This window comes from Ursus americanus, chromosome 11 (genome assembly GCF_024610735.1).
Source record: "Ursus americanus isolate L20-20 chromosome 11, mUrsAme1.1.p, whole genome shotgun sequence".
Classification (NCBI taxonomy): Eukaryota; Metazoa; Chordata; class Mammalia; order Carnivora; family Ursidae; genus Ursus; species Ursus americanus.
In genome coordinates, this window is record NC_142137.1 from 15,330,908 (window position 1) to 15,475,086 (window position 144,179).

The 144,179-nt window shown below is 38.3% G+C and overlaps 2 protein-coding genes across 5 annotated transcripts; both read left to right on the forward strand.

The window, feature by feature from the left end:
- Positions 1-14,926: 14,926 nt before the first annotated feature.
- Positions 14,927-47,548, forward strand: UFL1 (UFM1 specific ligase 1). Of its 2 annotated transcripts, XM_087865328.1 has the most exons (20): positions 14,950-15,094; positions 16,016-16,078; positions 16,313-16,458; positions 17,829-17,857; positions 18,521-18,618; positions 19,147-19,261; positions 20,962-21,092; positions 27,445-27,503; positions 29,869-30,015; positions 31,369-31,544; positions 32,736-32,915; positions 34,667-34,787; positions 37,037-37,153; positions 40,437-40,554; positions 41,708-41,874; positions 41,955-42,085; positions 43,663-43,743; positions 44,025-44,110; positions 44,642-44,822; positions 45,406-47,548. In XM_087865328.1, exons 3-20 carry the CDS (start codon positions 16,431-16,433, stop codon positions 45,622-45,624), a joined length of 2,184 nt encoding a protein of 727 aa, XP_087721454.1. In that variant the 5' UTR covers positions 14,950-15,094; positions 16,016-16,078; positions 16,313-16,430; the 3' UTR covers positions 45,625-47,548. The 2 variants fall into 2 exon arrangements, with proteins under 2 accessions (XP_045662997.2, XP_087721454.1); XM_045807041.2 differs by lacking the exon at positions 16,016-16,078 and having other exon boundaries at positions 14,927-15,094.
- A 5,162-nt stretch (positions 47,549-52,710) lies between these two features.
- On the forward strand, positions 52,711-97,368 carry FHL5 (four and a half LIM domains 5). Of its 3 annotated transcripts, none has more exons than XM_045807039.2 (7): positions 52,711-52,951; positions 81,004-81,109; positions 81,429-81,599; positions 82,427-82,601; positions 83,570-83,739; positions 87,820-88,006; positions 93,653-97,368. In XM_045807039.2, exons 3-7 carry the CDS (start codon positions 81,441-81,443, stop codon positions 93,814-93,816), a joined length of 855 nt encoding a protein of 284 aa, XP_045662995.1. In that variant the 5' UTR covers positions 52,711-52,951; positions 81,004-81,109; positions 81,429-81,440; the 3' UTR covers positions 93,817-97,368. The 3 variants fall into 3 exon arrangements, with proteins under 3 accessions (XP_045662995.1, XP_087721455.1, XP_045662996.1); XM_045807040.2 differs by lacking the exon at positions 81,004-81,109 and having other exon boundaries at positions 52,712-52,801; positions 52,930-52,951; XM_087865329.1 differs by lacking the exon at positions 81,004-81,109 and having other exon boundaries at positions 93,653-97,367.
- The last annotated feature ends 46,811 nt before the right edge of the window (positions 97,369-144,179 follow it).

The following is a 144,179-nucleotide window of genomic DNA, read 5'->3' on the forward strand; positions in this document are numbered from 1 at the left end:
GAGTAGATGGAAGATGAAACTCAGAGGGGGGAAAAAGTTATGCCTTTGACTAATTTGGAGAATAAAATAATGGAATAAAGTTTAAAAATTATATAACTGGAAAAAATTAAAGTTTTCTAAGGTCCTTCTATTATTCAAGAGGAGAGCAAATAAAGGCTATTAGAGCACAGGAGGGAGAAAATTACATGGCCAGGGATAAAGAAGAGAGGAAAGGGCCTTTCAGAAAGACCAACTATTAGATGCAAATAATCAGAGCTCTGCAGGAATCCCGCAGATTTCGAAAAGGACAACAGTGTGGCATGTGGCTGTATCCCAGCTTTCGTTAAGGGAGCTAAGGAAGGTTAAGACAAAGCTGGGGCAGTAAATTGGGGACAGAATGTATAGGGTTATTTCGGGAGGTATTCGGGAGTCTGTGCTTCATTGCTTTGACCAATGCAGAGCCATTAGGTATTTTTAAAAGCATGTGTGGCATGAACCATGCTTTTAAAATAATTATGTTTTTAATATAAATACGTTGTAGAAATGTAAACTAGAATTGGCAAAACAAGTAAGTGACTACTGTAATAATCAACGTGTAATGTAACAATTTAATATTTCACCTCAAGGCACTGTGCTGTATGAATGTGTGAGTACAAAAATGAAAGACATGGTCCCTAAACACAGGTACCTTGTAAGACGCGTTGCTGGTGTTCGAAAAGAGAATTGAAACAGGTGAAGGATGTCGGAGATTAGAGGCAAAGAATCTTTGGGGTTCAAAAAGTGCTAGAAGATGTCCCTGGTGGTTGGTTTTTCCATAACATCTAACCACTCCCTAGCATGCACACACACACACAAACACACACATACACACATATGCAACATCCCTTTCCATTGTCTGGCTTGTGTGTGTTGAACAAATGCCATTAGGAAGAAAAAACACTTTGGGTTTAGAACATGATTTTACGCTGCATGCTTAGAGAATTTCGTATTTGTTTAAGATAGCAACATATCAAATTTCGGAAACCAGGCTAAACAAATAATTAGTAATACTTTAAGGACTTCTAAACATGTTTCCTTTTCTTTAAGATTTTATTTATTTATTTATTTATTTATTTATTTGAGAGAGAGAGAGAGCACAAGCAGGAGGAGGGGCACATGGAGAGGGAGAAGCAGATTGGATCCCATGAAACCGGGATCATGACCTGAGCCAAAGGTAGATGCTTAACTGACTGAGCCACCCAGGCACCCCAACATGTTTCTTTTCATGTTGTTTTCTCAATGAAATTACTCAAAAGAAAGCCATCATAGACAGAAGTGAAATGTGTAAAGCCTTCATATGGTTATGTGGCGTTTCATGGTGTAGCTATAGGGTTGAATCTCAATTCTGTCTCTAGTGTCGGAATTAAGGTCTCAATCTGAATATCTTTTCTCTCATATCCCAATCAATTCTAGTGTGTTTCATTTGCTTGAAAGATGAATGCCTCATATTGCAAGGAGCACAGATGTGCCTCTCTTTCTCGGCCATAATGATGAAAACCTCCAGTAAGCAACTATTTTGTGAATGGATTTTATGGGATGCCAACTCATACTGCAAAACTAATTCATCCTTCTGCTAACAACAAACATTCACCCAAATTTCCCCCACCCACCTTCCAGAATAAGTATGATAACACATACAAGATTTTAGATCAAAATGTATTTACCAAGTTCTGAGGCAGTGTTCAATCATAGCAATTTTATAGATTTTCATGAGGAAAATCCATTAGACTTTGCTATGTTGCAGTATATCACAATCTAGAACGTTGTACTGTCCCAGAATTTCAAGGAAGCAATCTTGTTATGAACGTTGTTTTGACCTCCGGAAAAGCAGTTGGAAATTTCTAACTTTACTTATAAGACATGCATATCTTGAGGATTGGGTACTTCATTACTGACCCTTTGTTTACTGTCCAATTTTTTTTTTTATTTATAGCTAAATATTTCATGAAGTAAAATAAGAGGCTTTACTGTCTGTTGGTAAAAGTTTGTTGGCAAAAGATTTTTTTTTAATCTCAATGCTTTCTATTTATTATATTTGGGGTTCAGTCTAAACTCTGGGGTCTCTACCAAATAAGAAGATCAGAAAGGTTTGTGAGGCATTAGTACTGACAAAGTGGATGGTCTTAATTACTTCAACTACTTCACCACCTTCAAGTTAATTAGTGTATAAACAACCTTACTTTTGTATTTCATGTCTAAAAGGAAGAAATTTCCCTTGTGATATCCAAGCTTAGTCCATCTTTATTACTTTTCTGTGACTACTGTAAGAAATTACCACAAACTTGGTGGCTTAAAACACCAGAAATATATTCTCTCCTTTCCTCATCCAGCTTCCGGTGGCTATAGGCGTTCTTCAGCTTGAGGCTACATCATGTCACCTTCTCCCTTTCTGTATGCCTCTCTCTTATAAGGACATACATGATTATGGTTAGGGCCCACTCAGGGAATCCAAGATAAACTTTTCCTCTCAAGAGACCTAACTTTATCACATCTTTTGTCATATAAAGTAATGTTCATAGGGGCGCCTTGGTGGCTCAGTTGGTTAAGACTCTGACTCTTGGTTTTGGCTCAGGTCTGATCTCTGAGCTCAGTGGGGAGTCTGCTTGCGATTGTCTCCCTCTGTGTCTCCCCACACAGGTGGGCTCTCTCTCTCTCTCTCAAATAAATAAATAAATCTTCTTTTAAAAAAAAGTAATGTTCATCAATTCTAGGAAATTGACATGCATATCTTTTGGTGCTATTCTTCAAATGACCACACACCATTTATCTGTGATTTTATCTCATACTTTTCTGCCATGTCTGGGATTTTCTCCCCCTGATTCCCACCCTTCTGCCTCCTCTTCCCTTTCTCTTGTCTTTGATTCCTTCCCCTTCAACAGTTCCTTTCCCTCATCATGTACTCATACTGTGTCAGCTTGCTAGGGCTGCTATAACAAAGATTGGGGGGGTGCGGGGGTTAAAAAACAGAAATGTATTTTCCCACAATTCCAGAGGCTGGAAATCTGAGCAAGGTGGGAGCAGGCTTGGTTTCTGAGGCCTCTCTCCTTGGCTTGTAGATGGCTGTCTTCTCTGTCTTCTCACATGACTTTCCCTCCGTATATTTCTGTGTTCTGATTTCCTTCCTTATGAGGACTCCAGTCATATTGGATTAAGGCCCACCCTAATGCCCTCATTGTACCCTAATTACCTCTTTAAGGACACTATCTCCAAAAACAGTCACATTCTGAGGTGCTGGGGTTAGGACTTCCACATATAAATTTGGGGGAAATACAATTCACTCTGTAACACAGACCGTTTTTTCCCATTCTGGAAAAAACAAAAACAAAAAAACCTTCCATCTAAAGAAATACTCCCTCAAAGTACCAGCTGTATCAAACATTTACCCCCATCAAATAGCCTGTGTTTCTCCACATTTCTTGGCCCTCTTGTTACAAGGTGGAACCTTGGGACTAATTTCTGGGAGGCAGAACTACAGCTCTAATGGACCAGGAGAGGTTTGTACTATGAAAATGCGGATATAAAAAAGAAAAGTAATTTCATTTTAGAGTCACCGTCTTCTAAGATGGATAACAAATGGATGATAAATGTTTGTTTCACAGAAGGCAGTTTCTGTGATACTTTCAGCTGCATTTTGTTCTCGTGTCCTCAGCCTTCATCAATGGAGGCTATAATAAATAGCTCCACACAGTCTGTTGTGACATTTACTGTAGGAAAACTATTTACTATAGTACATCTCCAAAAATCTTTGCTTCCCCTGAGGGTCCCTCTTCACTTTTTGGCCAATGATCATCCTGTAATTGACATATTTGTTTGTTTTGGTTTTGTTTTTGTTTGGCTTAAAAGCCATATTTGGGGTGAAAGTCATACACTCCAATGTAAGCTCAAATGAAGGTAAGAACAAATGAAGGTCATTCACACATCCCCTACGCCCAGTAGAGGTGTTCAATAAATATGTATTAAATAAACAAATGAGCCAGCTTCATAGAGCTATATGGCCTGAATGCCCACACTATTTTTCCCTAGATCTTGACTTTCTGTGTTTACTTGTATTGGGGGGTATACTTTCTCTAAATTATGGACATAAATATTGTAAAAGTTATGAAAATATCTTTAATCAACATTTAGTTAGTGGATTATCTCAGTTGATTATGTTGTTTCCACGGACCTGATACTTTTAAAGGATGAAATGCCAAGGGCAGCCTCAGCAAGAGACTCTATACATTCATTCTCCATCAGATCAGCAGTCATCACAGAAAGGGTTGAAGCACCAGTGCTGAGAGGGTCAGTCAGGAAACTCTAGTGTCCCTAAAATCTTTCAGGGGGTCTGTGAGGTCAAAACTATTTTCAAAATGGTATTAAGTCATTATTTGTCTTTTTCACACTTATTTTTTCATGCATATACACAGGGAAGTTTTCCAGAGACTACATGATATGGGATATCATAACAAATGGAATTAAGAAGCACCTATTAACTGAGGGCTACAGAGGGGAGGGGGGTGGGGGAATGGGATAGACCGGTGATGGGTAGTAAGGAGGGCACATATTGCATGGTGCACTGGGTGTTATACACAACTAATGAATCATCGAGCCTTACATCGAAAACCAGGGATGTACTGTATGGTGACTAACATAATATAATAAAAAATCATTATTAATAAAAAAAAAATAAAAAAAAAAAAGAAGCACCTATTAAGCCTCAAAATGAAGGACACAGTCTGAATATACCCAAACACCCAACATTTATAGTCATGTAAGCAAAGTTTAAAATTGTCCTGATTCCCAGAAATGCTGACTCTACCTTAAATAAAACTTACACTTTTGGGGCACCTGGGTGGCTCAGTCGATTAAGCATCTGCCTTTGGCTCAGGTCATGATCCCAGGGTCCTGGGATTCAGTGCCACTTCAGGCTCCCTGCTCAGCGGGGAGTCTGCTTGTCCCTCTCCCTCTGCAGCCCCCCCCCCCCGCTTGTGCTCTCTCTCTCTCTCTCTCTCAAATAAATAAATAAAATCTAAAAACAAAAAACAAAACACCTTATGCTTTCTTCATATCAGCATGACTTGATAGCTTGCTAGCCAATCACGTAAGCAGAGAGGCAAACAAATCAGCATATAGAGGCTACTACCCTAAAAGGAATGTGAGTTTCTAGTCACAAACCACAACAGAAAACAATGCACTTCCTCATTCATGCTTTATAAACTGAGCTGTAACCACTGAAAACCCCTCTTTCACCACTTTTCGTTTTGAAGTCTCTCTGCTTATGAATAGTTTGTTTCTTGCTCAATAAAATATTCATATCAGATAAAGTTCTCTGAATTTTCTTGTAACAAGCCAAACATTAAAAAGATTTGGAAAAACATAAAACAATGCCACTCCTCTCACTAAATTTTTTGTTCTACAGATCAATTTTACAAAATAAAAATACATTATTTATGTTAACAGGCATTTTACTGTAGTCATTCTCAATAACTATTTTAGTTTCTTTCCGTTTTAATTTTAACACAGTAAATATTAATAGGTATAACCCATACACAGAAGCTCTTTGAGAGATCCTCAGAATGTTAAAGACCACAAAAGTTTCCTGCGACCAAACAGTGAGAACCACTAGGAAAAGAATGAACTCCCGCTTTTAAGAAGCTCCTTTCTCTATGCTGTGGTAAAACAAAACTAAAAACAAATGTGCCCCTTGTGCTTGGGTGGCTCAGTCATTAAGCATCTGCCCTCGGCTCAGGGCGTGATCCCAGGGTCCTGGGATCGAGCCCTGCCTCGGGCTCCCTGCTCCGCTGGGGCCTGCTTCTTCCTCTCCCACTCCCCCTGCTTGTGTTCCCTCTCTCGCTGGCTGTCTTTCTCTCTCTGTCGAATAAATAAATAAAATCTTAAAAAAAAAGAAAAAAAAACCAGTGTGTCCCCTTTCACTACTTTGGATCATTAGTCCCAGGAAACACCTATGATATCACAATTAAGCACCCCTGTGAAATTAAAAAACAAAACAAAACAAAACTGTTCAGTAGAATAAGAGGAATCTGAACGATGGCCACACAGACAATTTATAGATTTATAGATACAGCCCCAAAGTATGTTTTCTCCTTTGTTTCCATCCTACATTTAGTCTAAGTCCAAACCAGACTTATCTTTCCTGCTGGCTCCTGAGAAATTGGGATCTGTATCCAATTCTCCTGGTGCAATTCCCCATTCAGATACATATCAACACACTCCATGGGTGATCCTTATATTTCTGATGTCACTGCCCAGAGGTCTTTTTACATTAGGATATTTCTCAAAGGTGTGGCCTTGTTCTAGAATGGGGAATATATTTCATAGCAAGTGCCAACTTTGATATATTGTTAGCAGTTGGCTGGAACATTGTTTGAGAAGGATTCTCAGGCATTTCCAGGCTTAGCAAGACAAATGTCATAATTGATTAGTGGTCTACCATGGGTACTAAAAGGAAGAGTACGAGCTTATGGGCTGTGTATTTGCTGACCAAATGAAATCAGTTGGAACTGCTATGGTCAAACAGGTGTAAGCAAGACAGTAAGTGTTTAATCCATGTAAAAATGTCACGGGAATGTAGTTATTATGATGAATAACAGGTATCAGCAATAATATCTCTCTCATAAACAAACTCAACCTGCTTAAAATATGAGCACAGGTTTTAAGATTCAAAGAAACAAATTAATTTAAGAGAACATAGGAATAGCCTTAAAGATCTGTAGTCATGTGGACTGTGCATGTATATATCTGAAGACATTTTTACCTTGCACACAAACTAGGATAGATGCCAACTACCCTTGATTTTGGCACTTTTAGGAGCTTGACCAGAACTTACTTCTGGAAACAATCTCCTCAAAGTGGAATTTTAAAAGGTGAATATTAGGGATGCCAGCTGTGGCTCTGCACAATTTCCAGATGTTGTCACTGCTCCTGCTATTACATGGCATCTGTTACAAGTCCTCAGTTTCTTTATAGCATATCGTCTTGTTGGTGTAATTAATGATTCATACATGGAGGAAGCAGAGGAGGAGGAGAAAATCAAGATAGGAGAAGCAGCAAGAGATAAAGAAGAAAGATACCTGATAGAGAAGGACAAAGCCTCTGTGATTTCACTTAAATGTGGAATCTAAACTAAAACAAACTCATAGATATAGAGAACAGATTGGTTGGTTGCCAGGGGTGAGGTGTTAGAGGTGGGCAAAGTGGGTGAACGTGGTCAAAAGTACCAAGAAAAAGAAGAAGAAAGACATAAGTCATTCCTGGAGATTGGAGCCAGTGTGACTTTTTCCTTGTTTGGCAGGAAACACAGATACTATATATTTCTTTAGAATGTGTCCCTGTGACTATTAACTCTACATACCATTCTGTACACCACTGCCTTAGCAGTGACACAAACTGCCAATATAGTCCGTTACATCACATTTTGTTGATAAAAGAGAAGAATTTCAGCTCCTTTGAGAACAACACCCAAGCACTGACAAGAACACTAACTTGTTCCTTCGAGAGTTTGCTTTTTTGTCATTTTGCTTGGCAGTTATGCTGTGGAAAAGCGTACACAGGAAAACAAGTGATGCCTGGAGCTAATAAGTCTGGCTCTAAATACAGCATTGCGAAGAATTTTCGGGGTGGGGGAACAAAACCAGAAAAGACTAATATAGAACTTGTTCCCTTGGAAACAAAAGAATACTTCATGTTTGAGGAATAAATATACATATTTGCAGAACAATTTTCACAAAAGTATGGCTCTAAAAATCCTGACAATATAGTCACAACAGTGGTGAGGAGTAACGGGGGGCATAAATATATAGATAATGTTATATTTTATTAAGTATTTACATGCATTTGACTCCAGAGGACAAGCTACAAAGATGATGTACCAATGATAAAGTGATGTGAACCAGAAGGGACACCTGTTATTGCTTTAGTGATAAAGATGAAAGGTCACAATGAGCAGAAATTTGTTCTCTCATCCCCCAACGAAACCTACAAATATCAAAAAAGAATTTTAAGCCTCATTTTGGAATGAGAAGAAAAGGAAAAATATAGGAAAGCAAAAAATATTCTAAAGTAAGCTAGCAAATAGATGGCTTTTGGTAGGATTTTGATAAAGAAACAGTGATTATTATGAAACAGCATGAGTTCTTTAAGAGTAAGTCTTGAAAAATTTGCTCCCTCTAAGACTGATAAAATCTGAATTTTGGAATTCCATAAAATTTTTATTTTTTATTCCATAAAAGCTGTCATTCCATGACTTTCCCCTTAAACAAAAAGAGAAATATGGTATTTAAGACAGTCACACTCAAAGGTACATGTTAACTCTATAAAATAAATGAATCAGACTTTTAGATGTCCCTAAGTCCCCTCTAGCTCTAAAACTTTTTGAATCTAGGATCGCAACATACCAGTGTCATCAGCTTATCACAGTATATATTCTTGTTTCTCTCTTAACCAATTGTTTTAAATAAAAATTATATTTTTAAAATTTATAGATGACAAGTGATGGCAGAAAGAACAATGTTGAATGACATTTAATTTTTGAAATAATCTCAATTGGTTAGAATAGTTTTTTCTTCTTGGTATCCTCAAGGCATACCACAACGCCTGGCAGATAGTAGACTTCAAATACTATTTGTTTGAATAATGAATGAATCAATCAATCAATCAAACAATCAATCAATCAAAGCTAACAAGGTGAAATTAATTTTTTCAGATACAGAGTTGACTAAACCTAGTTTGATAGCAATTTAGATAAATGCCAGTCAGATACAGTGCATTACCAGCTCTACTTAAGCCAAGAGTCCAATTAACAGAAATCTAACATCTAGGGAAATTAATCTCACTGTTATCTGCTCTAGTCAGACTATGTGCAAAATACTAACTTCCTCTGGGCATCACTTTCTAAAGCTGATATTGGCAAACTAGAGTTCAGTAAGAGAAGGTGGCCAGGATCTCTAGAGGTCTGGAAATTCTGTCAGGAGATATAACCAAAGGATCTGAGATGCTTCACTTGGAAAACGAAAACAGGAGGGACATGTTGACTCTCTGGAGGCTTTCATGGGGAAGATATACTAGAGTCATTCTGTGGAGCCAAGGAAAGAATATGGAAGCTACAAAGAAACAGATCTTGCTTTAGAATGAGGAGGGAATTTCTAACTGTTAGATCTGTCCCAAAATGGATAAGCCTACTTGGCAAAAAAGAGAATACTTCATCACTTTAAGTGGTCAAGCAAAAAGTACATAATCTGCCAGGACCTTGCAGAGAAGTTATTACTGTGGGTGGGCATTAGCATGAATGATCTAAAGAGCCTTTCCTGCCCTAAAACGCTGTGATTCTGTGATTCCTGAGTGATTGCTGCCTACTTCTTCAACATCATCATAATCTCTCTTTTCACTGACTTATCTTCTATTCATTCAACATCTGATCAGGTCTCTCTTTGTTCTTGCTCCAATTATTCACATTTGCTCATGAGGTAACCTACAATCTGACTTCCATTGCTATCATAGCAGGGAAAAAAATCCTCTCTTATAAGTCATAACCTCTTTGCTCTACTAGCTAATGGGCTTGCACTTATTTTCGTTATTTTTGACTCTGTAGAGGTATTAACTATTACAGCCCCCACACCTTCTTGCTTCCTTTATTCCTAGTTCTTCAATTTCATCTTTTTTCTGAACTTTTTGCTTTTCTTCCACCCATAAATCCTAGTGGCTTCCTGAGGCATTGGTGCTTTTTATGTATAAGATTTTACTGCCATTTTTATTGGTGGTATTAAAGGTAATTGCCAAGTCCCTAATTACAATAAGATACCAGAGATGTAATTAACACAATGTCTTTGTCATTTCTCTGCAATGACTTGTTCGACAACACACATCCTGTGGTGGTTTAGGTTTCTTTTCCTAGTTGAGTTGGAGAAAGTACTTCAGATTTTGTTATTTTCTAGTAAACAGAGGGAAATGCTTCACATTTTATTAAAAGAAAAGCTTATCTTGGAGGAACTTTATAGTATCACATCTTACATCATCAGAGACACCATCAATCCACACTACAAATGTTAGAATGCTTTATTAGCCTTTGAATTTAAGATGAATCTGAGGACGGTGTCACAATCATGTACCTAGTGTAGCTGAAAAGACCATGAGTCCTTCCCACATAACATACACGTCAAAATTTGACTTATGTTTGTAGACACAAGCAGTTAGAAAGTGTTTTTTTAGAGAACTGAAGCTGTTCTCCAAGTCTACATAAAGCTTGTTCTTAAAAGGAATCTTTCATCTCTTATTCAGTGACCACTTGTACTGTTCACCATTATCCTATCCATACGTTAGATTACTTAAAACTCCTCTACTCTGTATCCCAGTGTTAGCTAACTTTGAAATGGTCCCCATTCAAATTCTTATTCCTCCTTCAAATTAACTGATACTGCAGTTAAGGTATATTGTTGCTAGATGCAGACAGTTGTTTTGAGTCTTAGGATCTCAGAATGAACAAACATGTGCCTTTATTAAAGGTCTAAATCAGAGTTGTCCATAGAACTTTCGGTGAAGGTGAAAATGGCTTTCTATACTGTCCCATAAGATAGTCATGAGCCACATATGGCTATTGCACATTTGAAAGGCGGCTATTGTGACTGAATGACCAACTTTTAAATTTTATTTAATATTTTAAACACTATTTTTTAAGGGCAGTTTTAGGTTCATAGAAAAATTGAAAGTAAGGTATAGCGATTTCCCATATGATCTCTGCACCCACACATGTATAACATCTCCATTATCAAAATCTCCCACCAGAGAGGAGCATTTCTTACAATTTATGAACTTACATTAACACATCATAATCACTCAAAGTTCATTGTTTACATTATGGCTCCCTCTTAGTGTCCTACATCCTATTGGTGTTGACATATACATGGTAACACATGTCCATCATTACAATATCATACAGACTATTTTCCCTGCCTTAAAAATCTTCAGTGCTCTGCCTGTCCATCCCTCCACCTTCCCCAACCCCTGGCAAACCCTGGTCTTTTTACTGACTCCATAATTTTGCCTTTTCCATAATGTCATATAGTTGGAATCGTACAGTATGTAGCTTTTTCATATTAGCTTCTTTCACTTAGTAATATGCATTTAAGGTTCCTCCATGTCTTTTCAGGACTTGATAACTCATTTCATTTTAGTGCCAAATAATACTCCATTGTCTGGATGTATCACAGCTCATTTATTCATTCACCTGCTGAAGGAAACCTTAGCTGCTTCCAAGTTTTGGCAATTACGAAGAAAGATGCCTTAAATATCTGGTGTAGGTTTTGGTGTGGACATAAGTTTTCAACTGCTTTGGGTAAATACCAAGGAGTGCAATTGCTGGATTATAGAGTAAAAGTATTTTTAGCTTTGTAAGAAAGCACCAAACTGTCTTTCAAAGTGGCTGTCCCTCTTTGCATTCCCACCAGCAACAAATGAGAGTTCCTATTGCTTCACATACTCATCAGTATCTGGCATTGTCAGTATTCTGGAATTTGGTCATTCCGATAGTTGTGTAATGGATCTCATTTCAGTTTGCATTTCTTTGATGACATGATGCAGAGCATCTTTTTATATGTTGTTTTGCCATCTGTACACCTTTTTTGGTGAGGCGTCTGTTAAGGTCTTTGGCCCGTTTTTTAATTGGGTTCCTTGCTTTCTTACTGTTGAGTTTTAAAACTTTCATATATATATATATTTTAAAGATTTTAATTATTTATTTGACAGAGACAGAGACAGCCAGCAAGAGAGGGAACACAAGCAGGGGGAGTGGGAGAGGAAGAAGCAGGCTCATAGCAGAGGAGCCTGATGTGGGGCTCGATCCCATAACGCCGGGATCACGCCCTGAGCCGAGGGCAGACGCTTAACCGCTGTGCCACCCAGGCGCCCCAAAACTTTCATATATTTTGATTAACAGTCCTTTATCAGATGTATCTTTTGTAAATATTTTCTCCCAGTTTGTGTCTTGGCTTCTGTTGTCTTGACTTTGACTTTTGAAGAGCAGTTTTTAATTTTAATCAAGTCCAGTTTATCAATTCTTGCTTTCATGTGTTGTACCTTTGGTATTGTATCTCAAAAGTCATTGACAGACACAAAGTCATCTAAATTTTCTCTAGTTATCTTCTAGGGGCTTTACAGTTCCATTTTACATTTAGATCTGTGATCCAAATGTAATTTTTATAAAGGCTGTAAGTTGTGCATCTTGATTCATTTGTGTGTGTGTGTGTGAATGTACAATTATTCTAGCAACATTTGTTGAAAACATTATCTTTTCTCCATTGTGTCACCTTTGTTCCTTTGTCAAATATTAGTTGACTATATTTGTGTGGGTTTATTTTTCATCCCTCTATTCTGTTCCATTGGTTTATTTGTCTATTTTTTCATTAATACCACACTGTCTTGATTAGGATAGCTTCATAGTAAGTCTTAAAGTCAGGTAGTGTCAGTCCTCCAACTTTGCTCTCCTTCAATACTGTATTGGCTATTCTGGTTATTTTGCCTCTTTATATAAACTTTACAATAAGTCTATTGATATCTACCAAATAATTTTTTTGGATTTTGATTGGGATTGCATTGAATCATAGATGAAGTTGAGGAGAACTGACATCTTGACAGTATGAGATTTTTTTCCCTTGGTTTTCCTATCCATGAACATGGAATGCCTTCCCATTTATTTAGTTCTCCTTTGATTTCATTCATCTAAGTTTGTAGTTTTCCTCTTATAGATCTTGTAGATATTTTGCTAAATTTATGCCTAAGTATTTCATTTTGGGGGATGCTAACGTAAACTACATTGTGTTTTCAATTTCAAATTCCACTTGTTCATTGTTGGTATCATTTTATTTAATTTTAATTAAAATTTAAATAGCTTCATCTTGCTAGTGGCTACCATTTTAGTCTAGTCTCTAGAAAATACAAACATAAATTATTCTTTTTTAAGGAATTATTGTCTTTTAAGAATAAATGTAAATGGGGGCGCCTGGGTTAAGCATCTGCTTTCAGCTTAGGTCATGATCCTGGAGTCCTGGGATCAAGCCCCACATCGAGCTCCCTCCTCAACAGAGAGTCTGCTTCTCCCTCTTCCTCTGCCCCTCTCCTCACTCCTGCTCTCTCTTGCTCTCTCTCTCTCTCTCTCAGATAAATAAAATCTTTTAAAAAAAGGAATAAATGTAAATGTTATTATTATACCAAAGTAAAATGCCGCACCAAAACATTTACACTGTATATGAAATATATCAGGCACTATGTACCAGTTGTCCTACTAACGCTATGGAGCATTGAGGAGCTCAGACTATTTAGAGATGTAGTAAGTAAAAACTGCAGTATAGCTCTGCTTGCTATTATAGACCCCTGAATAAAGAATTGCAGGGACACTGCATACAGAATAACTGTAGGAATTTAAGAAGGTTTCGTTGGAGAGTTTTATTTAATCTGGGACATCATGGAAGAATAAGTTACAAAACAAATGGGAGCATGGAGCAGTAAGGAATAGGACAGGCATTCCAGAAAGATATGGAGTCCTGAAAGGGCTTGGTGTGTCTAGGCCACTACTTCACATGTGGTGTGAAGTAGCTGATGCTGAGAAAAAGTAGAATCCAGGCTCATAGAGGCTTGTATGGTAAGGAAGAAGTTTGAATGCCAAGTGGTCACATGGTACACTATACTTTCTCTATTGCATTTATAGTTTATACTAAGTACTTTTTTCAAAAATCTGCTTTATTACATTTATAAGTTCTTATGGCAATATCATGTCTGCCTTACCAACCAATGTACTCCATGGTATCTGATAGAGAATCAATAAGTCTCTGTTAATGAATATTTCCGGTTGTTCTGAAGTCTGATACCCTTTGGAACCACACCACCTACCCTCTTCCAAGTTCCCTTCTTGACTTCTGCTGTTTCACCTCTTGGTTGGCAATCACATTGACAAACAGTATGGTTGTTTGGTGGCAGTACTTAGTAACAGGTTTTGGGCTTGTGTTCTCTGCATTTTAAATAAAGCTGGGAATTTTACTGGACAAGTACCTTTGTGGCATTGGATTTGAGTCACCCCAAATAAGACCTGAGATTGGAAAAGAACTGGAACAATTCCCCTTCACCAACTCTGTAGAGCATGCAGGTAAAAGGAATGAAAATTCTTCTTTTAAAGTGGAAACTTAGGTATAAAAGTAAAAGGGGACAAGAAATTTACTCCAGAGTAAATACCTAACTTTTACTGATATCAATACAGAGAAAAGCAAAATAAACGTAACCTTTGCCTCCTGCATTTCATCCGTAACCATATATACGTATTATCGTATGTTCCTATTTCTTTATTGCTTGATGGAGCCAATCTTCCCCAGAGGAGAAATAGGAAAGAATAACATTCTTAATCTAGAATGACATGAAAGCCATTCCCAGCCTTTTTGGTACCCCAAATAGTCATCTTTGTGCAAAAAAAAAATTGAGTATCTACCTTCAGTACTGTCTCCCAACTTGTCTCCCAAAAGGTACAACTGCTCTGTGCCCAGGTAAAAATTAGCATGATACCCGGTGGACTGCTCCTTGTTAACAGCCAGAGAAGAAGAGATACTACTAATTGCAGGCACAGGCACATCTCCTCCCCGCTCTCTCCCCAAAAAACAAATGAAGGGCAGAAGAAAAAGAACATTGGTTAATTTGATTATCAGTGACCTGAAACATTAGTTACAATACAAACAAGAGTAGCACTTTACTAACTTGACCCCTCCCGCATCCCACCCTATAGCAGGAACCTCGTCACCTGGCTCCCAGCAAAACCCTGAGGCTCCACAACAGGGAAGACGCCCCGCCCATGCGAGGTGGGCGGGGCTGCGGCTCTTCCGGCACGCCCCTCCCGGGGCGCAAGCCTTCGGTATCTGCGTCGGGGGAGGAGTCTCTTGTCCCTCCGCGCGGCCCGTTCCGCCTCGGCTCCCGCTGCTTTTAGGCTGACGTGTCGGCAGTTCTTCGGCGGCTTGGCGAGTAGGGCCGTGATGGCGGACGCCTGGGAGGAGATCAGGCGGTTGGCGGCTGACTTCCAGCGGGCGCAGTTCGCCGAGGCCACACAGAGGTGCCGACCCTCCCTCTCGGTTGCGGAGTCCAAAATAGCCCCTGGGCAGCCACGCCGAGATCTGAGGCTGGGAATCCCTGGCTTTGGACCCCGCACTTTCCCACCCTGTGTTACTATTTCTGCCTCCTGCTTCCAATCCATAGCCTGGATTGCAGTTCCAAGTATAGTTCTCGGCGATGAAGCCCGAAAGCTACTACGCCCCGGACCCCCCCTGCCATGCCCCAGCCTAGAGCTGGCGCGCCCCGCCCTCTTGATGGCCGAGGCTGGTGAATTCTAGCTGTCTTAAGAGTGTCCCTCTGATCCTTATTTACCCGTTAAGTCCTTATGGCATCATTGCCTATTATACCTTTCCTGACCTAGAATAAGCTGAAAAGGAGAGGCTAACACCAAAATACAGTACTTAGCAAATGCTGTGTTGACTCTTTAAGCATTTTGCCTTTTTGTGCATCAAGAGTTGTGCTAGGCCAGACCCACAGTCCCATCTGTCATTTTTAAGGACTCCTGGACACTGGCATTTCTTGCAAACCCACAAACCTTTGGGGGATGTGTCCTGGACACCCTAGCTCTGCTTTTTAATGTTACAGAACACATATACAATGTTAATAGAATCCTTTTTTATACCATGACTATCTCTTTGATATTTTGTGCCTTCTGGGGCTTGAAGACCTTAATCCCTTAATGCTGTATTTTGTAGCACTGAAAGCAAACTAGGACAGATACTTAAGTGCTTGGATAACAGTTGCAGTCATGTTTTTCCTAGGCCATATCTCCTGTCTACAGACCAATAGTAGTGAAGCAATCACACAATTTAAAAGAAAATTCTGGTTTGTTTGGTTTTTTATTGAACTTAAACTGGAAGTTGAAATAAAAGGGCAGGTTTTTTTTCCTACCTAAATTATTTGTCCTCATTTTTCTATTCAGATTTGAAGAGTAGAAGCAGGCCCAGAGGAGAGAGCAAACTTGAAATTCTGTAATAAAAAAATGGTTTGTACCAATTAGGTATATGATTTAAGTTTATGCAAATCTGCTTGCTCCCAAGAGTTTTTTTTTTTAACTTATTGAATCAATATGGTTATACTAATAAGAGATACAGATTTTGTAATATAGAATCTAGTGACTTTTCACCCAAACTTTTTTTAAAAGCCCATTTTCATACATTGTTAATTTTGTTAAGCACAAATGTATCAAGTGCATTTTAAAACTTCTTGTGTCTCTCAGGTTGTCAGAGCGGAACTGCATTGAGATTGTGAATAAATTGATTGCTCAAAAACAGCTAGAAGTAGTTCACACACTTGACGGGAAGGAATATATTACACCAGCTCAAATTAGTAAAGAAATGAGAGATGAGCTACATGTCCGAGGTGGTAAGTAATTCCTTATTTTTCTCCTCTGGTTATTTGGAAGGGAAAAAACAACTTAAGACATAAATAATAAATTATTTGGAGGGTATAGGAAACCCTTCTCGATTGTTAATATAAAAACCAGCCTTAAAAAAAATAAAATAAAATAAAAACCAGCCTTAATATTTTTAATAGCTTGATTGATCATATACTTATGATCAGGTAAAGGTGATCAGATAATTTAAAAGAAGTCAAATATTGTCACCTTACAAAATAGCATCTTTTATTTTTTTATTTTTTTATTTTTTTTTAAAGATTTTATTTATTTATTTATTTGACAAAGAGAGACAGCCAGCGAGAGAGGGAACACAAGCAGGGGGAGTGGGAGAGGAAGCAGCAGGCTCCCTGCTTGTGCAGGGGAGCCTGATCTGGGGCACGATCCCAGAACGCTGGGATCACGCCCTGAGCCAAAGGCAGACACTTAACGTCTGAGCCACTCAGGCGCCCCAAAATAGCATCTTTTATTATTATGAGTTGTGTGTTCTGTATGTGAATTAATCAACTGTTTCTATTCACAGTTTATGAATTTATTGCATGACTCGTGAGGGTATTTAGAGATCTATTATCAGGTGGTAATTATGAAAGGAGAACAGAGATTTTAAAGGATTATAGATTGTTGAAACATAGGGCTATACTACCACACTCTTTTCAAAAACTTACCTTTAAGTATTTGCAAATTAGGAAACAATATGGTACTACACCTATTATATTGTAGGAAACGCTATTACAAGCACATGAAGTTTTTGTTTTTCTTTGTCACTTTAAAATTTAAAATTTGAACAAACTACTGAGCAAATTTGAACACTATTTGATTAAAATAGAAGCAACTATGAAAACAACTCTTCATTTGATGTTATCAGATGTACCCTTGGTATTGGTTCATCTTCCTGCATAATGCTAATAAACTATTAGGTATAATTTGGAATACTTGACAAATTTTCTTTTGCCAATAGGTGGAAATCTACTCATTCCAAAAATTTAAAAGTTCATCTGAATTTAGTTGTATCTCTTTGGTCACAGTAGATAAATTGTGAAGGGGAGATAAATGTTAAATCCATAGGTCTGGCCAACTTGTGAATCAGTTGATGTTCGGTATTGGCCTGATGTGACAAATGAAACTTCAAAACTAAATTATTGCCTGTGCCTTCAGCCATAAAGAATTATTCAGCTAATGGTTTATATATGAAAACATTAATTATTGTGGCTTTATGTCCTTTGTAGAAGGAGGACTTCGACTGCCCCAAATGTAAATCCGTTGATATTTACGGTTTTTGGCTTGTGTGTACTTACATGTAAATATAAATATAAAATCAATAAATGTCTTTTCTTTAAAGGTCGAGTAAACATTGTTGATCTGCAACAGGTAAATTTTAAATTTATAAAATTTTTTCCTTTCTCAATTTTTTGGTACTATGCCTTAAGTATTCACTAATACTCTGGTATCTTGTTTTGTATAATGTTTGTGAAGAAATAGTTTTATAGTCCTCACTAATACATTTAATCAATTTAATAAGTTCTGATATATTGAATTGATTTAATAAGTTAATAAGTTCTTCTTTCTCAGTTATTTGCTTATTCTTTATGAAATAAACTCATAGTTGTCATTTTATGTAATTTGGAAAGAAAAATAACTTTCATTTTTATGTGCTTTTAGTATATGGAAGGAATAGAGAAATATTTTTAAAAGTAGAAGATATTTTTAGAAAATATAAGTGTGCATGTCATTATCAAGGTACATTATATGCAAGAAGCTGGAAAATCTTGTGTAAATGGTGCCTATTGTATGAAAATGTAGCTTCTTAATGCAAACTTTCCTAGCAAATGAAAATGTAGTTGTTCAGAAATGAAAGTTAATAAGCAATAAGCTTCTAATTTTTTATTGGACTGAGACTTTTCACAGTATTTCAGATTAACCTGAAATTCATCTAAGAGAAAGTAAGTTTTTAAAATGATAGTTCTAATATGTAACTTCAAACTCAAGAAACAATATGAACTTATCACTAATTGAATTTTATTCATTTTCCAGGTAATTAATGTGGATCTGACTCATATTGAAAGTAGAATTGGTGACATTATAAAATCAGAAAAACATGTTCAGCTAGTATTGGGACAACTGATAGATGAGTAAGTACAGTGTTTAAGAGCACTTTTTTGTGTTTCTTTTTTTTTTCGTAGTGTTTTAATTTAGAACAATTGTGACCAGTTTGGCATTTTGTTTAGAACTCTCATAGTGCTGATTTTCATTGTAGAGATCATTGTACATAAAAAGTAAGTACTTAATTGTATGGAATACTTGGAAATAATACAAACTTTGATTTTTTTCCCAATTATTTTAAAGCAACGCAAAACATAATTTTTAGAATCTTTCCTGTGTGATCTTAACTCTGAAAACAAATTTCTTCCAAAATATTAATGAAAAACGACTACAGGAATTTACATTGTTAAAAAAAAATCTGAGCATTTATCATTTGGTTGACCTTATATTTAGTTACATTGATAAGAAAAAAATAATTTTCAGAATATGAGTCATGCATCATGTTTACCTAAGCATACCCTATTCATTATTTTGTCGGCATATATTATTGCACAGAAATTAAACATAAAAGAGAAAAATCATTACTCCTAATTTTTTTTTTTTTTTTTAACTCTTAGGAACTATTTGGATCGGTTAGCAGAAGAGGTAAATGATAAATTGCAAGAAAGTGGTCAGGTCACCATATCGGAGCTGTGTAAAACCTATGATCTTCCTGGAAACTTTCTGACACAGGTATTTTTTCTTAATAGTATAATGTCTTTTCAGATAAATAAAGAATTTTAATTGGAAGAAAAAACTAGATTTTCTTACCATTAATTAATTTTTTGCAAATATTTGACTGTTGATGTAGCAATGTATTTTGGGAATACTTCCTATACCTCGATGGCTCTGATTAGATCATTTAGAAATGATTATTTCTTTGTTCCTTTTTTTTTTAATTAAGGATTTTTTAATTATTTATTTGACAGAGAGACAGCAGAGCAGGGAGCCCGATGTGGGGCTCAATCCCAGGACCCTGGGATCACGTCCTGGGCCGAAGGCAGACGCTTAACAACTGAGCCACCCAGGCGCCCCTATTTGTTCTTAAAATAGTTTGACATTTTAGAATTATAGACATTTATTTTGTACAATGGAAAGTACATTATGTCACTGTTTAGTTATTCAGTGTTAGGAAAATTGTTTCAACTCTTTTGTGATTCAGTTTACATATCTTTGAAATGGGAATAATTACCTTTTTCATAGATTTTAATAAAGTTATATACATGGTGTATCTAGTGAGATGTCTGGCACAATGGAGGTACTCAGTAAATGATGATTTTGTTTTGTATTTGCTGGAATAAATAAGAGAAAAGCCAAATCTCTTTTAAAGTATATATCATTTTAAGAAAATCCAACACTTACAAAAATTCACCAAACCATAACTGCGTGAGATTAGTTTATAATACAGACAGATTTAGTCACCCATTTTGAGAGAGTGATTTCCTATTATTGCATCTAAAATACTATTTGACCTTTTTTACCTAGCATTTCAGGAGCCTTAGTTCTATTTTAAGTGAGCAAATATATTTTAATCACAGAAGGTCAAAAACATATTTTTAAAACACTTTTTAAAAGTATCAGAACAGACCCAAATGATTTCTTATAAAACTGTGCTGTTGATACATTTTGGAAATGTGTATGTTTTCTTAACATTTTTCAGTTCTAGTTTTTCTGAATATCATAGGCAGTATTCTAAAAGCTCATTAAGACGTTGTTTGAAATGCATTTTTCTATATCAGAAAAGTATCAGTCAGGCTGCCTTGAGTAGTTTTAACTCATCGTGGGATGTCAAATATGTCCAAACTTATGTCAGATGTACCTGACCCCAGTCATAGTGTAGCTGTGGAGAAATACTCTCTTGGGATTACCAGGAAATCTTGTTGTTTGCCAGTGTAGATCTCTGGACACAGATAAACTTGTTAATATTTGCATCAGAGAAGATAACTTTTTAGGTCTTATGTTTCCCTAGGTTTCAGAATCTTGGAATAACATTTATTTTACTCAGTGTTCAAGGCTCCAGATAGGATCTTCTTCAAGACCCATGTATATGTCTGGGCTGCCCGTATGTTTTAAAGGCTGCCTATATCTAGAAAATTGGTTAATCAGTCACTTTTATTTCACATTAGAAATAGCCCTTCTTAGCAAGTAGCAAAGTCTTTTAACGTATCAGCTAAATGACTCATTCAATTCTTGGTTCTGCTCTGAGATTATGAAGTTTCCTAGATTCTAAATCTTCATTTTAGCTTATATATCCTATGAATTTGTGCTTGTCAAAATTTCTCAATCATGTAGATAATACAACATCAACGAGCAGCATGACTTGAAGACTATACAGTTAGATATGTAGAATTTTGTTCTTTCAAATTAATAAAAATTTGCATCTTTACCCCCAGGCACTAACTCAGCGACTAGGTAGAATTATTAATGGACACATTGATCTTGATAACAGAGGGGTAATATTTACTGAAGCTTTTGTAGCTCGACATAAAGCACGCATCCGTGGACTGTTCAGTGCTATTACCCGGTAAGCCTGTTTCTTTTTTTTTTTTTTAAGCCTGTTTTAAAATATGTATATTTTTACGTATCATTGATCATGGTTTCCTTTTTTTTTTAATATCAGGTTTTTTTCTTTTTTTTTTTTAATTGAAATCTCATTCAGGACCCTAATTTTTTAGACATATAGAAAGGTTGGTGGCTTCTATGAAATGGGAGTGAGGATTCCAGAGCCCTAGAATGTAGCCACACTCTCTCCAACCCACATCTCCTTCCACTCCCCATGTTAATCACCCTCATGACCCCCGATGCAGGTCTGCAGAACACCTAGATCAGTATATAAAGTCATCCTGGGATCATGGAAGGAGCATGCAGTTTAAAGTCAGAAGTCCTCAGGGCCTAGCTCTGTCTATCACACAGTAACTGTGTGAGCTGCAGCAGATGAATCAGTCACCTAACTCCTTTGAGCCTCAGATGGGACTAGATGATTTTAGAACCCTTTTTACTAAGTGACATTCTGTAATTCTAATGAATAACAATGTTCATTTCAAAATCACTTGAAGTTTTCTAAAGTAAGAATTTCTGAAATGTTTGGAGCCTGAGTGACACTACAATATGGAATTAAGAAAACCTACATTCTTGGGGTGCCTGGGTGGCTCAGTCCTTATTAAGCGTCTGCCTTCCGCTCAGGGCGTGATCCCAGAGTCCTGAGATCAAGCCCCACATCAGGCTCCTCTGCTGGGAGCCTGCTTCTTCCTCTTCCACTCCCCCTGCCTGTGTTCCCTCTCTCGTTGGCTATTTCTCTCTCAAATAAATAAATAAAATCTTGAAAGAAAGAAAGAAAGAAAGAAAGAAAGAAAGAAAGAAAGAAAGAAAGAAAGAAAGAAAGAAAGAAAGAAAAAGAAAGAAAGAAAGAAAGAAAGAAAGAAAGAAAGAAAGAAAGAAAGAAAATCTACATTCTAAATTATCTCCTCTCTCCTGTGTCATTAACTTTATCTCAGTGATTTTTGGGTTCAGATTTCTCCCATTTTAAAACAGTCAAACCTCTCTCAACTCCATTTTCCACTCTACCGCCTTGTCTGTCCCTTTCCTTAAAGTAAACCATCTCAAGAGTTGATGTCTGCATTTACTGTCTTAGTTTTCCTACCTTTTGTCACTTCTCAGCTCACCCATCTGGCTTCTACCAGCTTACAAAGAAATGATGTCAGTATCATGAAATCTAACAGATACTTTCTGACCTTTATTTGACTTGGCAGCAACATTTAACTCCAGTTAGGTCTTCCTTCTTGAAATGGTCTCGTTCCTTTTTTTTTCTTCTTTTTTTATTTTGACATCACATTTTACTGCTTTCTTCTTACCTCAATGGGTTGTACCTTATATGTCACCTTTTCTGGCTTTTCCTCCTTTCCCTAGTCTTTAAAGTTTTGTTTCAGGCCATATTTTCTTCTCAGTCTGGCACTGTCTTCCTGGGTGACTTTACCTTTCTTTTAAATTTCAGACTCATTACCCACACAGCATCTCTACTGAAATGTTTTATAAGTCCCTCTAATTCAACATATTTATCACTATCCCTGAGCTACCCCACCTGAATTTATTCTTACACTAGGGTTTCCGTTTTATGAGTAAATGTTATTAATCCAGTTGGTTTTGCCACAGTCCTGGGAGTCATCATTTACACCTATCCTTTCTTTCCCTGCCCCCTTTTTCATAATACAAAGACTTTTGAATTCTCTATTCTAAATATTTATGTAATCTTTACTTGTGTAGCATGACCATTCCCCCCACTTCAGTCCATTTTTTAACTGGACTATTTTAATAGCTTTCTAACCAGTCTCCCTTCTTTTATTCTTATTACCTTCTGGGATATTGTTTTACACAGTAATCACAGCGATTTCTTTTTGTCATTCAGCAAATCAAAAGCATTTATTGAGCACCTAATACATGCAAGGCACTGGTACAAAAGACTAGGTTAGAGGAGAAAGCTTACAAGTTAGTGCAAACATTTTCTTTTTTCCTTTTTTTTTTAATAAAATTATCTCACAATTACCGAAAATTGCAAGAGGACCTTTTTTTTTTCTGTCCATTTGAGAGGAAGTTCCTAAGATAGTATTCCATCACCACAAATGCATTAGTCTGTGTCCTACAAACAAAGGCATTCTCCTATATAATCACATAACTATAATACAAATGTCAGAATATTGACATTGATACATTCCTGCCATCTAGTCCTCAGACCTCATTCACGTTTTACCAGTTTTCCAATAATGCCCTTCACTGTAAAAGGACCCAGTTCAGAATCACTTATTGCACTTAATTGTCATGTCTCCTTAGTCACCTTCAATCTGGAACACTTACGTGGTCTTTTTTTTTTACTTTCATGACCTTGACACTTTTGAATACCATAGGCCAGTTATTTTGTAAAATGTTCAATTTTGCTTGTCTGCTGTTTTTTCATGCTGATGTTCAGGTTATGCATCTTTGACAGGAATGTAACCAAAGTGATTCTGTGTTCTTGTCCTTGAATCCTAGCAGGGGTATACAGCTTAGATTTTTCTGGTTACTGATGGTGTGCATTAAAACTTCTTAATAAGGAGGTATCTGTTTAGGCTTGTCATAAAGCTACTTGTTTTTCCTTTACAATTAAGTATTTGTGGGGAGGGCAGTTTGAGATCTTGTAAGTTACCCTGTTTTTTATCAAACTTTCAGTTTATTCATTTATTTAAATCAGTATGGACTCATGGCTCCCTGTTTTATCCATTTGGGTTAAAATCTATCATTACCATTATTTAGATATTTTTAAATTGGCTCTGATTTAGCTATTGGCCCACCCTTCATGCTGGCTTCTGTGTCCTTTTAATATGATGCCATCCTTCTTGGAGCACTTCTCTTCCTTCTGGTACAACAAGAAGTTGTAAGCATAGTTCATACTTTTCTTGTCCCAGACCTGGAATCAGCCATTTCCCCAAACAACCCTATCTGGTTCTTTTCGGGAGAGTATACTGCTTAGAAACCAAGATCTGGACACTAAATTGCTTATTGCTATTTGGTTGTCACTGCTCCCAAGCCCTCTCAGCAGACAAGTTAGGGGATAAACATAGACATGTGTATCCACCCCTCTATTTATCTATGTTTATCAAAAACCATGAATTCACACTGATACTTCTAGTTCCCTTCCAAGTGCCCAGTTAGTTTCGTCCTAGTTTTCTCCTTTTCCATATTTGCAGCTCCCTCCTCTCACCCTGACAAACCTAGTTCCCATTATCCTTAATATAGAGTTGACCCTTGAATAACACAGAGGTTACGGTCCCCAACCCCCACACCGCACTTGAAAATCTGTGAATAACTTTTGATTCCCCCAAAACTTAACTACTAACAGCCTACTGTTTACCAGAAGCCTTACCAGTGACAAATAGTTAAGTAACGCATATTTTGTATGTTATATGAATTATATACCATATTCTTACAATAAAGTAAGCTAAAGAAAAGAAAATATTAAGAATATCATAAGAAGGACGGGGTGCCTGGGTGGCTCAGTCAGTTAAGCGTCTGCTCGGGTCGTGATCCTTGGGGTCCTGAGATCCAGCCCTACGTTGGGTTCCCTGCTTACCAGGAGTCTGCTTCTCCCTCTCCCTCTGCCGATCCCCCCCACCTGTGCTCACTCTCTCTGTCTCTCAAATAAATAAATAAAATCTTTTAAAAAAAACCAAGAATATCATAAGAAAGAGAAAATACATTTACAGTGCTATACTATAAATATTTTTTAAAAATCTACGTATAGGGGCACCTGAATGATACAGTTGGTTCAGCGTCCAGCTCTTGGTTTTAGCTCAGGTCATGATCTCAGGGTCGTGAGATTGAGCCCCGTGTCAGGCTCTACGCTCGGCACGAGTCAGCTTGGACTTTCTCTCCCTCTCCCTCTGCCCCTCTACCCTGTGCTCATGTGCTCTCTCATTCTCTTTCTCTCGAATGAATGAATAAATCTTTTTTAAAAATCTACATATAAAGTGGACCCATGCAGTTCAAATCCACGTTGTTCAAGGGTCAGCTAAATTTACTTATTTGAGTAATTCTCCTTCACGTAACTGATTTCCCATTGCTGCTGCAGCTCTCGTCCCCATGTGGATGCCCTCCTTTCTCCACATAGGCTCTGACAGCCTGCGCCCTCGTAACACAAGAAATTGGTAGCAGTAGTTGTTTCTGGAAGAACTGGTTAGCTGAGTGATAAGAATGAAGGGGGATTCAGTTTTGTACCTTTTTTGTACTGTGTGTGTTTATTACTCGGACAAAATGTATATATATATATATATATATGTATTCGTCCTATTGACAATTTTTTTTTCTTTGACTAATTATTGTGGTGAGTGTAATTGTCAGGTTCAGCAAATAATTTTTTTTCTGGCTCACGGTAGCCCTGAATTTCTCTGTGTAGAGGTAGTATCAAAGCATGAGGGCAAAACAAATTCTGAGCCTCGAACGATATTGCTAGGCTGTGTGGCTATCAGATAGTTCCATTTAATGTGCCATATCATCATATTTGTCTCTTAAATATAAGGAATCTTCTGCCCCCTACTTTTCTGGTCTAACTTCAGAGAAAACACCTGCATCTCTGATTTTAAAGGGTTTATATTGTTGTTATAGGGAGCCAGAAAGAAGACCAGGGAATAGTTAGAACAATGAGATAATACAGGTATACCAAACTACATTGTATTCCAAATTGAAATAAAAATTCAACAGCTAAGTTTTACTATACAAAAAAAGCTAGAAATTTTGTGCAGTTCAATTAAACATTTACTGAAAACCCACAATAAGTTATGCACGCAGAAATTTTAAGATAAAGTCCTTGAAGGAGCCCTCTACATTTTTGTAGGGATGTGTTCAGGTAGACAGGAAAAGAAAAGAAAAAACAAAACATGAGAAGGTTGTAATAATTATAAGATAAACAGAGAGCAAACTTCACCAAGCACCTAAATGGACCTGATTGGTCTGGGGGCTCTAGATAATGTAGCTGAAATAGTAGGATAAATTAATTTAATAAAAAACAAATAATCTACATAAGAATTTGATAAAAATAATAATTTAGCCAAAATTCCCAAACATAGGGTTTTAAATATCAATTCATATTCAGACAAATGTTTCTGCTCTCCCAAGTTTGTCATAGAGAAAATTCATAACATCTTAAATAATCAACAACAGAGAATTGAGTACTTGGAATAACTAGTCTCTTAGTTATATGCCTAAAAATAAAAACATAGATTAAACCCAAACCAGAAAACAGGCATAATTGGCTTAAAATAAATAGGGAAAAATATATAGTCATAAAAAGAAAGTCCGTGTTGTTTTCTTTATAATTTCCCTTACTTAAAAAAAAAGATAAAAGAGAAGCACTCACAGGGATCTACCCAAAAGAAAGAGATATGTCCATACAAAGACATGAATACAAATGTTTGTAGCAGCATTATTCATAATAGCCCCAAACTGGAAACAGTCTGAGTGTTCATCAACTGACGGATGAATAAACAAAATGTGGTGTCTCCATACAGTGAGATGCTGTTCAGCAATAAAAATGAGTGAATACCGATTCATGCTTCATCATGCGTGAGCCTCAAAATGATGCTAAGTGAAAAAAGCCAGACATAAGAGACCATATATTGATTCCATTTATATGAAATTTCTAGAAGGGCAAATTTATAGAGGCAGAAAGCAGATCAGTGGTTCTCTAGGACTAGGGGTGGAAGCAGGAATTAACTACAAACATCTGGGAAGGAATTTTTTGGGTGATGGAAACATTCTAGACTTGAGAGCTATAGTGATGGTTCCTAAACTTTATAAATTTATTAAGATGCTTGAATCATATGTAAATTATACCTCATTAGCGCTTTTTTCTTTTTTTTAAGAAATACAGTCAGTACAGAAAATAGTGATAAACAAAAAGGAGCATTTTAAGTGGATCCCTCCCAGTCATCTTCCTAATCTGGGAGTATATCACTCCAGATTCCTTTCACTACATGTATGATTTCACTTTCTTCAAAAACAGAATCAGATAACATTCACTTGGCTATTCCTAGGTGGAGAAGGAGCCTCCCAGAGAGAAAGAATAGAATGAAGAAAAACAAACATAAATAAAAGCAGGTCAGGTATCATTAAATCTGAGGTAGAAATTGGTGAGAAAGTGAATTGTTCCTGGATTATGGATACAAATCAATTCCCCTGGAATTTCAGTAGTGTAATTCTGATTAAAGATGTAAAATCTGGTATTATTTTTGCCTTCATTTTTTTCTTTTAAATTAATTGGTGTTTTTCATAAACTAGTTATCCTAGTTAGTTTTATAATTCATAAATATGTGTAACTCTAGAATGAATAAGATCTTTTTCTTTCCATAAAGGCCTACAGCAGTGAATTCTCTCATTTCAAAATATGGATTTCAGGAACAGCTGCTTTACTGTGAGTTTGCTTTAAATTATATGTCACTTAATTAGCTGCTGAATAGACATTAATGTGAAACTTATAATTTTTCATGTTTTGACTTCTTTTAACCTTAAAACTTACATAACTAAAATATTTCTAGTTGAAAAGTTTATACCAATTTTCATGTATATACGTATTTGTCATATCCACCAAACGTTTAGTGTTGGCTACCCCCAAAGGAGTAGAATGAAAAACAAACTCGTGTGTGTGTGTGTGTGTGTGTGTGTGTGTGTAAAATACTACTATACATATATATTTATAGAGACAGATTTAGAATTGTAGGATTAAGAATAATTTTCACTTTGTTTCTTACAGATTCTTGCTACATTTTCTAACATGAAAGTAAATAATGTTTGTCTAAAAAATTTTTACAGAGGTTCCAGTCTGGCTCAGTCAGTAGAGCATGCAACTCTTGATCTCATGGTTGTGATTTCAAGCCCCACATTGGGCGTAGAGCTTGCTTACTTAATAAATAAATAAGTAAATAAATAAATAAAATACTTTAAGAAATAAAAAAATAAAAAAATTTTATAAGGAGGATAATACCAGTAAAAATATGTTTTTAGTATTCAAACAACATTGTAATATCTCCAAAATAGTCTTGGTTTATTACCTGTATTATGTGTGTGTTTGTGAAGCTCTTATCAGGTTTTGAGGGGCTTTTTAAAGTCTTGCTGGAATAATTTTTAAAAACAATGACTTAATCTTTTGGCTCAGATATCTGTGCACATAGAAGAATTAAAATGAAGGATGGAAAAGAAATTCATGTATAAAACCAAAAGTTAGTTTTAATTCACTATATTTTTCAGAATGTGCAGTTAAATTTAAATTTTTTGTTCAATACATTTAAAATTAAAAATATAACATAGATTGGAATCTACTGATTGGAGATTGGTGGGATTTCATTATCATGTAAAGTTCTTCAAGTAATAATTGATAGCTTGATAACTTTTGTCTTAATTTAGCATGGATTTGTATTGTACAGTTGCAAAATTTAAAATTATGTGTTGCAGTCTGTTGAAAAATCTAGACTTTTCTAATGTATCCTAATTTACTCAGCAGCGAAGTCTTGAAACTCATGTAAGCTAATTTTTATTTCTGGTAAAGGCTGATTATTTCTTAGCCAGTCATCTTTTGACTGTGCTTTCTGATTTGCTTAGAAATAACTCCTTCCTATCTGCTTTGTCTTTTTCAGGGGATTTTGATATTTAAGCAATAAAATGTTTAGTTAAATGTTACCGTTTAAATAAAAAGCATATATTTTATGTTAATGGCAGTACTGTCCAGTTCTCAGACTGGCATCTCTTTTGATGATGATGATGGTGATAATGATGATGGTGGGGGGGGTCATATTTAGTTAACATTTACTGAGTGCTTACTGTATGCCAGCTACTGTTCTGAGCACTTTACTTGAATACAACAATTCTCGGAGACAGTTGCTATTATCCTTATTTCATGGCTGAGAAAATGGAAGCATAAGTAAAATGACTTGCCCAGTTTTTGTTAGTGAGTAGGTGACAGAGTCGTGATTTGGACTTAAAGGGTGTCTAGATCCAGATCCATTGTTTTAACTACGTTATACTTCTCTTACATGTGTTGCAATTTAAACAATAGAAATGTAATAACTTATAACAAAACAGTAGAAATGTAATAACTTATAAAAATTTTCATGGCTTTATTTCACACAGTTGATTCTAATGTGATCCAGGTGTCTTAAGCTTTCTAAATATGAGAAAATTGAACTTGGAAACACTAGTGATTGCATATTATCTATTCTCAAAGTGTTTAGTCATCCACTTTCAAACATATCATAAGATAAATAATGGCATGGGTTTTTGTTTGGGTTTTTTTTAAGATTTTCTTTATTTATTTGACAGAGAGAGAGACAGCCAGTGAGAGAGGGCACACAAGCAGGGGGAGTGGGAGAGGAAGAAGCAGGCTCCCAGCAGAGGAGCCTGATGCGGGGCTTGAACCCAGAACACCGGGATCACGCCCTGAGCCGAAGGCAGACGCTTAATGACTGAGCCACCCAGGCGCCCCGTGGCATGGTTTTTCCCCCCCCAAATTACCCTAACTAAAAAATTCAATGTTAATATTAACCAGTTTGAGTTACAAGTTCAGCACCGTTAGCTAGTTGCCAAAATTTCCTGAATTTGTGACCTGAGTGTTCTCATAAATGGCAGGAAAGTTTTGTCTAAAATATAATGTCTTCATTTATACAATTTAAACTTTAAATTGCTTTTTTTAAAGGGTAAGAATAACTAAATTGTGAAATAGTATTTTAGTTTTTGACATTTATAACTGCTCTGATTTATCTGTATTTGTTTGGTTTTGTTTTAAGCTGTGCTTGAGGAACTCATTAATAGTGGACGTTTACGAGGCACTGTGGTTGGTGGGAGACAGGATAAGGCGGTGTTTGTCCCTGACATTTACTCCAGAACACAGAGTACTTGGGTGGATTCCTTTTTCAGGCAGAATGGCTATCTAGGTAACTATTTCTTTTTGTCTTTGCAACTGAAACTTCTTTCTAATACTGCACACGTTCTTAGAAAGTATTGTGTCAGTCCAGGGAGTACACACACGCTCCGCTGCTGCCAGCAGGTTATAGTGCTTCTCTTAGAGTGTGAAAGTAGTCAAATTGAAGATTTTTGTTGGTTTTGGAACTGAGTTTAATTTCATAGTTATTGAACAGTTGTAATGTAGAAAGGCCAAAAGCTGGTATTGATTGTTACCAATTTTCCAGTGATATGATACTATTACAACTTCAAATATATTTTAAGTCATGAAAGGTAATTATATTTATTATATCTTATATTTTATGAAGTTGCCCAGTTACTCAGTGACATAATCTTAGAAATACTTTATTGGCTATCAGCTTTACAGTGTGCATCTTTATTAGTCATCCACTTCTTCAGAAACCCTGAAGCTATTCTAACTTCTGTTTTTGAGGTTCTGTCATTAGGATAAAGTAGATTGACTGAATTTAATCATTAAGACAATTAGCAGTTACATATATACATATATATAACATTCATATATATTATGTATGTACATGTAGCTCCCTTAATTTGATCAGTTTCATAACCCAAGTCAAATCATGTAAGAGATCAGTTGCTTTCTCAGTAATAAACCTATAAGACATTAATGTTCAAACAATTTAAATCTGTGCAAGAATACTGGGCTTCACTTATGTTTTCTTGGCTTTCTGTAATATACTTTTCAGTTTCTTCAACCATGGACTTAGATTAGAACTTCGTTATAATTAATGTTCTTAAATATGCTTATTTGGGGGCAGAGAGGACAATAGATATCTTCAATAACTTTAATGGCTATAAATTTAAGTTTTTTTTTTTTACTTTTCTTTATATGCTAAGCCTAGTTTATATGCTAAGTCTAGTTTAAACTAGACTAGGGAATTACTTTGTCCTAAATTGTCTGATACCTTTAGTTAACTGTAGTAAGCAAAATAAATTCCAGTTTTTGTTTCTTTAATGATTACATTCTCCTTAACCCCCATTTCTACTTTTTTGATCTGTAGTTCTCATGTTTCCCTTTGACCCCTCAGTTGAAGAGGGTGTGACATAGCTGGGTTTGAGGAAGTATTTGAATGAATTTTTCTACAGCTATGTTCAGTAATAAAAATTTGTGAAGTAGCCAGCCACCTAACCAGGGAATAGGCTGTGGTACCTCTCTATGCTTTATTCTTAAAAAAAAAAAAGTGCAATCACAAAGAATAGGTGTTGGTAGAACTTAATTTTTCTAAGATTTCTAAAAGATGTGGATGATTGACAATTCTGTCCCAATGTATTCTGTTCCATTTCTATTTGTGATATATTTCTAGAATTTGATGCTTTGTCCAGACTTGGAATCCCAGATGCCGTGAGCTACATAAAGAAAAGATACAAGACTACACAACTCTTGTTTTTGAAAGCAGCTTGTGTTGGTCAAGGACTTGTGGATCAGGTGGAAGCATCAGTAGAGGAAGCCATCAGCTCTGGAACATGGGTTGATATTGCAGTATGTTTTAGCTTCTTCTTGTTAATTTTTCTTTTAAACCAGTGACAACTGATACTCACTAGTATATGGTCATTTTAAGTATTAGGATACATAAAGGTAGTTTGGCGCTGTAGCCAAATTCTAGTAGTCATTGTTATAGCAAAACAATCTTAATTATGCTTCAAGACTTTATAGCTTTTGAGGTAGAATGACGTTTTATATATGGATAGTCAACATCCAGAATCCTATAAACTTCAAAACAAATAAGCAAACAATGTAACACTCATATCAGTCTTGCCATACAGAAATTGATGAGGTTTCTCACAATCTTACCAAAGCATTTACAGATTTACTGGCATCAGGTACTATGTAGCATTTGTGTATCCATTCATTAACCTTTGTTCATGTAGTAACATGAGCTGCTTAAGCCCTGATAGTGTTTTACTTCAGTGTTCAGTATTGACCTGCCTTTATTATGCCAAAAAGTAAGTGTAGGTGAAGAGAGAGAAACAAGAGGCCATTCCATTATTTACTAGTCAGGGCCCAGACTCTTTTTATAAAGCAGACAATTACTTGTTTTGGATATACAAGTTTCCACAGATTCCAGATTTAGGTGTTCATTTATTCATTCAACAAATTTTAAGTACCATCTGTGTGCCAGGAACCATTTTACTTGCTGGGAATATGGTACCCACACCAGTTTCCTAAGGGGAGATTGTTAATGAAAGGATAATTTCAGATAGTCCAAAGAGCTAAGAAGAAATCTGTTTTGGAGGTAAAGGTGTCAGGACTTGATGGTGGATTGTTTGTGGTTTTATGAGAGGAACTGAGTGTGACATGTAGGTTTGGGGCCTCATCAACCGAGTGGAGAAGAGTACCATTAATTGAGATGGGGGAATAATGGAGAAGGGTGGGTGGGAGCTAGGTGTTGGGAGGTAGGCGGCTGCAATCAGTTTTGTTCTGGAATTTGTTGTGGAACTTGAGATGCCTATTAGGCATAAGAGCGGAGATGTTAGAGAGGCAGTAGGGCATATGACTCTAGAGCTCAGATTGATGATGAAAGCAGAAATATAATTGGGAGGTTATCAGCATAGAGATGGTTCTGACGGCCACTGGACTTAATGAGATCACTTAGGGGGGCATATATGTAACAAATGGTTTATCTGTATGATGTTGTATTTATAATTGTTTGCATTTTGTTTCTGATTCTAGCCTCTGTTACCCAGTTCTTTATCAGTTGAAGATGCTGCAATGTTGCTTCAACAGGTGATGAGAGCATTCAGCAAGCAAGCTTCAGCTATAGTCTTCAGTGACACTGTTGTAGTCAGCGAAAAATTCATAAAGAATTGCACAGAACTCTTCGGTGAACTAATGCACCAGAAAGCTGAAAAGGTATGCCAGATTTCCTTTCCCCTCCTAATCTTAACAGGATTTTCACATTAGAATCATCTGACATCTTTTGAAAAATAGAGTAAGCAGCATATACCCAGAAATGAACACCGTGTTTCATGTATCATTTCCCTTTAATGCATCGTTCCTTTTTATTTCTTCTCCTCAATTTTTCCTGCTCTTCACTCCCATCAGAACATGTGTGTTAGAACTTAGGGAGCTGATTTTAAAAATTGAAATCATATAAATGAAGGTATACACTTCACAATTAAGTCACCTAAAGGTATTTGTCCAACATCAAAATCCACAAAAAATGGTATCTGTGGATTATATGCATAATATACAGTATATCCAACACTACACTGTATGTTTACTAAATCAGGTAGAGCCTTTTTAATTTTATCTATTTGGGATGCACGAATGGGATAACTTACTGAGGAAAGAAATTGTTACTATCAAAAATTGATTAGCCCCTCAGAGCAAGTGCTGTCAAAGTGTTTAGAAGCAGAGGTCCTGCCAGGTCTGCTCTAGTGACTTTTCAATTCATGTTTCTAGTTAGCAGCCCCATCTACTTATAAAGCCTATTCGCGGATAGGCAGAACAAGCCCATTTATTTTAGACTGTTAATAAATCAACGAGAGCTTATTAAGTATATAAATAATTTGTATTCATCTTTATTCCTTTTAAGCTCTTTAATAGTTTAAAAAAAAAGAGATAATTTTCTGTGTCTTGACTGCTAAGCAGCAGAGAAGGGTTAAAGTACATAGAATTGATACCAGTACACCTGAGTTCCAATCTCAACGTTAAGTTTACTCTCTTTGACTTTGGACAAATAGACCTACAGTTTCCACATCTTCAAAGAAAGGATGATGATGCCTTCTTTCTAAAGATAAATTTAAATAAGGAAAGATGTATACAAAACATCCAGCACATATTAGCTCCAAGTCACTAAATGGCTACATTGTTTTTTATTTATTTACACTAAAATAAAAACGTGGTCATCATTTTTTTTTTCTTTGTGCTCCTCCCTCCAACTACAAAAATAACTTGAGGAAATAAAAGGTGATTCTGTTGTTCGAACTGTCAATATTCTAAACATTTTTCTTCAGGAAACCAGAAGGGAAATGCAATTTTTAACATGAAAATGTACTTTTGTCAGTACAGATTTAGAACCTTGCCCCATGATGAAAAAACAGTTTCTGAATTTGGATATAGTTCATTATTATTAACATAAATTTTTAAAAAGCAGAGATCAGGAATGAGTCCAGAGAAAAAAACAGTTTATATGATTAAGTATGCAACTCATCATACATGGTCGTTCTGTTAGGGTGGAGGATGGAGATTTTGTTAATCTTTCTTGTAATCTCAGGTATCCAAGTGCCACTGGACTTGGGAGCCTGAGAAGGAAGAAGAGCAAGGTCACCTAGTAAGCAGTGGTAAAGGAAGCCTTATCAGCTGAAGAGGATTGCATCTGATGTGTGATCAGTTTCTCAGGGACCAGATAGGGTTTTTCATTATTTGATCACAGATTCAAAAAGTCAAGAACAGCAAGGGAAGAGACTGATCTTTGGCAAGGATAAATAGTCTCAGAGTGGCAACTGTTGGACCAAGCTCTATAGTTCTTCTTAGCAATGAGATCAAACAAGAATAATTAGGATGAGTAATAAATAATTAAGTATGTAAATAACTTTTATTTTATGCTTTCTGTAATGCCATATATTTTTGCTTACCAAGAAAAGCATGTCTTATTTCAGGAAATGAAAAATAATCCCGTTCATTTAATCACTGAAGAAGATCTGAAACAAGTCTCCATTTTAGAAAGTATTAATACAAGTAAAAAGGATAAAAAAGATGAACGAAGGAGAAAAGCAACAGGTAATAAATCACTATTAACCAAGAAGATTCAAAGATGAGTTTTGTTTATTTGTTGCAGTGAACTCTACATTTATTAGGCTCTTTGAAGGGCCTTTTATGTGGTTGATTCATCTTTAACTGCTAATATTAGTCAAATCTTTTGCTAATGAATTAAATTTTGATTATGAAAATGGAAATATTAGGGATTACTTATTCTTTTTTTTTATTTCGTGAGAGCTAAGTTAATTTCATGACCTGGCCCATGTCGCATTGTTTGTCCCCTTATCGTCTGTGTTCCAGCCCAGTAGCCTTTTTTTTTTTTTTTTAATTCTCAAATTTGGCAAGTTTGTGTTTACCTGAAAGCATTTGCACTAGCTATTCCATCTACCTGAATGTCTCTTGAACTTCAGGTAACAGATTTATTCTCGTCATTCAGAACTCAGCTTGAAATGTCAGTTCCTCAGAGAGGCCTCCCTCACTACCTGGAATGGTAGACATGGTCACTGTCCATCATATCTTCCAGTCTTTTTGTATCACTTTTATCACTGTCTTGCATTTTATTGTTTGGAAACTTTGTCCATCTTGTTTATTGTTTCCTTAGTCCTTAGAGCACTTGTGGGTGTATTTTAGGTGTTGTATAAATATTTATTGAATGAATGAATTTCCCAAGAAGATCTCATTTTTCTTTCTTTCTTTCTTTCTTTCTTTCTTTTTCTTTTTCTTTTTGTAATTAAGAGTCACTGGAAATTATTCTAGGTAGCACTGGTATAGCATTTGGAAATTAACATGTGTTTTCCATACTTTTTATAGTAGGAACAATTTTATTAGTGCTATATCAGAGTTAAAGAAATTAGATATTTAGCATGTTTCATTAATACAGCTATATTGAAGATGTGTTATAAAAACTTCATTTTTATTTGTTGTGGGAATTTACTTCTACTTTGAGATTGTTTCTTTCCTCTTCAAAAACCTTTTTCTACATGATCTTCAATTTTGATACTTGAAATTTCTCTGTATTTTTCTGGGAAAACTATACTCCAATAAATCATAGAATTCACAACCATGCCTATTTTAGCATATTATTTGAAGATATGCTTATAAATTCACCTTAATCAGTTGGTTGCACTTATGTCAGAATAGCTAGTCTGTTTTATTTCCTTCTAAAAATTCAGAGTCATCTGGTCATCATCTCAATGATAGGTACTATCATAATAGTTGAGGTATAGTGCATGGAATGATGTCAAACCCTATAAGAAATTTATTGCCAAATGTGTGCTTTTGGAAATTGTATTTTTCTATCATAAAAGCAAGGGAAAATAAATTAATAGAACTTACAATTATAGGGCCTGATGAAATTTGAAGGAATTGTACTTAGAATTTAGAAAAAGATCTGTAGTTTGTATGTCATTTTACTTTATTGAAAAATGAATCTTTTATGAAGAAATATATTTTCAATATTTTTCAGTGTTTCAATCCCATTACTAGATAAGTATTTTATTTTGTTGAATAGATACTTTAAATGTAAATATGTCATAGCAGAGAAATACCTCAGTGATACTACTTGTATTTACAGTGTTTTGGTTTGTCTCATAATTTGTATTTTTTTAGTCTTTCTGTAGCCAATAGGTAATTGATAACTATATTTTTCTACTCTTCCAACTTAATATTCATGGTCAGCATTTATCGAGCTCCTGTTAATGGGTACAAACATTAGTGAGACATGCTCCCTGTTCTCAAGAAGTTCATTGTCTTATTGGGTGGTGGGAGACTCAGGATGTCTCCTGTAAACATGAATAATATAATCTTTCAACCAAAAAGACAAAAACAAGGGTAATTAAACTTGTGAAGTACCGTAACGGGATATTGACGAGGCTGTAGTAACAGAGATGAGCAAATGAGGGCACGTTTCTTTTGGCGAAGGTAGAAGAAGCAGTAAAGGAATGGGTTTGGCCAAGAAAAAGTCAGACAAAACTATAGAAAAGAGGTATCTAGAGAAGGAAGAAGAGACTGGGGAAGAGACTGCCTATAGATTAGGTAAGCTGTCTGAATGAGTTGCTCAAATTCAAGAGATTTCACATATTTTTTATTGACTGAATCACAAAACTTCTGCTGTAATAAAAAAAAAACACCTCCCACCTTAAATAGCAGCTGAAAGTTTATTTGGCTTTTATTGTTCTTCTGTAAAGTTAAATATGACAATATAGTGTCATCGTTTTCTAAAAATGGTTATTTAGGGTTAGGTAATACTAACTAATATCATTTTCCACCAGAGGGCAGTGGAAGTGTGAGAGGAGGCGGTGGCGGCAATGCCAGAGAGTACAAAATTAAAAAAATCAAGAAGAAAGGAAGAAAAGAAGAGGAGAGTGATGATGAGTCATCTCACACTGGTGTGTAGCTTTATTTTACTCTTCCTTTGTATGTGTGTGATTTTGTAAACACTTTCTAAGATGCATTCCGTTAGATCTATAGCTTATGCAAGGAGTCCTTGCCTCGCACAGTTTGAGTGGACGCGAATTTCAGTTACCACAGCTTAGCTGATGACACCAGGCCCCCAACAACACGGTTCCTCTTCTGGTTACCAGGGTGTATTAACAGTGAGTAATTGCATCAAGTACAGACCTTGCTGCTGGCTCCTCAGTGCATGGATCAGCACATAAATAATACACGTGCATTGCGAGCTGTGACAGTCACATCACTTATTTCAAAGTCTGTCAGGGATTGATCACTGTGCGTCTCTTCTTCACTTTATGCACAGACAACAACCCATGTAGTTATGTTGCCTCCTTGTCTCCCAGTGATGAATCCATATGACATTTTGCAAAATGGATAATCAAAAGGGAATTGGCCAACAAAGATGAAAATGCAGCAGAGAAATGAAAGGTGATAACACTGGAAATAAAATATGAATCAAGAGTAAAGGGTATTCGAGAAAAACTAGCTGACTGTGGGAATGTTGGCATTGCCACTGTTCAGGAGACTGGGTATGCAGCCACAGGAGCCTGGTAAAGCACATTTAAGTAAACGGGGAAAGTGCTTGTGACAGGAAGGATGAAAATGTCTTAGAGGGTGTGTAGTTGGCAGAAAACTTCATATTAAAGGAATTCTCAGAGATGTTTCACAACATTGAAAGGGCAAAGGCTAAAATGCTGTGAGCTGGTCCAGAGTTAAAAAAGGAGTATGACAGGGGCGCCTGGGTGGCACAGCGGTTAAGCGTCTGCCTTCGGCTCAGGGCGTGATCCCGGCGTTCTGGGATCGAGCCCCACATCAGGCTCCTCCGCTATGAGCCTGCTTCTTCCTCTCCAACTCCCCCTGCTTGTGTTCCCTCTCTCGCTGGCTGTCTCTATCTCTGTCAAATAAATAAATAAAATCTTTTAAAAAAAAAAAAAAAAAAAAAAGGAGTATGACAACTTGCCAAGGCATAGAAAAGATGCTTGCTCTGGATTGTAAGTTACAGCATGAGAAGAAAGCAAGCACTGTTCAGACTATTTTTGATATTTTTTTTTTACAAAGAAATAAAATACTTTGTTGCCCAGTGTGTCTGAGGAGCTAAATTACAGTATACTAAATTAGAAGTATTAGTTTTCTTTTTCATTTTCCTTTACATTATAACCAACAGTAAGAGCTCCTAATGTTTTCACAGACTTTTTTTTTTTTTAAACCACAGAACAATCATAAGTTTTCCCATTGTTTGTTAAGAACACCTTGCAGTTTCAGCTTGCGTGGTCATTTTTATGGTTTCCCACTGCCATACAAAACAAATGACGAAGTTTTATAAAAAGTGGATTTCTGCATATTCAAGTAGGAAACATTGATTTTATGCATGTTTAAGTTTTATGGTAACATCTAATTGGTTGGTTGCTTCTATCTAAGGGGGAGAATTAAGTATATGCATCTTTCTTTTTGGAGACTTGTTAGCATTTGGTACTGTTAAGTCAACAAGAGACATGTTAGTTTTTCTAAGTAAAATTATGATTCTTTTACATTTGTGTTTTAAATAAATTTACTTAATGAAACTGTGATACCTCCCCTCTTCCTTTTTCCCGGTAAAAAGAGAAGAAAACTTGAAATGATAATAATTTGAAATTTTCATTTTACCTCTTCCCCCGAGCTCGTTATGTATGGGCCAGAGCTGGGAGGTGTGGGTATCAGGTGACACGGCTTCAGCTGTTAATGTGCTACTACTAGTGATAGCATCATTGCTTAAGATCTAACTTTAAAGTATTCTACCATAGATAAAAATAGCTACTGTTCTCAACATGCATAAAACAGTATTAATTAAAACTATCTCCATAGAAACTACTAGCCCTGTTATTATTTTAAATAGTATTAAGACTATCCTATGTGGGTTTTAATTTTTCACTGACAAATGAATTTCTCTATTCTCCAGATATACCAGGGGTGGGAGGGAAGGGGCATTTCAAAAAATACTTCTCTAATATCTGTAGCCTTAATTGTTAAATGAGGCATGTGATACTCCTTTTGCGCACAGATTATGGAGAGGGGCTATAAAGGTAGTAAAACCATTCTACCTAAAAAGACATAATTTCAATGCCTTTGAAAGGGGGTTGTGTTATAATCTCTGAAATGGGGGATATAATTAGGTTCTCAGCAAAAATATAGCATCAACTCAGTGTGAAAGATGACTAGATGGAAATATAATTTAATAACTTGTAAAATGCATGCAGGAAGCAAACAGAGAAAGCAGAAACTATATAATGTGAAAGTTCAGGAACGGATAGCGGATCTCAAGAAGAGAGGATAGTGGGTCTGTTCTAACATGTCCGTCTGTTCTAAAGCCGTGATGTCAACTTACTTAGATCATGACACATAGTGAAGACTGATTTTTGAACTAGTTTTTATTTTATTTATTTTACTATTTTTTTATTTTTATGTCTAAGGTTTTACAATAACCAAATTTAGCTGGAAATAATCACTTCTATATTTTTATAATATGAATAATGGAAATATTGTTAGCTTTCCTTGTCTGCAACCGGTGCTTATCCAAGTCAGTGAGAGGGCATGACATTTCCACACTTAACAAGTATTTCCATTACAGTAGCTGCATACAGATTTTTCCTAGCATAGAATTATTTTTGTAAGAAGAAAAATAAATGATGAATGTAAAATTATGAGGCTTTTTTCATCTTTGCCTTTCCCAAAAGACAATTTTTAGCTTAATTTTCCTGAAGTTGTAGTTCACATGATTATAAAGACTCTTCCTGAAGATCTTCTGTAAATTACAAGGATGATTTGATTTTTAGTAACTATTCATTTTTGTAAAGAAGGAAATTCTGCTCAGTATACCTTGTTCAACAAAGAGAAGTTATCTTTTTCTTAAAAGATTTTTTTCCATCCAGTCAATGGTTTTGATTTGCCACTATTTGCATCATCCAAGTTAGATTGGGGGAAAATCATCTTTACTATTTTCTGATTGACATTAGAACAGTCATTAAATAAAGTCAGAAAATTATTACTCAAAAAGAAACGCTACTATATATCCTATTTTTAAAATTGTTTTCATTGGTTATTGCTATCTGACACTGGCAATGTCAGAGTCTTTATGGTAGGTGGTGAATGAATTACCGTCTTAGTAAATATGTTAATGAACCTTGTTTGCTTTTAGGTTGCTTTATGTTTTTGATATTTTTCTATTGTGCATTTCTACTCTAGGAAAGAAGAAGCCAGAGATCACTTTTATGTTCCAAGATGAGATTGAAGATGTTTTAAGAAAACACATACAAGATGCCCCTGAGGAATTTATTTCTGAACTGGCTGAGTACTTAATAAAGTAAGTATAAAAACATATTTTTTTCTGTTTTATGATAGAAATTCAATGAGTTATTAAATAAAAGGTTCCCCAACATCATGGAAAACATAGATTTTAGGTCTTTCTTTTCAAAGCTTAGCATTTAATCTAGCCGCCAAATTCCGGATTTTGTTTACCTCTAGAGGCTGTTCAGTTCAAGAAACGTGTAAGTGCTTTGGGCGAGGCGGTGTGGGAAATCAGGCGAGAGTGTGGAAGCATCGCTGGTCACTGATGTTTCAGTCCTAGTTGGGAGAAAAACACCAGCACCAGTAACTGGCTGCTCTCTGACATAGCGTGAAAAGTAACATCTAAAGGAAAGAAAAGACCATTTTCTATCTAGATTTGACAGAGCGTAAACAGTGCACTTTTAGGGAGAAATAAGTACAAACTGTGTTCAGAGAACAAATTTGGACAGCACTAGCTTGTAATTGAGCCAAGCTAAATTTATTTTTATACAGAAGTAAAAGAAATTGTGTATAACTTGACCATTACTAACTAACATGATTTTCCCTCAAGTTAGTTCCAGTGTGTAAGCTTCTATAAATGCAATCCAGGAGCCCAGCCATTTAACTTTGAATTTAGAAATATAGCTTTTGTAGTGAGATTTTTTTTTCATTTCACTGAATATGTTTTGTGCGTCAATACAGTACATAATCCTATTTTTCATATGTAAAAAGATAAGTTACTACTAACCATTTGCCATGACTTAAAATAACCTATTCTGAAGTTGTTGAGCATAAAACGTTTTTTAAAAAAGTTTTGTTATGTTCTATAGAACTTTAGAAATTTAGAATTTATTATTCCTAAGAATGGAGAACAGATTTATGTCCCATTCTCCATATTAACTTTTAAAAACGACTTCGGACTGTATTTGAATTAAAGCTTTTGTTACTGCTATTCTTACTGTCGTTAGTGCAATAATTTTGAGTACTTTAAAGTGGGGAAAAATAATGCATTTAAGTTATAAGTCCTAGGATTAGAGTGCAAATTCTTGTGAACGATTCTCCAGATTAATCTTATTTGTTTAAAAACTGTAGAGGTATTTTCTTAAGGCTTATTTCCATAGAAGCAAAAGTTCTTACATGTATAAACCCAGTGCGTTTTAATAAACTGAATATATTCATCTTGTGCACAGACCTCTTAATAAAACTTACCTCGAGGTGGTACGTTCAGTGTTCATGTCTTCAACTTCCTCCGCCTCTGGAACTGGTAGAAAGCGCACAATCAAGGACTTGCAAGAAGAGGTTTCAAACCTATACAATAATATTCGGCTATTTGAAAAGGGGGTGAAGTTCTTTACAGGTATGTTTAATAGTGTTTTTTCATTGATTTTCGTCATTGTTCCTGGACATTCATTTTAATAAAGCGCCTTTGTTTTCCAGATGATACACAGGCCGCTCTTACAAAGCACTTGCTGAAGACAGTATGCACTGATATCACTAACCTCATTTTCAACTTCTTAGCTTCGGATTTAATGATGGCAGTAGACGATCCTGCAGCCATCACAAGTGAAGTATGATAGTGATTTTCTTGCATTCTTGTTGTATTATGTTTTGAAATAAAAGCATATTTTATTTTCTCACATTAGAAGTAGTCAAAAGGAAAGTAAAATATAGGAAAGGGTTTTTAGGGCGAAAAAATCCATCAGATTTTTAGTTTAAATTGGTGATAAACCAGTCTGTTGAAAATAATAATGCTTAATTACTTTGGAATGCTTAATTACTTAATTAATTTGGAATAATGCTTAATTACTTTTCCTAATTATTGTTATGTCACATCCCCTTTTCCTGCCGAGTTGCCAATCCCTTGACAGTGTTCTGGCAAGATTCCATAACTTCACAGTCATTTTCATGTAGTGACACCATTCTCATTTCAACATTTAGATGAATTGCAGTTTATTTGTTAAAATGTTAATCTCAAACTAAAGTCAAAGTTCATTTCTTCCTCTCTCAAAATGTAAGATAGAGCTATGGCTCCCAGTTGCTTAGAGAAGGAAAGGTATGATCTGTCCCTAACACTCCTCCTCCTCCTCTTCTTCTCTATCCCTATAGATCCACTTCAAGTTGGAGATTTAGGAAAAATGAAGGAGGCAGAAGTGTTTCATAGGAGTGACTGCATATCACTGGTTATGATCTAGGCCCAGTGCTGTGGCCTCATGATGTGTCTCTTGCCCCATTTGGGGGCTGTCTTTTAGCATGTGACTCCCTCTCATAGCAAGGACCTCCCCCTAAACCTCCAAACAGAGATACATTTAATTCTCCCTCCTACCCTGGCAAAGTACTGTCCCCCTTCCCTTCCTCAGCTTGAGCAGTGAATCTCCAGCTACCTGGACAGTTCCATGTATCCTGCCTGTGTGCCAACCTCTGCTGCAGAAAACACATGGGGTACAGTCCTGTGCCCTTCAGGGGCTACAGAAGAACTGGTGTGGCACGTGACAGCGAGTCAGTATGTTTCCCTGTCTTCCAAGACTCACTGTAACTTTCAGGACCTACCAGCCAAACCATTCCACTAGGCCTCCACCAGAAATTTCACACTCAGTAGGGCCATCAGACTCTGGTCAGGAATGCCACCACATTTCACAGGACACATCTATGTGGAAAGGGGGGCTGCAAAGATTCTACACACTGTGTAGTATAACAAGCCACCATCCATGGAGCAAGTTCCCTAGTTTATAGGCATTCTGGAACTTATGAGTGGGAACCCCCTCATCTGGCATTAGGGAAAAACATTCTTCCTACCCCAGTGGAAAGGAGGGAGTAGCGTCTTACCCCAATTCTCTTTTCCCCACTAGATGAATGGTTTTCTCCGCACTGCCCCTCCCCCCCAGTCTTCCTCTTCCGCTGCTGGGCCGGAAGGGAGAAGCAGGGCTATATCTAGCCTGATTGGCTGACTGGCTATTGGCTAGCTCTCTGATTTTAGATTGTTTTTAGCATATTTTTGTCCCTAGTTTGAAAGCTAAAATTCAGAAACAAAGATAAATTCCATTCAGTATTCTCTTACAGTAATAAATATACTTTGTTTTCTTTTGTTTGATCTTATATCTACCACATGTCAAAGTCACAATCCCAAAAGAATTTTTTCCCCTTATAGGTAAGAAAAAAAATTTTAAGTAAATTATCAGAAGAAACCAAAGTAGCTCTCACAAAACTCCATAGCTCTCTGAATGAAAAGGTAAGTAACGTTTGATTCTGTTTAGGTAATGGGGCTAGAATTTGTGATCTTTGAGTAGATTTTTATCAGAATAGATGTAAACAATCTCTTTGGGAGGTAAAGGGGGAAAACAGGCTGGGAACATTTTATCCTCTTTATCCTAAATCACAATTTCAAATTTAACAACAAAATGACCTTTTTAAAAATTGTATTTGGGGTAAAATTATAAAACTATTAAGTGACTGCATTTCTTTAGGCAACCTGTTAATAAAAGTAAATCATGGCATTAAATACCATTTCAGAGCATAGAAGACTTTCTTTCTTGTCTGGATTCTGCAGCAGAAGCTTGTGATATTATGGTGAAAAGGGGAGACAAAAAAAGGGAAAGGTAACATTGAATTAATCTATATTATTATTAAATTCCTAGATGTGTGATATTTCATATCTGAAGTTGGAATTTGACCATCTGAATCTTGCACAGAGAATGTTTGTATCCAAATGGCTGCATACCTTCGAGCATATTCAATACATAAGTGGCCCTCTCTGACCAGTATTGATAAGGTAGCAAGGTTCCCTAATCCCAGAGTTGATCAAGCCTGGGAACTTTAGCTTTGAGACCTTCTTTACAGGAAATCTTACATCAGTGCACTTATGTTTGATCCCCAACAGTTCAAAATAAAAAGTAGTTTGAGGATCCCTGCTATGTAGTTTTCTCTGTCATTTTCTCACATATTAGTTTATCCACACCTTTTAGGGTTTAGTATGTCTATATTTCATTTTTAAAATGTCCCTTAAGATGTTTATGGAGCTAGATAATTAAACTAGAGAAGCTAAAAATGAATACAGAAGGGAAGAACTAAAATTGGTGAGAGCTTGTTAAAATATGAGAATGTGTTTTTGTGATTTTATTTTTGTTTAGGCAGATACTGTTCCAGCATCGACAAGCACTGGCTGAACAGCTAAAAGTCACAGAAGACCCTGCTCTTATTCTGCACCTCACAGCAGTCCTTCTGTTTCAGTTCTCAACCCACAGCATGCTCCATGCACCCGGAAGATGTGTCCCACAGATCATTGCTTTTCTTAATAGTAAAATTCCAGAGGTATTACATTTTCCATGCACTTGAAACTTTTAAAGCTTTTAGATTCTGCATATTTTGAATGGATAGGTTTGAATCATCATGAACAATAAGGCACAACACATATTAAATATGACTTCCTGTTCCAAGAATGTGAACAGTGAATCAGAAGATTGATTTTTAAAAACTCAGCATAGCTCAAGAATCTTTTGGGATTCTATGTAAGATCTATGGTAAAAAGAAGTCTTCCATTTCAGCTTATGCAAATTTAACCTGTCCTTCAACGACCAGTTCCAAAAGTCTTACCCTGCACAAATCCTTCTGAGAAATTGTCAGCTAAAAGGAATCTGGCTTCTTTGAACTTCCATATCACTTTGACTTAATCTCTGGTAGCTTAGTCAGTTTACATTAAAATGATCTGTATTCATGTTTTATTACCCCTAACCTGTAAACTCCTTGCCAGCAAGGACCTTGCTGGATTCAGCTTTCTACTAACATGGCCAGTGATTTGTAAAGATGAAGACCTTCACTGTGTATTGGTGGAACAGATCGGCTTATTCCACAGAAAATTAAATCACGTTTGTTAATTTTTCTTCTCTTTTCACAGGATCAGCATACTCTTCTGGTAAAGTATCAGGGTTTAGTTGTAAAGCATTTAGTTAGTCAAAATAAGAAGACTGGACAGGGAGATGATCCCTTGAGTGATGAATTAGACAAAGAACAAGAAGATATCACCAATACTACTCGTAAAGAGCTTCAAGAACTTTCTTCAGCCATTAAAGACCTTGTTCTCAAGTCCAGGAAATCATCTGTGACAGAAGAGTAATGATCTTAATTTACTTTTGTCATATAGTAAACATTTTTCCCAAAGTTTAAGGTGAGTGGTTACCAAAAACTATTCACTTCACAAGCCTCGGTTCTCCCCAATAACACCCCCCCCACACACACACACACAATTCAGTTTAAACAGTAGTGTTGCATTCAGTGTAAATCTTAGAAAAATGTGAAACTTTTGTAAATTGGGTTCAACCATGGAAGACTTGTTTTCACATTATAATTCTAAAAATTACCATTTCAGGTTATTTTCAGATGCTGAATGAAGAATAAATTTTATGAAATCTTTCTTCTCTAGAAAAGGACTCATTCATTGTGTTGTTAGATTTCAGGTGACATTATTACATTTATATACATATTAGGCAGAAACTTAAAATATGGTCATGGTTTTTTTAAAGAGGGAAAGAAAACCCTTCGGTGTCGAAAATAAAAATCGTGGATTTTAAAATTAATAGTGATTCAAACCTAAAATACAGAAATTTGCAAAAAAAAATTTTTATTACTAAGCCCTTGCTCTTATTTCTGGCAGATAGAGGGCCTCCCATATCCCCCAAGAGTGAACTTTTATGTGGTTGGGGGTTTCAGGGGATGGCTTTACATGTGCAGAATACCAGAGGGGCCCATACACTGCTGTGGTCTGTTCTAATGCAAGATGCTAACGAGTGAGAGAAAAAGTAAAAGTTACTTCTAAAGAGGTATAAGTCACATTTTAACATTAGAATAACTAAAAATGTAATACAAGTATTTTTCTTTAACCTAGTTTTCATTTCTAAATATTATTTTTTTTATATCAGTGGTCACTCTGGCACCTAATTCTTTGTTACAGGAGGATCCATAAGTGCATCGAAGTCATTAGAACTTTATTTTTTTTTTCCAAATGAAAATCCTTATAAGAAAATAGGTATTCTTGGGGCGCCTGGGTGGCGGCGTGATCCCGGCGTTCTGGGATCGAGCCCCACATCAGGCTCCTCTGCTATGAGCCTGCTTCTTCCTCTCCCACTCCCCCTGCTTGTGTTCCCTCTCTCGCTGGCTGTCTCTCTCTGTCAAATAAGTAAATAAAATCTTTAAAAAAAAAAAGAAAGAAAGAAAATAGGTATTCTTGTCTTCTAAAGACTGTTAGTAGTTAAAACTAACAAATAGTTCCTTGGGAGTAATAGTTTCAAGCAAATGAGTTTTAAGCAACAGTTTATTATATGTCAAAAAGAAATTTATTTTGAATATGATAATTAAATCTCAAGTATCAGAAAAGTACTATTTTATATAATTCCTTATATGGCATTTAAAACTGTTTCAAAATGTTTGAATACAAATATCAGTCTACCTCTAACAGACAACGTATTAAGACTGAGTGAAAGAATTTGATACAAATGCTAACTGAGCATTATTATTAAAGTTGATAGGAATGTAACATAAATTTAAAAATGTTTTTCCTTTGGTAATTTTCTATTAATGTATTTTCATATGGGCAAAGGAAGAAAAATGACAAATCCTCTGTGACCACAAACTCCAGTTAGTTTTGTTTATTCAATTTTCAAAATATTGAACACCCAGCCTAATGTTTTATTCAGTCTTAACCTTCTCATTTATGTTTCAGCAGATACCAAAGTAATCCACATTTGTGTCAAACTAGATCATAGACAATGAAGCAAATAAAATCATTCTGACTTTCTTAATTTGTAGGAATAAAAATAGGAGAGACAAATGCAAATAAAAAGAAAACGATTCTGTTTTGTTCACATTATTTTTCCACAGTAAATGAGAACAGTTTTTATTGTTTTTGAAAATAAAGTTATCTAGCTGATTTTGTATGTAAAATTCTAATTTCGATAAAATAAAAATTCTTAAATGGTTATCTATTATGATCTGGTGGGCAGATTTAAGAATGTTATTAAAAATAAAGTTGCCTGTTTCTTTTACATTTTGTGGTACTTTGAAGCTTCCATTATTTTAATTACTAGAATGCATTGTGCATGTGTTATATGTAACGGATTTACATTTTAAAATTCTTATTCTGAACATTTTTCAAAGATTTTGTTATATTTTTCTTACACAAAAATCGTTCCATAGTCCTACCTCATTCCTTGAATGTTTGCCATTCATTAGTAAATCATTTTCAGTTCGCTGGATTTCAGCAAATGTGCAGCTGTACTCTCGTATCTGCTACTTCCTACTGTTGCAGATACGATAGAGATATTTGAATAACGTGTTCATGTTTCCGTCTCCAGACCATGTGTTTCTGAAGAGTCAAGGGAAACCCACCCCTGGCCATCAGAAGGATTCAGTGAACAGTGGCATATCTTATCAAAATCACAGTGAATTTTCAGAAAAGACATTAATACTGAATCAGAATAATAAGTGTAGAAGTTGCTTAACCTGAATATAGAACCTTCCTGAACTTTTTAGAGATTATGTTTTAGACCATAAAGCACCAAAGTGCAACAGTGATAGTGCAGCCTATAGACTGAGAAGGAACAGTTCATTCCTTCCCCAGAAATGCTACTTGACCCAGGGCCAAATGGGACTTTATTTCTATCAAGGACTAACATGTGAATTGGGTAGACAGTGGGGTCAATGAAAGATTTGCTTTCCTTGACTAATACCAATGAAGCCTTTACCCCAGTGTTTGGGAGATGAAAGAAACACACATAAACTCCTCAGATATATACATTTTCCACAGAAATCTGGGACCACTATTAAAGTGGCCATTAAAATGGCCTAAGGATTCACACAAGTTGTTCTACCTTGAAGACCACACTAAACAAAAAAATAAATAGAACCCAAGAGAGACTTATTTCAAAACATCGAAAAAAGAAACCTTGACTTTCAGGCTTTCAGAAACACAGTGTTTATTTCATTTATATCACCAAACAAGAAGGAATAATTACTTTGAATATGTATTAAATTTTTATAAGTTCCCAGTGTTGTGTTTCATTATCTGTTTTACCAGCCTTACCTCTATCTGTACTGCTATTTCCCTTCAGTGATTAGTAGTAAGACTTAACCTTGATCTGTGTTTCAAGAGCAGGAAGGAAGGGATTATGTCGTGGTGTGATGGCAGAAAGGGGAGACATGGTGAATTTAAATCCTTGGCTCAACAATCTCCTGGATCCTGTATGACTGCTACGTTACTAGAAGTACACTGTGAATCTTAAAAATACACCTTGTTTTCAAGGAGATGGCAAGAATCAACAACTACAGTTTATATGGCATTTTGAGGGAAGTAAGGAGAGGCTGCTGTGGGGGAGGAAATGAAAGTCAACTGTCTTGCACAGCTGGAGGGAACTAAACAGGCTTCTGAACTGTGACCTTCTGAACTGAGTCCTGAAAGAAAAGTAGGACTAGCCTTGGGAAAATAGGAGAAGGGAAAGCAGGCAGGCATTTCTGGGAGAGAAGAGGAGATCTGGAAGTACTAAGACGTGAACTAATATGAAATAATGAGACATCTGAGAAACCCTAAGTATGAGAAATATGAAAAATGGTCTGGAGAAGTAGGGTAAGATGATGCTGGAGAGACCAGAGAGAGGTCCTGACATTATTATGTACACTAGACGAAAAAGTTAAGCCGTTTTCCTCAAAACAAGGGGAGCCTTTTCAAGATTAACCAGGAAAATAAGGTAATTAGATTTGAGTTTTAGAAAGACCACCCATTCTGAAAGGCCGTTTGACAACTTACCAAAATCCTTTATATTTTTTGTGAAATCAGTGTCTCTCCTATCTGAAAAGTAAAATGTGACTTAACGTGTAGCAGTCTTTTTCCCAGCCTGTTGTCAAAGACGAGCATGGACAACCTGTCTTACACAGAAAGGAGGTGGTCTCCTTGGCTCTGAAATACTCTTGCTTATTCAGATGCTAGTCCACCAAAAAAAACCCAAAAAAACCTTTCTCTGACTAGTCAAGCTAAGACAAAGGTCTCAAGGGTTTTCTCTTATGTTTCTTGCCGTTCAATGTGAAGAAGAAAAAGCACTTGATCAAATTGCTTTCCTCCTGAGCTTGTCTACTCACCTAAAATGTACCTTTAACTTGATTCTATTAGGTAGACTTACAGATTGGATAATTCCTTGAAGGAATTACCAGGACACATGGTAAGTATAGAATACATAGTTGTTTAAGTAGTACCTAGTAAATGTAAATGAATTTAAAATGAGTGTCCTGTATTTTTCTCCTTCCCCCTTTCTTACTGAAATCTAAGTCCTTGTGATTCATACACTATAAACACTCGGGGTGAGTTCTGGTGTTGAAGAAAACAAATCGAAGAGAAGAACACTATTCCATAATACATTTAATATTTCATTATATTGTAGCCTTTATTCACAACCACTTTAAAAATGTTTGATTTGGAAAATCATTCATAGTATATTAAGTAAAAAAGGATGCAGAACTATATATAATGTGGTCTTGGTTTTCTAATTATTCTGTATAAACGTTTGCATAAATACATTTACATAAACATTTCCTTGTATAGTTCTATGCATGCATACAAAATATTCTAAAGAGATTAGGGCTAAGATTTGGGTTGTGACTGTCTCTTAGATTGCAAGTCATTTTAAATTTTCTTTTTTCAATTTTTGTTCCAGGTTTTCTGTAAGAAGCAGGTATTTTATAATTTGATACACTGATATTTTAAAATATTGTTTTATAGCGATGTAGAGAAATGACAGAAGGGGACCAGACTGAGGCAGACAGCAATCATTTTAGGACTGAGACAGTAATCCAAGCGAGAAATGTGAGGACCAGAATGCAGGGACGATGACAAATCTGAGGAAGATTTAACAAAGTAGAAGCAGCAGAACTTGGGGAAGGGGACGAATGATGGGGCTGGTGGAGAATGAGGGAGGACAGTCAAAGATGACGGCTTGGAGGATTGTGTCATGCCCCGAGAGAGGAACTCCCGCAGACGAGCAGGTTTGGAGTGGGGAGATGATGAGGTGGTTTCTTAGGGACCTTTCAGTCGGAGGTGCCTGGGGACCGGTAGACAGAGGCGGCCAACAGACAACAGGAGACAGGTCTGGAGCCCTAGAGAGTGATGACAATGGAGAATACGGGTTTGGGAGTCGGGTAATTGCTAATGTTTCCATAGGGAGCGCCATGGACAGTGTGCAGAGAAGCCTGCTGAACGAGGAGGAAGCTCTACGAGGGTGAGATGAATAAGGGGAGAGGAGGCTGAGGATGGTAAGAACGAGGAGGAATCAGGAGCGTGTAACTTAGTGAAACCAAGGGCAGATTTCAAAAAGAAATAGACATGGCCAGAGATGAGAAATCTCAGGTAAGGTTAAAGACCGCTCCCTTTAAAGTGCTAATTAAGACCTTTGATGAACTTAATGAAGCTTTTTGGGCAGAGTGGTTCAGGGGGAAGACCTATGGCAACTCTGTGAGGAGGAAGCCGGAGGACCAGAAGTTATCAGTGAACGTAGATTACCCTCTCAGGATGCATAGGAATAAACAAAGAGGGGGACGGCCCCATAATTAGATGGGAACATACGCAGTTTTTTATCTCCAAGACTCCACTTCCTCACCTAGAAAAGGATAAAAACAATACCTAACAGTAATATCACGAGGGTTAAAATCTATTACTAGTTGAATGTCCTTGTGTCCTTTCACTGAATCGATTTGTTGTCGCCGCACACCATGTTTTCATTTTCATATCTTAATCACCAGATTCAGGGGACTACAATGCACACAGCTGACTGGCTTTGCATTTCCCTAACTCCAGTTTTTTTATAGCATATACCTGAGTTCAGTCTCAGAAAATATTAGTACATAATTCCTTTAGCACTTTTTTTTTTTTTAAGATTTTATTTATTTATTCGACAGAGATAGAGACAGCCAGCGAGAGAGGGAACACAAGCAGGGGGAGTGGGAGAGGAAGAAGCAGGCTCATAGCAGAAGAGCCTGATGTGGGGCTCGATCCCAGAACGCTGGGATCACGCCCTGAGCCGAAGGCAGACGCTTAACCGCTGTGCCACTCAGGCGCCCCTCCTTTAGCACTTAGAACAAGAACAGTTTTTACCTGGGACTAGATGGGGTTAAGACAGAACATTTCGTCTCTCACCCCACCTTATAAAACAAAGAAACAGCCTCAAGTAGAGATTCATTTGCTTTATGGATCACATTGACCCACAAAAAATTCCTGTTCTGGATTAGTGCAATATTCAAACATTTCTTTAGATCCAGCTCTCGAAATCACTATCCACTTTTTTTTATTTTTTTTTTAAGATTTATTTGAGAGAGAGAGGGAGAGAGAGAGCGCACACTCACAAGCAGCAGGGTAGGTCGCAGGAAGAGGTAGGGGGAGAAGCAGGCTCCCGCTGAGCAAGGAGCCCAATGTGGGACTCAGTCCCAGGATCCTGGGATCATGACCTGAGCCGAAGGCAGATGCTTAACCGACCGAGCCACTCAGGCATCCCAATCCACCTTTCATTTTCTTAATCACAGATTTCAGAAGACCAGACAAGTCTCTGTTTAAATGAAGTCACGCAGCCATGCCGTGACGTAACAATTGTTGCCAGCTCATAGGCCATAGGCAAAAGCAGGGAATGGTGAGGCCACAGTGAGGTTCAGGAAGCAGGTAACTACCTGGAGTTATTCTAGTCCAATCCGAGGCTCAAAGTTCTCAAACTTCCCAAGAAGGCAGTGATAGAGGCCACTACCCAGGGTTTACCTCTCAAGCCACCAAAAATTTTGCAGGTAAGAACATGGGGCCTCATCTCTTTCCAGATAGTTCAACAGAAAAGCTCTGTAGCGCAACCATTTCTAACCTAAAAGATAGGTTCAGAGAGTCATCAGGAAACAAGAAAACAAAACAAAATTCAAAAAAACAAAAAACAGATTAATCAAGGAAAAAGAAAATACATCGTCCTTTTGCAAATTTTTAAAAATTAAAAATGCCCTTAATTTAGTCTAAGCAGTGGAAATTTCTTGAGTATGTATGTGAGTTGTCTGTATATACACTTTGTATTTTAAACTTTTTGGAGCTTATCCAGATATTCCAAATACTAATTTTGGTAGGATTTCCCTTTAAGGATATCCTGCAGAGAATTTGTTACTCACAATTTGAAGTACAAATTGACAGGGAGTGCTTTTTCAGCCCAGTAGGAGTCAGCTACGTGCACATCACAAGACTTGGAGGAAACCCACTCACCCTCTTATTTCCTTCTACAAGGCTGAAAAAGGTGCAATTGGGAGGGACCCTCAGCTAGCTCTGGTGGTCCGTTCTGTTCCTTTTGGAGTTGACATTCGAATGTGCTGGAGGAAAAAAATAATCATCATATATTCTCCTTTCTTACTCTTTAAATCACAGGAAAAAGCAGCTTTAAGAAAAAGTAAGTTCTGTTTTCTTTTCCGTAATGTTTCCTTTGTGTTTTTTTATGTGGTATTTTGGCTTTAATTTTTTTTAGGTATGAGAGATTCTTACAAACTTTCTGGTGACTGCTTATGAGAAAATTTTTACTTGGCAAGTAAGTGTATATCTTGAAGTTTCTTAGAAACTCTTCAAAAGCCAGTTGAGCCAACAGTTGTCAGATTTTATAAGCTGAGCTTTTCAGATTTCTCATTTCAATAATATGCATGCGGAGGCTACAGAGTGGTCAGATAACTCTCCACAGTTGTCGCCTCTGTTGCGAAAATTGTCTTTATACATGAGGGTATAGCTTCATCGCCGTAAACAGGGGGTGGCAGGATTCTGGGGATTTATTTGGCTTAGTTTATTTGAATGACTAACTTTATTACTGTGGTTATTTTATGGCTGGGTTTATATATCCAGAGCACCATTCGAAGTCATTTACAGGTTTTAAGTGAGTTAGTGAGATTCCTGCAATTTTCGAGAAAAATCTGCCTACTTTACAGACTCAGGCTTCAAGACCATTCCTAATGTGAGGTTTTGGAAGATTGAACTGAAATGTCTGTGTGTCTGGCCCACACATATATATAATCTATTACGGGAATCGAAAGCACTGCTTCCTGAAGCAAACTGCGTTACTGCAGCAAAAGCGAGCCTCCCACATGTGTTGGCGCTTTCTCACCAGTGTAGTCAGGCCCCCGTTGGTGTCTGTCAGCCATCTGAAAACCAAATGCAATTCCTCAGGGTCAGTTCGGGTTTCAAAAATGTGGAAACTAAAATGAATCATTAATAAAATGTGTAATCCTTATAAATAAAATGTAAGAAAATCCTCAAGTCATTTAGCTGTCATTTCACATCCATAATATCCTCGTGTGTAAATTCTAGCATTTTCATTAGCAAAGGCTATAGATTAATATTTAACACAGACACTGCAACCATGTATCATACGAGGCATTTCTTAACATATTTGTTATGATAGATGCCTGAAGCCATGATCCAAATCGTTTGATGGGGAAGGTAAACTGTTTTCCACACCTGCTCCACTTATTTCCACATGTTATCGTTAGTTGCCAATTCTGAGCCTGTCCTACCCTAACCAAGAGCAGCACATTTGCATTTTAATGTCACCTCACCTCACTGACAAGTTCACTTCTTTTTTTTATTATACTTGCCAACAACATTTTGAATAAAGGTGGATTAATTTCGGTTCCTTAGGCAAGCCTGGTAACTTTCTACTGTAATACTGAAAATAAATGTTCATCTAGAACATGTTGGAAAAGCTTTGATTTGTTTTTTATGTTTTCAATCTAGGAAACATGATTTCTTTAGAATCGAAAACCAAATCCTTGGGTTCACGTGGGGAGGTCTGAGTCAGATGTCAGTTAAACAAACATGTACTTCCATGTTCTTGTCATTGTCTTTTTCCTCTCTGATTGTCATCATTTTTCTTGGTTACCTTTCTATCCCCTGGAAATGATGAGCTTGGGCATTTATCTGTCTCCACAGACCACAGATGCTCTTAAAAATCTGACAGAATCAATGGACCTTCTTCTGAAAAGAAAAAAAAAAAAAAGCCCGTTGCAAATAGATTTTTCAATGACACATCTGGGGTTGATAGACTCCCGAAATCTGTCCTTGAGTATTCTCAGGGGTCCTGATTATGAACTGCTGTTTTCTGTGCAGCCAGAAACCTCAGCTTCAGGCACACCTTGGTGCCAGTGGGTTCCCCAAATCCTTAAAAGGCTTAGGGTGGGAGAACGCCTAAACTGTCTCTCTAAACTGTCCTCACCTGAAGACAGGGAAGGCGAAGGCGAGGATTTTAGTTTAAGGGTTAATTTTTAAAGCAGGTGCTTCGTGAATTCATGGCATACTTGTCCTGGACAGCATGTCATGGAAATAAAAGCAGAGTATTCAAGTAGCAGAACAGTTCCTTTTGTGAAGAACACGGCTTAGGATGGAAGGGTGATAGGATGAACCCACTGAAGACCCCAGAATGTGAACTAGAGGACTGCAGAGAGGTCTTCCTGTTTTTCTGACCATCCTCCCAAATCTACTTATCAGTAGATTGGAACCTGAAAAAGAAGATCTAAACCAGTGCCCATTACCTCATACCCTGCCCTTCAGGGCTCACCGTTTTTAACCTTCCCTTCTTTATTGGCTTTTTCCATCAGCACTTAAATATGCTCAAATTTCCCACCTTGAAATGCCTCTCCTTCGTTACTGAGCTCCTATAGTTCCCCTCTCCCTCAGCTTCATAGATCAATCTCCCGAAAGTTTGTCTACACTCCATTAATCTCTACTTCCCGAGCCCCACTTCTCAATCTATTGCAGTCTGGCTTTCGTCCTCACCAGTGTTCTCCAGCTCTCATGGAGGTTATTAGCGTATTGTTAAATTCAGCAGACATTCCATTATCTGCTCAGTGTCTCAAATCAATTTAACCCTCTTCACTTTCTCCACCTTGAGACACTCTTTACCCGGGCTTCCATACCAAACCTACGGTTCTCTCCCACTAAGACCAGTCTTCTTGGTCTGTTTTGCAGGCTCCCCTTCTTCTCCCCTGTATCCTGGACTCCTTTTCTCTTCCTGGGCAATGTCATTGCTTCAGTTATCATCTGTTCTATAGGCTAATGAATCCAAAAATCTAGATCTGAGATATCTTTTCTGAGCTATAGACTTATATGTTCAACTGTCTGCTGAAAACAGAAAGGCGTAGAGCAGGCTTGGGCCCTGGTGAGTAAAACGGGGGTGAAGGGAGGGACATCAGGGACAACGAGGACTTTCCCTAGATCCCTTCCAACATGCCCAAGTAATTTATATGGCTTCCCTGTCATTTATATGGTTTCCAGTGCTCTCTTTGGTCCTGGCTAAACAGTTCTACTTGGCTGCCCCAAAGTTCAAATCTCACGATTTAATCTAAAAGTAAATTCATCATTTCCCTCTCCTAGTCTCCACCCTACTTCCCTCAAGTACACTCTTATACAGTAAATGACACCATGATGAAACCGGTTGCTCAAGCCAGAAATTTGGGGGAACTAACTCCTCCCCTCCCTCAATTCATCTATCTTTGGAGACCCAAAGAATCTCCAAGTCTGGCAAGGCTGCCTTGTGCATTCACCTACGCTTCTCCTCTGACACCGCCACCACCTGGTTTCAGGCTGTCATCTTCTTTTACTCGGTGAAAGTAGCCCTTTCTCTGGTCTCCCTGCCTCCAGAATTGTCCTCTTCTATTGCATTCTCTGTATTGAAGCCACAACAATTGACCTAAAACAATTGGTCTAAAACCACGTTTAATTTTGCCAACCTCTTTCTTCACACTTTTCCCTGAATTTCCACTGGACTTAAGATAATGTCCAGATTCCTTCTCAAGGTTAAAGAGAAACAATAGAGTCTAGGGGATTACAACAGTTCTCTTCAAACGTTAAGGTGCTCAGGTAGGACGTGGTCTTTGTTAAAATGCAGATTCTGGTTCTGTAGGTCTGGGTTGATGCCTGAGTTTTTACACATCTAATAAGATTTCCAGGTGAAGCTGATAATACTCATCCAAGGACCATGCTTCTCGTGCTAGACTGGCTGGAGCTCAAGTCCCAGGTGTGTCACTCACTTGGTCTGGGAACTTGAAGAAGTCACTTAGTCTCTGTGTGTCTCCTTTTCCTTGTCTATAAAACGAAGATCATGATGGTATACCTTTTTCTTAGGTTTGTTATGAGGAATAAACATATTATACTAAAATTACTGGCTATGGTGCCTGCCATAGAGTGTTAAGTGCCACTTATTATTATCATTAGTCAATGATAATAACTTAGCCTCTCCATTCTTCTCCAAACCAATTTTTACTATGGCACTGATGTGCACGTGCGCACACACACACACACACACACACACACCTGCTCACTCACACCAAATGGCCTTCAGCAAATTAAGAATAGAGGAAATGCCTCTCTTCTGTCACGTTTCCATAGGCACTTTTTGGCAGAGACCTCTGCACACAGACCTCACTCAACTCAGTCACCCTCATCTTTTAGACCTCAGCTCAGATGATGCATCTTCCAGGAAGTACTTACAGACCACCCTCCACCCAAGTCCACATTTCATACCACCTTTGAGTATTCTCACATTACCAATGTGCCCTCTGGTCTCACATTTTAATCTCATTTGTTTATCTGTATCTCCTATAAGATTATCTGTCCCATTAGAGTAAAGGACTGTGACGACTACTGCTGACTTTCCAAGATCTCACACACTCTTTTGCAGGATGCAGGGATCGGTAAAAAATGAGTGCCTTTTATAGACACATCTCCAAAGACCTGTAAAATGAGAAATGGAGACAGGAAACAGAAAGCTTTAAGATCTGGTTTGAGAAAAGGGAAATATTGGCTGTAACCCTCCAAATGCTGCTTCTGGGTTGGACTGTTAACACACTGGAAAGGAGAAAACAGTTTTAAATTCATAAAATAAATAAACAAGGCTAATAAGTCAATGAAATGGCAATAGTGTGATACAGAGATAAGAGTCAAGGCTTTGAAATCTGGTCCATGTTGAGTCCCCTGTGAACTCAGGCAGATGAGTTTGCCTCCCTGCCTTAGAGATGGAATAAAAACACCTATTTTGTAGAATTTTGTATTAGAGGAATAGTAACAGTAGTCATTTTTATTTCTTCTCAAATTCTCCTGTTACAATTCTGTTGCTACGAGCAAAGATTTGAGGTCTTCCTTTGTTTGTTTTTTGCCAGAGCTGTATTCACCACGTGGAGCCTGAGTTGTATTTTTCAGTAGATGACTTTGATAAATCAGAGTCTCCCCTCTCATTATTTAAGAATACACTTTCTGGGTTTGTTTGCAATTCAATCACAGTTATAGCACTGACGATGGTGGGGGAATAGGCTTCTGGGGTTCCTGTCTCCCAGCTCGATCCTGTTCTCTTTAATGATTTCTTTTCCTTACAGCTGTTCATAAGACAATTCAATTAACATGGTCATGTAACTGCCAGTATGTTTTAAAAGAGTATTAATAGTTGTCCTGATCGAGATAACAAACTTTTTTTTACAGAACCAAAAAGTCATACATAAAGGTAATTCATTCATTCATATATTCACTCATTCATCAGCAAGTAGACCAAGCCAGTATAGCACTTACAGAAAAACTAGTCAGATTGTTCAGTTTTCTTTAGAGTGTGAATCTCTGCATATGTTGATGACCATTTCCTGAGTCTCCTATGAACAAGGAATGGTCTATCAGAAGTTTTGACCAAATGCCTCTGAGTATAGAACTAACAATGCTTCGATTTTGTGGAAAATTGTGTCTTAACATAAAAATCAACACTTCGTAGCAGATCCATGGATATAATTTGCATGCAGGAATAAAAAAAGCATCTGACGCCAGGCTGTCATGCTACCTAAAGGAAGTAAGATTTAATTTTTAAAAACGATTTCTGGTCTTATAATTACATTCACTCTATTAATTTGTTCTCTTGAACATTTTTATAGTTATACTATCACAGAAGATTCTAATCTTTGAGAGCTTTTTAATTAAACAACTGTACTCTTAATTTTGTTCAATATTTTATTTTTCCTTATTATCAAAGTGATACATTGTACAATTTTTATAAAGTACCGAACAGTAAAAATGTTTTAAAAAATCCATAACTTCAATCGAGAGGCCTAAAATTTGAGTGTATTTTCTTCTAAACTTGTTGTCTACTCTTTAATAGTATCTCTGTGGTTGAGATCACACTGATCATTCACTTCATACTCTTTTTTTTTTACTTAAAGCAATATCAGAACCATCTGGCCATGTCACTAAACACTTTTCCAAACACCATATTAATGATTTCTAGTATTATCTTAAAAGTCATTTAGTAAATAACTTCATATTCCTTTAAGCAGCGTGTAGAAGTCCTTTTTAAATCCCAAACTTAAGCATAATTTAACAGTCAAAAAAATAGAACTAAAAAAACACAGAATATACTTTGAAACTTTACATCAGGGATCAGTAAACATTCTTTGTAAAGGGCCAGAGAGTAAATATAGAGATTACTTAAAATAAAAATAAAATCTTAAAAAAAATAAAGCAGCCACAGACTGTATGTAAATGGAAGAGTGTGGCCATGTTCCAATAAAACTTTAATTATGGACACTAAAATTTAAATTTCCTATCATTTCACATATCAAAACATTGTATTCTTCTTTGGTTTTTTTTTTTTTTCCATTTTAAAAATGTTAAAGCTATGAGTGGCTAGATTTTAGTCCTTGGGCTCAAGAAGGCAACCTCTAATCTGAAGCCTGGTTCCAAGAACCCTGGCTTCACCAGATTTAAGAAGCTTCTGTGAATACATGCAAATGTATATATTCTTAAGAAGAGGTAAATAGCTTTCATTAGATGCTAAATAAATTCTTAAACTAAAATGTTCAAAAACCACTGTTTCAGGTAATATACATGAAAGCGCTTTGTAAACCATAAATCATTTTTTAAAAGATTTTATTCATTTATTTAAGAGAGAGAGAGAGTGTGCATGGGGGGGGGGGCAGGGGAGGGACCAGGAGATTCAAAGGGAGAGAGAGAAGCAGGCACCACCACCCTCCCGGCCGCCCCCTAGCAGGGATCCCGACCACAACTGACATGGGCTCCATCCCAGGACCCTGAGATCATGACCTGAGCCCTGAGCGAAAGTCAGACGCTTAACCAATGGAGCCACCCAGGCGCCCCAACCATAAATCATTATTAAAACACACACTGGTATTTCACTTATGACGTTATTCAATTAAACCCCAAATGATCTGAAAAAATTAATAGAAATAAATGTATGCCATTGCCAAAATTGCACCTGGGAAACTGATACTTGAAATCCAAAAACCCTATAAACTATAACCTAAAGAGAAAACAGTTAAGTCAAATTCCCAAACACACTCAATATAAGAATTAACAGCTATTCTGATCAAGGTAATTAGAATATTTATTGTTTCGTTTGTTTTTTGACCGAGCCAAGAGCTTAGAAATAATGCTAATCATTCCCTCATTTTGTTTTTTAAGTTTTAAACCACAAAGCTAGCATAACCAGAAAATCCGAATTTTCAACATCCTTGTTAATAAAAGCTGGTATATGGATTCCTGTCTCTCTCTCCTCCCCCTTCCCCACGTACACAGACACGCAGCACGACAAACAGACTGAAGAATAAAACCACCTTTATTGTAACCAGTGTGTGGGTCTGAAAGCTCCACTCCATCGTGTCTCTCTACTTTTCGAGTTCTAAGACAACCGCAAAGTAGACACAGGTGTCATATGTGAATCAACTTACTATCAATTTTATTACTATGAAAGCTGAATCCGAAAACAAGGTTTTTTTTCCAGAGACTGCCCCCTCCAGCCCAGGGCGGGAAGAGCATATGGGCTCCCACAGTAGCAGAGCACCTTTGGGGCGCTGAGCGGCTGCAGCGGGCTGCCTCCAGTGAGGGGGCAGGGCTGAGGCCTATGCACCGGCAATTTCCACTGGCAATGGGGAGAGAGTGGGTTACCCTGGAGAGGAACCTTTGCCCGGTTACTTATCAGTTAAGTCACTCCTCAAGTGCAGCAGAATCAGAGAGCCGGGGAGGAGCGCTTTATCCACATAATTTCCAAAGAGAAAGTCCTTTGAATGACAAGTACAGAAACCTGAGGAAATGAGAGCTCTCATATGATTTTTTTTCTCTCATGATTTTTAATTCACAAAAGCATTCCTGGTTTCTTACACATTTAAGTCATCAAGGTGACCTGTGGAAATGCCACGTCAGAGATTTTCAGTTAACAGTGTATGTCAGAGACTGGCTTTAACAAAACGTGGTCTTCAGTTGACCAAGAACAAAACAGTAGGCTAAATATATTCATACCAAAGTATAGTTGAGTTTTTAAAGCTCTGACATGTAAAAATATTTAGTTTCTAAGTGACTTTTCTCCTGTCCAAATATGGTCGCAATGCTGTCCCCCTTCAAGCTGCTCTCATCTTGCTCCCTGGCTTGTCATCCACACCCCTCACATGCTACTTCACCACCTCCATAGCCTGTGGACGCCCCACTGCCTAGGAACCTTCCCCCACCTTTTCCCCGAGATTAGCCTTACTCAACCTTCACAACATAGCTCTAGAAGCAGCTTTACTTGAAATTTTCTAGAAATTTCCTGAAATTTCCAGAGCGCCCCATGCATTTGTCCAAGTATTCCCACATGTCGTCTCTCCTTTCTGCCCTCATTCCTTCCGTCCACAATATTTACTCAGTACTCAGCATATGCGGAGATGATGCTCGACACCAGGAGTCTGGTGGGAACAGCGCATCTGTCCCGCCTGAAGTTTACTGTTGAGCAGGAAAGATGACTAACTAGAGCTAAGGCCAACTCTGTATGAGGAGTACCGAGAGCCGTGAGAACTCAAGAGTCAGGTTCCTCATCCGGTGGAAGGGTCATGGGTAAAGAAATTTTCTGAGTCTTTCTCCCATGCCAGGGTGGAAGCTTTTCACAGGGGAGACCTGTTTTACCCTCACCACCAGGCACTGGGGATGGCCCAGAGTTGGTGTTCCAGAGCTCCCTGTGAAACCCACAGAACTAAAGTACACTCCGTTCAGAAAGCTGCTGGTTATTGTTGGGTTTAAAAGTGAAAGAGCCAGATTATGAAAGGTCTGGAATGCTCTGCTAACAAGCTTGGATTATGAAGGTCACAGAAAGCAGCCTGATCGAAACACAATTCATCCAAAGACTCTGTGTTGGCCTCTATTTATAAAACAGGAGGAAAGTGGCTCTTTGGCTTTAACCCTTTAAGATTCTGCGGCCAAACATCTGACTTCTTTCTTCCTGCATTCATTCAACACATATTTGAGCCAGGGTCTGTTTTAGGTGCCAGGGACACAGCCCTGAACCAGGCAGGAGAGGTCTCTGCCCGTGTGTGTGTGACACCTTGGCGTGCCTTAAAAATTCACACACGGAGTGAGGCTTTGGGTGAAAACGAAAATAATGCTAAATCGTAACCAGTATTTGCCAGCTAACACTGTGAACATTTGGTTTCCAAGGCAATGATAACAGATTTTCCCGTTTACTTTCTCTCCAAACTTAGCACGAACAACCTGGGACCAACACATTGTGTAGGCATAAACCACAATTGCCCAGTGCGCATTCCGACTGTGGTCATTTTCCTTTGACAGAGACCAAGAACCGGCTTTATCTAAATCTCTAAGACTGAGAACAGATAAAAATTAAATTAAAGCTGATTTTAAATATCACCTTACAACCGCTCCAGTGGTCACACATTTTGAACTGTCGAGAGAGTAGTCTGAAACTCTTGCTTACTGTCATCACCGAAGTACAGGGTACAGTTCTGCCTTGTGTCTTTTTAAATCACATTCTTGTAGGAAGAAGATTATTTTGCTTCAGGCAGAAATACTGGAAAAACTAGTTAACATCAACTTCTACCCCCCCGCCCCACATCCCCAACCCAAACGCGCCCCCACACGCGCCACACAGCACACATACCCACACGTGTTCACACACGCACAAATGTACAAGCCACACATACACACACGTCGCTGCCTCTTCTTTTTTTTTTTTTTTAGGTGAGGCTCCAGGAAATAAAACCAAATGTGGTTTTGGATTTTTCTTCCCAACTCCAGAGTAAACCCATAATAGCTATAATAAAAAGAACCCAGTAGAAGCCGAATTGCCTTGAACGTTGCAGGGGCCCGTGAGCTGTTGAGGGTCCTGGTTTGCTCTGCAGCCGGCGGCGTGGCTTGAGCCCTCCGCCCCGCACGCGAGCTCGCCACGCGGCCAGTCATTCAAACCCTGAGCGCCAGACACAAATCAGGACAGGTTGCATGCTTTTCGCCTTTGGAACAAATCACAGCAGTAACCAAAGCCGTCCCTGCAGCCCAGCTTTTTGCCCACCTCTCTATGAAAACCACAACCAGCCGCTTCCATGAGCGGCCGGAAACCGGAGCCCACGAGCCACGTGGTCAGCTTTAAAAACCAGTCAAGGCACCGCCCGAACTTCAGGGTTTCTCACTTGTTAGATGAAAGGAACAAACGTGGGAATTCCAACACATCCCGCCCAGCTCCTAGATTTAGTGGTTCTGTCAAAATGGGATTGGATCAGAAGCATGCTTTTATAGGGAAGGAAAAATATCAAAATACGGCACGAAGAGGCTTTATCTCTAAATATCTAACTGTACCCAGAGGGGATTCCTTTTCCCGAGTTTCCCAAAATTCTCTTCCTGTCTCTCCCCCCTCCTCCTCCTAGTTCTAATGCTTGATTGTTGGGGGTTTGGGGTGTTTTTTTAGTAAACTATTATAGGAAAGACTGGTTGTGCAACTAATTTATTGGAGGGTGGAAATTTTTCTTTCTCCTTGAGAAAACAAGGTCACACAGAGCAGAGCTGAGAAACAAATCGTGGAAAAATTACCAAAATGGTGGTAAATGTAAGATTCTTGAAGTGGGTCACTAACCTGGCATCCAATTTTGGCTGATCTTAAAGAAAATCTTTCATGTTTATTTAACAACTTGGTCCTGTATAGGTCACAGTAATCTAATCTAAAAAGAAGCTTGTTAACATTCATGCAAATGACAGATGTGGTAATAAAGTACTGTGTGATATTTTAAAAAATTCATTTTGATTAGCGATGTGGGTATTTTCTATTAAGTGCTTACAAAGTTTTATTTGGAAGATATAGTCCATTTTTCCTAATCTTTCTGGAAAGTAACTTGAATACTATCTTCAGAATTTAGCTTCCATATCTGTAAAATGAGTTGTAACTCACCTATCTCTTCTAGTTCTTATATTCTATGATTAGGAACAAAAGAGTGAGGTGAATAAATTTAGTCTTTTGATTTGTGTTAAGATTTTATTTAATTTTTAAAATATACCACACATGCATTTGGAACAAAATGCAAAAGGTACAAAGGGCTATATAGACCGTGAAAAGTAAATCTCACTATATAGTGAAAAGTAAATCTTTCCTGTCTAGTCATCACACTGTGTCTTGTGGTTTCTCCAAGAATGATCCCAAGTTTGGTTTTTTTTTTTTTTTTTTTTTTTGGGGGGGGGGGATAAGAGAGAGTGAGAGCATGAGTGGATGGGGGAAGAGAGGCAGGGGGAGAAAGAGAATCCTAAGCAGGCTCCACGCCCAAAGCTGAGCCTGGCCAAGCAGGGTTCAAACTCATGACCCTGCGATCATGACCCCGAGATCATGACCTGAGCTGAAATCGAGAGTTGGATACTTAAACGACTGAGTCACCCTGGTGTCCTGACTCTAAGTATTTTTTAAGTGAAATGTCAGTTGCTAAGAAGCCAAGACTGGCTTTGATCAATACCAAATATTACAACACTATTAGGCTAACGAATTGTAAATGTTCTTAAAATTTTGTCATTTTCCACTTATATTACTCTAATTCCTATATACTTTCCTCCTCAGCAATGTTTATACTTGCATATACTTGCATGATTGTTTTTAAGGTATTTTGATATGTATTACCTCATTTGCTCTAAAGCACCATTTATGGACATCATTTACAATATTCTACTTTGCAAGGCAGAATATAAATGTCATTTCTTTTTGCCATATATGTATTTTGGTGTTGCCAAAATGCCAAAAATTAGGATGCTAATAACTGAGTGGTTTTATAAAATGTTACTGTTATCTGTCCCCAAAAATCAACTGAAAGCTAAGAATTTGGTGATAGGGGCGACTGGGTGGCTCAGTCGGTTAAGCATCTACCTTTGGCTTAGGTCATGAGCCCAGGGTCCTGGGATTGAGCTCTCTGCATCAGGCTCTCTGGTCAGCAGGGAGTCTGCTTCCCTCTCTCTCTCTCTCTCTCTCTCTCTCTTGCTCTCGCTCTCACCCTCTCTCTCCCGCAAATACTTTTAAAAATTTTTTTAATTAATTAATTAATTAATCAATTAATTAAAGACTTTGGCGATAGCTTAGAAATGTCATGCATGTGACAAGGGGTGTGTATGCCTTAGCACCAGCCCTTAGTAATAGGCTGCTGGGCTTCACAGAAGTGCTTGGGACTTCCCAGGCCTGTGAAGGGCCAGGCAGAGCTCCTCCCATCCAAGGTCCAGCCCTCCCCTCCCCACCCTCAATAGGCTCAGTAGGAGTCAAAAAGCTGCAGAAACCACTAATTTTGAGCACAGACTAAAAAGATCCAAAGAGACACCAACACCTACTCCGTGCCTACAATCATCTGCAAAACTGCTGGTAGACTTGCAAAGAGATAGGACCCTTGTTATCCTGTGATTTGGCCTATTAGTTCCAAGGAAAAGAAAGAGTATCTGGAGCTACCACTCCAGAAATCAAGGAAAAGATGCTTGCAGAGCGCTTCCAGCCACTGGGGAATCAGAGGATGCCCCCCAGCAGAAGATTCTAAGACTGGAGGTGCTACAGCTTATTTGCCTGATCTTGAGCCATCATCCCTTTCAATAACATAGAAATCTTTTAATAATTACCATCTTTAATAATTACCAAGTTTTATCCAAGACATTTTTAAAGATCACCCAATAAGTATGGGGCACCACTAGGTTTCAAGTAGAGTGCGGGAAGGAGTAAGACACGGTGTTGCTCTCAGGGCATTTATATTATGGTTATAAGAAATACAACAAACCTCCAGAACATTTATAATAAAAGGTAGAATATAAACAATATCTAAGAGAAACACAAAGGGCATTCATTAAACATTCATAATACAATTTGTAAATGTGCCTTTATATACTTTAAAATTCAGAAATGTCTGCAGCTTTAAGTCCAAGGTGAAATAGAACTTGTTGACAGGCTGTCCTCCTTTCAGAAAGTTCAAAAAGGAACTCTTCTTTCAGCGTCGTGTTTTATGAATTTGAAGATCATAAACCAACAGAAGCTATAATGCACATTAATGCCAGGATATATGAAAGCCCGTATATTGTATAGTTAGACTTGGCTTATTCTCAGGAAAGAATGACGTGATTGATTATGAAATCTTATTTATTGCTTTTAGTTGAATGGCTAAAGTTCTTCCTAACTAATTTGTTTAACTGGAGTTGTCATTTAGGTAAGTCACGGATTTAAAAAACTACTTTATGGGATCTATTAGATAAAGAATACATCTATCATTTTATATTGGCCACCTTCCAAATAAAGAACACTCTTCCTTTTCTTGGATAGTTTCTAATGCTGTTTTATCAGAAAACAGATGGTTTATTTCTTATATTTGAAAACATATGTGTTTAAAAGAAAATCATAGAAAGTACTGTTTGTTTGTCAAGATTATATAGGGATCAGATGAATCAGCTACTGATGACTGGAGCACTGGGCCCAGTGCCCGGATCCATGGTTATTAACCTAACCTGCTTAAATTGAACATGTTTGTCATCCTCTTAAGATGAACTAATTGAGAATTGAGATTTCTCATTACTAATTATGCAGGGAAATTAGAGTTTATTTTAGAACGTTGGGGAAAATAAAATTGCCATCTTGGCTTTACAGTGATCAATTCACAATCTCTTTATAACACATGATAGCGATCTCAAAAATGGAGAGAGAAAAAAGGTACAAAAGACATTGTATTTTCTCTCTGATGAAGTATATTCCCCAGACCACGGCATATTTGTCATGCGATCCCGCGCACTTAAACAGCTGGCCCTGTGGGGGTGATCAGCTGATGAGTGAGTGTTACAGACATGGCCAAGGTTCCAGATTCAGTCCTTCCTCAGTAGACTTAATTCTTACAATGGCAGATCGGCTTCTTGCTCAGAAGCTTGTAGTTGTCGTTAGATGCGAGGGGAAGCAGATAGAAACAGTGTTAAATAGAAGAATCAAGGGCGCTCCCTCCTCCGCGTTCAGAAAACAGCTACCAGTGTTTACACACTGACAGTAGTTAATGAGTATGATGAAGGTGATCTTCAAGGGAAAGGAAGACCAACAGAACAAAACTGATACAATTACTACCCTTGACAAGTTCCATAGAGTATTTGTTGCATTCTCCAAAAAGCATACAGAGGAGGCCGGGGGAATACTTTCTAATATTTGTATTAGATCTGCAGTGTCCTCATAGACTCCATCTGCGGGAAATGGGGTTGATCTGGGGGATTCATATACAAGAAACATTCACCCTGCCCCTCCCATGTGCTGACCCTATTAGTGCTGTCTCTATGTTTACCAAACCCTGCACTGAATCAGAACCTCAAACAAGACTTTGAGGAGACCCTAAGTCAACCTAAGAACTGGATCTGCTCTTCCAACACACCTTTCACAGGAATAACAGCAATTTTGCAGGAAGTAGCAGAGAAAACTCAACTTATGCCTGTTCAAATGCTCGTGGTTCCTTCGTGATCAAAATTGTAGAAGCAAACTTAATGATGTATTTAAAAACAGAAAATTCGGATCTCAATAGACAGACATTTAGATATCCAGTTTCATCTTAAAAGGAGTATTTTTTTGGTCTTGACAATTTTCTTATACTCCAGTGAGGGGGGAAAAATCGAGGATGGTATTAAACCTACATATTGTATAAGACTTCTACTTCTTTTATTTTTAAAGAATATAATGTTTGATAAAATAGTTATATATTACCATGATATATTTACCATCATTTCAGTAATAGCTTCTATAATTAAATGATTCTAAATGTTATCCCTCCAAGAAAACCATCAAAGCATTTTTGTTCCTTTGTTAGTATCCATAGAACAAATTGACCAGATGGAAAGCTCTAGTCAGCTGTTTTGTTTCATGGGAGAGTAGTTCATCAGCTCTCAGGAGAATTCGTATTTGACCTCTCCACACAAGACATTCAGCTTCCAACAAACTGGGTTTGCAAATATGTCCCTAGAGACTAATATCAAACATTCCACCACAATTCTATGATGCTTGTTTTAGGTTATTTTTGATTGATGGCCTGAAGTTATGGCTTTAGTTATTTTTAAAATTGTTTGTTGAGTTTTTAAAAAGTAGTGTTTGAGGGGCGAAGAAAATAGCCTCCTTCTTCCAAATGGGAACTACAGTTACAATCGCACATTTTCCATCAAGTCAAGTACACCTACAGCCGATTTACCCATGACTTTCCCTTTCTTACATCTCAGTTGATACTTGGGTGGGATCAAGAGCAGCTATTATTATTCTCATTTATAGTTAAGGAACATAGGGCCAGAGAGGTTAAATGGTTTCCCCAACAGTGGATGAGTTATATGCTAGTGCTAAATGCAACTGGGGGAACAATCTGTGGCTCCTCATTTCTTTCTTTCTTTTTTTTTTTAAGATTTTATTTATTTATTTGACAGAGAGAGACAGCCAGCAAGAGAGGGAACACAAGCAGGGGGAGTGGGAGAGGAAGAAGCAGGCTCCCAGCAGAGGAGCCTGATGTGGGGCTCGATCCCAGAACGCCGGGATCATGCCCTGAACCGAAGGCAGACGCTTAACGACTGCGCCACCCAGGCGCCCCAGTAGCTCCTCATTTCTAACCTAGTTCTCCTCGATATGCTCCATCTGCGGTTACTAGCAAACACAGCTAAGGCAGTACACAGCAGGTCTGCTCAACTCAACCCTCAGAACCAGGAAAGGAAAGAAAAACCTAAAAGTAGAACTTCTTTACACGTTATCCTAACTCCTTCATATTTTTAAAATATGTGCATTTTAATTTCCTCTGCTGTAGAACATATACTTACCCCATCTGGCCTAGTTTACACAGACTTCGGAAAATTTACTTTTTCATATATCTCATTTAACCCCCCCCCGAACTTTGTCAAATTCAGTCACTCAGTCAAACAGCATTTCGGCTAACATCAGAGATCTCAGAAGACGAAGACCTTGTGATCTTGGTAAAGATATGGTTTGTCTCAAAATGTTATGCGCATGGGCCCGAAAAGCCTGGTGTAACTTCCAACAGACAATTGAGGTATTTGATCCAACAGCTCAAAAACTGCTGAGGGGGGCGCCTGGGTGGCTCAGTCAGTCAAGCGACCAACTCTTGATTTCAGATTAGGTCATGATCTCAGCGTCCTGGGATGGAGCCTCACGGCAGGCTCCACGCTCAGCAGGGAGTCTGCTTCAGGATTCTCTCTCTTCCTCTCCCTCTGCCCCTCCCCCTGCATGCTCTCTCTCTCAAATAAAGAAATCTTTAAAAAAAAACTGTTACTAGAAGCATATTAGTGCCCCTAGTTTAGAGAAAAGCCCTTTAATAATATCAGCAGATAAACCACCTACTTCTGTTGTTTGTTTGAGATCTTCCTCAGCTGGTAATGGAGGAGCCCTCCAGCTGTCTTCTTCAGCTGCCCTCACAGGAAAAGTGAATGAACGTTCTTGCCACAGACAGGCCCTTAGGGCTTTACCTTCTGTTCCCTAACCTTCATTTTCAGTCCTTTGACATATTTGCCACAGATGTAACATATAAATGAATTCACTACTCAAGTGGACATTTAACATACAAATTCTTAACTCTTTTCTACTTGAGCCTTTATCCTTCATTCTATTGACAGAATCCTCTTTGCATATATGTTTCCATCAGTACTTGTCTTGGACTCCGAGGCCTCAGAGACCAGGAGATTTCCCAGGCATTTTTTTCCTCAGTTATAAACCACGCTCTGAGGTGCTACTCTGCTCAGACCTGAGACACACGAATGAAGCAAACAACATCTTACTCTTTGAGGAGCTCACAAGTGAGAGACACACACACGGGACAAAAATACTACCACAAAATGTGGCAAAAGGAAAACAGACATATGTAGGAACTAATGAGTGCAACAACTCTTTTCTGAGGGATGTGAGAAAGCTACAGAGAGGAGGATTTTTAACTGGACCTTGATGAATGAGGAGAAGCATCAGGCAGACAAGGTCAGCGCGACAAGAAGAAGGGTATTAGATGCAGAGGAAAAGCCACAGGTGGAGGCTTAACAGCATAAAAGGATGTGGTGTATTTGAAGGATAGGGAGTCGCTGGCAGTGGCTAAAGCATAGATGGGTGAAGGTGTGTTGGGCAGTGCTGGGTCTGGAAAGGGCTGGAGAGAGGGGGAAAGTAGCGAGGTAGTAAAGGGTCTTTATGCTAACTAATGGAGTTTAGACTTCATTTTAGAGTCAAAAATGAGCTGCTGGAGGTTTTTTCCACTGAGGGGAGATGATCTTCTTGAGCATGTGGAGGACGTTCTAGAACTCCCTAGGGGAAATTGAGCTTATCATTAGAGAACAAAAGTCATGTAGTAGAAATGTGCTCGGTTCCACCCAATAGAAGAAAAAATCTTTAATAATCTCTTCAGGTTGATGTAAACCACCATGACCCATCGGAGATATGAGGAGGGCCCAACCTAAGACTTAAGGGACGCTTCCGAAGTGGGATCGATAGGATGTGGCGCCCAATAAACAGATGCAGGGGCGTGGGCAGGGAGGGAGGAGAGGAGAATGATGGAAACAGTTGCCTCAGGAGACTAGGTGATTATCTAACTATGCACTATAGATGGTTTCTATAACCACAGAGCATAGAGCAATATACTTTGCTCAGTGAAGTTTCCAAAATGCTCCTGACTGGCCATCAGAGCAACAATTCAAATTAAAATCCAAAATGGGTAAATTCAGTTAAGTACAGTTTGAATTAAGATTCTTCATCCCGTTTCTGTTTCCACTGAAGTTTGGTGTATCAATCGCAAATTTCAAAGACTTAAACACTTTGTACTAACACTTCCCAAGAGGATTTTAATATTCCTTACACCACTTAGATTTAGTTTCTCCCCAAGTTTTTCCCTAAAGAAAAGCGGAAACAAATCTACTTTATTAAATCAATGAAAGCCTGAATGGGCAATTGAAATAGTCGTGCAGCACTCTCACAGGAGCACAGATGTATTCACATACACTGAGTGAAGCTGCTTTGAATAACCGGATGGAAATTAAGCCAGAAATCCCAGTAAACTTTGAATTAAAGGAGACTGCACTTTTACATATGTGCAAAAGTAGTAGTTATGGCGTTATTTGCATCTATGTAGCAAAATTTACAGATCATGTATTAGAGACAGAAGTCATCTTAAATACCATTCATTATTGTATATCCTCAATTTCAAGAATGATAATCAATGTGATGATTTTATACATTTTCACCTGCCTCCAGAGGGAACAAAAAGCTGTTATCAAAACAATGTAAGTTGTAATTGACGTTTAGAATAAAAAATATATGGTAATTCAACTACCACAGTAAATAAACTTCCTCAAAAATACACCGACAGTAGAAACGTTACTGGAAGCCAGAAGGCTCAAATTCTATCCTTGTACATTTCAACTCCACCATAAGAAGGATAAGCCCTCTCACTTTTGAAACTTGTAATCCATGACAGGAGAGTAATATACATACAGGTTGTCCTTGATTTCCACAATGTTCATGCAAAAAGCTCATGCATATTGTAACCATGTTCTTGCTTTGCACACCTCCTTGGTACTAAGAAAGATAGAGTGCGTGAGAGAAAAAGAACTTCTCCCCTCTCTTGCATCTAAAATGGTCCCTGTCGGGGCGCCTGCATGGCTCAGTTGGTTAAGCATCTGCCTTTGGCTCTGCTCATGATCTCAGGGTCCTGGGATTGTGTCTGGGATCTCTGCTCGGCGGGGAGTCTGCCTCTCCCTCTCCCTCTGCCCCTCCCCCCACTGGTGCAGAATTCCCCCCCCAAATAAATAAAATCTTTTAAAAATAAAAATAAAATAAAATAAAATAAAATGGTCCCCCCTCAGGTCCCTTTCTATTCAGTCCACGTGCATCCCAGATCTTCCTTGTTTAAAAACTTCCATGACCACCATCAGCAGGCAAAACCTTTCTCTAGATATTGCTACACCCTTGTGGATTATTTCTCTTCTGACAAATGTAAGAAAGGATTGTTTAATACATACTACTCTACTTATTTATCATCAACTCATTTTTTGAAATCTTTAAAAAAAAATAAAGCATTTCCCATATAGGAAAGAATATTTCTAATATATATGCAAAGTACAATAGCAATTTAGTCTAAGAAATCAAACATTTCCTATCGATGTGTGTGGATTTTTTTGTAGTTTCAAGTTTTTATTTAAATTGCAGTTAGTTAACATGTAGTAATATTAGTTTCAGGAGTAGAATTTAGTGATTCATCACTTACACATAACACCCAGTGCTCATCACAAGTGTTCTCCTTAATCCCCATCACCCATTTAACCCATTCCCCACCCACCACCCCTGAGCAACCCTCAGTTTGTTCTCTACAGTTAAGAGTCTGTTTTATAGTTTGCCTCTTTTTTTTTTGTCCCCCTATGTTCACCTGCTTCATTTCTTAAATCCCACACATGAGTGAAATCATATGATGTTTGTCTTTCTCTGACTGATTTATTTTGCTTAGCATAATATACTCTAGGGGCGCCTGGGTGGCACAGCGGTTAAGCGTATGCCTTCGGCTCAGGGCGTGATCCTAGCGTTATGGGATCGACCCCACATCAGGCTTCTCCACTGGGAGCCTGCTTCTTCCTCTCCCATTCCCCCTGCTTGTGTTCCCTCTCTCGCTGGCTGTCTCTATCTCTGTCGAATGAATAAATAAATAAAATCTTTTAAAAAAAAAAGCATAATATACTCTAACCCCATCCATGTCATTGCAAGAGGCAAGATTTCATTCTTTCTGATGGCTGAGGAATATTCCATTGTGTATATAAACCACAACCTCTTTATCCATTCATCAGTCAAGGGACATTTGGGCTCTTTCCATAATTTGGCTATTGTTGATAACTTTGCTATAAACATTGGGGTGCATGTATCCCTTTGAATCAGTATTTTTTTGTATCCTTTGGGCAAATGCCTGGATCCTACATATTTGAAACCCCCTTTGCAACCTCTCAATATCCCACTAATTCCAGAAGTTAGATACTCTTTAATGGCATCTTGATTTTTGTATTTATCATCATCACGCTTTTTTAAATAGCTTGAATAATATATATTTATTATGTTTAATAGCATGTTAACTAACTTATTAACATGTATTTTTAATGTGTTAACCTATTTATTATAATTCCTAATAATCAGTTGGGCTGTTCTTGAACTTTATAAAAGTGTATTTACTTTTTGCAAACTACTTGCTTCACTCAATACTGTGAAGTTCATCTATGAGGATGAATTACCTACAATTCATCTGTATGACCATCCATCTACTTTTGTATCTATTTTCCCTTTGATAGCTATTCAGTTTCCTGTCACGGCCAATATAAACTATGCTGCTGTGAGCGTTCTTGCACATGATCTCTGCAAGATTTTGTGATTTACACACTTAATGGGTGAAATTGCTGAGTCGTACAAAAGGTACATGTGCAACTTTGCAGTATTATGAAATACTGGTTTTCGGAGCGATTTTTTCCGTCCATCTTTCACTTTTATTTTCAGTGTGTGAGCTTCTGTTCTTCCTTATCCTCACCATTTGATATTGTCAGACTTGCTCATTTCTTCTGAACTTGTGAGTGTAAATGTATTTCATTATGGTTTGCTAAACAGATCAAATCCAATTCCATGGAGTAGACTGAGCTTTCTTTTAAAAATCTGTCATTTAGGGGCGCCTGGGTAGCGCAGTCATTAAGCATCTGCCTTCGGCTCAGGGCGTGATCCTGGTGTTCTGGGATCGAGTCCCACATCGGGCTCTTCCACTGGGAGCCTGCTTCTTCCTCTCCCTCTCCCCTGCTCTGTTCCCTCTCTCGCTGGCTGTCTCTCTGTCACATAAATAAATAAAATCTCTAAAAAAAAATGTCATTTAAAAAAGAAAAATATTTGCTTATACCATTTTTCCATTAGCTTATTTTTAATTCCTCTTGATTCATGGGAGTGTTTTATATATTCTGTATTCTAATCCTTTGTCATTATATGTGTGGCAAATATCACCTGTTATTTTGTGGTTTTCTTTTCTTTTAATAGTGTCTTTCAATGACCAATTATTTTCACTCGCTTACTCAGTTTTTCTTTATATTCCTTCAAAGTGTTCAGTGTAGGGTTCTCACACATGCTTATTAGATTTATTACAAGGTATGGGAGGGTTTTTTAATGGTACCAAAAATGATACATTTTTTAAATTTCATTTTCTCTTTGTTGTTATAAGAATTTGATTTTTGTACGTAGATGCTTTATCCAGCAACTCTATTCACCCGCTTACGAATTCTCGTTGTTTACAGAATCCTTTGGATTCTCTTCACGCAAAATCAATCCGCAGCAAATAATGACAATTTATTTGTTCCCTTTCGATTCTTATATTTTTCTTTTTCTCATCTTAGTGCACTGGCCAGGACTTCTCACATAAAACTGAATAGAAGTGGTGATCTCAGGCATTCTTTTTCTGTTTCTGATCTCAGAGTAAAAGCTATCAGCATTCGCCATTAAATATGTTTGCTATTTTTTCTAAGTTACACTGAGGAAATTCCTTTTATTCTCAGTTTACTAAGTTTTTGATTATGAATTGAAGTCAAATTTCATCAAAGGCCTTTTCTGCATCTACTAAGATAATTATATGGCTTTCTCTTTTATTTGATAAATGTGGTGAAATACAGTGATTCTCTTTTTAATTTGAAACCAAAATTGCATTCCTGAAATAAATGCAATCTACCATGATATGATTAACATTTTCACATGTCACTAGAGTCAGTTAGTTATTATTTGAGGAAAGATTCTGTGTACTGCAAAATTTATTATTTATTATAAGCGTAATTGGCCTATAAATTTTTTTCGCTAATGTTTTCAGATTTTGGTATCAGAGTTTAATGGGTTCAAAATTAACATGCTTCCTGTTTATAATATTTGGCATAGTTTATTAGGCGTGGTGCTATTTCTTAAGGCTTGGTAAAATTCATTTGGGCTTACATTTTACTGTGTACATAGGCTTTTAATAACAAATTCAGTTTCTCTGATAGTTACCAATTAGTTGAAATTTTATATTCTTGTTCAGTTTTAATGTTTTATTTGTCTTAGAAGTTTCCCATTTTATCCAAATTTTCTCATTCTTTAACTAAAGTTCTTCCACAGAGTCAATATTTATTTAGATATACCTCCATATTTACCATTTTTGTTGTTTTTCTCTGCTTTCTTCTTCTCTGAGTTTCAATCTGAGATCAATGCTTTTTTGCCTGAAAAACGGTTTGGGGCATTTATTTTAATATGGGTATGCTCTGGATATATTCAGTTTCTGATTGTCTGAAAAGTGTCTTTTTTTCAACTTCATTGTCAAAAGCTGTTTTATCTGAGTATAGGCTTCTAGGTTGGCTTCTGATTTCTCTCAACAATTTTACCTTATCTTCTCATTTCTAGCTTCCATGTTTTTCTATTGAGAAGTAGGTAACTTCTTAATTTGTTGTTACAATGAAAGTAATATTTTTACCCTATATTTTAGATGTTATTTGCCTTTGGTTTTTAGCAGCTTCACCCTGCAATGCCTCAGCGTGTGTTTTTGCCTGGTTGAGGTTCATCACATTTGCTTTGTTTTGTTTTTTAAATTTGTAGCATGATATAATCTGTCAATTTTAGAAGACAGGCCATTATTTCTTCAATAAGAATTCTCCTAGGGCGCGTGGGTGGCTTCAGTTAAGTGTCCGACTCTTGATTTTAGCTCAGGTCATGATCTCAGGATCCTGGGACGGAGCCCTTGTCGGATTCTGCCCTGGGCATGGATCCTGCTTGGGATTCTGTCTCTCCCTCTCCCTCTGCCCTTCCCCCCACCTCGCTCCCTCTCAAAAAAAAAAAAAAATTCCTTCACATTCCCCATCAAACACGTAAAGCACACTTTTTTTTTCTTTTTTTACATAGGAAGAACAGTAATATTTGTTGATCAAATGGAATATTGGGAGCGCCTGGGTGGCGCAATCGGTTAAGGTCTGCCTTCAGCTCAGGTCATGATCCCAGGGTTCTGAGATCGAGCCCCACATTGAGCTCCCTGCTCAGCAGAGATCCTGCTTCTCCCTCTCCCTCTGTCGCTCCCCCTACTTGTGCTTTCTCACTCTGTCAAATAAATGAACAAAATCTTAAAAAAAACAAACCCACAAATAGAAGATTGAAAAACAGAATCCTAACTGATTTGCCTGTTTGTGGTATGTCCATCCTCCAATCCCTTCTGTCACTATTTTTAAATTAATTTTCATGAGTCTCAGCTCAAAACATCTCACTCATCTATTTTCAGTCATCAGTGGTTATTTTCTTTTCTATAGAAAAAAATATGTTCAACTTCAGCTTGAAACTTAAACCATTGATGATCTTGCCCAGTCTACCTTTCCAATTTCTCCTCCAACATTTGCCTTCTGCTGCCTTGCAAGACACTTTGAATAAATTACTTGCTGCTTCCCATGCCTGCCTCACATATTCAAGTATTAATGTCTACCCTAATTCTGTTGCTCTATCTTAAATACCCTTCCCCACAACTCCAGGGATAGAGAGTTTTGCACAGGCTAAGATCCTAGGTTTCAGTTTCTGACAAGCCTAGATTGAATTCTAGATCTAGCATTTTTACCAGCCAGGTGCTCTTGGCCTCACAAGTTTTGGTTTCTTCATTAAGGCGATAATGTTATTCCCGGGGATAATAATAATAGGCCCCTCCTAGAGGGTCAAGTGAGGACTAAAGGAGATAATCCACACCAAGTGTTTAATACAGTACTCGGCACTCAGGGAACAGGAATGTTCGATACCATTGGTAGTATTCATATTATAAAATACCAAGGGTAGGAGCAACTGCTCTTCGCCCACCTCTACATCCCTTCTGCTCTGTATCCAGACGTCAGAGACCTGCTGCAGCTGCCACCGATACCATTACAACTGTTTCTCACAGCCAAAAAATCTAGTCACTGAACCCCGGACAACCTGAGTCCGGGTATTTCAAAATAGTGGAAGCCACTCACGTGTCTCCGACACAGTCTGCCAGCATCAACGGTGCAGGAACACTGTTTCCCTCCCAGCATCCAGTTTACACACATGATTTGAGTTAGCAGAGCCAAATTTGCCTCCTGAACACCAGCTGAAGAGGGGCCAGGAAATATTTTTAGCTTCCTGACCTCTCCAGCGAGGAGGGTAAAGCCAAGGTGGAGAGAGCCAGCCGATAATACCTACTGCATGACTCATTCGAGCTCCACCTTCTCCAGCTTGTTCCTGCATTTTTCCGAGCTAAAAGTCACCGTTCTCCCACCTCCGCGAAACTGGTGGTTTCCACCACCATTGGACAAACCTCACTGGACATGAGAGCCACCTCGGACTTGAAAAAATACTTATTCTCGTTCTTCGCCTCAGAAATCCTGATTTAATTGGTTTAGGGTAGGGGTGCACTTCGGAAATTTTTAAACTCTAATGTGCACTCTGTGTTTAGAACCACTGCTCTAAATTCTTACAATCTTTCATTTCCCCTCATCACTTCCTTTTATTTATAAAATGTCCTTACTCTTCCTACTAGATTATAAGTTCTCTGAGGAGAGGATTTGAATCTACTCTGTTTTATGTCCTTTACAACTGCTGACAGATTACTTTGCAAACAACAAAAAAAGAAACCTTAAATGTTGATTGACTGCATGAATAAATGAATGATGTATGATGCCTTGCAAACAAAAGCATATTAAAGACATGGGCATCAAGTCCCTGCCTCTCTCCTGCTTGACATTCTCTCAAGTACATTTCTTGTGAATCTATTAATTCTGCTCAGCATAGTAAAAATATAAGTGGATATATTGCCCACAGCATTAGCCTTCTAATCAATAATTCACCATAAAATATAACTTGACACAAAATTATTCCTGGTTTAAAAAATAACATCTAAGAAATGGCATTCTCAGCCATGGAAACTATTGCCAATAAACTCACATTCTTTTAAGTAGAAATCTAAAATAAAGAAGGGAACTGGAAAAATGAAAGTTAAGTCCAGTCACGACACTGGATTTCTGAGATATTTATTCATTTTTAGATATATCAGTTCTTTGATATATCAGGGTATCTCTAAATCAATCTTCTAAAACCCCAGTATGCAATGATAAAAATTCTGTACTTAAACTATTGTATAATTGCAGAATGACTTCAAAAGAAGTGTGACTAGAATATATCTAATTGATACATATAATCCCCCCAAAAGAAGTTTGACAAGAATGTCTACTTGGTATTGATACTAGCGTTTCTGAGCCCATACCTAAAAAAATTAAATGCTACCCAATTGGGTTACATTGTTAATATTAAGATTTCTTATGGTTCATAATTATAGATCTGCTTTTTAAATCTTTGAAAGAAAGGGATTTTAAATCTTTGAAAGATAAATTTTTCCCAATATCTTTGCCAAAGTAACCCTCGGATGGGGGCTCCTGAGATAAGACTCACATGGTCCTCATCCTCTTTCTTACAGCTTTGCCTGTTAGGAAATGATTCAAAGCAAGCCATTTGATCTCCTCTCCCAGACACAGAGTTATTCCCCAAGTATTTAAAAATATTAACGTTAGGGATAAAGAAGAGGAAAAAGGACAGAATGATGTTTAGAAAAGAAGAAGGTTAGGTACAAAGTGGTTTGATTAGAGAAATTCTTTTGCTTCTCTTGTCTGCCCCCACCCCATTTAGAACTACTTGTATTAAAAGCTCAAATAGCTATAAGAGGCTTTAGTTTCAAGGTCTTGAAAATCTGTTCCCAAGACTCACCATTTCCCAACTTCAGAAGAGATCCCGCACCATTCTCCCATTTTTTTCCACTTCCTTTCCTGCCAAATCAAGATCGATCTTCCCTCCCTCACTTTCTTCCATCCTTCCTGAGTTCCAACAGCTTAACATCTTTCAAGTCTTCCCAGGAAGGTCTCCAGATACTGTGACCTCACCCTCTTTTCTATTAGTTCCCTAAGAACTCCAGGGTTCTGGTAGAATACGTATCACTTGTATGGTTATAACAGCTCTGTTCGGATGGGTTCGCATACCCGTGGATAAATAAGAGAGTTCATGAAAATGAGGGCTGAATTTCTCAGTGTATTTTCCCCAACCAAGAATAAGAAAGTGAACATTTAGTTTGTTCTCTTACCTCAAATTATGTTCACTATTACCAAGGTAGAAGTTAAACTAAGAGAATCCAGACTTCTGGAGGGCAGGGAGTTCAAATATTACAGAGTAGATATTCAATACACATTGACCTAGAACGCAATGCTTCCTCTCACTGTACAGTTCTATAAAATGCAAAATGACAAGGTTTTGAGATGTTGAAATGACTGTTCTCACCCTACCCAACTCTCTATTAAGGGGGGGGGGGAGACAAAATAAGAAGTAACATTCTTCTTTTAAAAAATAATAAAATATGGTCCATCTTATTAAGAATTTTCTATGGAGCAAGGCTTATTATGTGGTTAGGATGGGGACTCTTATTTGACAAATATTTATATTTATTGATATATATTTTGATATTGATACGTATATATTTATAAAATAAATATTTATTCAGTTATTTAGATTTTAGATATTTAGATTTCTGACCTGGATCACCAAATGAGACATAGGTATTGTAATGTTGTATTTAAAGTGCTGAAATACTACCAGGTTTGTAATCCCTTCAGTTGCTTCTTCATTTTATAAGATACTAAAGCCTCACAAACTGGCAGGAGACTGGGAGTGCCCTGCTCCACGATCTATTATATACATCTAACGCCAAATAGGTACTAAGAATGAAAATGGCATCGTTCATACTAAGTGATGAAAGTTAAAGGTATATATACCTTATTTCACTACTAAGAGATAAACGCATGATCACTGTAACTGTAAATAAAACTCGCATTTTAAAATCTTTCAAGGGAATCAGATCTATTTCCCTCCTGTTTCCAAGTCCTCAGCAACTCTTTGAGTGTGTTTGTATTCACTTGGAAGGGACATTTCTGTGGAATTAATCAAATAGGGAATTCAATGTTCCTTGCAGATAATTTTGGCATGTTCCATTGGGAACTTTCTAGTATGAATTTTCATCTTTCCTGGGAAAAAAACCCATGTGTTCTAAACCCTCAGTCTTTTCTGTTAGTGGAGAACAATTTAGCAAAGCTGCTACGTATAGAATTAATGACAATATATAGTCAGCAAGACAGCCTGCTGTCTCATCATTAAAATAAAAGAAGGCAAAAATGTATAGGAATACAATTTGAATGTACCAAATAAAAACTAGCATTAAAAACCTTGTAAAAAGCATCATAATAACTAATTGATTTTCTGATTTTGCTAAAATTTTTTTTAAAATCCAAGGTAGAGAATTAGAAAATATTCATAGCTCCTAGTATATTCCAGTAAATCCAGAGATAACAAATCTCATTTTCCAAGAAAATCAGTGATAGTGCTTTTGGTAATAATGAAAAACTCCCGTTCAATGCCTAATTAAAGCGTTTGAAATCCGTATGTCCTGTTCTTTACTGGTTTTCTTTTTTTTTTTTTGTTAAAGATTTTATTTATTTATTCGACAGAGATAGAGACAGCCAGCGAGAGAGGGAACACAAGCAGGGGGAGTGGGAGAGGAAGAAGCAGGCTCATAGTGGAGGAGCCTGATGTGGGGCTCGATCCCATAACGCTGGGATCACACCCTGAGCCGAAGGCAGACGCTTAACCGCTGTGCCACCCAGGCGCCCCTACTCTTTACTGGTTTTCTTATCCTTGCCTTGGCTTCATGCTTCATATCAGCTTTTCATTCAGCAAGATGCTGCAGCTATTCACCGTTCTGTAAACATCTCAGTTTAGTCCTAAAACCTGAAGAAGCCTAGAGCTCTTTCCTACCACCGATGGTTTCCACTGTACTTCTACATCTGGGCAATTGCTCAACAGCAACCAGAAAGACCTAGCACTTGGACTAAGTCCTACCTCCTAAGGGGTTTTATTTGGCCAGTTTAGTGTGGACCATCCAAAAGGAGAGGCCCAGAAGGCAAGTGTAGCTTTAGCTACAGATTTGGGAGGCAACAGCATGTTTGGGAAGGTTCAAGCCACAAGTAAGGAGGGTGTCCCAACAGAGAGTACGTAGTACAGGAAGCTCTGAGGACTGATGTGCAGAGCCCTCCTTAGGTGCCCAATAAAGACTTGAGAAATGAAAGAATGGCCTAGAAAATGACAATGTACTTGATTATTAACTTCTATTTCAGACTATTGTGATTTCCAAGGAACTCTGCCTCCAGAACTCTCCAGCAAGTTAGTAAGTGATGACAGTTAGTGAAAGACCTATCAACAGTTCATATTTATATCCTTGAGGTGAGACCGTCCTCTTTCAACACATATCATATTTTCATTGAAGTTCAGATTAGTGGATGATGAATACAAGATGTTTTTCACAATCTGGCCGCTGGCTTACTGCATTTTGTTAGAAAAACACAGAGGAACTGCCAAAAATGGGAGAGTAGCCTTTCCTAAATCACTCCAAATGTCACCATGACTACAGCATATTTCCCTAAATTGGTGGGTTTTTGCTTAAGATATAAACTCCCTCAAGTGTTTGGCTCCCATTAAGGATTTATAATTTATCTTATAAAAATGTTGCTTCCGTGTATAGGAATCATTTTCTTATTCACAGGACTGAACCACAATGACAACGGCTCAATTTGATTGTCAATACTGCACAGCATCACTTCTTGGGAAGAAGTATGTACTAAAGAATGACAATCCATATTGTGTTTCGTGTTACGATCGTATCTTTTCCAACTATTGTGAGGAGTGCAAAGAACCAATCGAATCAGATTCCAAGGTAGGTCTTCGATTCACAGAATTATTGCATGCAAACCAGCAGACGAATGCTTTGGAATGCCTCGTTTCCTTCGGTATTGACTGTTAATGCTGTATTGCTCCACTACCAGATATAAGCATCTTCCAAGTTACCGTCAGCGACCAGGTACTGCGCTGAACACTATGCAATAGAACATATACGTTAGTCCTCACAACGATCTTGGAAGATGGTTTAAAATGCTAAAGATTAAAGAGGTTACGTTATTTCCCCCAAGTTACAGAGCTAAAATGCTGATTTATTTCTGGAATGACAAGAGTATAAATGAATAAATACATAAAATATTGGAAGCGTAGAGATCAAAAATCTGTATTTTCTGACTTTGAATCAGGCTCATCTCCCCTATGTCCACTGTGCGCTCACACAGCCCATTCTTCCCACAACGCACATTATTGGTTTTTTTTTCTTTTTCTTTTTTGTCTTCGTTTTGTGGTATTGAGATTTTGTTCATTCTCAAACGATAATAGAATATTACAACCTAAAAATAAAAATCATTCCATGAAAAACTCCTCTTACAGTTTATAAAAGGAAGGAAGAGGAAATCTGAAGAAATAGAAAAAAAATTTATTTTCCATCAGTCTTTAGTGACCAACTAAGAAAATCCCAGGCTCTAGCTCTTAATTGCCCCAGATAGTCTCCTCTCCATGGGTAATAGTATCGATGACAACTTCCCCTCAAGCTACCAGCACACACTACTGACACCAGAGTCCCAGGAGTGTTCAGTTTTGTCTTATAAAATGACCTGTTTTGTCACTGGCACATTTAATTAACTCATATTTACTGTCTTGGAGGATCTTTGTTACAAAGGCCGACACTGGCATGAAGGATGCTTCAATTGCGCCAAATGCAATCACTCTTTGGTGGAAAAGCCTTTTGCTGCCAAGGATGAGCGCCTGCTGTGCTCAGAGTGCTACTCTAACGAGTGCTCCTCCAAGTGCTTCCACTGCAAGAAGACCGTCATGCCGGGTAAGGTCACAGGGGAGCTCCGGTCTCTCACTGAATGAAGCTGCAGCGCTTTGAACTACGCCCAAACACAGGAAGAGTATAGTAGCTAAGAAAGCCCTCCTTTTGAGAAAGACATCTATCTTGTGCTCTCTTGATTTTATTCTGTGCATTTTAGAAATAAAAGGATTATTCTGTAGGGGTAATTATTCTGTAGGGGTAAATTACAATGTTCAATGTATTTTCATGAAGTTAATTCATAGAGACATTTTCGACCACAATCTGAGCCATAGAATGAAGATACAATCTAAACCAATCACACTAACACTGCATTAGACACCCTGTCCTCCATAAACAATGGCATCGGGAAGCAGAATCCATCATCGGAGAATGGCGCCAACCATCATTTTGTAGCAGGACAAAAAATGGTTTGAGGGTTCCTCATCTTTATTCCTCTTAGGCAAGTCAGGGATTCATGCACATCATTATACTTTCAGGTAAGCACTTTCTCTGTTCTGATTCTCTTCTAAATCCCTATGGACAGCAATATAACACATGATTCTCTCTCGTTTTCTTATTATGAATTCAAAGAGTTTCTAGAAGACCACAACTGCACAACATCAATCTCAAGAGTTCGTGCCTTGGGCATTCCTAATATCCCAGTACTGATAATTATGTGGCCCAATCTATCTAAACCACACGCAGCCTTTCAGAGTCTCCACCAGTCATACTTTCACATCTCAAAACTGTAGCTTACACAGCACAAGAGTTTCCAGTAGAAGAGCGACTCACCATCATCATGGCTGAACTCTACCTTCTTCTTTTCAGATAAATGTTTTAGAAGCCAACAAAACACTGTTTTTCTGTAAGGACGATTAAGTTTATCATCTTCATGTGAAAATATATTTTTTAAGTAATTTGACATATCTCTACTTAAAAGAAGTAAAATGATGTTTCATATGTACTAACAGGTTCTTATTTGGGGGGGACAGGTTCCCGCAAAATGGAATTCAAGGGAAACTACTGGCATGAAACCTGCTTTGTGTGTGAGCATTGCCGACAGCCAATAGGAACTAAACCCCTGATTTCCAAAGAGAGCGGCAATTATTGTGTGCCATGTTTTGAGAAGGAGTTTGCTCACTACTGCAGCTTTTGTAAGAAGGTAACTATCTAAAGAGGATGAAGCTTGCGGAACCTTCCAGACCATTGCTTTTTAACCTCACTAGATGTTTGGAATGCACTGATACTATCATGTTCTGTCTTCACCCATTCACGTTAGTTTTGAATTCCAGCATGTCCAGAAGCACACTACCCGTCACGACGAAGACGGCCACCTATTTTTACCGTCATAAACTTCCACCCAGAACAGGAATGTAACATTCCAAAAGCTCAAGATAGTCCAGTTCCATTCACTGCCATTACACAAGATTTCATGGATTCTAGCAGGGGGCACACATCGCTTGTGGAATACAAGATATTTCTTAGAAAATAGTTTTGGATCCATTTCATTTTAGGGAAATATGAATTTGTCTCACAGAGTCACTAAGGGAACCAATTTAAACAGGATGTTTAACTTCTCACATTATGTCCCAGCAACACAAATGTCTTCTTGGCTTGAAGCTTTAATATTTCTGAAGAACAGACAAGTAGACTCAAGAAAGTGACAGGCTCATTAGGGAAATTCATCAGACATAAAGACAGAAAAAGGACGAAGGGCAGCAAGTGGTTCGCTTCCAGTTCCAGAGTGTCATCTAGGGCCTTCTGTCTTGGATACCCCTTCAAAACATATCTTCCAATAAGAAAAAAGTCGTGCCTTCAAGTAAACTTTGTCCAATTCTTTTTCAGCCTATAAGCTTTTATGTGAAAAAGTCACTCGTCTCTATCACCTTGATAAAACCTGTCTGTATTTCATAAAATATATATTGATGTACTTGAAGAAATCCTTGACCCATGAGGCATCATAGAGCTTAAAATAACACTATAAATTGTGATAGGAAAGCAGTGGTGTCTAAACATTTTTGATCTATGGGCTGCTTTGGCAGATCTCAAGACCATTTGTGTAATTGCATCTGGACAGCTAGAAGTCTCACTACCACTTTCTTTGGGAGCGCATGCCCATGGTAATTTTCTACATGTATTTAAAATACGAGACTGCATTTGCAGAGGGAACAATAAACTCCTAAGTCATAATCATTAGATTACACTATAATGATGGCTGAAATTATAATTGATAGTAACATGATATAAACCCATCTTAGACCCAGAGACTTCCATTACTCTACCAGAAACACTGACTTAGACAATGACTTTTTAAGCAACCCTCAGATCCTATGACCCTGCAATGTATGAAGCTCAGAAGATTTGCCAGAGTTGATGACACACGTTTTATTATTTTATTTTATTATTTGGGGGGGGGGGGGAGAGAGTACACACAAGGGGGTGGGTAGAGGCAGAGGGAGAGGGAGAATACTTAAGCAGGCTCCACTCTGGGCGTGAAGCCTGTCACAGGGTTTGATCCCACAACCCTGAGATCATGACCTGAGCTGAAATCAAGAGGCAGACGCTCAACCGACTGAACCACCCAGACGCCATGAAGACATGCATTTTAGAAACAGATACTGGAAATATAATGGTAGGTTTATCTCACTGTTTTGTGGGACAACTAAGTTGGCCATGTTCACATTATGTTTCTTAAAGTCTTGAGCTGAAATATTAATGAGGCTTGTGGGAATTATCTTAAACTAATTTATTGGTCATACAATATAAAGTTTCTTTCAATGCTATAGAGATTCAAGAGGGGAATTTCTCTAGTACATCCATGCTAAGCACTATTTGAGGACAAAGCACTGGCATTTCCCAAGTTATAGGAGCTTGTCCTATATTTAGGACATGACTTGAAGTCACCAAAACTTTGTGAAATATTTATATTGGGTAATGGACAGATCACAACATGCCAGATCATTTTCTATTTAATTTTTAAAACCACAAGTCATTTAAGGAAAACGGGACATAAATATTTCTGATCAAGATGATCCAAGCTGAAGAGAAACAATGTTTCAACTCAAACCAAAGACCAAATAAAACAAACAAAATGGACAAAAATACTGGACAAGCAGCACCTTGGAACTTTTTTCATAGATTTTATTTTGTGAAACTAAAACTTATTTTCTGGGGCGCCTGGTTAAGGGTCCGGCTCCTGATTTTGGCTCAGGTCATGATCTCAGGGTCCTGGGATCAAGCCCCACATCGGGCTCCTTGCTGGGTGTGGAATCTGCTCGGGATTCTTTCTCTCTCCCTCTACCCACCCCCCACCCTCTCTCTCTCTCTCTCTAAAAAAAATAAAATAAAATAAAATAAAATAAAATAAAATAAAATAAAATAAAATAAAATAAACAGTATTTTCTACCAAAAACAAGTAAGCTCAAACTACAAGTGCTTTGAATTCAAATTCCTTGAGGTTCAAATAGAGCATTCTCTGATTCATCGGCTATGGTGTACTAAGCACAAAACCGATACTGCTTCCTCTTTGCCAGAGAAAGAGGCTTGTTCCAAATCCTGGGATCAATCAATGGCAAAACCACACCTAGATATTCGGCTACATCTTAGCCTGCTTGCCTCTTCAAAAGGAGCATAATCACAAGCAAACTATTTTTAATGTTCCAGAGTTTCTTCTCCCTAATTTAACAGTCTTTGGTGTATATATCAAGTTTTCTTTCGCTGTGAATACATTTATCAAGTTTGGAATCTTTTAAGCATCTCCTGCTAATAATGTGACCAAACAAATCAAAGGAATCTTGAGTTCTGCCGCGCCTGCAGTGAGGCATTGGGAACCACTGGGGGGCATTATAAATTGCTTTAGTTCACACACACCATTATGTTTCCCACTTACTTATTTAGACTAGGATACATCTTTTCCTTGAGGAAAAATAACTTTTCTATCAAATATCTTTAATTTTTAAGATACTTGTTGTAAGACTCCAATTATCTTTAAGCATCATCTTTTCAAAAGCGTGTATCATAGGCTACATTTTTTAAAAATTTTGAGCAATAAGATGGCTTAGAAGAGGCTCTACATGGTCTATATCCAGTTAATGTGAAGACAGAGATTACAGGAATTGCCTCAGCGAGCACATGAACAGAGCTACTCCACGAGCTCAACAGCCATGGGTTCGAAAGACGCTATGACTTAAACATTGCTACCCAGGAACAGTCGTCCAATATTTACCCATCTGATTCTAAATAAAGATGCCTTATCCTGTTAAAAAGTACAACCCATGGATTAAACTGGTTTAGAAAAAAAATACTTGCTCTGGAGGAATAATACGCATCTCTGACAAAACCCTCGCACATCACACATTAAGGTTCAACATACAAGCTGTACTCCTTACCTCGAGTTCTGAAGCTGAAAACCCACGGGGTGGCCACAGCACCCCACTGGCGCGAGATATTATGCCGGAATTGCTGTCCAAATGTTTTTCTCCTTGGTGTTTGTTCATTCATTCGACAAGGACGCATCAACTGCTCATGACCGAAAAGTAAGCTTGCCTCTGTATTGTTTTACTGGCTAAGCACACAGGCTCAGGAGTCAGACTGTGTAGGTTTGCATGCTAGTTCTGTGTGACCTGGCGAGTGACCTGACCATTCTAACCCGCAGCAATTTCTCATCTCTTAAAGGGGAAAAGATAATATAGTCTTGGCTCTGCCGGATGTTAAGAACAAAAGAAGGGGTCATCCCTCAGCATAGGGCTGAGGACGGAAAGCTCACTTCAGAAATCGTCATCATGATTAGTGGTTGATGGTGCTTATCAGTTCCATTCCGGGTTGCTACAGCTGGAATAAAGCTTTCAGGGGAAAGTAGCTTTTTTCAGCATCCTTAAAAGTCAGACATGGAAACATAGAAAATATCTCAGTTCCGATGGCAGATCTTTGAAGCCCAACAAGAAAGAAAAAGATGAGACAAGGAATCAAAGGTCTACTTCGTTTTCATTTTCCTGAGTCCCTGGTGGTCCTGCTTCTTTTCTATTCCACTGTAGGAGAAAAATGAGGATATTTCTTGCCAGTTCTATTTAATCCCTATAGTCTTTTGCTTCTCATATCGATTCAAAAAAATCACAGGGAAAGGACATCATGGCACAAGGTGATAGAGTAGCCCAAATACCACTTGTGGACCCAGAAGAGGATCGTGATAGGTCCAAATCGTACTAGCTTCCATGATCACTGTCTTTTTGTGATCCTTGGGCAGGTGATAACTTCAGGTGGGATAACGTTCCGTGACCAGCCGTGGCATAAGGAGTGTTTCCTGTGCAGTGGCTGTAGGAAAGAGCTCTGTGAAGAGGAGTTTATGTCCAGAGACGATTATCCATTCTGTTTGGACTGCTACAACCATCTTTATGCCAAAAAGTGTGCAGCCTGCACCAAACCCATTACTGGTGAGTTCTTCAGTTTAATATGGTCCTATGATGGCTATATAGATGCTATATAGTTAATTTGGAAAAAGCGAGTAAAAAAATGATAATCTTCTGAGATACACAGGGGTACCCACACATAAATATAAATATTACACAGACCCCCTCAAGGCAAGTGGAGAGCATAATTAGGGCATCCATTTTCTGTAGAGGGTAATTAATACTAAACCTAATGGTAATGACTTAAGTAAAGTAATCGTTCAGAGGAGAACAGGATGAGCTGAGAGGTCAGAGAGGAACTGCACGAGGAGGCTTGACATTTAATGATTTGAGTGGGAGAAAGGGATACTTATAAATAAAAATCCTGCTTAATTCCAAACAAGGGCAAAAGGCCCTAAAATAGAAAGGTTTTAATTAGATGCAAGTATTATACAAAAATCTGAAGCTGTAATAATTAGGCTGGCATAGGTCAGGAATTTAATTAAACTTCATTTTAAGATGCTTCTAACAAGTGTATCATTCTCTTTTCTCTCTATCCACTTGCAATACATTTTAATTATGAATAGATGAAATAAAACAAGATAGCATTCTGCTGAACGAACAAAGTACATATGACGTGATTTGAAAATACCACAAATGGTGTGAGGATAATGTAAGTGCTTCCTGCTCAAAGTCAACCAGATTGGCTCTGAATCTCTTCAGCTCGCCTAATCCAATGAGAGGGGCACTATAGGTTTCCATTATTAAGAGGAAACTGAAAATGCTTTTACTACTCACCTGGTGGTAGAGCTTTGTCCTATACATATCAAGATTGTTGCACCTTAACAATCTGAATCTCTTTCTTGGAATTGAGGAGGTTCTGGACAGAAGATTCAGCAACTCCATAGCCAATTAAGCTATAGGCATAAGAGCCTTCCAGTCAGTTTAGGTTTATTCAGCAGGTTAGACCTCTGTTGCTGTTCTAATCTGACAGCCCAAAACATCAGGCCAGTATTGTATAAGGACCTCTGGTCATTTTTTTCTTCTTCCCTCAGTTACCTGTGGTGTTCTCACTGCTTTATAAGAAATGCTATATCAGAAGCCAACCTTAGCCATCTGGAATCTTTTTAGAATATCTAGTTTTACAATTATGTGATTAGCTCAAAATTATAGTTTTTCTTTCCTTTACCCAACTATGAGTCTGTGAATTCATGTCCTTACAGTGGTGGTCCCTGAAGGTTCACAGGCAAGATCCCTGTAGTTTTCATGTGGTAAGAAAAAAAAAATCAGTAGCTAGAAATAGTCCATTAGTGAGCTACTCTGCTACCAGTGATTTTTTTTTTCACTTTCCATATTGTACCTCATGGTATTCCAGGTTTTCACCCTCTGCTGGTCCCGTCCTCCCAGATTATCTCTCCTTCTCAATTTCCAAATTCTCCCTCTATTTGCAGTTTGTTCAACTCTTTCCAGATCCTAGCCCACATTCCCTTTAAGGTCCAGCTGTGAGGTGCTCTGCAGAACCAAACATCTACTTAGTGAGGTTCACCCATCTGTATAGAACTTGGGGTTGTAAATAGCAATATCTTGCGTATGTTAAGCACCAAGTACAGTCAGTGTTTGATGCTTTTTTCTCTCTTCCCTTCTACTTGTTTTTTTGTTGTTAGATTCTTTTTCTTCTTATGTCAAAAAATAAATGCCTCATTACATCTGTTAAAAAAAAAAAAAGAAAAGAAAATACCACAAATGGTAAATTGATCCATGTTAAAAAGATTTTCAAGGTAAAATGATGCATTATATTTTCCTCAGAGACACTTCCAAAATGCTAATCCTATAGTAAAAAAAAAAAAAAAATGAGGCTGGCATGACCTGAGAACCCCAGCAGCTATTCTTTTAGGCAGAACTGTACTTCTATTCCCCATTCCTGGGATTCTTAGATCATATATCATTTCTTTTAGTTCAGTTTATGTAACATGGAATTAAAAATTATCTTATCCTTTTCCTCCTCCTCCATCTTCAAATATAACACAAAATAAAAGTTGAATCTTCTTACATCTTCAAAGAAAGAAAAGAGTTTCACTGCAAACCCAGCTTGGCAGGTTTTCACTGACTTGCGAGGGGAGGGAGAGTTACCCCGACAAACAGACAAGGTCCCATTCGTCTGCACAGAGCACCATGTTTTTCCGCGTCTCACCCGGTCCAGGGCTACAGCTGGCTGGCAGGTGTGTTTTGTTTGGCCTGCACATGTTTGGAAACAACTAGTGTAGAATCCATCTCTGCAGCCAAAAGTAAACGAAGAGCCTGCCGGGATGAGCAGACTGCCCTCGCAACCCCCAGCTGGGTCTCTGTCATAGGCTCAGCAGCTGCCCCAGTGCTCTGTTCCCCACAACTTGTCTCCATCCCTCAGCTCTGTTACCTTCCCAGCCCTCGCACTGAATTCCGCTGCCAATCCCAGACTATCGGGTTCCAAAGCTTGGGCTCTTCACCGCTCCACGCCCCTGCCTCTACACATCTGGCAGTTCCTGCGGTCAGGGGAATAAGCCACCATCGCTACCAGTTTTAATTAGAAAATGGGACTTCCAGAAATGCATCAGTACTGGGAGCTCATAAATCTCCTTGGTGGAATCTGCTGTGTGACCATGCATGCTCTGGTTGATTTATTCTAGACTTTTCTTGAACTAGCCAGAAAAAAAGCAGGGGGTGGGGGGCTTCCATGAGGAAAGGAGAAAATTAAACAATTCAAAATGGGTTTAAAAACTTCCCGGGCACTCAAATGGCTAATCCTGACCTGCCAAGAGCCTGTGTGAGCCCTGAACTTGAGGAGTTTCAATTCTGGTCCATCACAGATTCCTGTATCTAAGTGACTTTTTTCTGTGTGGCTGTTTCATGTTAATCACTGAGCCCAGGTCTTTCAGGTTCAGGCAGAAAAAACACATTGTCCTGCATGTAAAATACGGATGATTGGGAACCACAGATTTGACCCAAAAGTAATCCAAATAGAGGATTATGTATTTAATTTAGAATAATCCGCTTTTTGATAATTCTCATAATCTTCTTTTGGCTCTGATGAGAGACACCTGAGACTAAAATGCCTGCAAAAACTTCCAACTCACTTCGCAATTTTTTTTATCTGATTCTGTACATACATATATACATATATATGTGTGTGTGTGTATATGGATGCTTTGCGGTAGTGTTTCTTTAAAATTGAGCTCTTTGAATTAATGTACCACAGGGAATTCTTATGCAGCCATATATTTATCTTTTGAAAGTTGCACATTCACGCAATGTGTCAATCTAAGAACCTATGTTAGGGTGTTTTCAAAATACTTTTTTATATTAACTAAATCTATGAGTCTCAAGTGTGACTTTTTTAAATCTCATTAGAATAAATTTGAATCATTTGAATGAACTCAAGGGAGAACTGTAATTTTTTTCTCCTCTAAGAGAGGATCAACCTTTCAAATTTTCTGGAATGAATGAAGCAGCTTGATGTAGCAGGAAGTGCTCTGGACTAGGGAGTAAAAGTCCTTGGCCTTGCCTCTGCCCCTGACTATGTGTGACCATGGGTAAAGAACTCTCCGTGGAGGTCCTCATTTGCCGTACTTGCAAATGAGGAGTTGAATAGGATCACATCTTCACTTTCTGCCATTTCTGTTTATTTTGAGTAAAAGGAGTTCCAAATGTTATTTCTTCAGAAAGGAATGCTAATGTTCCTGGTTATGGTCTTTACAAAAGATAAATTCAGACTGAATTTTGGGGAAGTTAAGAGCACAGGTTCTGAAGCCAGATGGCCTAGGATTGAATCCCAGATCTGCCACATACCAGCTGGCTGATTTGGGCAAGTGGTTGAACCTCTCTGTTCATCAATTTTTGACTGCAAAGTAGAGTTGAGGATAGTATCTATTCATGAAGGTAAGGCGAGAGCTATATGAAGCAGTAGCTGTGAAGGGCTTAGAATAGTGACTGACTCATTTTCAAGTGCTCAACAAATGCTAGCTCTTATTCCGCTGAATTTTCAGTAATAAATGAAGCCAAATAAAACAGGTGCCAGAGACCAGTTTCTTGAGGGATTTCTTACTACAAATGACCCTCATGACCCGAGGGAGTAAATGTATCCTAAATTGAAACAATTTATAAACATCTCACATGTTGAGTCTGCCTTTCTTAAATTCCTACTACCAGATGCTTCTAATTCTCTCTTCTTTGTAAAAGTCTGGAAGAATTATTTTTATATTTACCACTTGTACAGGCTTACTAATAAAATCAAGGAAGACTCATGAGCATCCAAATGCAATATGTGTAATAATTAGTTTTATGAACAGAGATGATTCATGCATATATAGGACATGATTCTTGCAGTCGGCATATTAATGTTCTGAATAATATTCAGGGAATTAATTGGTTCATTATTGATTTACTCTTATTAGCAAGTAATGATCATAGCATCATAAATAAGCAAGCTATACATTTAATCAAAGAAGGCAAAGAAATTTGATGTGCATTTATTTATAAACTAGTCAATTTCATGTAAAGACATCAAATAACATTTCTAGTATGGAAATAAAAGTCATTATTGTATTTAAGGAGAGTTTATCTGAAACAGAATGCTTATTCACATTTTTGGTTCCCCAAATGGAATATTTAGAAATTATATGTGAATCAACACATGAACTATGTTGGCCGCACTCTTTGAGTAATGAGCAAATCACAGGAAGTTCGTAGCGTGATGATCACTTGGAAAAGACTTGGCAAATAAATAAATACCCAAGGCATCCCCAAGCCTTTCCCAATCCCTACACCTTTTCTCCTTTCCAACTCTTCAAAATCAATTCCTTAAACTGTAGCCTGGATCCATATTAGGGATATAGAAAGAGATTCTCACTGAAGACTCAAATTCTACTACCTTTCATAGAAATGTTATGGCTCCCGTGAAGCCCAGGTAGAAGTGATGGAGGCTGACAAGGCACTTCTTAGAGACTAATTACCGCACAGCATGGCCTCAGTGGCCAGAGTGATCAGACTCACAGATCTTTGCTACAAGCCTGGGCTGACGTTGTCTCTGGGGAACGTAATCAGATCGTCATGTTAGGCTAGCTACATGACGGTCTGGATGAAATCTATTGGGAGCTTTTGGAAATCATGTCCAAAACCACATTATGACCATGGAACTTTATCTTAGGTAAAACTAAACACAGAAATAGAGGAAAGAGAACTCAAAGTCACTAAAACATCAGACACCAAGCTAGGAAGTATAGATTTATTTTATTGTACCTTAATTTTGCTTCTAAGAAAACAGGGTCATGAAGAGAGAAAGAAGATATTCATACCTAGATATCTATGACTTTGAATCTTTCCCCACTTCCCACAGCATTATACTGTACTTCCTTACCCATCTTAGGTGATCTTTATCTGTTTCCAAAAATACCTGCTTTGTATATTAAGATTCTACCTACTTTTGTAGATTATGGAAAAAGTTGGCTGGGAATCAGGCTGGATCTCATCGGAGGAACTTGCCTAGGGTGACATTCCCAGATGGGCACAGGGCATGGGAGGCCGCATTCCTTTTCAGGTTACTTGTCTCTATATAGTCTTCTTGCTCTTTGCTGTTCTCTGCAGTTCCAAGGAGAATACCTGGTGGAATGCTTAATCTCTTCACTGAAAGAATATTCTTTTCCCCCAATTCCTTTACAGGTCTCAGAGGTGCCAAGTTTATCTGCTTTCAAGACCGCCAGTGGCACAGCGAATGCTTTAACTGTGGGAAGTGCTCGGTCTCCTTGGTGGGGGAAGGCTTCCTGACCCAGAACAAGGAAATCTTCTGCCGCAAATGTGGCTCTGGATTGGACACTGACATCTAGAGGGAGACAATCTTTCCTCACTTGAAATCTGCCTTGTTTTTGTTCTCACTAAATCCAGAACTTCCTTGAAGTAGTATTTTTGACTTATGTTTTAGCAAATATTAGCATAGAGTTTATAGCGGGAGGATTTTTGCATACAGTCTGATTGAACTGTATCATAGGAGCTCAGAAAAAGCACAGTCGAACAGGATGAATACAGCCTAACTCACAAAGGCATCTCTCCTTGCAAAATACTGCACTCTGCTATTAAAAACATAGGAAAATATCTCCTTATTATAATCAAACATCTGACCTATACCTAGAAGTCACGGATGTTATTCCTGAAGACTGTTTTTCAGAACTGCAGAGTAAAAAAGGAAATTAAGAGAGTAAGTTGACAGGCACACGTGAAGCTAGTGTTTGCATTCCTAGCTCCTAGTTATATATAATGCGATAGATTGGCTATTCATGGTAGAACAACAAAACGGATCAGGGAAAACTGAGTAGTAATCATCCTATTTGAGAATTCTGTCACTTTATCCTTCTTTTATTCACACATACTGACTTTGGAGTTGCAACACAAAGCTGCAATTTGCCCTCATCCATACTGCTTCCACAGCTGGTTGGTTCCCTGTTTAAGAAATGGAAATGAGAATTTGGACACTATGGCTCTCATACTCTGCATGGGTATAAAGGGGTCCTCTCAACCTAGGGAGAGTCAAAGCCCAGGTTTCAACACATGTTGTGTCAAGTGCATTTTCAAAGCCCAGAATGATTTTTCTAAATACTTATAGATTCCATGAAAGAGAAGTCGGTTCTTTCAAATGAGCTAACCAGGGTAATCATTGTCCCCAAAGGCGAACCTTTAAAGTAAATAGATCATTAAGTCATCACTTGTGGAAATGAGTTTTAGGGAAGGGATTGAGCGATGGAACATGACTTTCATCCAGATATCTAAAGGCATAATAGAATGCATAATTAGCTCTGAGCTTCATGCATTTTGCCTTCTAAAATTACATAGATGATTAATGGGAAGACATAAAAGTGGGCTTTAACAAAATCTAGTAATAATAAGAAGTGAGAAAGAATAATTCACTGCTGATAATTCAGGACCTGCAAAGCAATATGACAGAGCGATGTGGGCTGTAGATGAGTCGTCCCCACTGTTGATCACACCTATGCCACCCACCTCACCCCATGCCAACCATGTCCCAAGAGTTCCAATCTCCTGCATGGCCCAGAGCTGCATTCCCAACCCTGAGCAGCCATTCTACAAATAAGTCAGTGTTTATTGGTCACAAGAGAAGTAACAGCCTTAGTGAAAAGTCTATCACCATATGCGTTCCTTTCTACCAGATATCAACTGATGATACCCTACCTAGCTGCTTCTGGGCAATATTTTCCACATTATGAGGGACAAATGGAAGCAACCTCTTTTCTCCCTCGTCAATTATTGTCCTTGTTATAGTGTCACATAGCTGGAGTAGAGGGAGGTCAGGAGAAGAAACCCACACAGACATAACATTTTTATAAGTGTCTTCTCTCAGAAAACCACATAGCATTAAAGGTTCTGATTGAAATCTAATTATACGATGTAGCTGATTACAATGATTAAATAGTATCACCAGAGATGCAATTAAAATTGTTATGGAAACACAATTTTTGAAATAGTTCAAAAAGCAAGGACATTTGGAGATGCCAACAATTTAGAGCTGCTAATAAAAGGGCAGGTTACAAAAGCGATTTGAAAGATATAACTGGGTTTTTTTGTTTGTTTGTAGTAACGACACCAAAATAATTTTTCACATTCACGGCATAAAATGCAGGTAACACTACCAATATTTTTCCTGCATTGTTTGAAATTGCACATATAGAACTAAATACACCAATTGTTCTATGATCCAGAACATGATAGCGCATTATATATTTAGAAAACCAAGCCCTTCTAGGTCTGGATAAATATACAATATGTAACACTGTCTCACTTAACCAATTATAGGAAAACATGCAAAGTGTAATGTTTTCTGAGTTAAACAATAATATTTAAGCATTTTGCCTTGTGTATGGAGTGAGTATGCCCAGGACCAAGCCTGCATTCTATCTGTACAATTAAAATTCACAGAATCATTTCTGAGATAGAGATTCTGTTATCCTTTGATACGTATACTTAACTATATATATTTTCACATATAAATAATGCTATATTTAGAATATAGCTTCATTATCAGGTATGTTTTGTACCGTGCACAGAGTTAGAGTTCAAACTGTCGTGGTTCTGGGGTGGTGGGAGATCAGGGTATGGAAATGTGAGATTGCCAAATACAGAGATCTTCCCTACAGCTGATAAACAGTGCCACTGTGGACGTAATACACAGATGCAAAACTACGAAGAACACCTCATTAGACTGCCATACACACGAAGATCCAAGTAGAAATCCTGCACTATATCCTATAATTGATTTGGGGTCAGTTAAGAGAAAAGCTCTCTAGCTGACCTATCCAAAGATGGAATAGACTGCCTCAGGGAGCAGCGGGCACCCAATGATTCACGGAGAGACATCTGCACAGGCAGGAAAGCAGTTAGAAGCCAATCCTGTATGCTAATAACAGCCAGACAGCTTGGAGGTAGCAGAGAGACTGTGCCAAAGAGCAAGAAGAAATGAGATAGCTGAAGAGAAAAGGTCAGAGGAAGACAGAATATTAACTCTGAGGACAGAAGCTTTATATCTGATACAACAGGCACTAGAAAGTTACTAACGGCTCTTAAATCGAGGAGAAAAGCATTATGCCTGTGTTTGTGGAGCATTATGCTAATGATTCCGTATGGCCTAGAACTGAAGAGGGCAGGATTTCAAAGGCTAAGTCTCTTAATGCAGTAACACATTTGGTGAGTGGCTACAGAAAAGAAAGAAGGAGCAATGTGTAATGCGGGCCAAGAGCTATCGATGAGAATACAAGTCAACAACTCAAAGTATTTTATGTTATCATGTTAGCATTAAATATGACAAAGAAAAATGCAGAAAAGTATTTCTGTTTCCATAATAACAGATACGGTGCCCAAGGCTTCAATTTTCACTTAACAAGATCATAAACACATTATACTGGAACAATCTAGGTTCACTGGTTAAGTGAAGTATGACAACGTACCACCACGGATTCAAAACTTACACAGTCACTATAACTTTAAAGAAACATTAAGTTATACATCGGGATGAAAGACTGTCCAACCACTGTGAAAATGCATAATGCTGTCACGAATGGTGTTGGTTAAAAATTGTTGTGAAATATAGAACCACAAACAAAAAATCAACCTAAAAACATATGCCTGATGTTAGTAACACCATTTTTGAATTTAAGAAAGAAGGGGTTTTTTAATCTACTTGTATTGATAATAATTCATATTTGAAATAAGAAAATGATTGTTACAGTATGTTTAGATATATTTAAGTGAGCACATAAATTATTCCGAAATACATTTAGATAGATATTTACTATTGTAATAATATAGTTTTTACTTATTTTACAAATTATCATTTTCAGAAGTTTCTTATGCTGAATAAATGTGCATAGTACAAATTCCTCAAACTGTTGTTAGAGATTTATTTTTTACATTAACTGTGCCAGTATGGAATAGCTTTGTGGTGTTTCTACTTCTATTACATAAGGTAGCATGATGACTTTCACCTTCTTGTCCCATCCATTTTTACAATACCCAAATTAACTATATGTTCAGATACCATTTCAGAGTATTAATATAAAAACAGCGTTAACTGAATTCTGTCTGACCCAAATAGTAATGCCTCTCTTGTTAAACTAAGAGAAACACATCTGTGATCTTTCTTACAGTGATCAAATTTTTAAATATTCTAAACTAGGAGTTATTTTATTTCTAATTATCATTTCTGTGATTCTAAAAATATCCTATCAGAAAAGGCCCATTTTAATTTAATTATCCTGTTTTGACTGAGATAGTCTTTAGCTAATTTCTTATTTCCATATTGGAGGAATTGCTGGAATTCTTAGAGATTTTAAAGTTAATGGGTACACAAAGGATACAAAAATACTGATTCGAAGGGATATAAACATAGGCACCCAATGTTTATAACAGCATTATCTACAATAGCCAAATTATGGGAAGAGCCCAAATGTTCATCAACTAATGAATGCATAAAGAGGTGTGGTATGTATGTAAATATATATGCATATATATGTATATATACATATGCATGCGTAGGTATATATATAATGGAATATTACTTGACCATAAAAAAGAATGAAATCCTGCCATTTGCAAAGACATGGATGGAGCTAGAGAGTATTATGCTAAGTGAAATAAGTCAGTCAGAGAAAGACAAATACTATTTTATTTCACTCATGCATATGGAATTTAAGAAACAAAGCAAATGAACATGGGGGGGAAAGGCAAACTAAGAAACAGACTCTTAACTATAAAGAACAAATGGAGGATTACTGGAGGAGAGGTAGGCAGGCAGATGGGTTAAACAGGTGATGGGGATTAAGGAGGACATTTGTGATGAGCATTGGGTGTTGTATGTAAGTGATGAATCACTAAATTCTACACATGAAACAAATATTACATTGTTAACTAACTGGAATTTAAATAAAAAATTGGAGAAGAAAAAAATAATAAAGCTCTTGGGTACAGAAAACAGATTGGTGGTTGCCAGAAATGGGGAGTGGAGGAGGGTAAAATTGGTGAATGGGATCAAAAGGTACAAAATTCCAGTTATAAAATAAGTCATGGGGATGTCATGCACAGCATGGTGACTATAGTTAATAATACTGTATTGCATATTTGAATGTTGCTAAGAGTAGATCTTAAGAGTCTCATCACAAGAAAAAAAATTGTAACTAGTATGATAACTTGGTAGGTGATCGTTTTGCAATATATACAAATACTAAATCATTAGATTATATACCTGAAACTAATATAAGGTTATATGCCAATTATATCTCAAAAAAAAATTACGGTGGCTTTAAACTCTTATTTTATCCAAAGAGAACTTTGTGTCTGTAACACAAGCCTTTAAGAAACTAGCTAATTCACACTAAAAGCATTAGTTAGGTTCTCTTCAGAATTATGTTATAGATTATGAGTTCATTTAATGTCCAGATGTGTCCCACAAAGAAACATTGGGAAAAAACATCTCTTACCAAATATTTCTAGTTCATTTTTGAAAATTACATGGCTTTGAAATATAATGAAATTTGAACGGGTAACTCAAAAAACTTTATGCCTTGGAATAGTGTTTCTTCAACAAGAGTCAGGATGTCACTAGAAATTTTATCCTGAACCTCTCCTCCAAGAAGTGTCAGACCTTTAGATCTCTATTATTCAACCAGAAACATTTTAAGAGTTAGCTCGGGGTAACTGTAAAGGTCTTATAAAGAGGACCCTTTTTTAGGGACAGGTGAAAAAGATCTATCAAAACTTGGGGAAATATGTCATAAGATAGATTTGACCTTACAACTTTTCAGAAATTACTGTATCTGTATTTCTTATGCCAACATCACAAAGGGACACCAAGGAGCAAGGATACCAAGAGTCTTCACTTAATCCTCCCAGAGAAATTAGAGATAAGTCCATCCACTAAGACATCCGTATGGCTTCCAAGATGGTACTAAATATGCACCATCCAGAGAAAATTAGAGACGTTCTTCTTCAGAATTCTGACCTTTCTGAATTTTCCTGAATGACCAGCTTTAGAACCAGTTACCTCATTGAATGTGAAGGTGGGAAAGAGATTTCACAAACTGGGAACCAGAAAGGAGGGAAAACAAACAAGATTCATGCTCAAATTTGAGTCTCTATAAAAGAAATAACAGGATTTATGGGTATCCGGAATGACTGGTTTGTATATCTCTGTGGTTGAAAAGGAAACAGCTCACTGTGATAGAATTATGATCCACGTCACAGAGGAGCAGAGAGTATTTGGGTCAAATATTTTCCCACGAATGGTCATAAATTTATGGAGTGGATGTCCATAAAGGGTTCTCTGAACAAGAAACAGTAATGAGCTCAACAGACATCCATTCAATGACTCAAACAGTGACATTAAATGCTATTCTCATCACACGCAAAAACAAAAATCAAGTTTGATATTTATGGAAGCCCATACACTGATTTCCAAAGGCTTATTCTTTCTTTATACAAATGACAGCCTATCCCTGGTTTGTCTCTACAGCATCACGTATGAAGCTGTTTATCTGAGAACCCCAATCCAAGCCCTCAAACAGGAAATGAATGAGGAAGTATGGATAAAGGACAAATGGAGAAAAAAAATGGTGATAAAAATTGACATTCCTGAAAAAACAGAAAATTAAATAGAATTTTTAAACTTTTCCCCTGTATTATCAAAAATTTCCGAAACTACAAGTCATTCGCAGGAAACAAACTAAATGGACTAAAAAATTGCCATAAAATTTTGTACTTGAGAATTACAATATGGTATCCGTCTCCTCCCAGCAAGGGAAAGTGCTCTCTCAGATGCCACCAAAGGTTACATAGTTGCCAAAGTCAACAATCAGTTGTTCTTCAGCGTTCTCTGCTGTTGGAGGTATTTTCTATTGTTGGCTTCTCCTTGTTTTTTCAAAATCTGATTGTAATAATCACTTCACTGTGTATATGTGTGACAAATGATCATGGTGTACACCGTAAATATATACAATTTTTATTTTAAAAATAAAATAATTTCAAAAAAAAAAAACAAACCACAAATGCTCAGAGGCAGTCCCATCAGTAGATGTTGACAACAGTCTTGGAAACAGATCCTCTAACATGGTAATGATATTAAATATTTTCCTTACATTTATGAGATATTTTTTATGTTCAGTACATTTGTCGTATTACTTTCATACATTGCTGGGGGGAGAAAAACACTTCTGGAGCACAATTTGGCAATGCATATTAAAAGAGCCTTTAAATTTTTTTCATAAGCTTTGACCAAAATATTCCAATACCTAAGAACTTACACTGGGGAAATCACTGAAGAGCCACACAAATATTTTTTTTTAAAAGATTTTATTTATTTATTTGACAGAGATAGAGACAGCCAGCGAGAGAGGGAACACAAGCAGGGGGAGTGGGAGAGGAAGAAGCAGGCTCATAGCAGAGGAGCCCGATGTGGGGCTCGATCCTGTAATGCCGGGATCACGCCCTGAGCCGAAGGCAGACGCTCAACCCCTGTGCCACCCAGGCGCCCCCACACAAATATTTTACGCTAGAATGTTTATTGCAGTGTTAGTAAAACCGACAAGAAACCAACCTAAAGGTCCAAATAAAAGGGAATATATATGTATATATATGCATATATGTATATATATGTGTATATTTATGTGTAACTATATATATTGTAATTATACATATAATTATATGTATATACTTACATACACACACACACACACATAAATAAAAGGGAAAAATTAATTATGGTAGCTAACTGCAATGAAATACTTTCAAAACAGCCATTAAAAACATAACTTTAAAGGGCGCCTGAGTGGCTCAGTGGGTTACGCCTCTGACTCTTGATTTTGGCTCAGGTCATGATCTCGGGGTAGTGATCTACAGATCATGAGATCAAGCCCTGCGCCGGGCTCCATGTGCAGCGGGGAGTCTGCTGGAGATTCTCTCTCCCTCTCCCTTCCTCACACACTCTAAACAAACAAACAAACAAACAAATACATAAATAAATAAAATCTTTTTTAAAAAGACGTAACTTTAAGACTACTTAGCGGCATGGAAATATGTTCATGATGTAAGGTTAAGTGGAAATAGAATATTACAGGGCGCCTGGGTGGCTCAGTCGTTAAGCTCTGCCTTCCGTTCAGGGCGTGATCCCGGCGTTCTGAGATCGAGCCCCGCATCAGGCTCCTCCCCTGGGAGCCTCCTTCTTCGTCTCCCACTCCCCCTGCTTGTGTTCCCTCTCTCGCTGGCTGTCTCTCTCTCTGTCAAATAAATAAATAAAATCTTTTAAAAAAAAGTGGGAATAGAATATTATAAAATAACATGTATGATATGATCCAATGTTGCTATTTATGTGTGAAGGAAACGTCTACAAAGAAATATAATAAAATTTTAACATTCGCAAAAAAAAAAATTCTTCCAATAGCCTCCATGACACCAGTCTCTCTTAAGTCTCCTAAAACTTTGTACGCAATTTATCTATTTCTTTTTTTTTATGATTTATTTTGTTTTATTTTAGGTTTTTAATGTAATATTTCACTAGGATTTTTTAAAGAATTCTATTAAATAAAAATAAGAAAAATCATCGATTTCTTACAATATTTCTAAATATTCTCTTCTCAAGCTTCTTGCTCTACATTTTCTATGTTAATGACCTCCTCTAGTTTCAGGATTTCAACTGCCCTTTTCTGTGTGGTTGCATCCCAAACGTACATCCTCTGCCTTAAATTCTGAGGTACGGTCTCAGACTTTTCACTGCCTTCTAGACAAATGCAACTCAGTGTTGTGCGAACAGTTCACTGCAACTCTATTACCCCTCCTGCAAACTCCACTTATCTTCCTATGTCCTGCATCTTAATTAATGCATTATCCAAAGACAGCCTTTATAATTTATGATTTGGGCATATGAAAAGATGCTCAACACCATTAGTCATTAGGAAAAACACAAAGTAAAACCACGAGATACCGCTTCACACAGACTAGAATAACTATGATATATAAGACAGTAACAAGTGCCGTTAAGATGTAAAGAAACAGGAATGCTCGTACATTGCTGGAAAGTACGTAAAATGGTGCAGCCACTTTGGAAAATATTTTGGCAGCTTCTCAAAAAGTTAAATATAAAGTTACCATAAAACCCAACAATTCTACTTCCAGGTACCTACCCAAGAGATGTGAAAATATATGTTCACACAAATGTTCACGGCATCATTATTCCTAATAGCCAAAAAACAGAACTCAAGTACTCAAATGATGAACAGATCAGCAAAACACGGTATAGGCATAGACTGGAATATTACTCAATTATCAAAAGGAATGAAGTTCAGGTGCATGTCACTGCATGGATTAACTTTAAAAACATTATGCTGAGTAAAAGAAGCCAGACAAAAAAGACCACACATTGTATGATTCCATCTATATATAATATCCCGAGAAGGCACATCTATAGACAGAGGGAGGATGGGCGTGAGAATGGGAATTAATTCTAAGTGGGAAGGAGGGACCTTTATTGAGGGGGTTGAAAATATTCTAAAACTCACTTATGGTGGTGGGTGCACCACTTGGCAAAATTAGTAAAAATTACTGTATTATGTATTTGGAATGAGTGAATTCAATGATATGTAAAATATATCAACAAGGCTGGGTTTTGTTTTTTTTTTAATCTCCCTTGACTCTTCCTTTCCCCAGTGCTTTACTTCTGAATCCTGCAAGAAAAGCTATAACTTTTTAATTTTCCCTTGCAAGCTTTTATTTCCCCAAAATACCATTCCTTTTAATTTTTCTGTGCCTAGGAGTCTCCTCCTCTCACCTGCCTGTCAAAATTTACTCAACCTCTAAAGCCCAGATCAAAGTTACCTCTTGTGTAAAATCTTTACTAACATCCCTTAGAAAAATGTAATCATCATTCTTCAACTTTTCTAATTCTGTGAGAACTTTGAACGACTTGATTTAAATTACAAGTTAGGAATGGGAGAAGACTGTCTTTGGAGCCAGAAAACAACTGTGTTCAGATCTCAGCTCTGGCACTTCCTCGGTGTGTGACATTCCGTAAAGTTACTGAACTGTCTGGACCTTGGTTTTCCGATTTTGAATCGGGGATCTATACTACGAACTTCAAAAAGTTGCGATTAATATTAAGTGAAATATATGCAAACTGTTTCACATCTACCTGGCACATATTTAACTCAGTAATATTTTATTAAATATCAATTACCTTCATCTTCCTTCCGACCCCCCAATCCATCCCTAGGCCATGTGTTTATTCACCTTTCATAAACCCAGTGCTTAGCAAAACGTCTGGCACTTGATAGACAACAACGAAATACTTCCTAAACTCTAGTTGTGCAAATATCGTCTCTATACTTGTATTCTCCCTATGTCGACTGTCAGTTGCCATGACTGAACGGGTAAATCCCTTTTGCTGCTCACCTTGAGCATCTTACGGGGAGTGGCCCACGTAAGAAGCAGCTAGACTGAAAATCAGAAACTGTGATTTCAGGTGTCTGCTTGGAATTTTTCAAGTTGATGTCACTGTTTCCTCCGTCTAGAGACTACTGATCTCTAGAGTGTGCCTCTCGGCCAGCACTCACGTGGTTGTCCTGAGACACTTACTTCTCAGGTGTTCTGCAGAAGAACGGGCTGTTTCTGAGGTTTCCCTCGAGGACGTCGAACGTCGATTTTGCCTACACCGCACGGCTTTATGTGAAGCCAGACCATCCCAGGCCTGCCGACTTGGGAGTCAATCTGTCCAACAAGTTGTGTATCATGTACTCACAGACACTTAGAAATGTAATTGCGCTTACTTTGCTTAAACGGCAAAATGCACTCTCGGTGTCTCTCAAATGTGCAGAGGATTTTACTTTAACCTATTGCTGAGTATGTGTAGCTTTGGGCATCTTCAATTCTCTTATCGCGCGGGAACAGCATGCGTGGGCTGCCCCGGTCCTCCCAGGGTACGGCATTGCTCTCGTTCCTCCTTATTATTCCCCTGTCCTTGACAGTTTCACTTCTGTTTCGGTGTCTTCCTTTCTCTTAACGTGCATTAATTCCCTCCAGACTTAGATTCCGACTGTTCACAGAATTACTTTGGGTGGAATGCCAGAAAATAAACATCTAGGCCCTTTTTGAATCTATATTGCCTGGTCCTGAACCAGTCCGCGCACTTCTGCTCCCTGATGCTTCTATATTAAGCTTTGTGTGTAGCTTCTAAGGATGGGATAAAAGGGTCCTGAGGCCAGCAGATGTTCAGAGATGGGTCCTGAGATTTGGGGAAATAAAACACTCCGGGGATTGAAATTGTAGTTTAATTCTCATTCTTAGGTTTCTCACGAAATCTCTCTTTATCCCTCATCAGAAATATGTTTCCAGATACTGAAATGAGGTCTTTCCCAGTTGGTGAGCGGAATATCAAAATTCACAACGATTTTGATTCCCAAATGCAAAAAAAAAAAAAAATCCTTTGATTTGTGGCTCATTTTCTAACGCGGGATCATTGTTGAAAAATTCTCAGCTAATTATCTTTTTTTGTGTGAATGATAGTAATCTCACGATGAGAGCAAATTCCCCTTCAAATACCTCCGATGCCAAATGCAGGCAGGTGTAGGCGACTCTGCGGTACTTCTTTACTCCCCTCAATACAGACTCCAGGCTGGAGTGCCACCACATCCCCCGTATGGTGCAAGCAGTTGTCTTTGTTTTCCACAACAGTCTGATAAAACGGTACTTTCAATTATTCCCCTTGTACAGATGAGGACACCGAGGTTTACAGAGATTAAATGACTGCCTTGACTCATTACAACATAGGCGGGCCTGACTCCAGAATCTACGTTGTCAGCTATGCAAATGATACCCTGGATACACTATGCCTCCTCTCTCTGCAGAGAACCTGGAATCGGCATTTCACATCATTCTCCACATGCTCCCTCCCTGGGGGTGCCAATCTTCCACCTGTTGATATCTTTCTCTTTTGTCCTTTTCACTTCCATGGTACAAGGCTTCATTACACCTCACCTGGACTCTTTAAATTGCCTCCTAAAAAGAACTATGTTTCCATGGCTCCATGGCCTCATTCTTTTGTCTATCCCTCATACTTCCTCCACCAGATCATATTTCTTAAGTAATGCCCGATCACGCTCTGTCTTTCTTGGCAGCCTTGTTGGCTCTCTCTCTGTAAGATTCCTTCAAAATCTAGCCCCCTTCTCTCTCCTGAGGTTTCTCTCCCAGTATTTCTTCCACACTGGAATACACATCCTTGAGGATGGAGTCTTTGTATATTCTTTTCACCAGTATAAATGTACCATCTAGAGCAGAGCCTGGCAAAACAGGTGCTCAAATAAGAATGAAGAAATCTTGTGGTTTAGCCAGATCTTATTACTCATTGCTCCTAAATTAAATAAATCCTAGATTTTTTTCCAACTTGATTCCTTTGCTTAAAATAGTCTCCTACCGAGGGAGTCTTCTCTACCTTCTCCACTTATATGATTTAATTTCCATTAAAATTTATCTATTATTCAAGGTATAGCTCATAAGTCAACTTCCCCCACTGGAAACATCCTTTTCCTTCTCCATGCTTTGTTTATAATAAATTGACTCAAGAATGGGGCAATGTCAGGGGCACCTGGGTGGCTCAGTCATTAAGCGTCTGCCTTCGGCTCAGGTCATGATCCCAGAGTTCTGGGATTGAGCCCTGCATCGGGCTCCCTGCTCAGCGGGAGGCCTGCTTCTCCCTCTCCCACTCCCCCTGCTTGTGTTCCCTCTCTCGCTGCCTCTCTCTCTGTCATATAAATAAATAAAAATCTTTAAAAAAAAAAAGAATGGGGAAATGTCTTATTCAGCTTTGTATCCCCCATAATGTTGAATATAAAATAAGCCTAAATAAAGGTTTGTTGATTATTTAAATTGAACTGAGTCTGGGTACAAGCCAATTCTGAACTTCTTCCTCATAATTAGTAAATACTGGTACACATGCAAACAAATAAGAATGGTAAAAATAGTAATGACACAGAACACTAAGTGCTTTGCGTGGATTTAATCCCTCCAGCAGCCCTACGAGGCAGGTACTATCATTTCTGGATGGGGAAACTGGGGAACAAACAGATTAAGTTCTCCAAATTCCCAGAGTTAGCACAAGGAAGATCCCCAACTTTAAATCAGGAGGTTTGACTTTAGAGACCATGCTTTTAACCTTGACACTACTGCCTCCTCCAACATTGGAAAAAGGAGAATTTTTTAAAAGAGCCAAATATAGACACATTTGTCTATGCCACAGGCCTGTAAGCATTCAAACATTTAGAAATTGAGCATACAGTAGCCCCCCCCCCATCTGCGAAGGATACATCCAAGACTCCCAGGGGATGCCTGAGACCACAGACAATACCAAACCCTATATATACTATGTTTTTTTCTATACATACACGCCTATGATAAAGTTTAATTTATAAATTAGGCCCAGTAAGAGGTTAACAACAATAACTAATAATACAGTAGAGCAACTGTGACAATAATACTGTAATAAAAATTACACGGGTGTGGTCCCTCTCTCAAAATATCTTACTGTACTGCACGCACCCTTCTTCTCGTGATGATGTGAGATGATAAAATGCCCACAGACTGAGATGAAGTGAGGTGAATGACAGATCATTAGGCTACCATTGACCTTCTGATAGGTCAGAAGGAGATCCAGATCTGCCTCCAGATCGCCCTTGACCCCTGGGTCACTGAAACTGCAGCAAGCAAAACTATGGATAAGGAGGACGACTGTCTTTGGTTTTCTATTCTATTGAGTGTCCACAATTTTTTTTTAAGCAACATTACAAGAAGTCATGAGATCTAATGCATTTTTTTACATTAAAAAAATTAACCAACAGATCAATAAAACTGTGAGAACAGATTTGAGGCACAATTTGTGGAAAACACAAATTGTTTTGTTAACACAAAAACATTCCCTTCCAGCAGTAGGAGGCCTGGAAATCATAGTTTTGTGATAAAATGTTGAGTCTTAAAATAAAGACATGGTTTATTCTTTGAATTATCCACTAGATGGCAGGAAATTGTTACTGTCCAAAGCAACTTGGCTGGATTAATCCCAGCTCCTTAGTTTCAGATTTACGCAAATGCTTTTCCCTCTACTGCTAGCGGGGCTGGCCTTTTCACATACGGCATTTTAAAGCAAACCACTATTTTTAAGCTGGGAAAAACCAGAGGCTTTCACAGTAATAAATATTAGGTATGAGTATGCTAATTATATGTTTGTGTTGCTCTGTTTTAACATGGTACGAACAGATGCACAGACATTTGGGGAAGGGCTGGGATCCCACATAGAATGTTCCATCTGCATGTCAGATATTAAAGTTAAGCAGAAAAGCCTCCAGTAGGATGGTTTTCTGTAACTTTCAGGCCACAGCTCTCACTCCTGTTACACGGTAGTATTGCCCGAGGGCCCTACCCCAGACCCCAAATCTCTGATGGTGGAGACTGGCCTCCGTATTTTTTCAAAGCCTCCTCATATAAAATAAGAGGATAGGACTAAACATTCTCATCTTTTTTCCAGCATCAAATTCTAGCATTAGTGTCTAACAACATACTCCATGAGTGCAAGAGCTAATTCTGTTCTAGGCCCTTCATGAATATTAATTTAGTCAATCCCCAAAACTATGACAGACTGGAGGAAAGTAAGACACAGAAAAGTTTCACAACTTGCCCAAGGCCACACAGGCGGAGGGAAAGATGAGACCCGACCACGCAGTCTGGTTCTAGAGTCTGAGCATATAACATGTTTTAATTCCCTCATAAATAGTTGACTAGTGAATAAACTATATCCATCTCTATTTTTCTACCCATATCTAAAATTGTACCTGCATGAACAATTATGGTTCCTACATTGTTATTTAAGCCGTAAGTGCTGACCTGTTTGGAAAATTAGCATACTGTATCTGGGAACTGTGCTATGGCAAAGGCCAACCCCCCCCTCAAAAAAAAAAATCAGTATATTTGGGAGTGATGTTTTTCTGGATGAGATTGTAACTGAACTCAGTAATCTCTGGTATTTTGCAAAATAAGAGCATTTAAAATGCGCTTACTGGAATTTTCAAGAAAATTCTAATTAAGTAAAGCGTATAAACACCTGTTGACAGAAGTTTGACTCCAGAGCTCATAATGACTAATAAAAATTGAGTTCTGTCCGTACTCTATTCTCTTTTTTTTAAAACCTCACTTTTTTTTTTTTTCCTGGCATTGAACAGGTCTCCTGACCCAGCAGGGCGACCTTCCTTAGAAGCACAAGTGGGTGTGGAATAGATTCTTCCCCACTTGGCTTATCAAGCTGAATTCCCTGGAGCTTCTCTTCGAAAAGTCATTAACGCTTTTTGTCAACATTGCTCACTAAATGAAGACCTAGGGGACAGAGGCAAGTAGTAAGTATGATGTACAGTTGCTGTGAACTTTCGGATGATCTGTCTTTGAGGAGAATAAATGTTCACAACAACTAAATGCCCCCTAAGGGTGACCATTATGTGGTATTATTTTTTTTCTTTTTATGATGGAAAAAATACACAAAAGCAGAATGAGTGAGGCAATGAACACTCATGTACCCCTCACCCAAATTCAATAATTATTAACTCTCTGCCAACCTCTTATCTGTACCTCTACCTATTCCCTTTACCTCACATAACAGATCATTTTGAAGCAAATCCCAGACATGACATTATTTTATCTGTAAGAATTTTAGGGTCACTCTCTAAAAGAAAAGGGCTTTTTTTAAGAGAACATAATCATTATGGTATTTAATTAGTAATTACATTTTGAGAACCCAGTTTATCTAGATTCCATTCATTATTAGATGCCCCGGCCCTGAGGAGCGTAGGTTAGCATTGAGGAATCGAGTTTTTATTTTCAGAAAGTGTTTTGTCAGATACATTTTAACCAGGAAGAATATAAAAGTCTTCAGTACTGCACCAAAGTTTACCTTATTTTCCCCTATCACTCTGTTTAAACTTTAGACTATGTTTGATTCTTGTTAAATAGTTGTAATCTCCTTAGTAACCATTTCTTTGAGGAAAAAAAATGTTTCTTCTGGGTTAAACGTCAGTAGCAAATGGTGTGTTAGCTACTGGAACACAGTGATTTAACAAACCACAGAAGTCTGCTGTACGTCCCCCAAACTGTGGATTGGGTGATAATTTTTCAGCTGTGGAGAGACTTTTACTGCAACTGGACAGTGCAATGGAGGGGAGCTGTCTTTGGAGGAAGGACTCTCAACAAGGAAAGGACTTGACAACAGCTCTTTGGGCTTAGACGTTCTCTCCTGAAGACATAGGACCATCAAGGAGGCTGTCTCCCCAGGCAGAGATTTCTTGTGTGCAGTTAGTTACTTAGTGCATGAAGTCTCTGAGGTGTGGGCCACGGCGAGGAGTATTTCTCCCGTGCTGTGTGCAAATTCCCGGAGATCAATGAGAAGCTTTTTCTAAACCATTGTCCCAGTCTGGACTGGCAGCCACCCAACATTTATCTGGGAGAGCCAGGCATAAATTCTGGCCTCACAAAGTGAGAAGGTGCAGAAAGGAAAGGCGACAGTTTACAATTGAAGACTATCTTCGGGGTTCCCAAAGGGCCCTAGTGGCCAATTTTAGAGTTGGAATTGCACTTGGCTCTTTGTTATGGCTCTGGTCCCTGAGTGCACTCTCAGTGGCAGAAAGCCAAACATGAGGAGAAGTGAGATATAGCAGGCTACATGAAAGTGATATATCTATCAGCCTAAAATTAACTGAAAATTATGCACGGACATATTTAGCATAGGGAACCATCCTATCTTAAACAGTTCCCCAAAATGTATCTGATAATTTCTTTCAAAGACCTATTTCAAATTTATCCATTTATCATCGAACTGATTCATGATCAACACTGTCTTCCCTCCTCTTTTTCTCTAGCAGTCTGGTTTTCTTAATCTTTGTTCTGGCACTGTCCTTTTCTTTCAAAGTACACTATCTAAACAAGTTCAGCTATTCTAATCGTCCTGAGTCACGACTTCCAGATATACTTAACATCACCAACTTTCTCCTTCTGTCAGGTAGCCAGTCCTCTTCCTCATTCTCTGTCTGGACAACATCCTGACACATCTAGCAGAATCAGGCAATAGAAGCATTTCTTTCTCTCTTTCTCTCTTTTTATTAACCAAGGCAACTTCACTACCAGTTATCCCTGGTAAGAGTCAAAACCATGTCTTTCTCTCCCATACAGAACCTCAAACCCTTTGTTCTTTTCTCCCACATTCAATTATTTTACAAAATGGTTTTCATTCTTTCTATAAAGAATGCATTTCTTTCACGATGACCCAAGCATTGATGATAACTCAGGCACTTCATATACAGACTTCTGTACCCTGGTCAATGTATTACCCATTTCTCACCTCTCTCCCAGGAAATCTTCTGGAGATGTGTTACATATAGTGCATCGAGGCATCACCTCTGTCCTCCTAAAGCTCATGCAATAATTCCTCAGCTGAATAAGTGAAGCAGCAAAGAGCATATATTTTGGTGTCAGAAACACCTGCATTTAAATCTTTGTTCCATCCCTTACTCACTAGGTGACATTGGCAACGTTGTATACCTCAGCTAGCTTTATTTTCTTTATCTATAAAATGGGTATGATAATAATAACACTTTCTCCATAGCATTGTTGCAAGGATTAAGTTAACTAATACATAAAGTACTTACAAGGTGCCTGGCATGTAACTGTTTAACATGTGTGGGCTTTGGGGATAGAAAGTGAATTGAGAAAGACTAAACTGTAGGATGTGCCATTTCTCCTTCTTCCTTACTCCCACTCCACCCAACACACACACACACACACACACACACACACACACACACACAGTAATAAGAGATAAAGCTGAGTCAATGAGGGGCGCCTGGGAGGCTCAGTCTGTTGAGCAGCTGACTCTTGATTTCAGCTCAGGTCATGATCTCAGGGTCATAAGATTGAGCCCCACATCAGGGTCCATGCTCAGCACAAAGTCTGCTTGTCCCTCTCCTCCACCTGCTTACATGCGTGCTCTCTCTCTCTCATAAATAAACAAACGAATAAATAAATAAATAAAATCTTAAAGAAAAAAAAGTGAGTCAATGAAGCAGGTAGATGAAATGGACGCTAACCCAAGAGTTAGGAAGTTTAGTTACCCAACAGGCAGAGTCAACAAGAGAGAGTTTCCAGAATGATGAGTTAATATCAAATGAAGAAAAAGAGGATGGAAAAGATCAATTAAATTTGATAAGAGTTCATGTGTATGCTTATTTTTCATATTTCTTACTACATTCTATATTACCGTTCAACTTCCAGCTTTGTTTAATCCATTCTCCATGTACTGAGTTTTATTCAACTAGCTTTGTCCTCTTGGCAAATCTTCTGACTCATATTTATAAACCAGTTACCAAACATTAAATAAAAAAGCTTTTGTATAGCAAAGGAAACAGTCGACAAAAGCAAAAATCAACCTACAGAATGAGAGAAGATATTTGCGAATGTCTTATCAGATAAAGGGCTAGTATCCAAAATCTATAAGGAACTTATCAAACTTAACACCCAAAGAACAAATAATCCAGTCAAGTAATGGGCAGAAGACATGAACAGACATTTCTCCAAAGGAGACATACAAATGGCCAACAGAAATGAAAAAATGCTCCACATCACCCGGCATCAGGGAAATACAAATCAAAACCACAATGAGATACCACCTCACACCAGTCAGAATGGCTAAAATTAACAAGTCAGGAAACAACAGATGTTGGCAAGGATGCAGAGAAAGGGGAACCCTCTTACACTGTTGGTGGGAATGCAAGCTGATGCAGCCACTCTGGAAAACAATATGGAGGTTCCCCATAAAGTTAAAAATAGAGCTACCCTATGACCCGGCAATTAAACTACTAGGTATCTACCCAAAAGATACAAATGTAGTTATCCAAAGGGGAACTGGCATCCCAATATTTATAGCAGCAATGTCCACAATAGCCAAACTGTGGTAAGAGCCCAGATGTCCATCTACAGATAAATGGATAAAGAAGATGTGGTATATATATACAATGGAATACTACTCAACCATCAAAAAAATGAAATCTCACTATTTGCAACGATGTGGGTGTAACTAGAGGGTACTATGCTAAGCAAAATAAGTCAATCAGAGAAAGATAATTATCATATGATTTCACTCATATGTGAATTTAAGAAACAAAACAGAGGATCATAGGCGAAGGGGAGGGAAAATAAAATAAGACAAAATCAGAGAGGGAGACAAACCATAAGAGACTCTTAACTATAGGAAACAAACAGGGTTGCTGGAGGGGAGGGAGGTGGGGGGATGGGGCAATTGGGTGATGGGCATTAAGGAGGGCACATGATGTAATGAGCACTGGGTGTTATATGCAACTGATGAATCACTGAACTCCACCTCTGAAACTAACAATATACCACATGCTAATTAACTGAATTTAAATAAAGATAACTAAAAAAAAGAAAACTAATTGCATGGAAAACTACAGGTCTGTTCAAAAGAATATATATGTATATAGACCTATCAAAGTTTATCACCTAAAACAGAAACATACAAATTGGAAAGTTAAAAGAGTATAAATGAAAAGTCTCCTTTCCATTCTTGTCCCCATTTCTCCCTCATCCCTCCCTCCACTGGTGACCAGACTTTTTAAGTTTCTTAGTGGGTCTTTCTAGCACTCCATTATTCACTTACAACAAAACAAGTATAGATTATTTCTCACAATTTTTACATATAAAGTAGCATATCAGACATGTTATTCTGCACATTGACTTTTTAAAATTACACCTTTTGAGATAATTGTAGATTCTCATGCAGGTAGAAGAAATAATGCAGAGTGATCTCATGTATCCTTTCCCCAGTTTCCCCAAATAGTAACATCTTGCAAAACTATGGTACGATATCACAATCAGGATACCAAGTTCGATACAGTCTGGATACAGAACAGTGTGTCACCACAAAGATCCTTTATGCTGCCCTTTGGATAGCCACACCCACTTCCTACCAACTGTCCCTCCTCCCTCTTCCATCCCGGCAACCACAAATCAGTTCACGTCTGTAACTGCGTCATTTCAAGAAAATTATATAAATGAAATCATGTAGTACGTAACCTCTGGGGACTTGCTTTCTTCACACAACACAATTCTCTAAAGATTCTTTCAGTTTGTTGCATATGGCATAGTTCATTCCTTTTTTTTTTTCTTTTGCTAAGTACTATGTCATGGTAGAGATATACCACGGTTTTTTCAAGTGTTCACTCACTGAGAAATTTCTAACTTTTGCCTATTATAAATAAAACCAATATAAGCATTCACGTACACGTTGTTGTGTGAACATAAGTTTGTATTTCTCTGGAATAATTTCCCAGGAGTAAAACTCGGGGATCACAAGGTAATTGCATGTTTAGTTTAATGAGAGACTATCAAACTATTTTCCAGAGGGGCTACACCATTTGACATTCCCTCCAGCAATAAATAAGTGATCCAGTTTCTCCACATCCTCACCAGCATTTGGTGTTGTCACTAGTTTTTATTTTAGCCATTTTGAAAGGTGTGCAGTAACATCTCAGTATGGCTTTAATTTGCATTTTCCTGGCAGCTAATGATGTTGAAGATATTTTTGATGTGTTTATTTGCCATCTGTATACCCTCTTCAGTATAACTTTTCATGTTTTGCCTGTTTTATAGTTGGATTTTATTTGCTGTTGAGTATTGAGTTCTTCATATATTTTACTTACGAGTCCTTTGTTGATATGTACTTTGCATATATTTTCTGCCAATCGAGGCTTATCTTTTCATCTTCTAACAGTGTCATTCAAAAACAAATTTAATTTGTTTCTTAAGTCTAATTCTCCCTACTTAGTGCACATTGTCTGACACCACCTGACCGAAGGGGAGTAAGTAAGAACAGTGGGATGGAAATCTTGTCCCCATACTCAGACTTCGAGTTCTTCTGTGGTGCTTGGCTAGTGTAGTTATTCTCTGCAAGTTTTCTGTTCTGCTGGTCTTTCCATTTCCTGGTCTTTTGGCTGGAGAGGGCAAGCTTTGGTTGAGGGATTTTTGTCTTCTCCCATTGGCATTTCCAAGTTGCCGGCTTCTTCAGCAAGAAGTCTGGATACATGAGGTAGCACGGAAACCCAGGGCACTCACCACCATGCGCTCTTGGTCCTAAGAGTCCTACCTGATCAATCATGCCTTCTCTCCATCTTTCAGAGTCTTCTTATGGCTTTGTTTCTTTGTTTTACACATATAATGTCCAGGATTTTTATTTGTACGTAGGGTAAGGAATAGGGAAAATTATATAATATAAAATATTGATAGAATGGAAAATGTACCTTGTCATTTCACTTAATTATCAAGAGCTATCGGTATCAGAACTTCTAAAGACTTTCTCATTTTTACAGCTATACAGTATTTCACTGCATGGATGAACCATACATAACTCACTCAGCCAGTCCCCTATTTTGGAATGTGTGAACCATCATCTGCAATTATTAACAATTCTACAAGTAATCTGTTATACATACGTTATTTTGCATGCACACCATTATATCTGTTGGATAAGCTCCCCCAAAATGGAATTACTAGTTCAAGAGATAAATGCATTTGTAATTTTGTTATTGTCAAATTACCCTCCAAAGAAATGTACTAATTTACACCTCAACCAGTTAAGTATGAGACTATCTATTTTTCTACACAATGTGTTTGTTATCAATCATTTCCCCTAAACTTACAGGTGAAAAATGGTATTTCAGGTTATTTTAATGTGTTTTTCCTTTATTTTGAGAGGAGTGTAACAGTAGTATATATCTTTCCATTTGTATTTCCATTTCTGTGAATTGATTGCTCATACACTTTGAAGAACATTCTATCCGTTAGGTAGGTTTTACATTAACAGCTAGGATTGCTTTATAAACTAGAAGCAAAGTACGATTTAAATACATTAAAATTCATCCACTCTGAATATGTAGTTTGATGTGCTTTGACAAATGTACCCACTCCTGTAGCCATAAGCACAATCAACATGGGACATTTCCATCACCACAAACCTTCCCTTGGGCCCACTTGTAATCAGTTACCCCTCCCCAAAACGTTCTCAAACAGCTGACTTAATTAAGAACGTCTAGAGAAGGTATTGTTTCACTCACAGACTAATTGCCACCCTCCTTCGGATCTAATGGATAAGTAAGGCAGAGGGTGACTACATGACTATCTTGTCATCTTAGATAATGAGCTGTTAGATGACAGGAAACATGGCTTGCAAACGTTTTATGCTGCAGTTAGTACTTGCAAGCATTTAATAAATACTATCATCAATCAACATTTGCTTTTAACTTGAAACTAGTCATCAACTGGTCATAAAAATGAGTCTAAAATATAAAAACAGTCCCCGACTTCACTGACTAAATGATTATGAGTAAATACTTGTATTCTTGTAAGAAAGAAGGATAACAGCAATAGTCTAGAGGCAAAGGCCCTCTCATTAAAAGGAGTGTGAGCAGTACACCGTTGAATTCGGGAGGACCCGCCATCGTCATACTGAAGCTCTCTGCTGCAGAGCTGCTGGGCAATCCCAGAGCCGCAGCCAGCTCGGCGAGGCTGAATGGGAAGGCCATTATGCCCCCACAGACCAGGGGGGCAGCATTCAGTTTCTGCAATTGGACTTATTTTTTAGGCTATTTGAATCATGTGGGAAGAATGGAAGCCATAGCATCTGGACATAGATAGAGGTCGTCTGACCTCATTTTCTCTATACTACGATAGGCGGCACAGAGATGTTTAACTTTTCTAGCAGCGATTCTGGCCAAAAAATGCAATCCTACTGTAGGTGCTGTGTTTCCTGCACCAGCAACAGCTCAGATCGGTTGACTTGAGGCCATGGTTAAACAAATAGCATTTCCCTCAAGTTAAATGCAAATAAACAGAAATTTTTTTCCAAGATAAGTATCTAAATATGATTAAGAGGACGTACTACTTAAGACCGTATTTATAGTGAAGTGCTACAGTAGTGTGGCTTCACCTTGTAAAATAACAGCTTGCGTACTCAAGTGAGCCTTCCTCTAACGGAGGGTCAAGGCTCTTTTCTAAAAATACCACAGGACATAATAAGGACTTAGAGTATCCTAGGGAAAATACTTCCCTACCAACAGAATGCCTTATTTGGGTTAGACACAAAACCAGCTCAAGCCCTAAATAACCTGCTGAACGGATGCCTTATTTCAATGCCTCTGCCCTAGTAAAGCCCTTCCTTCACTCCAAATAGCCCCACCTGTTTTCCTAAGTCTACGAAGAGGCCTGGTCGAAAAGGCACTATACCTATGTTTTCCATACTTCTGATCTGGATTTGAAGTCTTTCCAAATTTTCCCCAGGAAGTTTCACAGTTAATAGATTACTTCTTCTTTAGTCTTTGAACAAGTGTACGGAGTTTTGTGGGTACAAAATCAGTGAAATCTTTCCCTGCCTCCCTTGTTCAATGACAACAGGAGAAGCAATGGTAATCAGGAGGTTCACACTTAAGTTTATGCCACACTTCTACTTGGTATAAGTCTGTTGATTTCTATACAGGCAACTACGGTCCACGTTTGAAAATACTACAATGTAGGGTTTGGAAAGAGAGACTGTCCCGAAGATATCCCAAACAAAGCAGACCTACTAAAAGCCCAAATGAATAATACTTACTGGATTAAGCTACACAGAAGAAATGAATCAGTAATAATTAGGAGCAACTCTTTATAAACAACATATATTTTGATCGAATCCTGACCTCTGTTCTTTGAGGTTAAGAGGGTGCCCAAGCAGAGAAAGCAGGAAAATCTTACAGAAGGTTTGACTAATGTGAATCTGAAATCTAAAATCTGAAACAGAAAATCATGCAACTGATGGTGGTGAACTTCATACTAATTTTTTTAGAAAAGAAATATTAGTAGTATTAGTAGACTGTTTAAGAAGTTGCATACTAATTAAAACAAAAACTACCAGTCTTTAAAATCATTAATTATTCATAATTGATTTTGTATATATTAAGTAGAGTCAAATTTCATGCTCTAAGATGTATTTTTCTGGCTTTATTGATGTATCATTGACCAATAAAATTGTAAGATATCTAAAGTGTATGTGATGATTTGACATACATATAAATTGTGAAGGTGTTTCCCCCATCAACTTAATTAACACATCCGCCACCTCACATAATGATAATAAAATATCGTGCCCTTTGAATAAAATAAAAATCCACAAGTCCAAATTGATATAAATAAATATGCGAATAAATACATAATGGTAGAGAAAAAAGTTTCTTGCTATAGAAGGAGTTAGAAAATGACTATCTTGCAACATCACAGTAATAATTCAGGTAAGAATCATCAGTGAATGCCCCTCAAGTTGTTTGTTAATTACAAACAGAACAACTGCTACTTTACAGAGAAGAAACTTGGTAAACAGCACCTAAACCGAGTGGCGAAAGTTAGGATCACTCATAACAGGAGTAAGTGAATCTTGTGCTACCCTGCTGTGAAGCACCAAGAAGGATACAGCATCATTTCTTTGTGTTCTCACTAATGACACATGATCTAATGTCTAATCGTGAGTTAATATCAAACACATTCAAGCCGAGGGACATTCCATCAAATAACCAACCTGTACCTTTTCAAAATGTCAAGATCATGAATGGCAAAGAAAGGCAGACATAGGGGGCGCCTGGGTGGCTCAGTTGGTTGCACATCTGACTCTTGATTTTGGCTCAGGTCATGATCTCAGGGTCCTGGAATGGAGTCCCGCATCAGACAACCTGCTTGGCAGGGAGCCTGCTTCTCCCTCTACCCCTCCCCCCTGCTTGTGCTCTCTCTCTCATGCTCTCTTTCTCTCTATCAAACGAATAAAATCTTTAAGAAATAATAATAACCACTTGTGTTCTTTAAAAAAAAAAAAAAGAGAAGACAGACAGACGGAAATAGCTCCAGAATAAAGAGACGTGACAACTAAATCAATGCATGATCCTGAGTTGGACCTTGGACTGGGGGAGGGGGGAAACTATAAAGAACATCACTGGGGCAGTTGATAAAATTTGAATATGGACCATGGATTGCATAATAGTAATATATATCAGTGTTAGATTTTTTGATTTTATAATTGCATTTATGTATGTTATATAAGAGAATATCTTTTGTTCCTGGTAAATACACAATGAAGTCATAGGACAATGGGGCATGATGTCTAAGACTTATTCTCAAGTGTTTCAGAAAAAAAAAATGGAAATAAATATTAAGAAAGAGTGAAAGAAAATGAAAGAGCAAGTGGGGCAAAGTGTAAGCAAGTGGAATGGCTGGGTAAGTGTCTGCAGAGTTCTTTGTATTATTCGTCTCTTATAGAAGTCTCAAATAACATAAAAATAACAAGCAAGAAATAAAGGAGCACATAGTAACACTTTCTTAGGAGACTATAGGAAACTTACAAAAATATTCTAGAACAGATCTGGAACCATGGAAACATGGACGGAATAGCTAACCCTAGCAAGAAGGGGACATGAGACTGTGTGCCACTGGACTATAAGTAATCCCAGGCCCAAAATGCTTCAGTCCTCTTCGCGGAGAGTGGCTCCATCTCTAAGCGGCCACCATGCGCCATGGCACTCAATTTACAAGGAATCCGTACCTTAGCTACGGGTTTTGAAGCAATCAGATCCCTATCTGTGCAGCTAGTTAAAGACAAGTGTGCTTCCTTGAAAAATCATCATTTATACTTTTTAATAATATAAAACTATTCTTTTCCCAGTGTTTAGAGAAGGACCCCTTTCAAATTGAGCTGCAGGCATTTAGAAAGAGAGAGAGAGAAAGAGAAAGGAAGGGAGGGAGGGAGGAAAAAAATTACGGGCCCACAATTTTTGGGGAGTATATCAAGTCCATAAAATGAGGAACCCTGAAAAGTAACAATAGATCTTAGTCATGTAACATATACGAACACATAACTGAAAATAACCAATCAGAATAGCGGAACTTTGCTGAGTTTTTCAGGTCAAATGAAAATTTCTTAGACATAAGGACTCTCTTGATAAATGGCTAGTGACCCTAAATAAGGATATTTCCCTCCTATCTGTTTTGCCTCAGAATATCTGCTAGGAAGACTGGCCTCCTTCCTAATAGCTTTCAACCTCACATACCAAATCTCAAAATGTAGGAAAGTCTTCTGAGTCTCAAATTCATCCTCTGCTACATTGGGTGCTACTAATATTTATGACACAGAATTTTAATTATTAAAATTTTTAAGTGCTTTTAAAATGTGTGGCACAGTTGCCTGGCAAAAAATCAGAACTCATGTGAGGAACACAAATCACAGCATTTTTGCCTAGAAGGACATATGCTTGGTAATCACGAAGGCCATTCCTCATCGAGCTTTCACCAGCTCTCTCAAAATGATCAATGTAAATAACCTCTTCCTTACAAGTCAAGCAGCATATGCACTGAAAACCTATTCAAAATAGTTTAAAAATAACCATCCAGTTCTTGTCCTCAATTTTAACAGCAGTGCATTTCCTGGGTCAATCAGATGCTGATGCAGAAAAGCTTATCTGTTCTCCGGGGTGTACCTTTCCTGTCTACAGTGGCTGTGAAACAAGGCGGCAGGAGCCTCCTTCCAGAGGCTGCACGCGTCCACGGCTTGTTAGCAGAAATGCCTTTTGTCACACCCTGAAATCGTATACATTTCATTCTATTTGTCATTGTTCTCATTGAAAGTTTTAAAAATATTTCTTTAATTATATTAAGAGTTCTATTTCAACTCCCAAGTCTCTTTGAAACACACACACACACACCTGCTACCTTCCTTTCCAGCCAGACGAAATCACTCAATTACCTTTCTGGAGAAGTTGAGATAGAAAACAGTTTTCTGACTGTGGGGCACAGTACTTGCCTATTCTTCCTAGAGGTGGCATGTTAATAGGAAAAGCTGTCGAAAAGAGCTATTTCTGTTTGGGCACAGAGAATAATCCCTAGACATGTGATGCCATTTCGGATTGATGCCCCGCTCAGTGTTCCTTTGCATACGTTGTTATTTATTTTAAGAAAACATACAGAGAAAGGACATATAACAGGAAAAGAACACTCTCCCAGGAGGGCTTTAGAACAGCTCTTATGTAAGTAAGTGCCATGAACAATAATTCATCTTTTTGGGATTTACAAATCTCACTTATCTAAGAAGGCAAAGTAGAAAAATCAGAAGAGACTAGATCCCCGGAGACCCATTCACTCATGTGCAGTCTTTCTCCGCTTTCCTCTCTCTCTCTCTTTCTAAAATCTTACTTTCATGTGTGAACATCTCACATCTCTCCCGGTTCTCTCACTCCCAGACAGGCTTCTAGAGACAACAGCCCCCGACCGGGGCCTCCATTTGCTTTTCTCGTGCTTGCAGCACCTTTGCTCTCTGCCCTCGGGCTCCTTGCCCCTCGGACCACCAAGGTTGGCATCTGCACCGTAGGTGCTAAGCCAAAGGACATGTCTAACAGTCTCATTGTGCTGAAAAATGCTGAAGCACTCCCTGAAATTCTTTCCCGCTCTTCCCCACGAGTCCTCTGACCAAATCTCGGCTGTCTCATTCTCTGTTTCTTTGAAGGCTCCCTTTCCCTTCAGTCTTGGTGTTCCTGCTATCTTCCCCACTCCTCACTCTTAGATGTAGAACTAATTTCTCCCACAGCTTCAGATTCCACCTGGACCCCAGTGACTCCTCTGTGAGCCCAACTCCTCTCCTATAACCCTTCTTAACTGGACAAGTCACGTGGGTAGCTCAAGCCCCATGATCCAGGAGAGAGTTTAAGTTCTTCCCACTCCGTGCTCTGGGCCTCCTACGGTGCTTCTCTCCACGGGTGTATCAACTCCAGTAATGACAGCAGTTAACACTGATTCAGCCCTTAGTCTGCATTAAGCACTTTGCTGAGTTCCTCATATGGGCTCTCGCATGTCCCGTTCACCACAGCGGTGAGAAGGCTGCCATTACTATACCCATCGTACAGAGGAGGAAGGAGAAGCATGGCGTCATTACGGAAGCTTACCCGATCAAACATGGAGTGACAGGCTGAGACAGAAAGGTTCCAGAGACAGGGACCCACCGCCTGTTGTACCAGCTCTTCCCTGTGCCCACTCTCTTCCTGTGGTCGATAACGCAGCCCTGTCAGTTCTAGCTCTCTCTGACACGGCTTGACCTGAGCCTCTCTGCAAGAGCCTTGGTTTAATCTTCATTATGTCACCCAGTGGTATACAAGCCTCTTTCTTTGTTGTTCAGTAGAGCTATTGATTCTTGCCCCTTCGGCTCTATTCTCCATTCCACTGTAAGAGTCATCTCCCAAACACCACTGTGATCACAGTAACCTGCAAACTGCTAACTATGACAGGCAAGAGTAGACTTCTGTCTACTTCTCCAGACTCATCTTTCTGTTTCTGTGCTTACAGATGTTTTATTAGAGCAGTACAGGCACCCGGCTTTTGAAAAATCTATGGGATTGAACTGATTTTTAAAGTAGTATCCTGGGTTTCTTTTTCTTTTTTTCTCTTTCTTTCTTTCTTTCTTTCTTTCTTTCTTTTTTTCTTTCTTTCTTTCTTTCTTTCTCTCTCTCTCTCTCTCTCTCTCTCTTTCTTTCTTTCTTTCTTTTTGGATAATTGTTAACATATTCTTACTCATCTTAAAATATTAGAGTCATGACATTTTATTTGGGAGAGGTTAATTCTGACTTCTGCATTGTTTCTCTTTCCTCTGGGTATTTTTTCCAAATGTTTCTTTTGCCTCGCTTTCATTTGGGGGGCTTTTACTCTTATGCCTAGGGATTTTTAGTTGTTAATACCTATTAAACATAAAGGTTTAAAAAGCTAATTGGCAGCTTTCTGTGTATGGAAAAGCTGGGCCAACCGGCATGTTTCACTTTGGGATGACTGAGTGGGAGCCATATTTTCACTGGGGAATTCTTGGACTTCCTGTAGGATCAGCTCAATGTGTGAAGAACTTTTTTCTGGAGCCATTCCGTTCTCCAGAGAAGAACTCTCCAATACCCTGTCTGGAGACTCACGCAATGTGGGCTGGATGGGGACAAGGGAATGGAGATCAGTCACCCTTTGATGAAGACTTTCAATTAACACTCCTGCATTTGCCCTAAATCCCAAGTATTCCTTGTTCAACTTCTATAGAGAAATAATCCATACGCTCTTATCTAAAGGCTACGCAACCAAATTTTCACTCAGTGTACACAGGGAGGGAGATAGCAGCAGAGGCTTCAGCTCCAAACACAGACATGACCGATGCTTTTGTTTGTACCACTTTCACTTTTGGACTTTCCTTCCTGTACTTTGACATTCGCACCATCCCTAAGTTTGGACTCTTTCTGCAAGTGAGGGGGCAGAGAAGCCCTCCCCTCTCCTGTATAAACTCCTGCTCTGCTAAGTATGTAATCTATCTTCTACGCAGTACTGAGACTCAGGTGGGATTCACCAGTTTGGTCTTACCAGCTTTTGAATGAGAAATACTTTTGTACCTGTTGGTCATCAGCCGCCACCCCAAAATCCCTATGTACCCTCTTGCCACACAGCATCTCCTGGGAACCCCCCATTTCACACACACACACCACACACACACACGCACATACACACCTCTTCACAGGAAACGGTACCCTGAAATGGTATTGTTGAAGGGTTTAATGAAGACGCCACTGACACACATGTGGACAGGGTAAAGAGAAATCAGCAAAAGATGGGATGGGATCCCAGAATCATCGAGATTAAAAAGCTCTCAACTCCTCCAGGCCTAAGGAGACAAAGAACGGGAGCAGTTGTAACAACTAAACACAGCTATAGCTACAGAGCGAGTGAGCACCTGCAGGAGCAGTGGTCCTAGGTGGAGCCCAGGACGTCGGCCCAGGAGGGAAGCAGCCAGCGGGACAAAGACCCTGACGTCGGCACTGCCACCCACCCCTGTGCCTCTGTTAGCTGCAGAACAGGGAGCCAAGCCAAAGAACAAGGGAGCCCTCTCAGCCCGAAGGTCAGGTGGAGAGCAGACCATGACAGAGATCATGGGGCACACAGCTGTCTCAGCAGAGGGCCCCCAGAAAACGACTCCAGCACCACATCTGTCAGTTCTTTTGTGGCTCGGACCCTGTGCCATTTTTTTTTCAACGATTTTAAATATCATCCCTACTCTTATTAACTTTGTTACTTCACAAAATGTAACAAACTTCCATCCACTAATACCCCCTCCCTCATTCTCTTTCTCCCTGTGGTATACATATGGTTTAGGGTGGAGCAGGGTATTTGAAAGGAAGTCTCAATTTGACCTTAATGACTATTTCTTTGGATTCAGCTTCCCAAACCACTTGCAGATCCCCGTGCGTGCTAGGCTGGCTCGCACCCCCACGGCGGGCTCATCTGCCTGGAAAGGTGTCCGTTCACCTGGCTGACTCCACTCTTCCTTCCGGTCAACTCAAAAACCCCCGCTCTGGGCAGCCCTGCCTGTCCCTTCATCGGTCAGGGCTCAGCGTCCTCCTGCTTGCTTTTACAGCATCACCGTGTGCTTGCCTCGATCACAACACTTCTCTCACTTTGCTGCAACTGTTTCTTTCTACCTCTTCAATGACACCATTAGCTGCCTAAGAACAGAAATAATGTATTTCTGTTCAGTGGTTTTTCCAACTTTTCAGACCAAATCCTCCTATTTAGAAGTGTATTTAGTCCTTTCACTATCCTGAAATGAAATCCATGGTTAATGCGCCCTGCATAAACACACACTTAAAATATCAATAAGCCCAATGGCCTTTCGGCAGCCTGAGGAGTTGGCCGCTGCACGGGAGCCTAGCCCTGACTCTTGGAACCCCCCTGCTGGGACCCAGAGCTAGAGCTGGAGGTCCCCTGGCATCCCCGCAGCCAGAGGCGGTTACAGGACAAGAGCGAGCACTTCCTCGCTGCGGCTTCAGGAAGGACACACCAGCACTGTGTGTGTGTGCAGGGTACACGCGCCATCCAGCCCGCGAGAGCAGTTTCCCTCGCTGGCCGCCCACGGTGTACCCCGAGAGTCTATCACTGCGGTGTATCAAGGCGTCCACACACACTTATGAATCGTCTCCTGAGGAAGTAAAGATCAGATACCAATGGATCCAGAAACCTTTGTGGAGAGTCTAAGATTTCCACCAGGAGGAGACTGGGAACCAGCTTTTCAGTAGAGGCACAGGGACAGAATGAAAAGTGATGAATCCAGATTATTCAAGTGAAGGAGGGAAGCGACTGCCATCAGTTATTGACACAAACAAAACCAACCCAATGACAAAAGAATCATCAGGTGTGCTTACAAGCCACAAAACTGTCCCTTTGACAGTGCTGGTGCTGTCCAGTTGTTAGTTCTGCAGGGACCTTTACTAGGGCACCCAAGACATGGGTTCTGCAGGGGCTGCTCGGCATCACCTATCTGATTCCACACATCACAGACCTGGAGCCAAGTGACTGTGCACAAATTGTGGGAGGCCCTCGTGAGGATTTAAATCCCACCAGATCATTGATAACTAGACCTTTCCTCAGGCTCACGATCTTCAAAAAGTTGAGATAATTAGTAACTTCAAAGCAGAAGATTTTCAGATTGAAGGCTACAATTTTCATCTGACTATTAAAGTGGAAATGGCTGTCTGAAATGCCTTTGAACAAGCTCTGTTTCAAAGATACAGCCGGTCTTCAGGAGGCGGTCTGAATGCTAGGTTCTTTTTTTTTTTTTTTTTTTTAAAGATTTTATTTATTTATTCGACAGAGAGAGACAGCCAGCGAGAGAGGGAACACAAGCAGGGGGAGTGGGAGAGGAAGAACAGGCTCATAGCGGAAGAGCCTGACGTGGGGCTCGATCCCATAACACTGGGATCACACCCTGAGCCGAAGGCAGACGCTTAACCTCTGTGCCACCCAGGCGCCCCTGAATGCTAGGTTCTAAACGGGAAGAATAGGTAAAAACCCATCAGTATCCTATCAATTACTATGTATCACTAAGAACAGCTTCTTTGAGGGATAATTTTTTTAGTAAAAAGGGCCAGTTCCTTCAGAAAAAAAAAATCCCTGAGCTTGGTTAACTCATTAAGGATGTGTGAAAATTCTAAGAATATGAGTAAGAGCAGATTAAAAGTTTGCAGACCTTAGAAAAACATGTGCATGCATTTCAAATCTACATCTGTGTGAAGGTCAGTGAATTTCAAGTATTATATAAACACTACCACAATATCAGTATATAAATACTATTGGCCATAATACACAATGTCATTCCAATCATCTGAAATTTTATTTTTATATATTGCTATAAATATAATAAAGCAGCATTCTATGTTCAAAAGAAATCAACAAAATGCCTTCAACTACAGTATAAGGGAGTGACAAAAGGAAATTTCCTATAATGAAGGAGCCTGTATGTCAATATGTAAATCTTAAGAATTTACAGGACAGAATTTTAATTAGTCCGATATTTGCAACTATGTGAAGAATCACATAGTAGTTCCTGAGGCAGACAGTTACAGGTTGGGTGCCGTAAGAGACTCACACGCCACAAATATCTTTTCTATCACCGACTCGACTCTCCAAAACGATGAACAACTCAGCATGCTCTGAACATAGCAAAGTACAAACTTACCGTGATTCACACAATATTTGCCTTCTTGGGAAAGTCAGCATACATTAATAAAATGGAGTTCGGCTCCAGACTCAGATAATTACAGAAACAAAACTTTCACCTAATGTCACTGGGTACACTGTTTCCTCATACTTTAAGCTTTGTGAAATGAGGGACTCCATCCTACAGTCACTGGCTACAGTCTCTTTTTCCTCAGTGGCAGTCAAATCAGCAAACTTTGTCAGCTGCTCAGTGTCACTTCAGTTGAGTTATCTGCCTTGAGTTTAATTACTATAAAAATGTCATTTTAAAGGATGATGCTGTGATTCAACTTTGAAATAAACAGCTATTCACAAGCATGGAAACAGAGCAGTCGGGCATCATTTTGAAACTTTAAAATATTCATCTTTGGAAGAATGACCATCATTCAATATTTGTTTTCCAAAGGAACATCTAATTGCTTCCTTCTTTATGAAAGGAAGGCACCATAAATACCTGGTGGCTTACATTTTTTTCTTAGTAAAACATGTGCCAGGATTGCCTATCCCACGACACCCAGTGCAACAGATGGCAGGAAAATTTGTAGATCCCGCAGAGGAGGGAGAAGAAATTTCAAAGGAACAAGAGCTGTCGAGACTGATCTGAGCGTGATGCAGACCCGTAGTAAAGGCATCGTGCCATGGTTTCACTTGCAGCATTTCTTCCTTCTCAGTTACAGAAAATAACGGTACATCTTAAAATCAATAGTATCTTAAATGAAATACGATACACAAATGTCTCACAAAATACTTTGAAATGTGGAACCTGGAGCAATTCTTCATTGTGAGGGACTGTCTTGCAAATTGCAAGAGGTCTGGGGATGCCTGGTTGGCTCAGTTGGTTAAGCGTCTGCCTTCCACTCAGGTCATGATCTCAGGGTCCTGGGATCAAGCCCCACGTCGGGCTCCCTGCTCGGTGGGGAGTCTGCTTCTCCCTCCGCCTCTCTCCCCTGCTTGTGCTCGCTTGTGCTCTCTCTCTCTGACAAATGAATAAATAAGATCTTTAAAAAAAAATTGCAAGAGGCTAGAATTATTGGTTCCTGACCACTAAACATTATGATTGTGATAACAAAAAATATCCCACGAATTGCAAAACACCACCAGGGAGGGAGGGAAGATTTGGGTACTGCTCCTATTGGAAACTGCCACACTAAAGCTTTTTCCAGGAACCAGTACATAACAAATGTTCCATAAGTGCTTTTCAAAGGATGACTAATGAATGGTTAAACTTTAGAATTTCCCAGTAGGTTGAATGTTACTGGCTCGCCATTGACCCTTGGTCAAGGATGAATCATTTGACTATTCCTACCGTGGGCTTCAGTTCACTCACATAAAAATTTTTGCTGTCTATTTAGTAGTACATTGTTTCAGCAATGAGATCACAGCATTATTCATCTATTTATTCTTCAGACACACACTCAACAAATGCTTATTAAACAATTTACCATGAGCCAGACATTGCACTAAGTACTATGACAAGAGGGTAAAACAATCTAATTAGATCTAATACAGATTGTTTTACAACATAAGGTATATCAATTCTGCCCTTACTTAGCTTGTACCGACATAGGCAGAAAATGAAACAAACAATAACAATAAAATGAAATAAGTACCCTAAAGGTGATAAGGGGTGGAGAAATAAGATTGATTGGCATTTTAGTCCTGCTAATTCATTTTGCCAGTGATGGATATGTTCTGATTCAGGATATAGATATCACTGTCCCTTCAGGATTCTGGATGCTACCATGAAAATTCTATTTCTATGGGATTCTTTCAGCTTCCTGGAGAAAATAATTAGGGGAATGTAACGTGCGTATGGTATTTTTATTTTACATTGGTAAGAACAGGAGATGCTTTAAATGACATATTGAAATGAGAAGTCTCTACACCAAGTTTTCACTCCTCATTTATCTTTTCAAGAGCTCTACCATTTAAGTTTCAAAACGGAACCAGAAGCACTCAGGGGTATGCCCTACAGGCTGTCCAGCCAAACAGGGCCTGAACATGCTTCACAGTGGACACAGAAAGACAATCTATACACACCATCCATTCTGTCAAACGTAACATGACTGATTCAAACTCCTCATCTCCTCGATGTAATGACTAATTTGATGATATAATCCTTAACTGACATTTTTATTATTAGATACGTTTGAGTGTACTTTTTAAAAAGTACATTACTGAAGTTATTAAACTGCAAAAAACTAATTATTTTAAGATTATAATCAATTTTTAAATGGATTTTCTTTTTCCTCTTTCTTATACCAACACATACATCTACCCCAGACTGCACATGTTGAAAGGAAAAAAATGAAAGATGACTAAGCATCAGAAATAAAATTAAATTAATAAGTGAAGTAGGTTTGCCTCAGGCTCTCTTGTTGAGTTATTATTGTGGCTGAAAAGATTACCCTAAAGGTCACTGAAATATAATTTTTATGTTTTATATATTCATCATTATATTAAAATGTTTCTCTTTTTACAAAAATGGTAGAAAATAACTTAATGAAAACTAGGGTACTGAGTCTAAAGTTATGATTACTGATCCTTCACTGATCTCAGATCTTTCTTTCTTTCTTTCTTTCTTTCTTTCTTTCTTTCTTTCTCTCTCTCTCTTTTTTTTTTTTTTTTAGAGAGAGAGAGAGGGTAAGAGAGCATGTGCACCGGGGGGAGCAGGGGAGGGGCAGAGGGAGAGAAGGGAGAGAGAGAGTCTGGAGCAGACTCCCCACTGAGTGTGGAGCCCTACATGGGTCTCAATCTCACAACCCTGAGATCATGACCTGAGCGAAAATCAAGAGTCAGAGCTTAACTGAGCCACCCAGGCATGCCTCAGATTTCTCTTTTTTTTTTTTTTTTTAAAGATTTTATTTATTTATTCGACAGAGATAGAGCCAGCCAGTGAGAGAGGGAACACAAGCAGGGCAAGTGGGAGAGGAAGAAGCAGGCTCATAGCAGAGGAGCCCGATGTGGGGCTCGATCCCAGAACCCCGGGATCACGCCCTGAGCCGAAGGCAGACGCTTAACCGCTGTGCCACCCAGGCGCCCCTCAGATTTCTCTTTTTAAATAAAGTCAGATGCACCATTTTAAGGTACTTAATCCTTGAGAAATACATCTCTGATATAGTTGAAAATATTCCTCTGCTCTGAAATAACTAAATAATTTAATATAGTGAATAGAATATTCTATGCCCCATCACTAGAATATTTTATACATTTTTGTCACCCCATATTTCACATTCATTTCGACCACTTTTCATGTGAAATTTTTTCATGTTGATATTTGAGTATTAATAGAAGACCTTTCCCCCTTTGTTCTTTCTTTTTCTCATCCTCCCTCACCACACCAAATCTTTCGTTCCACATTTCTGAGTCCGCTACAGAAACATGGGATGAGAAGCTCACTGCTTGTCAGGGTGTTAACAAGATCATCTAAAATAAACCTGGGGGTAGCACTTACAGATAAGATACAGCATCATGAATATGGATGTGAAAACAGTCAAGTTTAAAACCTCAGGAATTCACAAGTGCTACAGTTAAATCTTAAACCTAAAAAAGAAACTTAGTATTGTGCTGCCTCTGTCTTTTAGTGAGCCTGAATCCTCTCTGATTCTTTATAGTAACATTTCTCATGCATTGAAAAATGAGAGTTGAAAAATCCCAACACATGATAACTTGACTTATTACCATAAAACTCACAAATACTAGGTATCTGTGTATTCTCAGAATTAAAAGCTTGTGGCAGGGATCATTTATTAAATAAATTTTTTCCCTCCTCTTTACCACTTAAGCGGTAAAACATGTAACTGGCAATGTGGTTCTAACAGGTACCTTCGGTAATCCCAGTGGAAAGTGAGGACATCCTGTGAGATTCTTTCATATGTGTGTAGTCATAAAGATATTAGACCTCAAAAATTTCATTTCACAGATAAAGAAACTAAGAGCCAAAGGAGTCAATATACTTGCCTAATAAAAAAATAGCAAGCTGGTGGCTAATTATTAACAAAAAATAACTTGACTTAATTAACCTCTCATTAGGTCCTTTTTCCACTCTCATGTGAGCATGTTATTTCAGAACAAACAAAGAATTTTGGCTTGAATACAGTGGGCTAATATTAATATTCTGTAATCCAGACATGCCATAGAGAAGAAGGTGGGCTAGAAAGCTAAAAGTTCTTTTCCATCTCCAAAATTCCATAAACTGGCTACCTACATGTATCACTGTTTTAAGGGCACAATTCTTGGACATAAGAAAAATGATTATAGAATGAGCGGTTAAATCATAAGTTTCTTTTTTATCCCTTTCTTCTTATAAATCAGAACAATCTATACTTTTTTTAAGTTAGAAATGGATTTCCTTATTTCAATTTCAAGTTGTTTATCTGTGCCACATTTAGGTTTACTTCAAGCCCTTCACTTACTGTCTCTTAGAGCCAAGCCCACCTGTTTTTTCCCTACTTTATGATGCTGGACCTGTACTCTGCAAACTACTTCTCTTCTTTGTCAGTTGACTTGATGTCAGCTCTGCCAATAGCAGGTGTTAGAGGGAGAAGATGAGAATACAGGAGAAAGAGACATTTTTCCCCAGCAATATCTGCCCCATAACTTTGAGAAGCTAAAGATTCTTTTAGGATTGCTATGGAACTCTCTGGTCCTCAGACTGTGACTTGAGTTGAGCTTGTCATTTCATTTATGTAAGGCCTCAAGTGGACTCAATAGAATCTATCGCACATCATAGTCAATGCCATTTGTTGTCATTTCTACCGTAATGTCAATCTTCTAACTGGATGCTGACATCTTTAAGTCAATGTTTTAGTAAACATTCCTGTAATTCATGTTCTGTATAAGTAAGATTCTGGTCAGTAGACAAAGATCACACCAGTAATTTGAACTGGAAAATTTTAGTATTAAATAATTAACTAAAATTAAATATAAAATTTAATGTGTGGGTTGCAAAATTATAAAAACAGTTGAATTTGAAGCCTTGTCAAGTTTCTCATGTAAAATTTAGTGAACTGTTTGGTAAGGAATGGGACCTTGAAACTGAATGGAGATATCTGGCTCAACTTAGACAAAATTGAGAATCTTCAAACCTGAGTTGTCGGGGCGCCTGGGTGGCACAGTCGTTAAGCGTCTGCCTTCGGCTCAGGGCGTGATCCCAGAGTTCTGGGATCGAGCCCCACATCAGGCTCCTCTGCTGGGAGCCTGCTTCTTCCTCTCCCACTCCCCTGCTGTGTTCCCTCTCTCGCTGACTGTCTCGCTCTCTGTCAAATAAATAAATAAAATCTTTAAAAAAATAAAAATTAAAAAAATAAAAAAATAAACCTGAATCGTCAACCTTTCTTACCAGGAGAATGAGCTCTCTATTCTTTGTAAGGAGACGATCCTTCCTCTGCTCGTCAACCCTATAATAACCTCACCTGAGGTGGATGCCTTAACAGGGGATGTCCATTTGCTCAAAATGTACCCCGACACCATTTGTGACTAGAGCCATAACAGGGTCAAATCTGAACTTGCTCCAAGGAGTCAAATATAAGTATGACCAAAGAATAAGTAGTTACATACCAAAGAATGGTCATGCTTTGCTAATCTATATTGGAGAATCCTGGGGAATTTGTATGTGAATAGATTTTAAGGTTGTATGCCAAGAAGGACAGATTATAACACTAAATTAGGCTCAATTGTTTGATATTGGCACACTTACTATAAATATTTGGTTTAGTTAGCTTGTACAGCCAGAATGTGCTCTAACAGTTTAATTGGTTAAATGAAACTTGGACTCAATGGTGACCTATGTTTAATGAAGTTGAGATTCCGTTGTTTCCCAGGCACAATATAGAGAAAAGAATACAAAGACTTAGGAAGGCAGGTATGTTGGAATGAGTTTATCTTGTATAACCTACATACACACATACCGACCATGTCCTGTGAGAAGGCCCAAAAGACATTCATTTCCTTCACTAAGGCATTGAGAAATATATTGGTGAAAATACCCTTGAAAATATCTGTGTTTGTGCACATTTCTAAGCCAGTAATGACCTTTAGGATACTGCTATTTAGATGGGTTCCTTTACTACCCTGGAGGCTCCAAAGTAGCAGGGACCAAGTGTTAGCACTTTACAGCCAAAAACAAAGTGGATATTTTAAATTAAAAGGACTCAGGCACCTAGTGGTGTTCAGAATATGTTGACCCATAGAGATGTTTGGTGATGGCTAGTGGATCAGAGTGTCCCTGGGACTGAAACATACTGGCAGCCTGCTAGAATATTGTTTGGATCAGTAAACAGATCTGATTTTCATAGCCAAAAGCCTGCCACAGTGGTCGCAGCCTCTCATCCAATTTCAATATAGCAAAGGACATGAATACAAAAAGGGGTGAAAATCTGGGAACAATAATGCCATATACCTCAAGAACCTTAGCTGTTTTTGAGTTCTTATAATCAGCAGAGCTTAACACTTGGAAACTTAAAAATCAGCAGGTTTGCTCTGGGGGAGCAGAGAGAGTATGAAGAAACTGAGTCTTCCCCCTTAAAGACACAGCACAACAAACAGCCCCAAGGATATACAAGACAGAGGGAACCGTTTGAAAAACACATGGGGTATACAGATTTGTTCACTAGTGTCAGAGGGACAGGGGTCCTTGGGAGACTTCTCCAGTAACAAAGGAGCTGGCAGGCACCATTCCCTTCCCTATCCCCTAGGCTAGTCACTTACACCTGCAGGAACCAGTGGGTGCCAACACTCACTACCTAACTTGCTAATAGTGCACTCCGCCCCCATGGTCTCATGAGGACATGCACCCTTCAGCCAGCCCTAAGCTCCAGGTATCCTCCCACAGTGAACTGTGCAACCTTGCTTACACCATGAGTCTTACCTCCATGTGCCTTCCGCTGCAGTTCCCCTCTTGCAGCAGACCAGCACGGACCTTGTGGGCACCATGCTCCTCACTGTGCTCCTCACCCCTACCTTCTCCTTCAGACATAACCCTGGCCAAACTCATCAAAAGTGGTGCCATAAGGCTGGCAGTGTGCAAGCAGCCTAGACAGGGGAGAGTACCACTCCAAAGTGACTAATGCCCCAGGAAGAGGAAAAGATAATCACACACACCAGTCTGACTGCGGCTTCAGCAGCGGGCTAGGGGCAGACATCTGGTGTGACTGCAGGCCCCGCTCCCACAAAAGCTTCTCAGGGAAGCACAGGGAAAGCACACTGCAGTTTGGTGCTATTGCATCTCAGGCAAACGTCTATTCTCATTCAACTTAAGAGCAAGGCTGCCCCACACTGCCCTCTAACAACACAAGAACCAAACCCTGTGGGGCGCCTGGGTGGCACAGCGGTTGAGCGTCTGCCTTCAGCTCAGGGCGTGATCCCGGTATTGTGGGATCGAGCCCCACATCAGGCTCCTCTGCTATGAGCCTGCTTCTTCCTCTCCCACTCCCCCTGCTTGTGTTCCCTCTCTCGTTGGCTGTCTCTATCTCTGTCGAATAAATAAATAAAAAATCTTTAAAAAAAAAAAAAAAAAGAACCAAACCCTGCCCACAACAGGCAAAGAGAGCCACTGCAGACAACTAGACTGAAGGCAAACACAGCTCAGCAACAACACAACAGGAGGGTGCAAAAAACACACAGACGATATCCCTGAAGTGCCGGTTATGGCGAACAGGGGTCATTGCACTTCAGGACACTACAGGAGCTCTTGTTCTTAAGGCCACTACTCTCAAGAGCAGGAGACATCACTGACTTTCTTAACACATAGAAACAGACACAGAGAGTTGGAAACAATGAGGAGACAGAGGAATATGTTTCAAATGAAATAACAGAACAAAATCACAATAAGAGGCCTAAATGAAGTGGAGACAGGTAATATTCCTGTCAGAGAATTTAAAGTAATGGTCATAAAAATACCCATTGAACTCAAGAAAAGAGTGGAGGACTTCAGTGAGATGCTGAACAAAGAGAAAGAAAACATTAAAAAAGAACCAATCAGAGACGAGAGCTCAATAACTGAATTTAAAAATACACTTGAGGAAATAAATAGGACTAGAAGAAGCAGAAGAACAGATCAGTAATCTGGAGGACAGAGTAATAGAAAGTAATCAAGCTGAACTATTCTTTGAATAGCAAAAAATGGAAATAGGCATAGTGAACTCAGTGACATCATCAAGCATAATAACATTAGCATTATACGGATCCCAAAAGGAGAAGAGAGAGAAAAGGGGGCAGAAAATTCATTTGAAGAAATAACAGCTAAAAACTTCCCAAATCTGGAGAAGGAAACAGATCCAGATTCAGAAGGCAAACAAAGCCCCCAACAAAATGAACTCGAGGAGGTCCATACCAAGACACATAGTGATTAAAATGATAAAAAGTAGTAATAAGTAGAGAATTTTAAAAGGAGCAAGTGAAAAGAGAACAGTTACGCACAAGGGAAACCCCATCAGCTTATCAGCTGATTTTTCGGCAGAAATTTTTCAGGCCAGGGGCGCCTGGGTGGCTCAGTCGTTAAGCATCTGCCTTCAGCTCAGGGCATGATCCCAGCGGTCTGGGATCGAGCCCCACATCGGGCTCCTCCACTGGGAGCCTGCTTCTTCCTCTCCCACTCCCCCTGCTTGTGTTCCCTCTCTCGCTGGCTGTCTCTCTCTCTGTTAAATAAATAAAATCTTTAAAAAAAAAAAAAAGGAGGGTGCTGTGACCACCACCCTCCTTTAAAAAAGAAAAAAGAAATTTTTCAGGCCAGAATAAAGTGGCATGACATATTCAAAGCGCTGAAAGAAAAAAACCTGCAGCCAAGAATACTCCATCCCGGCAAGGCTATCATTCAGAATAGAAGGAGACAGAAAGAGTTTCCCAGACAAACAAAAGTTAAAGGAATTCATATAACAATTGTAAATATTTAAGTACCCAACATAGGAGTACCCAAATACATAAAGGAACTAATAACAAACATAAAGGAAAAAATCAATAGTAATACGAGAATAGTAGGGAACTCCAACATACCATTTACATCAATGGATAGATCGTTCAAACAGAAAATCAACAAAACACTAATTCAAAGGAATACATGCACCCCCATTTTTATAACAGCATTATCTGTAATAGCCAAATTATGGAAACATCTTAAATGCTCATCGACTGATGAATGGATAAGGAAGATGTGGTATGTATATACAAGGAAATATTACTCAGCCATAAAAAATGAAATCTTGCTATTTGCAACAAATGGATGCAGATAGAGAGCATATGCTAAGTGAAATAAGTCACTTAGTAATAAGTCAGAGAAAGACAAATAGTATATTGTTTCACTTCTATGTGGAATTAAAGAAACAAATGAGTAAAGGAGAAAACAGAGACAGGCAAACCAAGACGCAGATTCTTAACTATACAGAACAAACCGATGGCACCAGGGTAGAGGTGGATGAGAAAACGGGTTAAATAGGTGATGGGGATTAAGGAGTGCACTTGTGATGAGCACAGGGTATTTTTATGAAAGTGCTGAATCACTACATTGTACTCCTGGAACTAATATTACACTGTATGTTAACTAACTAGAATTTGAATTAAACTTTAAAAAAATCAACAAGGAAACAGTGGTTTTGAATGACATATTGAAACAGATGGACCTAACAGATATAGTCAGAAACATTCCTTCCTAAAACAGCAGAACACACATTCTTTTCCAGTGCACATGGGACATTCTGTAGAATAGATCACACATTAGGCCACAAAACAAGTCGCAACAAATTCAAAAGGATCAAAGTCGTGCCATGCATCTTTTCCTACAACGCTATGCAGCTAGAAATCAACCACAAGAAAAAAATCTAGAGAGAACACAAATACACAGAGGTTAAATAACATACTAAACAATGAATAGGTCAACCAAAAAATCAAAGAGGAAATCGAAAAATACATGGAGACAAGTGAAAGTGAAAGCACAACAGTCCAAAACCTTTGAGATGTGGCAAAAGTTGCTCTGAGAGGGAAATGTATTGCAATACAGGCCTACCTCAAGAAGCAAGAAAAATCTCAAATAAACAATCTAACCTAACATCTAAAGGAGCTAGAAAAGAAGAACAAACAAAACTCAAAACAGGTAGAAAGAAGGAAATAATAAAGATTAGAACAGAAATAAACAAAATATAGAACCTGGGGGGAAAAAACAACAATAGAATAGATCAATGAAACCAGGAGCTGGTTCTGTGAAAAGGTCAATAATATTGATAAACCAGTAGCCAGGCTCTTAAAAAAAAAAAAGAGAGAGAGAGAGAGAGAGGATTCAAATAAATTAAATCAGAAATGAAAGAGGAAGAATAACAGCTGACACCATAGAAATAAAGGGTTGTAAGAGAATATTATGAAAAATTATATTCCAGCAAGTTGGACAACCTAGAAGAAATGGATAAATTCCTAGAAACATACAACCTCCCAAAACTGAAGCAGGAAGAAACAGAAAATTTGAACAGACCAATATCCAGTGATGAAATTGAATCAGTTGTCAAAAAACTCCCAACAAACAAAAGTCCAAGACAGATGGTTTCACAGGTGAATTCTACCAAACATCTAAAGAGGAGTTAATACCTATTCTTCTCAAACTCTTCCAAAAAAAAAAAAAAATAGAATTCACTCTTATAAGGCCAGAATTACTCTTATACCAAAACCAGATGAAGACAGTTACAAAAAAGGTAACTACAGGTCAATATCTCTGATAAACAGATCCTCAACAAAATATTAGCAAACTGAATCCAACCATACATTTTTTTAAATCATTCACCACACTCAAGTGGGATTTATTCCTGGGGTACAGGGATACAAATTGATACAAATCAGTCAACAAGACAAATCACATCAAAAGGGAAAGGATAAAAGCATATGATCATTTCAAGAAGTGCAGAAAAAGTATTGGACAAAGTACAATATCCAACCGAGTTTAGTGGGAACATACCACAACAAAATAAAGGCCATCTATGAAAAACCCACAGCTAACTATAAGCTATACTGAAGTAGCAGAAAGAGAAATTAAGGGGGCGCCTGGGTGGCACAGCGGTTAAGCGTCTGCCTTCGGCTCAGGGCGTGATCCTGGCGTTATGGGATCGAGCCCCACATCAGGCTCCTCCGCTATGAGCCTGCTTCTTCCTCTCCCACTCTCCCTGCTTGTGTTCCCTCTCTCGCTGGCTGTCTCTATCTCTCTGTCAAATAAATAAATAAAATCTTAAAAAAAAAAAAAGAAAGAGAAATTAAGAAAACAATCCCATTGACAGTTGTACCAAAAATAATAGAATACTGAGGAATAAACTTAACCAAGGAGGTGAAAGACCTATACTCTCAAAACTTTAAAACACTGATGAAAGAAATCAAAAATGACACAAACAAATGGAAAGATATTCCTTGTTCATGGATTGGAAGAACAAATATTGTTAAAATGTCCATAGTGCCCAACGCAATCTACAGATTCAATGCAATCCTATCAAAATTCCAACAGTGTTTTTCACAGAACTAGAACAAATATCCTAAAATTTGCATGGAGCCAAAAAAGACCCTGAATAGCCAAAGCAATCTTGAAAAAGAACAAAACTTGGAGGTGTCACAATCCCAGATTTTAAGATATACTTCAAAACTGTAGTAATCAAAACAGTATGGTACTGGCACAAAAACAGACACACAGATCAATAGAACAGAATTGAGAGCCCAGAAATAAATGCATGATTACATGATCAATTAATCTTCAAAAAAGGAGGCAAGAATGTGCAATGGGAAAAAGTCTCTTCAACAAATGGTGTTGGGAAAACTGGTCAGCTACATAGAAAAGAATAAAACTGGACCCCTTTCTTACACCATACACAAATATAAATTCAAATTAGATTAAAAACCTAAATGTGAGACCTGAAACCATACAAATCATAGAAAGCACAGGAAATAATTTCTCTGACATCAGCCATAGCAACATTTTTCAAGATACATCTCCTGAGGCAAGGGAAACAAAAGTAAAAATAAACTATTGGGACTACATCAAAATAAAAAGCTTCTGCACAGCAAGGGAAGCAATCAACAAAACTAAGAGACAAACCTACTGAATAGAAGAAGATATTTGCAAATGACATATCCAATAAAGGGTTAGTATCCCAGATATATAAAGAACTTAGACAACTTAACACACATCAAGAAAAACCCAAAATAATTCAATTAAAAATGGGCAGAAGACATGAATAGACATTTCTCCAAAGAAGACATACAGATGGCCAACAGACACATGAAGAGATGCTCAACATCACTGATCATCAGAGAAATGCAAATCACAATCACAATGAGATATCACCTCCCACCTCTCGGAATGGCTAAAATCAACAACACAAGAAACAACAAGTGTTAGCAAGGATGTGGAGAGAAAGGAATCTTTGTGCACTGTTGGTGGGAAAGCAAACTGATAAAGCCACTGTGGAAGACAGTATGAAGGTTCCTCAAGATTAAAAATAGAATTACAATATGTTTGGTAATTCCACTACTGGGTATTTACCCAAAGAATACCAAAACACTAATTCAAATAGATACATTCACTCCAGTAGTTTATTGCAGCCTTATTTATAATAGTGAAATTATGAAAACAGCCCAAGTGTCCGTCAACTGATGAATGGATACTATTATTTAGCCACAAAAAAGAAGGAAATCTTAGGGGACCTGGGTGGCTCAGTCAGTTAAGTGTCTTACTCTTGATTTCAGCTCAGGTCATGATCTCAGGGTCGTAGGATTGAGCCCCATACCAGGCTTGTGCTGCACGTGGATCCTACTTAAGATTCTCTCTCTTCCTCTCCCTTTGCCCCTCCCCCCCAACCTCTCTTTCAAAAAAGAATGAAATCTTGCCATTTCCAATGACATGGATGTAGCTAGAGATTATAATGCCAAGTGAAATAAGTCAGAGAAAGACAAATACCATATAATTTCACTCATTCATGGAATTTAAGACTCACCAACAGGAAAAAAAAGGGACAAACCAAAAGACAGACTCTTAACTACATAGAGACCAAACTGATGGTTACCAGAAGGGAGGTGGGGGGCAGAGAATGAAACAAATGATGGAGATTAAGAATACACTTATCAAGATGAGCACTGAGCAATGTATAAAATTGTTTAACCATTCTATTGTACACCTGAAACTAATATAACGCTGTATGTTAACTGTACTGGAATTAAAATTTTAAAAGGAAATAAGTAGATAAACATAAAGAAATGATGGAGAAAAATAATTGATAATCAGTCATAATAAATTTAAATAGAAGAATAAGACCAATTCTATATTTATGCCTTGGAATGTACAGCCATAACCTTTTAGAATAAAAGTTGTTTACAAATGGGATAGGTGATTTAATTTGATAAGAAACATTATACTTAGAAATGGAGAAAATCTTTTATTTTTACCTTATAACCAGTAAATGCCATTTATGAAATGATAAATTGGTGAGGAACACAGAAACCCATTATTTATTTGGGAAAGAAAGACTGTACACACTAGTTTAAAAAACGAAAGTTAGCAATAGTGTATTAAAAGTTTCAGGTAAACTATTAAATTGACCTTTTTGCTTGTTTGCTTGTTCTTTGATCATACTCTTTGGTGGTATTCTGAATCTACTGAAATTTGGCTTCATTTTTCCTGAAACTTCAAAAATATAGAAAGAATACATGTAAGCACTTCTTCTACACTCATCATAGCAACTGCGTTATCAAATTCCCCACAGTAATTTGGTGTCTTTGCAGAAATTTTTATTAACCTCCAACCAAATGAAAGGCTTTCTGTGTAAGTTCCAAATCTTACTTATGGAAACATTTTACAACTACTCATGATTCAATATTGTCTCTTATTTTACATTCATTATACAATTAATAAATTCAATTAATATTTATAATTTCCTTTGAGAAGAAAAAAACCATCTGGGTAGTTGATTTTGTAGGTCAAAAGTACACTGATAGTCCCTAGTGAACGCAAGGTGTACTTCCCCATCTTTTTTTTTTTTTTTAAGTAGGCTCCATGCCCAGTATGGGGTCCAACATGGGGTTTGAACTCATGACGCTGACATCAAGATCTGAGCTGAGATCAAGAGTGGGTTGCTTAACCGACTGAGCCACCCAGGCACCCCCTCCCACCTTATATTCTCAAGAAATAGTAGTTGTTTGGGGGCCAAACTACCATACTTGAAAAAGGCAAAAAAAAAAAAAAAAGATAGATAGATGATAGATAGATAGATACATAGATACATAGATACATAGATAGATGATAGATAGACAGACCATGGATATCAGCATGTATTTTGAGTGGCATTCAAGTTCTAATAAGACAGCCTACCTGAGAAATTTTCTAAGGCTTCAAGTATAGATCTCTGGTTTCTTTCTGATAGACTTGGACATTCTCCCCAGGCTCTGACCCCCTCACTTCCAAAAGCCAATCGATGCTGTTGCTGACATTACTGAGTTTATCTTTATCCACTATTACCTACCATCATCACCACCTCCACATGTTTCCACTCACTTCCAAGACTCACACCTCTACCCCCCCCACCCACTCCAGCTCAGAGAGTCAGTGAGGCAGCAACGACACAGCAGAGATGCTGTGGGGACCCCTGCTCCCTGCTTCCTCCTTCTCTCCCCCTCCCCTGCTGACAGGGAAAGACTTATATTTCTATGATCAGCTGAAATATACTTCGTTTATGGTTTCATTCAGATTCTTCAATAATTTCAAGTCTCTGCCTGTGGTTCATGTCCTCTTGTTACTTGCTGTTTTATCTTGAGCCCATTTTGCATGGAACTAAAACATTTTCTGGGTCCTTTCCATACATGTGAAGCATGTGGGATATGCAATCCAAAGATGACTCTGAAGACCTGAACCTCGATGGCTAAGGGAAAGACAAGAACCTGGGTGTACCTGGACAGAAGTATATATAAATTTAGAGACAAACTAGGTGCCTGGGTGGCTCCATTGGTGAGGCCTCTGCCTTCGGTTCAGGTCATAATCTCAGGGTTCCAGGATTGGGGTTCCAGGATCGAGCCCACATCGGGCTCCCTGCTCAGCGGGAAGCCTGCTTCTCCCTCTCCCTCTGCTCCTCCTCCCTCCCCCTGCTCCTGCTCTCTTTCTCTATCTCAAATAAATAAATAAAATCCTTTTTAAAAAAATAAAGACAAAGCAGAAACGGCTGAGTAGCACAAAGTGCTTCTGTGGAGAAATGAGATTTTAAAAGATGGAGAGCAACGGGTATAAAACTTAAAAGCCCCTATTTTAAGTTAACAAACAGAAGTAATTTGAAAACAATTGAGGGCAGGAAGTTTATGGCCTGAGCATCATTGCGTAGCGAAAATTATTTTGGCAGCTGTGCCCAAAGCCAAAACTAGTGAGGAGGGGGGAGATGGACGAAGTCCGGTGCTAAGATCACTGAAGTGGTCTAAATGAATCATGATGAGAGCCTAGACAGTCGGAAAATACGGAGAGAAAAGAGAAGCAGTCAGAGCACAGAGTAGTTTCTCACTGCGTTATCAATGTCGGGATCTCCACTCCGTGCTACAGATAGAATGTTGGGCCAGAACAGCAAAACAACAACGTCTCTGCACTTAACAAAGCTAAAAAGATAAGGAGCCTAAAAGAAGGCTTCCATGAGAAGCTCAGTTTCTCTGAAGCATAAATTGGAGTCAACCAAGAGCAGGTGTGAGGTAGTGAAACCATTTGCAAAACAAATACTAATTTTCATCAGATGAAGTCTAAATTTTTGGCCATGTTTCTATCATTGGTGTCTCACTGCCCACGTTAGGACTTCATCATTCACTCCTTCTGCACATATTGATTGAATAATTTACTCTGTACCTATCATGGTCCCGATGCTTGGGACGCAATGAGCAAAATGAGGAGAGAGAAAAGTAAACTGACAATTTCAACACACCTGACAAGTGCCCTGCAGTTTCAGGAAAGAAGAAACATTGACAGCAGTAACAGCGTCCCCAACTACAAAATAATGATTATCATCAAGTTCTTGAGAATTATCTTCACCGTAGATTTTTTTTCTAAGTTGCATTAAACATATTGTCCAAGAAAATGCGGTCGGGGGAGGCAGAAGATGATGAGAACTCTGCATGCCCTTCCTTTGCCACGGTCGGGGCCTGGGCATGATCACTCGCGGGCAGAAAGAGGCCCACGTGGGACTAGAAGTCTCAGCGTTGTGACTCCTGCTGCCTTCGTTTCAAACACAGAATAAAATCACATCATCAGAAACCTTTCATAAACAGCAGGAGAAAAAGTGAGAGGAGATGCAAAACGACTGTAAAGCCCATGCAACTCGAGGCACGAAACTGAAGGTGCTCGTCCTCTGGAAGAAGCAGTTCTGAAAGCAATACCCTTGTCATGGGGGGTGGAGGGGCTGAAGACCCACAGACCTTTTGAATGATTGGAGCCAGAAGGGTGGAGAAGACTTCCTGAATCCATCCTCCTGGGCCTCCCCAGAGCTCAGAGTGGGAAGTTTTGTATATTTACGACGATTATTTGGGTATCTTCCATCACCAAAATCGGATATGTAATGTCTCACATTCCACTTATTTAGCAATAACACATTTAAGGTGCCAACTTCAGACTTCTCAGGAAACTGGAGTGCTCGTGGAATTCTGCCAACAGCCTAAGAAGGTTCTAAAGGGCTTGGCTGAGGAAAGGGAACACCAGAGAATAATTCGATCCAGCATGAAAGGTCACACAAGTCAAGGTCTGTTGCCAAAATGCTGCCAGGGAGGATTAATTAATATCAATTGAGCAACCAAGAGCAGCTGGCATTTTACCAAGACTGCCTTTCTCAGCCTTCTCCCACTAAAAATGGCTGTGCAGTGTCCAGCTGGCCAGGCCAACAGATGCTCACCTCTCTGGCCACAGCGAAATGGAAGGGGAGGCTGATGTGACTACAAGGGTAAGCTCCTCTCTACCTTCAGCTACACAAAGATGGGTTTTGTAGTCATTTGTCTAGGAGCGCTTTCTTTTCTCATTTGGAGAAATACCCTAAACAGCTAATATTTATCGAGTTCTAAATATATGCCAGACCCTGAGTTGGGCACATGTTTTATGTTTAATCATGTAGTGTCCACAATAACCCTGCTAAGTATTATTATTCTCATTTTACAGAGGAGGTAACTGATGCTTTATTATTAGCCAAAGACACACAACACACAAATTCTCAATGCTGCCTCCCCACGCTGCGTGTGTTTTGCTGGATCTAAGCAATTCCTTACTTGCTGTGGGAAACTCTTCAGAAGAACTACGAAATTGCATATGACTAGAGGCCACTCTGATCCTATTGACTAGCTTGGGCTAGGCCATGCAAAACCTTAGGAATCATTTACTAGTGCTGAGTATTGGTTAAACATTGATCGGTTTACCTAGAACCAGCTGATTCATTGCCACTAGCACTAAGCCTAGAGCATAAAATAGAGCATAAATCCACATGTTGGAAAGACACTGTGGTTCACTGGAAAACAGCCTCGTGCAGCATTTTTCATGGGCAATGGAACAACCTGAAGTGTCTCCCTTTTCTGGCTCACTTGCTTTCAGACGGACCTATTTAATGTAATATATCTTATAGGATATGAAGGATTTTGTTTTTTTCCACTTCTGCAAGACACAATTTCAAAGTCCAAGGTTCTTTTTTTTTTTTTTAAAGATTTTTTATTTATTTATGTGACAGAGAGACAGCCAGCGAGAGAGGGAACACAGCAGGGGAGAGGGAAAGGAAGAAGCAGGCTCATAGCGGAGGAGCCAGATGTGGGACTCGATCCCCGAACGCCAGGATCACGCCCTGAGCTGAAGGCAGACGCTTAACGACTGCGCTACCCAGGCGCCCCTCAAAGTCCAAGGTTCTGATTACACATTTTGGAAGGTGTAACAGATATTCTGTGAGTTGTGTTCAATTTCTTGCATATACATTTTTTAAATGACAAAATAGTATAACATTTTTTGAAGAAGCATGAGAATGCCCAAATAGGAAGGAAAGGCTAAAAT

What these genes read in the sequence shown, in the direction of transcription:
- UFL1 (XM_045807041.2), top strand. Translation starts at nt 15,018, where the DNA reads ATGGCGGACGCCTGGGAGGAGATCAGGCGGTTGGCGGCTGACTTCCAG. An exon ending in CTGGCTGAGTACTTAATAAA is followed by an intron (nt 40,555 to 41,707) that starts GTAAGTATAAAA and finishes TCTTGTGCACAG; the next exon opens with ACCTCTTAATAAAACTTACC. An exon ending in GGAGACAAAAAAAGGGAAAG is followed by an intron (nt 44,111 to 44,641) that starts GTAACATTGAAT and finishes ATTTTTGTTTAG; the next exon opens with GCAGATACTGTTCCAGCATC.
- FHL5 (XM_045807039.2), top strand. Translation starts at nt 81,441, where the DNA reads ATGACAACGGCTCAATTTGATTGTCAATACTGCACAGCATCACTTCTT. An exon ending in CAAGAAGACCGTCATGCCGG is followed by an intron (nt 82,602 to 83,569) that starts GTAAGGTCACAG and finishes TGGGGGGGACAG; the next exon opens with GTTCCCGCAAAATGGAATTC. An exon ending in CTGCACCAAACCCATTACTG is followed by an intron (nt 88,007 to 93,652) that starts GTGAGTTCTTCA and finishes ATTCCTTTACAG; the next exon opens with GTCTCAGAGGTGCCAAGTTT.